The sequence below is a fragment of the Achroia grisella genome, unplaced genomic scaffold, assembly GCF_030625045.1.
Source record: "Achroia grisella isolate CSIRO2021 unplaced genomic scaffold, CSIRO_AGI_Agris_v1 utg768, whole genome shotgun sequence".
Taxonomy (NCBI): Eukaryota; Metazoa; Arthropoda; class Insecta; order Lepidoptera; family Pyralidae; genus Achroia; species Achroia grisella.
The window spans coordinates 855945-1000123 of NW_026713015.1; the positions used below are offsets into that span (position 1 = coordinate 855945).

Consider the following 144179-nt stretch of genomic DNA (forward strand, 5'->3'; position numbering starts at 1 on the left):
TTCAATGGTTTATTTTATTTTTATGTCGATCATCACTCTACTTCTTGTATACAACTTTACTGTCTACCTACGTGTTGCTTTCTTTAATAATATTTTCTCCAATACTTTTCTGGTAAAACGGATCGCAATTATACGCTGACAGACATAAGTGACTGATTTCTGTATATAATCTGTGGGGAATATATAATGAACGATTTAACTGTAGTACTTCCCAGCATCAGTATACAATGCCCAATTTACGCTCAATCAGAGTGGGCAGGGAAGTGAGCAGCGCGAGAGTGTAAACACGAGTGGAAACACTTCCCATGCCATTGGCGCTGCCACTCGCGCTGCCCGGCGCTCCCTCGATTATCGGTTTTTCGTGCGCGAGTCAAAGGACTGGCAGCGCGAGTGGCAGCGTGTTTTTACATTCAGCCCTCTCGCTCAGTTGTCGCCCGGCAGCGCGAGTGGCAGGGGAAGCGGCTGAATGTAAACGTATAATATATATTATATGGAGATGTATAACTTCCACACTAAATTCATTTATTTGAATTTTTTTGTTGTTCTGTTGATTAATTTTCTATTTGGTCCTTTTTGTTTTAGCGCAAGCACAACTTTGCGTTAAGTGAAACCTAATGTTGGATTACGAATACTTATAAAGTAATATATAAAATAGAGAGTGGATTGTATTTATTGAAATGAAAATAATTAATGGAAAAGGAAGCAGAAATACGATTTGGATCTGGAAGAACGTCTTCCACACTCCGAACACCCCAAAGTAAGCAATGTAACACCAAACTTACTCACCTTTGCTCAGGAACGTCCCAATGTGTAGTACAGTTTAGTGGCCACGCACTCTACAGCAGGGATGTTAAGGAGCTCCGTAACCGTAACCGAAACATCGGATATCCGATATAAAAAAATATCCGTAACCGTAACCGAATCCGAAATAAAAGTTTCGTATAGTACCGGATAGGGGCGAAGCCTAATTGAGACACGCTATATTATTAGCTACTTGTATTTTACTTTTGAAATTCCTTAAAACATTAATATCCGTAACCGAAATTATCCGAAACTAACGGATAATCCGAAATAATTTCATATCCGTATCCGTATCCGGTATAATAATCATTCCTATATCCGAAACCTATCCGTATCCGAAATTTCATATCCAGAACATCCCTGCTCTACAGTGTGTATTCATAAAAACAATTATATTGTAATAATTAAATCAAAAATTTTTTTGGTTTATAAATTCAAATTCAAAATATCTTTATTCATGTAGGTCTATTACAGACTTACGATATGTCAAATCTACCGTCAGTTCGGAATGATATCGTGATGAGAAGAATTGACAAGAAACTCAGCTCGTATTTTTTTCAAATAATAGTGGAACATGTTTATAATAATACACAGTCATTAAAATTCAAATTTGGGAGAATAGAGTTACCTATAAAGTTCAAAATACGGAGCGTCCTATTTACTCCAGTTCTTATTTTCAATTGTTTTTTTTATTCTAAATTCGAGATTTAAGTGGCCACATCTATTTATTGAAAGATATGGATTGGAGACGTTATGTGCGAGCAGCGCAGGACCGATCCTCGTGGAGATCTTTGGGGAGGCCTATGTCCAGTAGTGGACGTCTTCCGGGCTGCGATGATGATGATGATGATGTGTTTATTTGTGGTCAGTATTACCAACCGCCCTTTGCTTCTTCTTCGGAATACGGAACATCTATAGTAGCTTTTATATTACAACATACATTAATGTAAATCAGATTATAACATCGTTGTTTTGGTTGGTTTTAATAAATAAATAAATCATAATAATCTCAGGACAATTCACACAGCGCCATCTAGACCCAAGTTAAGCCAGCTAAAGCTTGTGTTATGGGTACTAGACAACTGATACAAATACATAGATATATATTTCTTCTTTTCATTATTTAATTAGTTATTTCTTCTCGCTTCTTTATCATTACATAGTATAAAACAAAGTCGCTGTCGCTTTCTGTCCGTCCCTATAATAATAATAATCTCAGGATAATTCACACAGCGCCATCTAGACCCAAGTTAAGCTAGCTAAAGCTTGTGTTATGGGTACTAGACAACTGATACATATACATAGATTATTTTTATTTTTGTAAATACATACATATTATACATAGAAAACACCCAGACCGATACAATCAATCATACCCATGAATACAATTGCTTGAGCCGTGCGAGGAATCGAACCCGCAACCATCGGTCGTAAAGTGGTGTACTACACCGCTAGACCACCGAGGTCGTCAAAAATAAAAAAAAAACTGACCATTACACTATCATAATCATACTCTTTATACAAATGTTTATAGCAAGGAATCGAACCCGCGACCAACAGAAGTACAGCGGTGTGCTAAATCACTAGACTACTGAGGCTGTCAACATCAAATAGACGTAAATTTACATACAATATTAGTAGATGTTTAGGTTTAGAAAAATGTATTACCATTTTTTTTATACTGTCAACCAATTGTGCCTTAAGGCTAGAATCAAACCAGATTAATAAATTGAAATATAATGTATTCGTGGAATAAGTTAACCGATTTCATTTCAATTCTATAAAGCGGTTTTGTCTCTGATATTGTATATAAATAACTTCACGACTGTTATCTTTGATGGGGTAGTCAGAGTTATTGTCAACTGTCCATGTGAATGTAACACTTGACATGTTCAGATATTGCTCGGTGTATTTGAAGGCGGTAGGTTGTAGGCTACTTGCGAGTCATGTTCTCCTGGTACTTTCACTGTAGTATCGGTAATAGTGAGATAACTTCACGACTGTTATCTTTGATGGGGTAGTCAGAGTCATTGTCAACTGTCGATGTTGTGAATGTATCATTTGATATGTCCACATTTCGCTCGGGATTTTTGAATAAAAAATCACATTACTCCTATAGACGGCGGTAGGCTGTAGTCTACTAGCGAGTCATGTTCTCCTGGTACTTTCACTGTAGCATCGGTAATAGTAAGATAACTTCACGACTGTTATCTTCGATGGGATAGTCAGAGTCATTGTAGCTTTTGTTGTGATTTCCGCATGCATCCTTATGTAAAGTGCGAATACTGTAACTACTATATAGTAATTTTAAGTAGCTGTGACGTGGTCGAGTGGAATGAGTAGTCATCCTCACTAAAATGTCCAGACTTGTGGCGGCGTGGTGGGCCGGGTCATTGAGCTCCCTAAAATACGGATGAGCCAGCCATCACTGCGCTCGACCATATTTTAGGGACTGGTCTGCTCTAATCACTATGACTGATTTCCTCTTATTAATTGTTTAACCAGTTGGTTATATATTCAATATTTTTTCTATTTGAGTATTTAATTGAATTAGTACTAATTGGTGGTTTGTATTCACACACTTAAACTTAAAAATGTAAAGTAATAATAAAATTATTTAAAAGAGCAACACGCAAGTTTCTTGCTCGTTCTTCTTGTGATGAGACAGCTTTCCGAACGAGCGGTAGATAAAAAAAAATTGTTATGACTGTTCAAAAGTGTTTAAATTAAGTTTATTTGAATAACTGATTTCTGAATTTTTTATTTTATTTTTGATTATTCAATTCTATTGGCAACTGTCCATGTTGTGAACGCAACACTTGACATGTCCACATTTCATTGATTTTGTAAATACATAAATAATATACACAGAAAACAAACAATAATACCTATAAATACAATAGCGAGGAATCGAACCCGCGATCATCTATACATATAAATAAAATTGGAGTGTCTGTTTGTAATATTGAATTAACCGTTTTTTACTACGTGCATATGAATATAAATACGGTACATACACCAAAATAACATTTTTAGGTCTCTGAAATGGCTGGACCGATTTTGCGGGTTTTTATTGGCAGGTAGCTGATGTAATAAGGAGTAACTTAGGCTACTTTTATTTTAGACAAATAAAGTTAAATTCCACGCGGACGAAGTCGCGGCTACAGCTAGTCGGAAATGAAGCAGTGTGCTAAACCGCTAGACAACCGGTACATTGTGATATGTGAAGATTATCTAAATATATATAACTCAAAGGTGACTGACATAATGATCTATCAACGCACAGCCCAAACCACTGGACGGATCGGGCTGAAATTTGGCATGCAGGTAGATGTTATGACGTAGGCATCCGCTAAGAAAGGATTTTGATTAATTCTACCCCCAAGGGGATAAAACAAGGGATGAAAATTTGTATGAAACTGTCAATTTTAAACCGAACGGGCTGAGACTTTGCATGCATAAAGCTACTATGACGTAGGCATCCCCTAAGACAGGATTTTGATAAATTCCACCCCTAAGGGGATAAATTAACGCGAGTGAAACCGCGGGCAAAAGCTAGTTAGGGATAATTCTAGTAGAAATTGGATTAATAATGTTCTCAACTCATTAGCCACAATACAAACAAACAAAAACCTAGTTAAAGCTTACTATACTCTGATTAACTTTATAGTTAAGTTACAATCCTGAAATCCTTTAAGAAGTTTCGGCTGACACCTTTTTAGTACTTTACTCATTAAACCATTTTTTTTACTATAATATAAAGGTGGCATACAAGCATACGGCCTGTCTGATGGTAAACTAGAAAACTTTAACGTATTGGAAAATCTTTTAAAGACGTTTCTTGACGGTCTTGGTGGTCTAGTGGTTTAGCATACCGCCTTATTCAAATTAAAATACAAATTCAAATTCAAATTAAAATACGAATTCAAATTCAAATTCAAATTCAAAATATCTTTATTCATGTAGGTCAATTACAGACTCTTATGATATGTCAAATCTACCGTCAGTTCGGAATGATTCCGAGATGAGAAGAACTGACAAGAAACTCAGACCGACACAAACAATCATACTCATGAATACAAATGTTTGCACCATGCGAGGAATCGAACCCGCGACCGTCGGAAGTAGAGCGATGTGCTAAACCGCTAGACCACCGAGGCCGTCTAAATAAGGATAAATATGATTACTAAAAAAATACCAGTTTAGTTTCTTGGAAGTTCTTATTAACTAAAGTAGCTAACCGAAGTGGACGGTAGGACTAGGAATACCGTAAAGATTTTATATAATTAAATAAATTTCACGTTGTGTTTAACGGTACTAGGAAAATATAAAAAAAAAATTAAAACGGTCACCCATCCATTTTCAGCACCGCACCGAACGTTGCTTGACCTGGATATCGATTTTGCGTCACGCGCAAATATTGGCGGAAAACCACCAAATAACTCCCCTCCCTGCCTACCAACTATGATATTCCGGCACATTTAATTATGATTGTTTTCATTATTTCACGCAAGTCTCGAATATCATGCAGTAAGTACAGAGCAAGTGGGCTTGAACGACGGGCGGTCCGGGACAACAGTGGCATAGAGTCGCTTACATATATTGTTTTTAATAGAACAGAATAGAATAAAAAAATTTTTTATGCAAATTAACTTAAATTTAAGCAGCACTTTTCAATAGTTATACTTTTTTTAATCTACCCCTCATTTGGAAAACTGTCTCATCACAAGAAAAACGAACAAGAATCTGGAAGTTGCTCTCTTAAATAATTGTTGTAACTTTACATTTTTACGTTGGAATGTGTGAATACAAACTACCAACTTGCACTAATTTATTAGAGCAAAATATTAAATACATAATCAATTCATCAGTAAATCAGAATTCTTCACTTGAGTTTACGTAAAAATGTTTACCGGAAAAACTCGTCTGCGTGTGTACTCCCTCACTCTCACCTATTTCAGCCGCCAAGCAGCTTACTATGTAAGATGTCTCGGTTGTATGTTACACATTGGGCAGTAAAATTATATGATAACAAGCATGACGTCATAGTCTTCTGTTATGATATCGCATGGTGGTATCACAAGTATCACATGATAACTTTATATCAGTAGTTCTGTTCATGTATATAGGCGTCGGTTACCACTTACCATCAGATGGTGACGCCTACATATATATATGTATATATTATATAGGCGAAAGTACTTATCCTATTCACCTGATGATAAATCGTCAAGTCGTTTGCCATTCATATAATACAAAAAAAAACATTTTTATACGATTTAAACGATTTTCTACTACATTAATTATTAAAATAATTAGAATTAATTACGTGTTTGTAGACATATAATGTTACTAGCTGTGCCCGCGGTTAAACCCGTGTGAAATTTATAGCCTCTTTATTATTCTGATATATAAACTATATCACTGTTAAGTTTCACCAAAATCCGTTCAGTAGTTTCTGCGCGAAACAGTAACAAACATCCATGCTCACGAACTTTCAGATTTATAATATTAATAAGTCCTTTGTTTGTTTCAGCAGTGGATGTCAGACGATGATTATAATGATGATTATTTTAAATATAATAGAAACAGAGTCAAAATTGCAGACAAATAAATATATATATCCAAACCCACACACCGCCTACACATCCCAATATTTTTATAAACAAGCGCCTCCATTCCTTTCTATGTGCCGCGGTCTTTCTCCCGGCGGCTCCCTATATAACTGTAGTTCATTCCAGCGCGGTGCATTCTCCCGCAGCACCAGGAGGTAAGTGTTTGATCATCTCTCCCGCACTTTACTCGGAAACTTCACTTGTTTTTGAAATGTATTTTTTTACCGACTTCAACTAACGAGTGGTGTTTTGTTTGCACTTTTGTTACAGTCCATTTCTTTATTGGAGTAATATTTTTTTTTTATATATGTACTTTATTTTATAAGCTAATTTCATTTAATTTCGTTGATTAGGTATATTTATAACAATTTTTCTTATTGTGTTAAAAATTAAATTATAAGTTAGATAATCATTACTGTTCAATATAAAAAAAATATCTATCTAAATCTATAACAATATTATAAAAGATATCGGATTTTATTTTTAAATGAAGATTAATAATAAGATTTTAATTAATATTAATAAACTTTTATTCATTTTATATATTTATTAAAACTTTAAATTCAAATTCAAAAATCATTTATTCACGTAGGACATTTTAGCCGCTTATGAACGTCAAGTTTTTACATTATATTTTTTCCCTACCGTCCAGTTCGGTATATAGATCCACAGATACACAAATAAAGTTGCACATAGCGTACTTTAACACCTAGAAGCAAATTTTATTTTATCTATTTTTCATTTAAATATTATATCGCGGAAAACTGCAAGCGTTATAGAAACCTTTGGGCCGGTTACGAGGCGGAACAGATTGTCTTCTCAGTTATATTTTTTGATTGTGTACCTTAATTATTACTTATAAACTTAATTAAATATGATATCTGAAATATCTATATATATAAAAATGAATTGCTGTCCGTTAGTCTCGCTAATACTCGAGAACGGCTGAACCGATTTAGGTAATTTTAGTCTTAAAATATTCGTGGAGGTCCAGGGAAGGTTGGAACGTGATAAAATATTAAGAAATTGCATGTATAATTTTTTTTTTATTTATTAAACTTTAATAAATAAACTTTAATAAAGGTGCACATGGCGGACTTAACACCTAGAGGCATTTTCTCCCAGTCAACCATAGGACAAACAGAGATTCATGTGGGCGGTACATTATGATTAACATAATACTTACATATCGTAATAATATATATATATATATATATATATATACATATAAATACATACCAATACATATACATACAATATATATAATAGTTAAAACATATTTATTTTCCCATACTAACGGCTGATACGTGTCTATAAGAGTGTGTTTAGAAATTTATTGCGTAACTAAAGTTCAAAATACCTTTCATATATTTAGTTTTGAGGCGGAACGAAGTTCGCGGAGTCAGATAGTTAATATTATGAAAAGAAATATATTCATTTCATAAATGAGCAAATTCCTTCACTATTTCATAGTGTTAACACATGTGTTACTGGAGCGGGAGCACAAGTACTATTTTAATAAAAACCAAATATTAGTAAAAATGTGTATTCTTCCCAGGCCGTAACTGCACTGTACGTCTTTTGGTTTCATTTTACCATTATTGAACTGTTCATGCCCAACTAAATCTCGTCATCAATGAATTACAATAAAGATACTGGACACATCTTTTAAGGAATTCTCTTCGTGCCACTGTCTATCGATGTTTATTACTTATTAAGTAAGTTTGAATCTGTCATATTTTAAATACAAAAATAAATAACAGAAACAAATTGAACAGAGATTAAGTGCGTAGCGGTTTCTATGTTGATTATGAAATGTAAGTAATTCAATATTTATTTAAAAGAGCAACACACAAGTTTCTTACTTATTCTTCTTGTGATGAATCTGCATTCCGAATAAGCGGTAGAATAAAAAAACTTGACTATTCAAAAGTGCTTATATTAAGTTTATTTGAATAAAGATTATTTCTATTTCTAAATAAATTTGATGCTCAAACCCGGCATCGAACTAGTTACCTTTATTTTTTTTCCGGAGTGACATTGTAAATATTATGTTAGTACTAGATGTGCCCGCGATCTCGACAGCGTTAATTGTCGATACTTCCATGTAACATTTCAACCCCTTATAACCCCTTTTCGGATTAAAAAGTAGCCAACGTCCTTTCTCAGGTTCTAGACCATATGTGTACCAAATTTTATTTAAATCGGTTCAGTAGTTTTGGCGTGAAAGCGACAGACAGACAAATTGAGTTACTTTCGCTTTTATAATAATAGTAATGATATACAAAACTCACAAAGTTATGTTTTAACTACAATAGTCACATCCAGCGAGCATAAAAAATACCAAATGATTTAAACTTGCAGTAAATCATTACATAGTATAAAACAAAGTCGCTGTCGCTGTCTGTCCGTTCCTATGTATGCTTAAATCTTTAAAACTACGCAACGGATTTTGAAGCGGTTTTTTTAATAGATAGAATGATTCAAGAGGAAGGTTTATATGTGTAATATATGTACACCCGTGCGAGTAGATAGACCGGGGCGAGTAGATTTTTTTTTTAATAATAATAATGTTTTTGTAGAAAATATCTAACTTAAAATCCATGACGCTAACAATGTTATCTGATTGAACAGAGATTAAGTGCGTAGCGTATAATACATGTACAACCGTGCGAATAGCTACATAAAATCTCGTGTCACAATGTTAGTTATCATACTCCTCCGAAGCGGCTTGTGGTATACAGGCCACTTTTAGTCTATGACCTATTTTATAAGCTTCATATTTCGCATACTAAAATTCTTTTCTAAATTGTCACAGCCCTTGCTAGCCCTTGCTATTGTGCCATTCGGTTTCCCTTCCTGGCCCTAGTTAGTAGTGTTTCTTTGTAATATACTCTTATAATAATATATAGGTAATAATAGGTACTGTTGCCGATGGCAACCTTTTTGATAGGTTTTATGTTTTTTATATATATTTGAATTTTATATTTTGACGTTCTGTTTTTATATAGGTACCGTTTGTTTTCTTATGCCATATGGTTTTTATATTTTTGCTAGTGAGCTGATTACATCTATTTTACCTCACCTAGGAACGTGTCTCATTTTTAACCAGCCTTAATACAGCCCTTCCGTAACATATACAATATATATATATATCTTATATATATTATAATTCTCGTGTCACAGTTTTCGTTCCCATACTCCTCCGAAACGGCTTGACCGATTCTCATGAAATTTTGTGAGCGTATTGAGTAGGTTTGAGAATCGGCCAACATCTATTTTTTATCCCCCTAAATGTTAGGGGTAGTCCAACCCAATTTTTTTTTTTCGAGATTTTTTAGTTTCTATTTTATGATACAACATATAAAAAGACATGCAATCCTAAATTTTCATCCTTCTATTATCAATCCCTATTTTTTTATAGCGTTATTAATTTATATGGCAAAACAACGTTTGCCGGGACAGCTGGTATATATATAGCCTACAATTCCCTGGTTTCCTTTATCGCCCACACGGCTTGACTGACTTTTATTAAATTTTATTTGCATATTCAGTAAGTCTGAGAAGTGGCTTGTATGTATGTTTGATAACTCTAAGTAATAAGGATTGTCCACTCCTAATTTTTTATTTGACAATGTTATCATTTTTTTATGTGACATTAAAAAATACATACAACCCCAAAATTTCACCCTTCTATCACCAACCCCTATTTTTTAATGACAATTTTAATGTATATGGCAAAACATTCACGGGGTGAGTCTATATATTTATACATATACATAAAATTGGAGTGTCTGTTTGTAATATTGAAATAACCGTTTTTTACTATATGCATATGAATATAAATACGGTACATACACCAAAATAACATTTTTACAATGTTTGTCTGTGTATCTGTCTGTTTGTTCCGGCGTATCTCTGAAATGGCTGGACCGATTTTGACGGGACTTTTATTGGCAGGTAGCTAATGTCATAAGGAGTAACTTAGGCTACTATGCTACTTATGTATAATATATATTTACGAAAAAAATCAATGTATTTGCATCAGTTGTCAGTACCCATAGCACAAGCTTTAGCAAGCTTAACTTGGTCTAGATGGAGTTGTGTGAATTGTCCTGAGATTTTTTTATATGATTCGGTAATAAAAATATAATCGTATATTTTCCCACTTGTGTGTGTATACTATGTTTAATATGACAAAACAATATATGGCAGGTCAGTTAATTTTCTACTATCGGCTGTCGGTAATTGACAGTTAAAAATGTTTACCATCCAACTTAACCACAATCTGCAGATTCTGCCAAACTGAAGAGAAAACGCCACAATACATCCTATGTAGTTGTAGCCCACTCGTGCGTAAACGAAATATCTCCTTTGGAAAGTTTACACTCTATCCTGAAGAGATAAAAACCATCGCTCCTTTTTTTTTTATATATAACAGGGGACAAACGAGCATGCGGCTCACCTGATGGTAAGTGATTACCGCCGCCCATGAGCACCCGCAACACCAGAGGAATTGCAAGTACGTTGTCGGCCTTTTAAAAAGGAATAAGCTCTTTTCTTGAAGGTTTCAATATCGTATCAGTTCGGAAATACCATTGCTGGAAGGTGATTCCACAATGTGGTTGTGCGAGGCAAAAAGTAAGCTCCTAAGAATATCCTTCAATTCTTGTCCCTGACGGGTCTAGGTAGCGAATGAAAAAGGGCGAGCACAATAGATGTATTTAGGTCGCAACACTTGACAACAACCTCCACATGGTTCCCTTTGGAAACCATAGTGATGAATTCCTGTTGAATTTATCACGTTGGGCTAACTGACCTGACCTCATGCTCATCTTATCATCCCCCACTGGTGCCCCGCCAGCGTAAACCATTGCATTATTACATTATCATCCAATAAAAAAAGACATTACAACAGCAACAAAACACCAGCCAAACAAGTGAATGTCACAATACAAAAACTTCATATTGGTGTCAAAACCTTTAATTACCCTAAATAATAAACCAAATGTTATTATTGCTTCGTTGTTTGAAATTAAATTAAAAAAAAAGTTTAAAAGATAATTTAATACAATTACAAATTAATTTCTCGAACAAACCCGAGACAATTTACATTTAAAAATATAAGTCTTGTACCCGAAGATCATTTATTCGCTAACAAAATAAAAAATGTCACTGGCCACTTTAATAAAAACGAAAAGAGCGTCTCTCTCTATGCACAAATAGAATAAATTAATTCTAATTTCAATTTTGTCTATGGCCAACTTTTGGAGGAAAATGTTACGCCATTTTGTTTTCCGATTATTGGATAGAATTGTTTCTTATGGATAACAATGAAGTGGTACATCTGCCTGCGCTAACTGGCGGGGCACCAGTAGAGAATGAGGTCAGGTCAGTTAGCATATCCTGACAAATTCACCAGGAATTTATTGTGATGGTTTCCAAGGGAAACCACTTGGAGGTCGAGCTGACATGGTACATTGCTAGCTATGGGGTCCGATGACCACATGACTAATAATCCTCTTAAATTATTTGTTTCATTTATCAAAATAATTACCGAAATATTGTCGAATATTTTTGAGAACTTAAAATAAATAAATAGATAATAATATTAAACATATTCATCCCTATATATAAAAATTACGTGTCACGTTTTTTGTCCGCGATGGACTCCTAAACTACTGAACTGATTGCAAATTTGATTTGCACATTGTGTGCAATTTGATACAACTTGAAAGATAGGATAGCTTGCATCTCAATTTATAGTCGCAATATTGTTTTATTCAAGAACCATAGATACAGCAATGCGTGACCGAGTCTGCTTTTTTTTTCTAATTGTCATTGTTTGGTGATCTTCACCTTCAAAGACAAATTTATCACCCCATCAAAGGTATAATACTAAAAGTACATACGTAAATAATAATAAGAACTGTCGCGTACCAAGCAGTAACAAAACGCAATACAAAGGGAGCGTTCTGATTGGAGCGCACACCCATCCAATTTAAATACGCAACGTAATGTAACAGACTTAAAAAATCAACCGACCGATCTAACGTACATTTTGTTCACTCCACCAAATTTGTAATAAATAGTATATTTGCCTTTAAATTCGAGACTATCAAGTGAAATCTATCATTTCTACAACCCTGTAATCTGCTGACGACAACCTCACCTACCATCTGAGCATTCGAGCCGCATCACCACGTACCAGAACCATGGACAATTCACACAGCGCCATCTAGTCCTAAGCTAAGTAGAGCTTGTTTTGTGTGTGTACTAGACAACTAATATAAATTTTTTTGTAAATACATACATTCCTTCCGACCGATCTCCCGTCCAATTCAAACAGGGATCGAAATGACTGCCTAAGCCGAGGTTCGAACCCTTAGCGGTGCCTTCAGACTAAAGTCGTATCTATCAGGCGGGAGTTGTCCTTCAGCCGCTCCATAAGTCCTTCCTTTGGTTTGGAGTGCCATCTGCTCTCGCCCCCTATTGTCCAGTGAAGCTGTTAAGGCCAGCTGCGGCCAACAGCATTAGAGTAGTCCGAAAAAATATAATATACATAGAAAACACCCAGATAAATACAAACAATCATACTCATGAATACAAATGTTTGTATCGTGTAATCGAGCCCGCGACCATAGCAAGTAAGGCGGTGAGCTAAACCACTACACCACCGAGGTAGACTATATATTCAAATTCAAATTCAAAAATCATTTATTCATGTAGGACATTTTAGCCGCTTATGAACGTCAAGTTTTTACATTTAGTCATAATTTTTAAGCATAAAATGTTAAACTGCTATTTAAATTAAACAATATATTGTATTGTTGGTACATAGGGTCGAGAAGTTTGTTGAGTTGGAGTTTTGTTATTGTTTTTATATTTGTCTATGGGCGGGTTATTTTTTTATTACATCAGGTAAAGGTATACCATTACAATGCTTTATGTACGAAATCGTTTTTTTTTTATTTTCAGTCAACATTAGTCCTTTTTGTTAGTAACAATTATTTAACCTTTATATGTTAGTAATGTAGTTTTCATCAATAGATAGAGTGATTCAAGAGGAAGGTTTATCTATACATATAAATAAAATTGGAGTGTCTGTTTGTAATATTGAAATAACCATTTTTTACTACATGCATATGAATATAAATGTATGTACCGTATGGGACACAGTCGCCTAGATACATCAAAATAATAATAGCATTTAATAATGTCTAGTAAGACAAATTCAACATTGTGTACTAAGCACTGCTGTGTCTAAACTGTGTCACCCCACCTTACATTTTCCTATTGTTATTTAGTATATAAGATCATTATTTCTATGTACATATTGTCAGTTTATCATCATCTGTAATATACATCGTCTCGACCAACAACATCGTACCATTACACCAAAATAACATTTTTTACAATTTTTGTCTGTCTGTCTGTATAATACATGTACGAAACCGGGGCTAGCTACTTAATAGATAGACAAACATATCTGTCGTCTTTATAATATAGATTTAATTATTGTCAAGACCCGTGGCGACATACACGAAATATTGTTACATGAACTTACTTGAAGCTAAACGAAAGATTTATCTTAAATATGCAAAGTCCCCGAGGCGATGTAAAAAGGTTACTCTGGTATGTTTACTGAACTCAATTATTGTACCTGAGGGATATGTTTTATACTTAATTGATCCCTTGGAGATGTCTCGTAGGGATCCGTACAACACTTCTTAAGAAAACTTATTATTTTAATTTTATTTATTTATTAAAACTTTAATAATTAAAATTCAAAATTCAAAAATCATTTATTCATGTAGGACATTTTAGCCGCTTATGAATGTCAAATTTTTACATTATAATTTTATTTTTTCCCTACCGTCCAGTTCGGTATATAGATCCAATTGAGAAGAACTGGCAAGAAACTCAATTGAATTACTTTTTTTTTTTAAAGCCAGTTTATTTACAATGTATTTTTATATAGGTGTCTATGTCTAACATTAAATGAAAATTCAGTGCATGAACAACTATTGCCATGCACACTCGTCATTCAAGTAATCGTTTAGTGAGTGATAGGCCTTGCTCAGTAAATATGATTTAACAGATGTTTTGAATTTATTTAAGGGTAATTCCAATATATCCTTTGGTATCTTATTGTAAATTTATACCTATTCCCATAAAAGACCTATTAACTTTTTCTAAACGATACTTGGGGACAGCAAGTTTGTCTTTAAATCTAGTATTAATATTATGAATATCGCTGTTTTTTGGAAACAAGTCAAGATTTTTATGAACATATATGATATTTGAATATATAAATTGAGAAGCAATCTGTGTATTTATCGCCATATCGGCCTTTTTCTCTATTGCTGCGAATAAATAAATAAATAATCTCAGGACAATTCACACAGCGTCATCTAGACCCAAGTTAAGCTAGCTAAAGCTTGTGTTATGAATACTAGACAACTGATACAAATACATAGATATATTTTGTTTCGGAAATAGTAAAAATACATAGAAAACACCGGTTCGATACAAACAATCATACTCATGAATATATTAGCACAGTGCTCAGAATTGGAATTCACAATCGGAAGTAAGTAATTTTTTAGCTGAAATAATAATTTCGCAATGGATCACGCAAATATTTGGTACTTCCATCCTCGTAGATACGACCACGGATCTCGTTCACGCACGCTCAAATAAACATGTACTTATCCGCACGTATGGCATGAACATCTGCAGGCAATGCTTCTGATAATATGAAATGAAATACCATCCTGATCATCTACATGAATGGCGGTCTTCCACAGTGCGGTTTTCTAGAAACTTTTTGCCTCGCACAACCACATTGTGGAATCACCTTCCAGCAATGGTATTTCCGAACCGATACGATATTGAAACCTTCAAGAAAGAGCTTGTTCCTTTTTAAAAGGCCGACAACGTACTTGCAATTCTCTTGGTATTGCGGGTGCTCATGGGCGGCGGTAATCACTTACCATCAGGTGAGCCGCATGCTTGTTTGTCCCCGGTGATATAAAAAAAAATATGCACATGGCTTCAGAATGCTGGACTAAATATGATTTACATTTAATATAATTTAATAAACTTTAATGCACAGAGACAAAAATAATAATAATCTCAGGACAATTCACACAGCGCCATCTAGACTCAAGTTAAGCTAGCTAAATATTGTGTTATGGGTACTAGATAACTGATACATATACATAGATTTTTTTTGTAAATACATACATATTATACATAGAAAACACCCAGACCAATACAATGAATCATACCTATAAATACAATTGTTTGTGCCGTGCGAGGAATCGAACCCGCAACCATCGGTCGTAAAGCGGTATACTAGACCGATGCACCACCGAGGTCGTCGAATAAAAGTGCACATGAGGGACTTAACACCTAGAGATATTTTCTCCCAGTCAACCATTATTATAAAACTATCTTTTGCCCGCGGCTTCGCTCGCATAGTAGTAAGTAATATTATTAATTAGGGGTAGTTTTTGCGGATTTACTTTTGTTTACCGTATGTAAAACATTAGGGCCTACAAAATGTAAGAAGTTATACAAACTTGCGTCCCCTATTTTATTCCCTTAGGGGTCGAATTTATTAAAATCCTTTCTTAGGGGATGCCTACGTCATAGTAACTTTATGCATGCAAAGTCTCAGTCCGATCGCTTTAAATTTGACAAATTGTTATTCAAACTTTCATCCCCTGGAATTTATCAAAATCCTTTCTTAGCGGATGCCTACGTCATAACATCTACCTGCATGCCAAATTTCAGCCCGATCCGTCCAGTGGTATGGGCTGTGCGTTGATAGATCACTACGTCAGTCACCTTTGAGTTATATATATTTAAATTGAAGAGTTTATAGATAACTGGTTGATCCGCGTGAAAATAGCCTATTTGTTATTCTGATGTATAAGCTGTATTTAAAACTAGCTGTTTCCTCGACTTCGTCCGCGTGGATATTAACCTAAAATAAAAGAAGCCTACTCCTTATTACATCAGCTACCAGCCAAAAAAAGTCCCGTCAAAATCGGTCCAGCCATTTCAGAGATTAACCGGAACAAACAGACAGACAGACAATTATTGTAAAAAATGTTACTTTGGTGTATGTACCGTATTAATATCCATATGCATATAGTAAAAACGGTTATTTCAATATTACAAACAGACACTCCAATTGTATTATATGTACAGATTCAACACCTAGCGGCGTTATGTACCAGGCAACCATGAGTGTTGCAGAGAAAGATTGTTGGCGGTGTACCAATATAATAAGATATTTTTGGAGGTGCTATTGCCAGGTGTATCTGTAACACTGCTACCTACATAGATCTATTGTGCTCGCTCTTGCGTTCAGTAGTTTTTGCGTAAAAGAGTAACAAACATCCATCCATCATTCACAAATTATACATATAAAAAAAGTATGTCAAAATATATAAACTTATACTAGTAAAACACTTCTCTATGACGGCTACGAAACCCGCTGTCAAATCGATCACCCTTGACACAAAATTATTAAAAACATACTAAAACTTCTAGAAGCTTCGTAGCAACGAATGGGAATTTAAATCTCACATTGGAGAGTTAAAAAATATGTGTTTGAATTGCAAAAGTTATGGTTTATTGTCGTTGGAATAGCAAATAAACTGACCATTTACCATCAGGCGGCCCGCCTTTAAATGGTAACCGTCGTGTACATGAACAGTACTACGGACATTACGTCATCATGTGACTTTAATGCGATTTCCTTCAGATCTACTACGAGGTCCAGTCTCCATACACTGTAATTTCACAGACCATATCTCTCAACAAACTATCTATAAATTCATGTTCTCCTGGTACTTTTAATGTAGTTTAGCTTTTTTTATCATTGTACTGACAAACAAACTAACGGCCCGTCTGATGGTAAATGGTAACCATCGCCTATCATCATGTGACTGTTATGCGATCTGAAGGACTACAAGGTCCAGTCTCCATACACTGTAATTTCACAGGCTACATCTCTCAACAAACTGTCTATAAACTCATGTTCTCCTGGTACTTTTAATGTAGTTTAGCTTTTTTTTTATCAGTTCTGACAAAAAAACTGACGGTCCGCTTGATGGTAAATGGTAACCATCGCCTGTATACATGAACAGCACTACGGACATTACATCATCATGTGACTTTAATGCGATCTGAAGGAGTACGAGGTCCGGTCTCCATATACTGTAATTTCTCTGGCCATATCTCTCAACAAACTGTCTATAAGTTCATGTTCTCCTGGTACTTTTAATGTACTTTTGCCTTTTTTTATCATTGCAATGACACTGATGTACAACCTGACGGTAAGTGGTAACCGTCGCCTATACACATGAACCTACAGACCATCACATGAAATTACTTTTTATTTGAAAGGATAAGCTGTTAGATTCTTCTCATATAAATAACAAAAACAAAATTTGCTATTACAGTTATATAAATAGAAATAATTGTTATTCAATTAAACTTATTATATATATATATATATTATATATATATTCAAATAAACCTTTGATTAGTCATTTTTTTTTATTCTAGCATATAAAAAAATTAATAGTCTAATAGAATCAAATTTATTGATCTAAAAAACAATTGGGTTTAGAATATAAAACTGATATAAAATATACGAAAGAGTAAACTGGCATCCACTTTTTTTATTTTTTTAATCTTTAAATCAAATGATATCAAAATTTCTTGTACTCGTAGGACATGAACCACCGCTTATGAACGCAATATTTTGTATTTATTTTTTTCCTACCGTCCAGTTCAGTATACCGATTCAACTGAGAGGTACTAGAAAGAAACTCAACTGAATTTCCTTTTTTTTAAACGAAATAGAAATAGAAATAATCTTTATTCAAATAAACTTAATATAAGCAGTTTTGAATAGTCAAGTTTTTTTTATTCAACTCTTATTCGGAATGCAGATTCATCACAAGAAGAATAAGCAAGAAACTTGTGTGTTGCTCTTTTAAATAAATATTGATTTACTTATATTTAATTAACAACAAGAATTAGGCATGCTACAATCAACATACATACCGCTACGCACTTAATCTCTGTTCAATCAGATAACATTGTCAGTGCTATGAATTTGAAGTTAGATATTTTCTACAAAAACATTATTTTCATTTATAAATTCTTCAATTTTAGAAAGGCAAGGGAACTGTGTCCATACAGCCATACATATAGAGGCCATACATAATATAGTCTAATGTTGATTAACCTGTGTTTAGGAGTGTCAGTCGCAGATCCCTTGTTAAAAATGCAATAGTTTTATCTATGCGTTGAATCGATTGTAGACCATAAACGTGGCATTTATACTACGTGTGAACGTAATAGGGTTGAACAACTTTTTAAAAGAAAAAATAATATCTATATAAATATACTAGCTGTCCCGGCAAACGTTTTGCCATATAAATTAATAACGCTATATAAAAATAGGGGTTGATGATAGAAGGGTGAAAATTTAGGATTGTATGTATTTTTGTATAAAAACTAAAAATTTTGTCTAGAAAATAAAAAAAAAGATTTAGTCGTGGACTACCCCTAACATTTAGGGGGATGAAAAATAGATGTTGACCGATTCTCAGACCTACTCAATATGCTCACAAAATTTCATGAGAATCGGTCAAGCCGTTTCGGAGGAGTATGGGAACGAAAACTGTGACACGAGAATTTTATATATAAGATTGAAGAAGGCATATTATGACTGGAAATAAATTAAGTACTAAAAAATAATAATAAAAAAATATACACTTATTTAAAAAAAAATCGAAATTAAACATACAGATGTACATACACCGGAATGGTTTTAAAAATTAATCTAATATCAAAACAAATTATTAATTTAAATTCAAAATATCTTTATTCATGTAGGTCTATTACAGACTCTTATGATATGTCAAATCTACCGTCAGTTCGGAATGATTTCGAGATGAGAAAAACTGACAAGAAACTCAGCTCGTATTCTTTTCAAATAAATGTTGTACATGTTTACAATAATACATATTCATTTTTAAATTCAAATTTGCGAGAATAGAGTGACCACCAGGATATGCTATAGTAAAAGCAAATAATCCTCAGACAAGCAGCACCCGTTCACGAGTATGACGGATAATATTATACGTCATACTCGTGAACGGGTGCTGCTACCTATACAGGCATAAGTGAATATAGAATTACTAGTATTATAAGTTATAGTACGGGTGGCAACCCTAGGTATATACTACGCCTACCCAATTACCAACTCACGCCGCACCCCATGCAATACTAGCTATTATTTTTATTGTAATACGACACACAATAGAATTACAGTTATTATGATTGCTACCATTCTATATCAAGGTGTGAGTAATACAAATTTCTTAATAATGAATGTTATAATATTTTGGGGTTCTAGCAGGGATCTATAGGGATGATCCATGGGTTCAAATCCGGCTCGAAGGACCATAATGATGTATGAGTCTGCTGTGACCCATGCAATCTGTAAACCTTGTAATATTTTGGGGTTCCTAACAGGGATCTATGGGGATGATCCATAGGTTCAAATCCGGCTCGAAGGACCATAAAGATGTATGAGTCTGCTGTGACCCATGCAATCTGTAAACCTTGTAATATTTTGGGGTTCCTAACAGGGATCTATAGGGATGATCCATAGGTTCAAATCCAGCTCGAAGGACCATAATGATGTATGAGTCTGCTGTGACCCATGCAATCTGTAAACCTTGTAATATTTTGGGGTCCTAACAGGGATCTATAGGGATGATCCATAGGTTCAAATCTGGCTCGAAGGACCATAATGATGTAAGTCTGCTGTTACCCATGCAATCTGTAAACCTTCTAATATTTTGAGGTTCCTAACAGGGATCTATAGGGATGATCCATAGGTTCAAATCTGGCTCGAAGGACCATAAAGATGTATGAGTCTACTGTGACCCATGCAATCTGTAAACCTTGTAATATCTTGGGGTTCCTAACAGGGATCTATAGGGATGATCCATAGGTTCAAAGCCGGCTCGAAGGACCATAATGATGTAAGTCTTCTGTGACCCATGCAATCTGTAAACCTTGTAATATTGTGGGGTTCCTAACAGGGATCTATAGGGATGATCCATAGGTTCAAATCCGGCTCGAAGGACCACACAGACGTATGAGTCTGCTGTGACCCATGCAATCTGGATCATATGGTGTTGCATAAATGATAAGTTCCTGACAGTTTGCTTGATTTATTGTTAATTTGTTCTATAAGCAAATATTTTAGTAACATATTGTAAGGTACATATAAAAACAATAAATAAATTCTTTCTCAGTCATTCTGTCAGTCTTTGTGTACGTAAAATGTACGTCGTCTTGTAAGTGCTCGCATTTTTTTGCTTAATTATCTACTTAATGTGTATATTACACATATTTCTTATTTATTTATGGTATTCGAGCGTTACCTTACTAGCCTTACTTTAGCACTCCGATGGTCGCGGGTTCAATTCCTTGCACGGCACAAATATTTGTATTCATGAGCCTAATTGTTTGCATCGGTCTGGGTGTTTTCTATGTATATTATATATGTATTTACAAAAAATATATATCAATGTATTTGTATCAATTATCTAGTACCCATAACACAAGCTTTAGCTAGCTTAACTTGAGTCTAGATGGAGCTGTGTGAATTGTTCTGAGATTATTATTATTATTATTATATATATATATATATATATTTGTTATATCTCCCTTTTTACGGGGGTAATATATTCAAACACGCGGGCCTTAGCCAAGCATGGATGAGTTATGTGATGAAGATAGAAATTTTCTGACTATTCGGCATGTGTTTAGTATGACGGCTTTTTTAATAGGTCTATTGTAGAGGAGGGGATATGCAACGTGTCTAGATGTTTGTTCAGACTTGTTGGTATAATTCCTGTGGATGATAAAACTATGGGTACTATGTGGATGGTGTGTGTTTTTTGATTGTTTTTTTAATTCTATTGCTAGATCTGTGTACTTTGTTAGTTTTTCATTGACTGTGCTTTGTATATTGTGTGTGTTTGGGATGGCTATATCTACAAGATATACTTATATATTATTATTATTATTATTATATACCTACCGAACAACACCTCCGCAAATTAAGAAGACGTTTATTTCTTAAATGTTATTTGTTTAACTTGTCTTAACTTGTTGGCTAACTTGACGTTTAATTGGTTTACACTTTTAGCGAAATGTTATTAGGTTAAGTTACATTTCGTTAACTGACTCAGTTAATAGTTCAGATGTAAATTTGATGACGAGAATAGAGGGGTACTTTGTCTATAATCATTTAATTTGTACAAGTAACTTTGTCTGAGTCATATTTTCATCGTTTTTGTAATATTTATCACTGCTGCTCCGATCCTATTTATCGTAGCGTGATATTATACATTCAAATTCAAAATCAAAATTCATTTATTCATGTAGGACATTTTAGCCGCTTATGAACGCCAAATTTTTACATTATAATTTCATTTTCACTACCGTTCAGTTCGGTATATAGATCCAATTGGGAAGAACTGGCAAGAAACTCAATTGAAATACTATTTTTTTTAACAGCCAGTTAATTTACAATATTTATATAACATTACATGAAAATCCCTTGAATGAACAACTATTGCCATGCACGCTCGTTATTCAAGTAATCGTTTAGTGAGTAATAGGCCTTGCTCAGTAAATATAATTTAACAGATGTTTTGAATTTATTTAATGGTAATTCCAATATATCCTTTGGTATCTTATTGTAAAATTTTATACCTATTCCCATAAAAGACCTATTGACTTTTTCTAAACGATACTTGGGGACAGCAAGTTTGTTTTTAAATCTAGTATTAATATTATGAATATTGCTGTCTTTTGGGAAAAAAACAGCAATATAGCCTATCATTTCTCGATATATGAGCTATCCAATACTAAAAGAATTTTCAAGTCACTTGACATGTCCACATTTCGCTCGGTATATTTAAATAAAAAACCACATTACCCCGATCGGCCGTAGGCTGTAGCCTACTTGCGAGTCATGTTCTCCTGGTACTTTCACTGCAATATTGATGATAGTAAAATAACTTCACGACTTTTAGTTATCTTTGATGGAGTAGTCAGAGGCATTCTCAACTGTCCATGTTGTGGTGGAGGCAATACTTGACATGTCCAGATTGCGCTCGGTGTATTTGAAAAAAAAAACACATTTCTCCTATAGGCGACGGTAGGCTGTAGCCTACTTGCGAGTCATGTTCTCCTGGTACTTTCACTGTAGTATCGGTCTTCACGACAGTTATCTTTGATGGGGTAGTCAGAGTCATTGTCAACTGTCGATGTTGTGAACGAAACACTTAGCCTATGTCCTTTCTCAGGGTCTAGACTATCTTTGTATCAGATTTCATTTAAATCGGTTCAGTAATTTTGACGTGAAAGACAGACAGATAAGAGTTACTTTCGCATTTATATTATATTAAGTATGGAGTATGGATATCGGTTATCAATAATGAATAGTTTCAACATTGTGTCGCGTTGAACATTAAAAAAAACGCATTTCTTTCTGCCACACACAATCACATTGTGGAATCACCTTCCAGCAATGGTATTTCCGAACCGATACGATATTGAAACCTTCAAGAAAAGAGCTTATTCCTTTTTAAAAGGCCGACAACGTACTTGCAATTACCCTGGTGTTGCGGGTGCTTATGGGCGGCGGTAATCACTTACCATCAGGTGAGCCGCATTATATAAAAAATAAAAAATAAATTATATGGTCAAACGTAATGTTTCGTACTTATTCTGTTCTTATATAAAGATAAAGCATAATATTTTATTTTTATACTCCTCAAAGATAGAATATTTGGTGCCCCAGGCCTCTTACAATACTTTTTAAACATGGCCTCCAATGTTTCTCATAATGAGATTGAGGCAAAGGAAAAATTTACACGATTCTTAAAAATCTATGCTTTAATTATTAACTACTTATAAAACCGAAAGTGTTTGTCTGTGTATTTTAATAAGTAAAATGTATTCCTTTTCAAAATTTAACGGCTGGACAGGTGTTAAAGAAATTTCGTGTCAAGATAGAGTGTATTTTAAGGATATTTTATAGTCTAGTTTTTGTCCCAAAAACGCAGGCGACGTAGCTAGTGACTAGTAGTATTAAGTATTATTGTAATTGATGTGATTAATGTATGTTTGTTACTCATATAACTCATGACCTTGGTGGTATAGCGGTTTAGCACATTTAATTCCAATGGTCGCGGGTTCGAGTCCTCGCACGGTACAAATATTTGTATTCATGAGTATGATTGTTTGTATCTGTCTGGGCGTTTTTTATGTATGATATTTATATATTTAAAAATATATATCTATGTATTTGTATCAGTTATCTAGTTTTTAACACAACAACTTTTTAACACAAGCTTTAGCTAGCTTAACTTGGGTCTAGATGGCGTTGTGTAAATTGTCCTGAGATTATTAATAATATAACTATATTTACTTACATTTCTTTATATATTCTTTATTTCATTAGTAAAAGCGTAATGGCATAATGATTAACTTGAACTGAAAAGCTTACGGCCCACCTGATGGTAAGTGTGATGGGATTAGATAGTATGAACTTTCGCCTATATAATATATACATATATATATATACTGATGGAAAAGCTATATACTACGGACATCACGTTATCATGTCACGTCCGTGATACAACTCATGCGTAGCCATTCTAGAGTACATAGATATATTTTATTATATTTAAACAATAATTCGTTAAAAATATTATAAAAAGTAAATTTAAAATTTAATTAATTTCCAATAATAGTCATTTATTTTTCATAGACAATTTCTTTTTTTTTTCAGGTACGACATTTTGTCAATTAGATTTGATAGCTGTCAAATTTTCCCAGCATGGCGTCCATGTCCCGCGTTCCGTTACTGCTCGTGATCACACTCCTGTACCTGGACAGCTGTTACACAGCTTCTGTAAGTAATGTTTTATACTGTATGCCTATTAGCTCATCCTAGTCCTATAATTTATAAATCTTATGATTCTTTTATTTCCCATAATAACATTAAACTTTAAAAAAAATTATCAAAATTTAATTTAAAAAAATATATATAATAAAAAGTAATTCAATTGAGTTTCTTGCCAGTTCTTCTCAATTGGATCTATATACCGAACTGGACGGTAGGGAAAAAAAATATAATGTAAAAATTTGACGTTCATAAGCGGCTAAAATGTCCTACATGAATAAATGATTTTTGAATTTGAATTTGAATTTATCCCATCTCGTTTCCTGTTTTAAGTGGCATAATAGGCAACACTAGTCTCTTGCCAAAGAAAAAAAAAACGTTTTATACATAACAACTTTTTTTTCACATATTTGTCCAAGTCTTTTTCAATGATGAAACAGGCAAAGATCGTTAGACCGTACAGCCTAATCTACTTTTCAGTTTCTTCATATTTGTACAGGTTATGCCAAAGGCTTATTGATAATAAATAAATTAAAAACCTTTTTGTTTGTACTCTTCTTCCCTTTAAACTTAAACATCATCATTACATAGTATAGAACAAAGTCGCTGTCGCTATCTGTCCGTCCCTATATATGCTTAAATCTTTAAACATCATCATTACTATAGTATAGAACATAAGTACTCTTCGCTGTTCGTCCCATCAGTTCTTTCCGTCCCTGGATATGTTTATATCAGCGTGGTTCACGGGTGGGGCTCCTCATGCGCTATCTTCCACTTCTATTAACTAAATAGTTTCGCATCGACAGCGTGCCATGAAAGATATACATATATGTGATCTTTTGACTACATTGTCGCGTGAACTATAGAAAAACTACGTTCTGCTTATGTCTTAGCCGCTTAAAACCAATGTGAAGATCAACCAAGTGAGGAAGACATTTTGCCCATTAAAAGAAGGCGAGTTAGGCGACTCATATCTGACAGTGAGGAGGAGTGTTGAAAGATTACATCATGTTACAAAAGTCTTTCTTTTGTTTTTGTTGGAAAACAGTTTTTTAGTTTAGTTTTTGTTTCATTTTTTTCATCATTTCCTTATTTTTATTGAATTGAAGAGTATGAACTCTTCAATTCAATAAAAATAATTTATAATTTATCTTGTCTTTTGTATTTATTGGTCTCCATATAACGCGGTACGAATGATGTGATTTGTACTTATTCTGAGTCTCTTATAGCGCGGTTTCCATACAACGCGGTACGCACTTACCGCGTTATAGGAGGGTTGACTGTATATATATAATACATATACACCCGTGGGAAGCCGGGCGAGTAGCTAGTAAGAAATAAATTGAAAACTTTTTTGTCGTACTTTTTTCCTTTGAATCAAAGGCAAAAGCAAACAGCCTTACAGTCATGTCTGCAATTAAACCTAAGATTGTGGTACTTTTTTCCTTTTAAAGGAAAGGCAAAAGCAAACAGCCATACAGTCATGTCTGTATTTAAACATTACCTTGTGGTACTTTTTTTCCTTTAAAGAAAAGGCAAAAACAAGTAGCCATACAGTCATGTCTGCATTTAAACATAACCTTGTGGTACTTTTTTTTCTTTTAAAGGAAAGCCAAAAGCAAACAGCCATACAGTCATGTCTGCAACTAAACCTAACCGTAAACTTTTTAATCACTTTTTTGTCCATTTCCAATGTCTTGTACATTTCTCGATTTTCTTTACTGTGGAATCACCTTCCAGCAATGGTATTTCCGAACCGATACGATATTGAAACCTTCAAGAAAGGAGCTTATTCCTTCTTAAAAGGCCGTTAACGTACTTGCAATTCCCCTGGTGTTGCGGGTGCTCATGGGCGGCGGTAATCACTTACCATCAGGTGAGCCGCATGCTCGTTTGTTCCCTATGCTATAAAGAGTTAATTTATGTAATTTAATATTTTCAGATACCCAGAAGTTTCGATCCTCGAATTGGTGATGAAATGATGCTCACCCCAAAGAAAAGACCTTTCTGCAATGCTTTCACAGGTTCGAAATTATCATATCCATCTTGGTGATAATCCTTACTAATATTATGATGGCAAACAAGCATACGGCCCATCTGATGGTAAATGGTTACCGTAGCCTATGGACGCCTGAAGCACCAGGGGTGTCACGTGCGCGTTGCCGACCCTTAAGAAACCTTAATATACCCTTCTTGAAAAACCCCATGCTGTAGTCTCATGAGAAAACCTCGGCAGGTAGTTCATTCCACAATCTAAGTGTACGCGGGAGGAAGCTCCTCTGAAACCGCACTGTCCGAGACCACTTAGGTTCCAGCGTGTGGGAATGAATTCCCTGTCGATGGCGAGCGGTGCGATGGTGAAAGGTGGCCGTAGGCATCATGTCGAACAATTCCTCAGAACACAGTCCGTTGTATAATCGAGGCAGTTTGTTACGCTTTCACGCAAAAACTACTGAACCGATCATCATGAAGTTTGTACACGTGTTCTTGGAGGTGTTAGAATGAACATAGGATACTTTTAATTTAGAAGATTCAATACGAGCGAAGCTGCGGGTAAAAGTTAGTAATAAATAAGTAACCCTGGACAATTAAAGCACCATCTAGACCCAAGTTAAGCTAGCTAAAGCTTGTGTTATGGGTACTAGATAACAGATACAAATACATAGATATATTTTTTTTTCGTAAATACATACATATTATACATAGAAAACACCCAGACCGACACAAACAATCATACTCATGAATACAAATGTTTGTGCCGTGCGAGGAATCGAACCCGCGACCATCGAAGTAAAGCGGTGTGCTAAACCACTAGACCACCGAGGTCGTCAACACATGTTCTTGGAGGTATTCAAATGAACATAGGATACTGTTTATTTAAAAGAACAAATATTTTTTAATTAATGGATTCAATACGAGCGAAGCCGTGGGTATAGCTATATGTATATATATTAGTGAGATTAAAATTGAAGCAGATTATTCACAATGGCTACATGATATAGTCAACATTTATTGTACGTAACGATACGAAGCTATAAACAAAATGTCTTGTGAACACACACTCAACATTATTAAGGGGATCTCAATATGAGAATAAATAAATAACCCTGGACAATTAACACAGCGCCATCTAGTCCCACGGTAAGCAGAGCTTGTGTTATGGGTACTAGAGAACTGATATAAATAAATAAATAACCCTGGACAATTACCACAGCGCCATCTAGTCCCACGGTAAGCAGAGCTTGTGTTATGGGTACTAGACAACTGATATAAATAAATAAATAACCCTGGACTATTAACACAGCGCCATCTAGTCCCACGGTAAGCAGAGCTTGTGTTATGGGTACTAGACAACTGATATAAATAAATAAATAACCCTGGACAATTAACACAGCGCCATCTAGTCCCACGGTAAGCAGAGCTTGTGTTATGGGTACTAGACAACTGATATAAATAAATAAATAACCCTGGACAATTAACACAGCGCCATCTAGTCCCACGGTAAGCAGAGCTTGTGTTATGGGTACTAGACAACTGATATAAATAAATAAATAACCCTGGACAATTAACACCATCTAGACCCACGGTAAGCAGAGCTTGTGTTATGGGTACTAGACAACCGATATAAATAAATAAATAACCCTGGACAATTAACACAGCGCCATCTAGTTCCACGGTAAGCAGAGCTTGTGTTATGGGTACTAGACAACTGATATAAATAAATAAATAACCCTGGACAATTAACACAGCGCCATCTAGTCCCACGGTAAGCAGAGCTTGTGTTATGGGTACTAGACAACTGATATAAATAAATAAATAACCCTGGACAATTAAATTAACACAGCGCCATCTAGTCCCACAGTAATTATAACCGACCCAATAACCAAGGGCCCAACACCCCTAAAAAATATGATTATATTGGTGCACCGCCAACAATCTTTCTCTGCACCACTCATGGTTGCCTGGTACATAACGCCGCTAGGTGTCCATCGAGGAGGTCATCAAATATGAAGTGATCGAGATATCAGACGAGGATGGAGACCAGACAGCCCAGAATAAGTATAACACAACTGTAAAATCTATACATATAAATAAAATTGGAGAGTCTGTTTGTAATATTGAAATAACCGTTTTTTACTACATGCATATGAATATAAATACGGTACACACACCAAACTAACATTTTTTACTATTCTTGTCTGTCAGTCTGTTTGTTCCGGCTAATCTATGAAATTGCTGGACCGATTTTGACGGGATTTGTTTGGCAGGTAGCTGACGTAATAAGGAGTAACTTAGGCTACTTTTATTTTAGAAAAATAAAGTTAAATTCCGCGCAAACGAAGTCGCAGTTTCAGCTATAAATAAATAAATAAACATTTTTGTTTCAGGATGTGGACGTAAAAGGTCACAAACGCCAGGCATGCCGGCTCAAGAACTATTGAGGCAACGTCAGGTAATTTATTTATCTAAATATATATAACTCAAAGGTGACTGATATAGTGATCTATCAACGCACAGCCCAAACCACTGGTCGGATCAGGCTGAAATTTGGCATGCAGGTAGATGTTATGACGTAGGCATCCGCTAAGAAAGGATTTTGATTAACTCTACCCCCAAGGGGATAAAATAGGGGATGAAAGTTTATATGAAACTTTGTCGATTTTAAACCGCTCGGGCTGAGACTTTGCTTGCATAAAGCTACTATGACGTAGCCATGCCCTAAGAAAGGATTTTGATAAATTAACGCGAGCAAAAGCTAGTCTTGTGTATAATGTGTTATACATCGCTTATTATACTAAGAAATAATTTTCTTTTTAAAAATACTAAAAGATTTAATTTTTTGCGGATTATATTGACCTGTAAAAGTGGTTGTAAAGGCCTATTTAGAAAATAAATATTTTAATTTTAATTTAATGTACACAGTACAGATGTAACAGTTCATTTGGTGGACTTAACACCATGCGGTATTTTCTACCAAATTCATATTGTTCTATACTATGTAATGATGATGTTTAACTTTAAAGAGTAGAAGAGTACAAACAAAAAGGTTTTTAATTTATTTATTATCAATAAGACCTTTGGCATAACCTGTACAAATATGAAGAAACTGAAAAGTAGATTAGGCTGTACGGTCTAACGATCTTTGCCTGTTACATCATTGAAAAAGACTTGGACAAATATGTGAAAAAAAAGTTGTTACGTATAAAACATTTTTTTTTCTTTGGCAAGAGACTAGTGTTGCCTATTATGCCACTTAAAACAGGAAACGAGATGGGATAAATTCAAATTCAATTTCAAAAATCATTTATTCATTTAGGACATTTTAGCCGCTTATGAACGTCAAGTTTTACATTATAATTTTTTTCCCTACCGTCCAGTTCGGTATATAGATCCAATTGAGAAGAACTGGCAAGAAACTCAATTGAATTACTGTTTTTTTAAAAGCCAGTTTATTTACAATGTATAGGTATTTATATAAGAAAAAGCAAGAAAAAAACATTTATTGTCAACCATTATTACATATACACATTTGACAATTGTACACTTTACACACATATGCACACACACACTCATATACATACATACAATAGAACAATTACAATAATTCATCTTATATTATTTCTACATGTGGTTGGCAACATGGCATGACATATATAGGTGTCTATGTCTAACATTAAATGAAAATCCCGTACATTAACAAAGCAGCTGATATAAATACAATATTTACTTTACAAAAGAGGGCCATTCACTCCATTTATGGTATGGGTTCCAGGGAGTCATTGCGAGAGTGTTTTAAGGAATCAAATATCCTCACCGTTGCTTCTCAATACATTTATGAAAATATCATGTATGCCAGGAAGAATATAGACAGTTTCAAAAGAGTTAGTGATTGCACTAATAAAAGCTTACGTAACAATAACAAACTGATTTTACCAAAATGTCGTTTGGCTAAAGTTAGTAATTCGTTTTATGGCAATTGCGTAAGGTTTTACAATAAAATACCAGAGTCTGTTATAAATCTGCCAGAAAAAAGATTTAAATGTCAAATAAAACAGTTCCTTTGCAAAAAAAGCTTACTATAAAATTGAAGAATTGAAGAATTGAAGAATGTTTTTATAGAAAAACTTTAAATCCATAGCACTGACAATATTATCTGATTACATTAATAATGAGTGCGTAGAGAGTTCTATGTTGATTATCGCATGCCTCTTACTTGTTATACTGTAATTATTTATATAAAAAAAACATCTATTAAAAAGAGCAACACACAAGTTTCTTGCTCGTTCTTCTTGTGATGAATCTGTATTCCGAATGAGTGGTAGAATCAAAATATGACTATTCAAAAGTGCTTGTAATGAGTTTATTTGAATAAAGATTATTTCTATTTCTATTTCTATTGCCATGCAAAATGTAATTAGTCAACCATAGGTGGTGCAGAGAAAAATTGTTGGCGATGCAAAAATAATTATAACATAATAACATACTATTATTTTACAATAATTATAATCATGCAAACTTTAGCTTTTTTAATTATCCGGCCGATATAAAAAAAACTGGGATTATTTTTTTTTAAAGTAATTAATCGCATTATTTTGTTAGTCTTAGTATAACATAAGGAATAAAATTTAATCGCATTATTTTGTTAGTCTTAGTATAACATAAGGAATAAAATTAGTTTTAGTTTTAAATTTTTAATCACTCAATAGTATATGACTTTTATAGAAAGAAAATGAATTTATTTGTTCCGCCGGACATCCAGCTGAACTTAGTTCGATATAGGAATATCCGGTATCCAAAGGCCAAAGTTCTATCCGTTTCATCTCTAAATAATATATTTATTGATCTATTAAGGTTACATATGTACAGAGTTAAATTAAAAATACTGTGACACGTAAATTTTATATATAAGAATAGCTGTTCCGGCAAACGTTGTTTTGCCATATAAATTAATAACGCTATAAAAAAATAGGGGTTGATGATAGAAGGGTGAAAATTTAGATTGTATGTATTTTTGTATGTTGTATCGTAAAAAAATAGAAACTAAAAATTTTGACTAAAAAATAAAAATTTTGGGGTGGACTACCCCTAACATTTAGGGGGATGAAAAATAGATGTTGGCCGATTCTCAGACCTACTCAATACGCTCACAAAATTTCATGAGAATCGGTCAAGCCGTTTCGGAGGAGTATGGGAACGAAAACTGTGACACGACAATTTTATATGTAAGATATTTCATTTAAAAAAAACTTTTTTTTTAGTTCGTCGACGACGAAGCTTTGGGTTCCATATTGGATTCAGAGAACGCAATCGACGATCTTTCCCGCCAAATATTATCCGAAGCGAAACTGTGGGAGGCGATACAGGAGGCCAGCGCGGAGATCGCCAGGCGGAAACAGAAGGAGTATCAGTAAATAACTTAATAACTGGTTTAGTACTGGTATCGTGGAACTGTTCCAATCCGAAACTAACGGTTCTGTTGTTTTTTCTTTATTTGCGTATTGTTATTTCTAATAATTGGGATTCAATTCTGACGCGTTCTAATAGATTGGACTTCATTTTTTCTTAATCTGCGTTTTGTTATTTCAAATAAAACAATGGTTTATAAACATTTTTAAAACTTAAACATTTTATACGTTTAGTAATAATGTGCCAGGGTTTTATTGCGTTTTGTTACTTCTAATAAAGAATTCTATTTAAAAGATAAACATTTTTAAAACATAAACATATTATAAATTTATTTATATAATGTGTCCAGTCTTAATACAGATAATTAAATCGTACATTGAAGTAACTTCTACAAATTTACTTCACTTATTAGAATGTTTTATCTTAAATCACTAAAATAATTTTAATATTATGGTTAAACGATTTGCGTTTCTATTAATATGAGGATTATCTACTATTTTGGAATAACTAGAAATTATATTTAAATTATTTGTATTTCTAATATAGAAATTTTCAATAGGTTTTACAACATAACCTCAAAAATTATTTAAAACTGATTTCTGAACACCACGATACCAGTTACAGGTTAAGGCAAAAACGACGTACTGGCTGTATATTAATAACCGCCGTAGCGTTTTGGAAAGTTGTTAAAATGTCCTAAATTATATCGTGTGTACGGTTGTATATTTAGATTCCTGCGTATTTGAAATAAATTAAAAAAATATATATTCCCGCGCATTTTATGTGCACTTGTAATGTCATAAAAAAATAAATTTATAAAAGGTATAAGAAACAATAGGTTCTTTTTTTAAATAACTAATATAACGCAATTAAATGTTCCACTTTTATTTTTTAGAAACCTTAAATTTGTTATAGTGATATAATACCTACTTTATAATTGTTGAATTAAACTACAATGAAATGGTTATTAAACTTCTTAATTATATATAATTTAGACTATAAATCATAAATTAAATTATGTTTTTTAATCTAGGAGGTGACATAGACACTGTATAAAAATATTGTCTAATTATAGTTTTAAAATTAGTATTATTGAACGTGGGCTGTATGTATCTCAATATTTAAAAAAAATGATCTCGTTCTTCTATTGTTTGATCTTCTTCTATTGTTCTGTATTGATGATAATGACCTATATTTTGGCGGCGTCGTTAATATTGGGGAAGTGTTGTAAATGGATTTCTAGCAAAGACTCCTGCAATCTAAATGATATAATATTTGTCAAAAAAATCTAGTCGTTAGCTATAAGAGAAGCATAATATTATGTTAATAAAACAAAATCATCTCGATACCAAACAGTTTTATTTTTTTATTTCTCTTATCATACATTCTTATATTAGTTATCTGTGGACGATTCTATGTCTATTTAACCAGCCTTTTTAGACACAGAATCGTGAAAAAGGAACATAGATAAGTACCCAGTCACTAATTACAAAAATGATCATTTAAAAAAAAACGAATTAAAAAGTTAAATTTCTATTTTTTGTGGACAATATAAAAATATATAACAATGTAATTTTAAGAATTGAAATAATTATTTATAATCTTATATAATATTATATATTATTATAATTTATATGAAAGTAAATTGACAATGGGCATATCGTCATAAATACATTACGAAAAAAGAATTCTTAATTCAGTGTTCAAATTTCGAACTGATATTGGTATATGTACGATCGCATCGAACCCTTTACTAGTCTCATTAGTCAAAAAGAGACGAATATATATCGTTCAGTTGCTATTTTAATTAGGATTCTTATTGTCTTCATGCAAATAAATATCTTATTTTAAAGTGATTACGGTTCGTAATGTAATTATGATATAATAGTATTGCAGCCTAAAAGAATCGAGTTGTTTAGTCTATTGTTTTAGATGTCATAGACAATTTGCAGCTGGTCGTCGTCGAATGTTCTATATTCAGGTGACACGTAGTTGCTCCACGGTTCCGCCATGTTTTCGAACAAGAACATTGGCATTTTGAATTTTGGCGCCTTTTCTGTTTTCGTGTCTTGAATATTGTGTTGTGAAAGCTAGAACAATATATTCGATTTATTGCATGATGCATTACAAATCTTTTAATTTCTCGGCTTGTTCTATACTATAACGCATATATTATACATAAAAACCTTCCTCTTGAATCACTCTATCTATTGCTGAAAACTGCATTAAAATCCTTTGAATTACTCAAAAGATATACGCGAACAGATAGCGGCGACGACTTTGTTTTATATTATGTAAGTGTGTATGTATATATATGACCACATTATACAATTTCAATGTACAATTGCTTACATTTGACCTGAAGTAGACTTTGTAGCAACCCAAACTTACCTTATGGTAAATAGCGGGAAAAATATATGACGTCTGTGTCATATTTTTCCCGCCAATATTTGTATTTAGCCAGTTATACAAAATAAACTTTTTTTTAAATTCAACCAAATATATTAATTGAATTAAAAGAAAGATGTTTAAGAATTAATATTAAGTGAAGAATTAAACTTTCTACCTTGAGAGGCTCAGAGCCTCTCTTCCGTCTTAGATAGTTGAAGCAGCATGATCTGAAATGTCTGGTGCCGCACGCTGACGCGCACTCGCTTCCGCAAGAATCGCATGAGAGGCTGGCCGCCCATAATGTGCTGCCTGCAGAAAAAATAAAAGTATATGAAAAAATATATATATACGGCAAAGGACCTACGTTTATTGTGGCTGAGTAAATAATCACTAAGTTTTACTCAAAATAAACGTAATTTCAACGAGTTATTATAAAATAATTAAACATTTACTAGATATATGAAAAGCTTCCAAAGTTTCGAACTAGTAACAATGAGGATATATCGGGAGCTCATAAATAACACAAATCATGCTAAATATACCGTTTATAAGTTTTTTATTCTGGAACTCTCGAAAAATAGGTAATAGTGTTAGGCACAGCTCGTCTTTCTTTTTTTTGTTTTTACCATATTTTATTACATTACAGTTGTACCACTGTAAGAATGTTAATTGTATTCTAATGTTATCTTTTATTCTCTATGATATGATACAGTTTTTTGTGCCATAAACGAAACTGGCACAGCTCGCCTTTACAACATAGTAAACGAAAGAATCCACAGATAAGAGAAATTATAATCATGCTGACAAACTAACAAATAATACATAAACCAAGTCAATATAACTATAACACATATATATATATATTTTGATACAAATATGGTATAGTGTAACCTGGCGCACTAAGCAAAACTACACGCTACTGAAATGCGTGGGAATGAGGTGGATTCCAAAGAACCATGGACAAGTAGAGGACAAAGTCTGAAACGAGCATCTAAGACGCAATTTCGGAGTGATACCTACTACAGAAAACCTTAAAGAATGTAGACTTAGGTGGTATGTACATGCTCTGAGTAAACCCGATAAAAACGTGTGACACAGTGCCTTTCCGCGGTTACATTGAAAAGGTTACTAGGTAACAGTGGCGTGGTTAGGTAACTGAGGACCCTGGGGCACATCAAAAAATGGGGCTCCACTGTTCAGCAGTGGGGCTCTACATTATAGTTTTATTAAAACGCACATAGCGCTATCTGACAAATTGACAACACTGCTAACCCACAGAAAGAATTTAGGAGAATTCCGACAGCATGCGGCAAAACTTTCGAATTTCCTTCAATTGAGTTGCCATGATTAAAGTTGGGTACCTTAACCTTATTTTGAAAATGGGAGAAATTTTCAAAAGTTCAGTTCTATTGAGATTTTGGCACAGCCCAGCCTAGCCCCTAGGTAACTACGCCACTGCCAGGCAACTACCTGGTTGACTAATATCCATAGGAACATGAAGGAGTTGGGCCTGTCAAATGATGATGCTTACCAGCGAAATGCATAGCGCCTCAAGATTATGAAAACCGGGATATGAAGATGAAGGAGTTGGAGGTCGAAATACATGGCGCCTCAAGATTAGGAGCGTAACGGGAAAAGACGAGGCTGAAGAGATGGTATTGTGTACCCGCCTGCGCTAACGGCATACCCTGGCGGGGCACCAGTAGAGGATAATTGGTTGAGAATGAAGGTAGATCACTAATGGGAACTAGAGATACTACATTGCACCATTCTATTATCATCCATTAAAAAACTGTTGCCTTTGTTTATTACTTTTTGTGAGCCTCCCCTCCCTTCCCTAAAAAGAAAACTCCCCCTTCCTGTTTCCTCTAGAAACTAACAAACACCACCACAAACTAACAAAAAACCACAAAATTCTAACAACTAAACGTGTAACACAGTCGTAACTACCAACTACTCACGAAACTACAGCATGGGGTTTTCAAAAATATATAATCTATTTTCTGATTTTATAAGGTTTCTTAAGGGTTGGCAACGTGCACCTGACACCACTGGTGTTTCAGGCGTCCATAGGCTACGGTAATCACTTATCATCAGATGGGCCGTATAACTCCCTTTTTCCCCATTCCCTGAAAATACACAACAAAACACAGAAATCTAACTAACAATCAACTACTTGGTCCGGGGGAAAGGGGATTGTTAGACATGTGGCCTGATAACCTCATAGCTAGCAATGTACCATATCTTGTTGTTTTCCACATAGTTCCCCTAGAAACCATCGTGATAAATTCATGATGAATTTACCACGATAGACTAACTGACCGAACTTCATGTTCATCTTATCATCCTCCACAGGTGCCACGCCAGTGGAAACCTAGTGGAAGTTTCTTTGATATCTCTAAAAATCCCCTTTTCCCCCCTTCCCTGAGGCCACACCACAAACTAACAACAAAACACGGAATATTAACAACAAAACGTGTAACATAGTCCTAACAACCATCAACTACCTGTTCCGGGGGGAAGGGAATTCCTGGTGACTTGACCACAATGAGCTAACTTCATGCTCATCCTATAATCCTCCACTGGTGCCCCGCCAGCTTAAACCGCTAGCGCAGGCGGGGCACCATTCCATTATCATCCATAAGAACTCCTTTTCCCCCCTTCTCTGAAGACACATACTAACAACAAAACACAAAATTCTAACAACAAAACATCTAACACAGTCCTAACAATCAACTACTTGGTCCGAGGGGGAAGGTGATTGTTACCCCATTGTTAGGAATGTACCATATCAAGTTGCTTTCCACATAGTGCCCCTGGAAACCATCATGACAAATTCATGGTGATTTTACCACGATGGGCTAATCGACCTGACTTCATGTTCATCGTATCATTTCTCCACTGGTGTACCATGTCAAGTTGATCTCCACGCACTTCCCCTGGAAACCAACGCGGTCTATTTCTGGTAAATTCGCCACGAAGGGCTAATTCACCTTAACATCCTCCACTAATGCCCCGCCAGCGTATACCCTTAGCGCAGGCTGGTACACCATTCTATTATCATTACTCATTAAAGAAAACTGTTTATTACTTTTTGTCAGCCTCCCTTCTCCTTCCCTAAAAAGGAAACCCCTTCTTTCCCCTTCCTTGAAGACACACCACTACAAACTAACAACAAAACACAGAATTCTAACAACTAAACGTGTAACACAATCCTAACAACCAACTACTTACGAGACTACAGCATGGGGTTTTTCAAGATATATTTATATATTAGATATATAAATTAAATGACACCCTTGGTGTTTCAGGCGTCCATACGCTACGGTAACCATTTACCATCAGATGGGCCGTATCACTTTTCTCCCATACCTTGAAGATACACAACCACTAACAACAAAACACAGAATTCTAACAACAAAACGTGTAACACAGTCCTAACAACCATCTACCTGGTCCGTAGTCTGCGGACGCCGTGGCCTCTTTCTTATGCCGCCTGGTATCGGCTTCTGACCACATCGCTACCAAGTATAACCAGGATATGAGGGACGCTTCAAGACTTAAAAATAACATCTTAGTAATATTATAGTTGTTTAAATTACTAGGTTTGTTTCTCATATCCATTACTAGACTTAAGATTATTATAAGACTTAAATTTAATAAAATCTTATTTATCTGATAGAATACAGAAAGTAAAGGTTAGCAGCGCTACGTCTGACGGATCACTTGTGCAAATGGGTGTACCTCAAGGATCTATTCTCGGTCCATTTTTATTCCTAGTATACTTAAATGATCTCCCATATGCCATGCAGGATAGATGCGGGATAGTGTTATTTGCAGATGATACTTCATTGATTTTTAAATTTATTAGATTGACTAATAATTATGACGATGTAAATAGTGCTTTGCAGCGTCTCTTGCACTGGTTTACAACTAACAATCTTATGTTAAACGTTAAAAAAACAAAATGTGTTGAATTTTCTCTGTCTAAAACTTTAATACTAATTGCAACATAAAATTAAATGACGAATCTCTCGAATTTATAGAATGTACTGTCTTTCTAGAAATCACATTAGATAATAAAACACAATGGGGTGCACAAATTCAAAGTCTTGCAGCGAAACTGAGTTCAGCAGCTTTTGCCGTGCGTAAGGTCAGACATTACACTGATACTGATACTGCTAGATTGGTCTATTTCAGTTATTTTCATAGTTTACTCTCTTATGGAATATTATTATGGGGAAAAGCGGCAGATATTAAAAATATATTCATATTACAATAACGTGCCATTCGAGCGATCTACTGTATGAAGAGTCGTAACTTATTAAGAGAGAAATTCAAAGAGGCAAATATTGAGAATATTTGCCTCTTGCCGTTGGTTCTCAATTAATATATTCAAATATCCTATATGTTCATAAAAATCTTGACTTATTTCCAAAAAACAGCAATATTCATAATATTAATACTAGATTTAAAGACAAACTTGCTGTCCCCAAATATCGTTTAGAAAAAGTCAATAGGTCTTTTATGGGAATAGGTATAAAAATTTACAATAAGATACCAAGGATATACTGGAATTACCCTTAAATAAATTTAAAACATCTGTTAAATCATATTTACTGAGCAAACCCTATTACTCACTAAACGATTACTTGAATGACGAGCGTGCATGGCAATAGTTGTTCATGCACTGCATTTTCATTTAATGTTAGACATAGACACCTATATAAAAATACATTGTAAATAAACTGGCTTTTAAAACAAAAAGAATTTTTGAAATTACAGACTTCAAATTAATTTATTTCCATGCATACAAATATTTTCTTTTTATCTATCTACTTTTAATATTGGTGCAATAAAGAATTATAAATAAAAAAAATATTATTAATTTTTAATTTCTTTGCTTTATATTAAAGTGAAAAAGTTACCGATAAGCAACAGAGAAACAAAAAAATAGAAAAGATAACGAGAGACAATTGCTCTAATCTTTAACATTGTTTTAAAATTTAAAAATAATCATTACAGTGAAAAATTGTTAATTTTAAAATTACAAACTCAATTAATTTTAATGTATTTGTATAAATAAAAATGTATATTTATATTAATTTAGAGAAACACTGTTAATTTTTGAAATCACAGACTTAAGTTTTATTTATTTCTATGCATATAAATATTATTCATTTTTAATTCTTTTGCTTTATATTAAAGTGACAAAACTTACTGACAAGCAACAAAAAAACAAAAAAAATATTCAACACAATGAAATATTGTTAATTTTAAAATTACAGACTGACTTAATTTGATGTATTATAGTAAAATAAAATAAAATTTCACGCGGACGTAGTCGCGGATATAGCTAGTATAATATACAGCTAGTATAGATAAAAATGTATTTTTATATTCACTTAGTGAAAAGGTGTTAATTTTTATAATTACAGACTAATGTTAAATTATTTGTATATATATATATGTTTAAGTCACGATTCCTTTGCCTTATAAATAAATAAAAAAAAAACTTACCGATAAGCAACAGAGAAACAATGGCTGTGATCTTTAACATTGTTTTAAATTTAAAAAATAATCAACACAGACCCGCAAGATGGCGCTGTGTCAACAGCTGATGTTCGAATGTCACCCAACACCTTTCATCCCCTTTTTATATCCAAGCAGAGTGTGCTTACTTACAAAGTGTAGGCAGCAAAACGTGGCGAAAATACTTATTTGTTTACGGACTTGCTTCAGTTGATACATAGATATTTTTTATATTCGTCCATCTCATTTTCAGTGATGGAACAGGCAAAGTTTTTTTTTTTTCTCTTATTTGGCAAGAGGCTAGTGTTGCCTATTATGCCACTAAAAACAGGAAACGAGACGGGATAATGGAAAGGAACGGGTTAAATTTTGAATATACTCGGAATTAGTGATCATGGGTTTTAAAGTTTAATGTTATTATGGAAAATAAAAGACGCAAGAGATTTATAAATTATAGGATTAGGATGAGCTAATAGGCATACAATGGATAACGGAAAAGGAATTTCTAATGAGATGAGTGTTTCTATAAATGAAGAACGATCGTAAGAGGAGCAGGAAAACACAATATGATTTAGATCACCCACATCTTCTCCACATTCACAGATATTATTGTCTTTTATACGTAGTTTTGTTAAATGTTCAGGGCTGCAAACATGACCAATTCGCATACGAATCAAGACACTAGTTGATCTTTTATCAAGATGTAATTTGAAAAACCACGGTTTAAGAGGTATAAACGGTTGGACTAAACAGTACTGTTTCCCTTTAATTTTGCTACTTATTGTCCAATCTTGACTCCATGAATCATGAAGACAAGACTTAGACAAGGCAGTCAGATCATGGCAAAAGTTTTTATAAGGAAAAAGATCTCCAGATAATATAGCTTCATTCGCAAGCAAATCTGCTTTTTCGTTGCCCCGAATGCCACAGTGACCCGGAATCCAAACAAAAGATACAATATGTCCTTTGAGACGAATGCTATTCAACATAATATATCTCGGATATCAAAAATTAGAGGATACTGTTTAGATGATTTGAATGGACATTTAATTAGATCTTGAAGAGCACTTTCAGAGTCCGTAAATATAACAGTTTGCTTAAGATTAAAAATTTTAATATATTCTACTGCTTGAAAAATTCCATAGCATTCACCAGTAAAAACAGAGGTCTCTGGTGGAAAAATAATTTTCTGAATTATATGAAATTGTGAGTGGTAAATTCCTACACCAACATTTACAGGCAAAGTTGATACATAGATGCCTATTTTTTATTTTTAGATAGTATTCTTTATATGGGTCAAAGGGTCTAAGCTCATACAGCCTTTATTTTAATAGTTATTTCGATTCTTTTTACTTTCTTAAAATATCTTCAACTATAAAAACATTCTAATCTGTACATATAAATAAAATTGGAGTGTCTATTTGTAATATTGAAATAACAGTTTTTTACTACATGCATATGAGTATAAATACTGTAAATACACCAAAATAACATTTTTTATAATTTTTGTTTGTCTGTCTGTCTGTCTGTTTGTTTGTTCCGGCTAATCTCTGAAATGGTTGGACGGATTTTGACGGGATTTTTTTGGCAGGCATCTAATGTATAAAGGAATATCTTAGGCTATTTTTATTTTAGAAAAAATCCTTTATTTTAGAAAAATAATGTTAAATTCCACGCGGACGAAGTCGCGGGTACAGCTAGTACTTATATGAAATTCTCGTGCCCGGGTGTTTGTTACCAAACTCCTTCGAAACGGCTTCACCGATTTATATGAAATTTTGTGTGCATATCGAGTAACATTTTAACGTCTTAAGAGTAATATTTTTATAATCTTTGAATATTATATCTATTATTTAATCAACATCACAAAAAAAAGGTTTCCAACTTCTAGCTTAAAAATGACTATTTCTATATAACCTTTCATTTCCCCTTACCGCCCTTTTTTCGCATTATTAAGCATATTATGTCCTTTCGCAGTGTCTAGATTAACTGTGTACCAAATTTCATTTAAATCGGTTCATACATACGTGTGTATGTATGAACCGATTGAAATTAAATTAAATAAATTGATAAATACGAAACTAACGCTTAAAAATGTGTATTTTTAAGAGTTAGTTTCGTATTTATAACATTATTAATGATAATATTAGAATCTTTCCCACACTTTATCACACTCTTAAAGTGTAACTTCATTTTTATGCTACGATGGTGTCAAACAAGCATACGGCCCAACTGATGGTAAATTTATGGAAGGTCCAAATAAAGATATATTCGATTAGATTGCTAGTTAAAAATACACTTTAATTCCGTAACTTTATCAATCAAAACAAGTGTTTATATATAGCTATCTACTTATGAAACTTGAGAATATATACATATAAATAAAATCGAAATGTCCGTTTGTAATGTTACATTAACGGCTTTGCACTAAATGCATGTTAAAATATACGGCACTTTAAACAAATATTTAAAATAAATTTTGTCTATGTGTCTATCTATCAGTTGCTAATTTTTGTAACGGCTGGACCGATTATTATAGGACTTTCACTCGCATATGTATAACTAAATATCAGTTTTATGGACAATCTTCGTGTTAATCAGTGCTAGTTGATATGTTGTATTAACTATTGGGTAGAAAGAGTCATTATAAGATTTTTTTTAGTGAAGTTTTATATCTATTTACATTAAAAAAAAAAGAAATTCCACGCGATAGAAGAATCCACGAGACAATACAAATGGCAGGCTTATATCTAATCAATCAAATACCCTTCATTAGAGAAAGTAACAAAAATTCGTGAAGAAAAAATTATTAACTTAAAGTTATTTTTGTATTCTATAATCAAAACTATAAAAACAAAATTATATACTATGTCACTTTAGAGAAAGTAACAAGAATTTGTTAAGAAGAAATTATTAACTTAAAGCTTATTTTTGTATTCTTCAAACAAAACTATAAAAACAAAATTATATACAATGTCACTTTTTAGAGAAAGTAACAAGAATTTGTTAAGAAGAAATTATTAACTTAAAGTTTATTTTTGTATTCTATAATCAAAATTATAAAAACAAAATTATATACAATGTCACTTTTTAGAGAAAGTAACAAGAATTTGTTAAGAAGAAATTATTAACTTAAAGTTTATTTTTGTATTCTATAATCAAATCATTCCGAATAAGCGGTAGAATAAAAAAAAACTTGACTATTCAAAAGTGCTTATATTACGTTTATTTGAATAAAGATTATTTCTAAAAATATTTCTATTTCTATTTCTTCAAAACTATAAAAACAAAATTATATACTCTGTCACTTTAGCGAAAGTAACAAGAATTTGTTAAGAAGAAATTATTAACTTAAAGTTTATTTTTGTATTCTTCAAACATAACTATAAAAACAAAATGATATACTATGTCACTTCACTGTCTACCGTCTTACCGTTAAAACATTTATTCCCAATTATAAATAGTTTAATTACACATCTCTACAACAGTAATACAAATGGCGTTCTTATATCTAAACAATCAAATATCTTTCGGTAGAGAAAGTAACAAAAATTGTGAGAAATTATATACATGTTTATAAGAAAAAAAATTAAATTCCACGCGATAAAAACCGCGGGTAATGGGTAGTGTTAATACTATGACAAGATGAGAATATTTTAATAACTAAACAAGCTACAAACGGCGATTGATTATAAAGTTTTCCTATAAAAATGTTAAATACTCAACAGTAGTGCGTGATCTGTTTGCAATATTTGCGCAGGTCCTGTTTTTTTAAAGGATAATAATGGAGGAACGATAATAATCTGTAATAACGGTTTACGCTGGCGGGGCACCGGTGGAGGATGATAAGATGAACGTTTACGCTGGCGGGGCATCAGTGGAGGATGATAAAAGGAACGTTTTCTGGCGGTTTCAATATTGATGATAAGATCGGAACGTTTACCATTGCTGGAGTGGAGGATGATTCCACAATGTGGTTGGGCACCAGTGGAGGATGATAAGATGAACTTATAAGTTTATCTTATCATCCTCCACTGGGGCCCCGACAGCGTAAACCGTTAGCGCAGGCGGGGACACCATTCCGTTATCATCCACAAAAAAAAAAGTCCTTTCTTCCTTCATACCTGATCATCTGGATGAATGGCGGTCCTCTAGTGTCCTCTCCACAGTGCGGTTTTCTAGAAACCTTTTGCCACGCACAACCACATTGTGGAATCACCTTCCAGCAATGGTATTTCCGATCTGATACAATATTGAAACCCTCTAGAAAAGAGCTTATTCCTTTTTAAAAGGTGCCCCGCCAGCGTAAACGTTCATCTTATCATCCTCCACTGGTGCCCCGCCAGCGTAAACGTTCATCTTATCATCCTCCACTGGTGCCCGCCAGCGTAAACTGTTAGCGCAGGCGGGTGCACCATTCCATTATCATCCATAAAAAAAAACACGACCTGCGCGGGGGGAAGGAGATTGTTAGTAATGTGGACTCATGACCCCATTACTAACAATGTACCAAGTCAGGTTGACCTCCACGCGGTTCCCCCTGGAAAGCATCGTCAGATCAGTTTTATTTATTTATTTATACATAACAATAATTATTGTGTCGAATTTCAAAGTACAAAATGAAATCTAAATCTAAAATAACAATGTCAAAATAATAGTACCAATAACAATAGAATCAATAATATAGTACCACAGATACTTAATATAATATGTAGTACTATGTAATATTATATTTCCAATAATAATTTCCAAATTGAGCCACAGTAACATCAAAAAATTCGTCTACGGAGTAAAAGCGTAAATTTTTTTTAATAAATATTTTTTAAGTTTAATTTTGAAATTGTTTTTATAAATAGCATCATATCATCTATGCCAGAAGGAATATAGACAGTTTCATAAGAGTTAGTGATTGCACCAATAAAAGCTTACGTAACAATAACAAACTGATTTTACCTAAATGTCGTTTGGCTAAAGTTAGTAATTCGTTTTATGGAAATTGCGTAAGGTTTTACAATAAAATACCAGAGTCTGTTATAAATCTGGCAGAAAAAACATTTAAATGTCAAATAAAACAGTTCCTTTGCAAAAAAGCTTACTATAAAATTGAAGAATTCGTTAACGATAATAATGTTTTTATAGAAAATCTTTAAATCCATAGCACTGACAATATTATCTGATTACATTAATAATGAGTGCGTAGCGACTTCTATGTTGATTATCGCATGCCTCTTACTTGTTATACTGTAATTATTTATGTAAAAAAAACCATCTATTAAAAAGAGCAACACACAAGTTTCTTGCTCATTCTTCTTGTGTTGAATCTGCATTCCGAATGAGTGGTAGAATCAAAATATGACTATTCAAAAGTGCTTGTAATGAGTTTATTTGAATAAAGATTATTTCTATTATTTCATCTTTTAAATCACTTTGCAATCTATTAAATAGTAGGCAATCTAGTTAGCACAACGTGACCAATTCACCGGGAATGTATCACGATGGTTTCCAGGGGGAACCTCGTGGAGGTCAACCTGACTTGGTACATTGCTAGCAATGGGGCTATGAGTCCGACGACCTCGGTGGTCTAACGGTCTAGCACACCGCTTTACGATCGATGGTCGCGGGTTCGATTCCTCGCACGGCACAAACATTTGTATATATGAGTATGATTGTTTGTATCGATCTGGGTATTTTCTATGTATAATATGTATATATTTACAAAAAAAAAATCTATGTATTTGTATCAGTTATCTAGTACCCATAACACAAGCTTTAGCTAGCTTCATTTGGGCCTAGATGGCGCTGTGTGAATTGTCCTGAGATTATTATTACAACCAATTTTCCCGCAGGTCCTGTTAGTAGGGGTTGAATTTTTAGCGGCTATTATAGGGCCGCAATATTTGTATAATGAGTGATCGTTTGGTACAGGCAGCGGCAGGGGGAAAGGGGATTGTTAGTAATGTGGATTGATTATCTTATTGCTAGCAATGTACCATGTCAGGTTGACCTCCACGCGGTTCCCCCTGGAAACCATCCTGATAAATTCATGGTAAACTTGTCACGATAGGCTAATTGACCTGACCTCATGCTCATCTTATCATCCTCCACTGGTGCCCCGCCAGCGTAAACCGTTAGCGCAGGCGGGTGCACCATTCCATTATCATAAAAAAACAGGCAGCGGCAGGAAAAGGGCGGTAAAAGGATGAGCCCAGACGTGGCTTTGTATGTGTATTCTTGAATTATTTACAGAGGTTGCATAATATCTAATTAACTAATCTGAATTAGTACTAATTGGTGGTTTGTATTGACACATAACAGAGAGTTAATCACATTAAAGATATATATAGTTATTTATTCACGTTTTGATATTAATTCTAAAGTTTCTATTAATAAATGTAGGTATAATCAGTATATTTAATTATCTAGTTCCTTTAATAAGATTCAATTATTATAATGATATATTGAATCTATAGAAATTTGTCTGTAATAATTATATCTTAATACCAATCTGGAGTCTAGCGTTAAAACTTTGTCTTCTAGGGTTTCTGAATGAATGCTAAACATAAAGAATCAGCATTTCTAAAAATAGGTAAAGTAGTATTAGTGGGGACGAGTGCGCCGCTAGCGCCATCTAGTTTCACAATATTACAACTGCGGGTAATTTTAATAATTAACACTTAATGCTTTGGCGTTGGTGCTTGCTTCCAGCACCATATATATCCGGAGCTAGCGATAACACACACTTAAACTTAAAAATGTAAAGTAATAATAAAATTATTTAAAAGAGCAACACGCAAGTTTCTTGCTCGTTCTTCTTGTGATGAGATTTCCGAATGAGCGGTAGATTAGAAAATGTAATGACCATTCAAAAGTGCTTTAATGTAAGTTTATTTGAATAAATGATTTTCTATTCTATTCTATTCTACCAATAATATACACAGAAAATAGGTTATATCAAAAAAGAAGGGATTCGGTCAGCTCTGACAGGTCTGTTATCCTACTCCCTATATGTTATCAATAATATATAGTCAGAAAATAAGGGATTCGGTCCGCTCTGACAGGTCTGTTATCCTACTCCCTATATGTTATCAATAATATATAGTCAGAAAATAAGGGATTCGGTCCGCTCTGACAGGTCTGTTATCCTACTCCCTATATGTTATCAATAATATATAGTCAGAAAATAAGGGATTCGGTCAGTTCTGACAGGTCTGTTATCCTACTCCCTACATGTTATCAATAATATATAGTCAGAAAATAAGGGATTCGGTCCGCTCTGACAGGTCTGTTATCCTACTCCCTATATGTTATCAATAATATATAGTCAGAAAATAAGGGATTCGGTCCGCTCTGACAGGTCTGTTATCCTACTCCCTATATGTTATCAATAATATATAGTCAGAAAATAAGGGATTCGGTCCGCTCTGACAGGTCTGTTATCCTACTCCCTACATGTTATCAATAATATATAGTCAGAAAATAAGGGATTCGGTCCGCTCTGACAGGTCTGTTATCCTACTCCCTACATGTTATCAATAATATATAGTCAGAAAATAAGGGATTCGGTCCGCTCTGACAGGTCTGTTATCCTACTCCCTACATGTTATCAATAATATATAGTCAGAAAATAAGGGATTCGGTCCGCTCTGACAGGTCTGTTATCCTACTCCCTACATGTTATCAATAATATATAGTCAGAAAATAGGGGATTCGGTCCACTCTGACAGGTCTGTTATCCTACTCCCTACATGTTATCAATAATATATAGTCAGAAAATAAGGGATTCGGTCCGCTCTGACAGGTCTGTTATCCTACTCCCTATATGTTATCAATAATATATAGTCAGAAAATAAGGGATTCGGTCCGCTCTGACAGGTCTGTTATCCTACTCCCTATATGTTATCAATAATATATAGTCAAAAAATAAGGGATTCGGTCAGCTCTGACAGGTCTGTTATCCTACTCCCTATATGTTATCAATAATATATAGTCAGAAAATAAGGGATTCGGTCCGCTCTGACAGGTCTGTTATCCTACTCCCTACATGTTATCAATAATATATAGTCAGAAAATAAAGGATTCGGTCAGTTCTGACAGGTCTGTTATCCTACTCCCTACATGTTATCAATAATATATAGTCAGAAAATAAGGGATTCGGTCAGTTCTGACAGGTCTGTTATCCTACTCCCTACATGTTATCAATAATATATAGTCAGAAAATAAGGGATTCGGTCAGCTCTGACAGGTCTGTTATCCTACTCCCTACATGTTATCAATAATATATAGTCAGAAAATAAGGGATTCGGTCAGCTCTGACAGGTCTGTTATCCTACTCCCTACATGTTATCAATAATATATAGTCAGAAAATAAGGGATTCGGTCCGCTCTGACAGGTCTGTTATCCTACTCTACATGTTGCTAGGCAACGCTGTTGCCGCGCGCTATCTGTAGATTCGCCACATATTAATAATCAAATAAAAAAGTATTGTATTGAATTCTAAGTGTAAATAATATTTCTGATTTAGAAATAAAAAATTGCTGTGATAAGCGGTACCCATGTAGGTCTATTCGTCCACCTTTGTCGCTTCAACGTCACAAAACTGTAGCTTTTACTGGCAGCTTTCGTTACCGGGTAACTAAATGTTGGAACAATATTCCACCACCCATCAGAAATATTACATCTCAATATACATTTAAAAAACATATAAAAACACACCTATTACAGCAACAAAAACTAAGTTGTTCTGGTGACAGAGCGCAGTAATATTCTAATTGTTTTCCTTTCCATTAAGACATTTTTCACTCCTTCATGGCTATAATTATTATTTCTTTTAAACATTTATTATATTCCTGTTCATAGTATTCATATATATCAAATTAAATTGTGGTATCTCGGTATTTATAAAGTTCTGGTACTCTAACTGTAATTCGTACTTTCCAAGTTCTTTTATTACTTATTTATTTCACATTATTTCGTTTAGTTCATTTTAGTTTATTAAAAAAAAAAATATATACAAGGTACATTATTCAACCTAGCTATCGAGGACATAGCTGAAAATCAGTGTTTTGCTCTTTGAGTGATTCTCCACACTGAGCTATGTACCAATTTTGTATTGCTGTAGCACACACATGCAGGTTTACCCTTTATTGAACTGTTATATTGTAGGTACCTGTCATTTGATGTTGTAATTAAGCCTGTATGTGTGTACTAAGATACAAATAAAAACTATTATCTTATCTTATCTATTATCTAATCTAATTTGAATTGAAAAAATATTGGCTGCAAATCAAACACGGAGATTATTTAACTTCTCTTATATATACATATAGCTACTTGACACTTCTAGCATTTAAACCGAACGGACTATGCACACAATATAGTGGTTCTATTCAAATACAAATATCAAAATATCTTTATTCATCTAGGTCAATTACAGACTCTTATGATATGTCAATTCTACCGTCAAAGAGAGAGAGATTTCGAGATGAGTAGAACTGACAAGAAACTCAGCTCGTATTCTTTTCAAATAAGGTTGTACGTGTTTACAATAATACAGATTAATTTTTAAATTCAAATTTGGGAGAATAAAGTGACCAGCATATGATATTGCAAAAGCAAAAAGTCAGTAATCAGTGTTCGTAACCTGAACAGGCCAGTACTGTAATGTATAATGTGTTATTTCGATGTAAGAAATTAAAAAAGCATATTTAAAATTGAAGAATTTATAAATGAGAATAATGTTTTGGTAGAAAATATCTAACTTAAAATTCATAGCGCTGACAATGTTATCTGATTGAACAGAGATTAACTGCGTAGGGGTTTCTATGTTGATTGTCGCATGCCTAATCCTTATTGTTAATTAAATATAAGTAAATCAATATTTATTTAAAAGAGCAACACACAAGTTTCTTGCTTATTCTTCTTGTGATGAATCTGCATTCCGAATGAGTGGTAGAATAAAAAAACTTGACTATTCAAAAGTGCTTATATTAAGTTTATTTGAAAAAAGATTATTTCTATTTCTATTTCTCTATTAAAAAAAATAACCATTGGAGGGAAAATTAGAGGGAATTTCCGACGAAGCCTCTTAGCGTATACATATAAATAAAATTGTAGTGTCTGTTTGTAATATTGAAATAACCATTTTTTATTACATGCGTATGAATATAAATACGATACATGCACCAAAATAACATTAATTATAATTTTTGTCGGTATCGGTTCAAACATTTCAGAGATTCTGGCTAATCTCTGAAATGGTTGATCCAATATTGACGGGACTTTTTTTGGCAGGTAGCTGCTGTAATAAGGAGTAACTTAGGCTACTTTTATTATAGAAAATGAAATTTAAATTCCACGCGGACGAAGTCGCGGGTACGGCTAGTCTTTAATAAAACAGTAATGCGATATTCGGTTATATTGAAACGAAACTCGTGTCACCAAACACTTGAATCATATTTGTAAATCTACGACTCTACTAAATATGTGAGTGAGTGTGTGAGAACTTATATCAATGTGGATTGTTATAAGGGCAGAGGATGACGAAAAAACGATATGACAAGAAAGAAAATTGAGTTTTAAGAAAGAAAATCATTTGTATTCATGAGTATGATTGTTTCTATCGTTCTGGATGTTTTCCATGTATATTATGTATGTATTTACACAAAAAATCTATGTATTTATATCAGTTGTCTAGTACCCATAACACAAGCTCTGCTTACCGTGGGACTAGTTGGCGCTGTGTTAATTGTCCAGGATTATTTATTTATTTATATCAGTTGTCTAGTACCCATAACACAAGCTCTGCTTACCGTGGGACTAGATGGCGCTGTGTTAATTGTCCAGGGTTATTTATTTATTTATATCAGTTGTCTAGTACACATAACACAAGCTCTGCTTACCGTGGGACTAGATGGCGCTGTGTTAAATGTCCAGGGTTATTTATTTATTTATATCAGTTGTCTAGTACCCATAACATAAGTTCTGCTTACCGCGTGGGACGAGATGGCACTGTGTTAATTGTCCAGGGTTATTTATTTATTTATATCAGTTGTCTAGTACCCATAACACAAGCTCTGCTTACCGTGGGACTAGATGGCGCTGTGTTAATTGTCCAGGGTTATTTATTTATTTATATCAGTTGTTTAGTACCCATAACACAAGCTCTGCTTACCGTGGGACTAGATGGCGCTGTGTTAATTGTCCAGGGTTATTTATTTATTTATATCAGTTGTTTAGTACCCATAACACAAGCTCTGCTTACCGTGGGACTAGATGGTGCTGTGTTAATTGTCCAGGGTTATTTCTTTCTTTATTAATATTATTTCTTCTCTCCGTTGTAGGTACTGTTCGTGTTGTATATAGGCGACAGTTACCACTTACCATCAGGTGGTACGTCAGTTTGTTTATCATTACAACTTTATTTAGGCTGTAATGCCCAAACGTTGAAGTTTCTTGCCAGTTCTTCTAAATTGGAATGGAAGTAACTTTTATTTTCGGAAAATTAACTATTTAATTTGTCTATGAAGCGGTTTTTTTAATAGATAGAGTGATTCAAGAGGAAGGTTTATATGTATAATACATAGACACCCATGCGAAGCCGGGGTGAGTAGCTAGTAATATTATTAACGCGAAAGTTTGTCAGTATGTATGGATGTGTGGTTAGGTTGGCCTGTTGATAAAAGGAGTGAATAGCAATGAAAAATTTTATAAATAACGAGGCATATAATATCAGAATAATATATATAGAATAAAAATAACAAATAATTAATGTAAGGTTTTCTTATATTGTAACATTGTTGCATTGCACTGAATAAATGTTTTTTCTTTCTTTCTTCTAAAATATCTTACATTATTTAAATCAGTAATTTGCAAGCGAAATTATTTGACATTTAGAGAATATAGTTTTTAGTAAATGTAGCTGAATTATATGGCTAGTTTATGCAAGGAGGTTGGTAGCCTACAGATGTTTGTTATTCTTTCACGCAAAAAGTACTCAACTGATATATTATTATAATAATAATAATCTTAGGACAATTCACATAGTGCCATCTTCACCCAAGTTATGCTACTAAAGCTTGTGTTATGGCTACTAGACAACTGATACAAATACATACATTTTTTTCGTAAATACATACATATTATACATAGAAAACACCCAGACCGATACAATCATACTTATGAATACAAATGTTTGTGCCGTGCGAGGAATCGAATCCGCGACCATCGGACGTAAAGCGGTGTGCTAGACCACCGAGGTCGTCGATATATTACTATAAATATTGAGAATCTATATAATAAACTGGACGGTAGAGAAAAAAATATTGATGCAAAACACTTCTTAGTAATATTATAAATTAGAATGTTTGTGAGTATGGATGGATGTTTGTTATTCTTTCACGCAAAAACTATGGAACGGATTTTAATGAAACTTTACAGTAATATAGCTTATACATCAGAATAGCAGCTTTAAGCTGTGCGTTTATTGTGTGTTCTTTTGATACAAGCAGCTTATATAGTAGAGCAGGAAAGGAGCAGGTGAAATGATGAGTCCAGTAATGTCTATTTACATATTAATAATAACGAAATATTTACTATGAATATATATACAAGAAGGCGATTCGGGCCCGAATGACAAGCTCGTTATTTTTCTTGCTCTATCGTAACTATTTTTTTTTTATTATTAAGTATTTTACGGCCTTGGAAACCTCCTTTCAGCCAAACAATTACATTTAACTATATCTTTAGCGTTATAATCTATAACGTTCTTATTGTATTGTGTATAAACCCGTATAAAAATGGATAACTTTCTGTATTTTGTAGGATAGATGGCAAGAGGCGGGGTACTTCTTTTTTATTATATAAACTTATTAAGCCATCTATCAAAAGGCAACGGTGTTGCCGCAACATGATAGTAAATTCGCCACAAGCTATTATGTAAATTGGGTCGGCTAGTAAATAATAATAATCCAGGATAATACACAGAGCCATCTAGGCCCAAAAAAAACCGAATTATAGCTTGTTTTTGGGTCTGGGCGACGGTTACCACTTACCATCAGGTGCCGCTTGTTTACCACTCCCATTTGACAGCTAGGGGTAGAAAAAGGTTATTCATAATCCACAGTCGACCCGTAAAGACGTTTGTGACAGAGTCGAAATATCGGGAGCTCTTAAATGAGTGGTAGAACAAAAAAAATGTGACTATTCAAAACTGCTTATATTATGTTTATTTGAATAAAGATTATTTCTATTTCAAATTGTATCATGATAGGTAAAAAGTATAGCTAAAATCTCTTACATGAATAAATAGTTTTTGATTTAATTTGATTCTGTTTAAATTTCTAAAATTTCAATTCAAATAAATAAAAACAATCTTCCCAACCATAACTTTATACAACAAACGAGGACATAAATTCATTTTTATTCTTCTTATCCTTACCATGCCTCTTCGAGTGCAGCATCATCTTGCTCCTCATCAGTCACACCAAACATTAATATATACATATATATCCGTCATACTCGTGAACGGGTGCTGTGGGGACTGGCCTGTTCGGGTTACGAACACTGATTACACTATTTGCTTCTGCAATATCATAAATTGGTGGTCACTCTATTCTCCCAAATTTGAATTTAAAAATGAATCTGTATTATTGTAAACATGTACAACATTTATTTGAAAAGAATACGAGCTGAGTTTCTTGTCAGTTCTCATCTCGAAATCATTCCGAACTGACGGTAGATTCGACATTTCATAAGAATAGAATAGAATAGAAAATCATTTATTCAAATAAACTTACATTGAAGCACTTTTAAATAGTCATAACATTTTTTTTTTAATCTACCGCTCATTCGGAATGCTGTCTCATCACAAGAAGAACAAGCAAGAAACTTGTGTGTTGCTCTTTTAAATAATTTATTCTTACTTACAATTTAAGTTTAAGTGTGTGAATACAAACCACCGATTAGCACTAATTCAATGAAATAATAAAATAGAAAAAACATTCAATATACAACAACTGGTTAAACAATTAATAAGAGAAAATAAGTCATAGTGATTAGAGCAGACCAGTCCCTACAAGCAGCACCCGTTCACGAGTATGACGGATGAGCCAGCCATCACTGCGCTCGACCACATTTTAGGGAGCCCGGCCCACCACGCCGCCACAAGTCTGGACATTTTAGTGAGCATGACTACTCAAAACACCAGACCACGTCATAGCTACTCACAATTGCCATCTGATAGTTATAGTATTCACATTTTACATAAGAATGCATGCGGCAATATATATATAAAACCGCTACGCTTTCATATTTCTAAAATAATTGAATCAAGAAAGCAATGAAACAAACAAATTATAACGTTGTATGCTAATAAACTAATTATTTACATAAGTCTGTAAACATGTACAATATTTATTTGAAAATACGAGCTGAGTTTCTTGTCAGTTCTTCTCATCTCGAAATCATTCCGAACTGACGGTAGATTGGACATATCATAAGAGTCTGTAATAGACCTACATGAATAAAGATATTTTGATATTTGTAATTTAATATAATCACCATATTGTGTGCACAGTCCGTTCTGTTTAAACGCTCGGAGTGTGAAGTGCCTACAGTAAGAGAAGTTAATAACGTCCAGGTTTCGTTTGCTGAATTGCTGATTGCTACATGGATAAAGATATTTTGATTTTGAATACATACATATATATATATATAAATGATTTTTGATTTAATTTAATTTGATTCGGTTTAAAAAAAAATTTCATGCAAAACCATAAATAAAACCCATCTTCCCAACCATAACTTTATTCAACAAACGAGGACATAAATTCGTTTTTAGTCTTCTTATCCTTATCGTGCCTCTTCGAGTGCAGCATCATCTTGCTCCTCGTCATGAACCTCTTCAGACACACCGGACATTCATACCTCTTATCTCCTATATGCATTTTGACGTGCATCACTAGGTTATTCTTCTGTGTGAAGGATTTTGAGCAGATCTCGCAGGTGTACGGTTTGATACCTTTATGTGCCTTTTCGTGGCGGTCCAGGTCTGCTTTCCGGTAGAAGGACGAGCCGCATTCGTTGCAGTTGAAATTCTTTATACCTGATAATATATAGATACATTTTCTTAGTTAGCTTATATATAATTTGCTCGCGGCTTCGCTCGCGTTAATATAGCCCTTTAGGGGTGGAATTTATCAAAATCCTTTCTTAGGGGATGCCTACGTCATACTAACTTTATGCATGCAAAGTCTCAGCCCGATCGGTTTAAAATTGACGAAGTTTCATACAAACTTTCATCCCCTATTTTAAACCCTTGGGGGTAGAATTAATCAAAATCCTGTCTTAGCGGATGCCTACGTCATAGTAGCTTTATGCATGCAAAGTCTCAGTCCGATGGGTTTAAAATTGACAAAGTTTCATACAAACTTTCATCCCCTATTTTATTGCCTTGGAGGTAGATTTAATCAAAATCCTATCTTAGCGGATGCCTACGTCATAACATCTACCTGCATGCCAAATTTCAGGCCGATCCGTCCAGTGGTTTGGGCTGTGCGTTGATAGATCTCTATGTCAGTCACCTTTGAGTTATATATATTTAGACTAGTAGACCCATACTACATTATAGACACCTATATAAAGATACATTGTAAATAAACTGGCTTTTAAAAAAATAATAAGTAATTTAATTGAGTTTCTTGTCAGTTCTTCTCAATTGAATGTATATACTGAACTGGACGGTAGGGAAAAAATTATAATATGTAATGTAATAATAAAAAAATATAAATGGTTGGTAAATATATTTATAAAAAGAACGGTTTTTAGAAAGAATTAAATTTTCAAATGCAAATTTAACAATAATTTATTCATGTAGGACATTTTAGCCGCTTATGAACGTAATTTTTTTTATATTATAATTTATTCCCACGGTCCAGTTCGGTATATAGATCCAATTGAGAAGAACTGGCAAGAAACTCAATTGAATTACTATTTTTCTAAAAGCCAGTTTATTTACAATGTATATTTATATAGGTGTCTATGTCTAACATTAAATGAAAATCCGTTTATGAACAACTATTGCCATGCACGCTCGTCATTAGAAATAGAAACAGAAATAATCTTTATTCAAATAAACTTAATATAATCATTCAGTGAGTAATAGGCCTTGCTCAGTAAATATGATTTAACAGTTGTTTTGAATTTATTTAAGGGTAATTCCAATATATCCTTTGGTATCTTATTGTAAAATTTTATACCTATTCCCATAAAAGACCTATTGACTTTTTCTAAACGATACCAAAAAAAGTTTAGAAAAAGTCAAAGGACAGTAAGTTTGTCTTTAAATCTAGTATTAATATTATGAATGATATGATAATTAATATATTATGAGTGATGGCTGGCTCATCCGTCATACTCGTGAACGGGTGCTGCTTGTAGGGACTGGTCTGCTCTATCACTATGACTGATTTCCTCTTATTAATTGTTTAACCAGTTGGTTATATATTCAATATTTTTCCTATTTGAGTATTTAATTGAATTAGTGCTAATTGGTGGTTTGCATTCACACACTTAAACTTAAAAATGTAAAGTAATAATAAAATTATTTAAAAGAGCAACACGCAAGTTTCTTGCTCGTTCTTCTTGTGATGAGACAGCTTTCCGAATGAGCGGTAGATTAAAAAAATGTAATGACTATTCAAAAGAGCTTCAATGTAAGTTTATTTGAATAAATTATTTTCTATTCTATTCTATTCTGAATATTGCTGTTTTTTGTAGTCTACCTTTATGTGATAGCTGGTGTATACTTAAGTGTCCAAGTTGCGTATATGTTTTCCCACATGTAGTACACATGTAGGGCCGCTCCCCCGTGTGGGTCCTCATGTGTTTCTTCAGTTCGTACCCCGTCTGGAACGACTTCTCGCACTGGTCGCACGGCACACGCTCTTTAGGTACTTTTGGCTTTTTTCTTTTCTTTCTGGTGCAAAAAAAAATTAATTTTTTTTTTAATACTACTAATAGCAGACCCGACTACGCGTTGCTGTGGCTAAGGTTCTTGAAATAATATTGCGACTATAATAATAATAATAATAAAAATATAAATATAAATATAAATATAAATTCATAGAAAGCAAAGTTCCATATTACAAATACAGCCCTATTAATGTATTAGAAAACGATCACTGTAAACTGTACTGGGATAGAACAATAATTACTGACAAAACTGTACATCACAATAGACCAGACATAACATTACACGACAAAATCAATAAAAAAGTATATCTTGTAGATATAGCCATCCCAAACACACACAATATACAAAGCACAGTCAATGAAAAACTAACAAAGTACACAGATCTAGCAATAGAATTAAAAAAACAATGGAAAGCACACACCATCCACATAGTACCCATAGTTTTGTCATCCACAGGAGTTATACCAAAAAGTCTGAACTAACAACTAGACACGTTGCACATCCCCTCTTTCTACAATAGACCTATTACAAAAAGCCGTCATACTAAACACATGCCGAATAGTAAGAAAATTTCTTTCTTCGTCACATAACTCATCCATGCTTGGCTAAGGCCCGCGTGTTTGAATATATTACCCCCGTAAAAAGGGAGATATAATAAATATATATATATATATATAATAATAATAATAATCTCAGGACAATTCACACAGCTCCATCTAGACCCAAGTTAAGCTAGCTAGAGCTTGTGTTATGGGTACTAGATAACTTATACATATACATAGATTTTTTTTTTGTAAATACATACATATTATATATAGAAAACACCCAGACCGATACAAACAATCATACTCATGAATACAAATGTTTGTGCCGTGCGAGGAATCGAACCCGCGACCATCGGTCGTAAAGCGGTGTACTAGACCGCTGGACCACCGAGGTCGTCACTATAATTTGAAATGTAAGCTATCCTATCTTTCAAGTTGGATCGAATTGCAAATCAAATTTGCAATCGGTACAGTTTTGGATTCCATCGCGGACAAACGACGTGACACGTAATTTTTATGTATAAAGATGTTGGTAAATAAGCATACGGCCCATCTGATGGTAAATGGTTACCGTAGCCTATGAACGCCTGAAACACCAGGGGTGTCACGTGCGCGTTGCCGACCCTTAAGAAACCTTAATATATCCTTCTTGAAAAACCCCATGCTGTAGTCTCGTGGGAAAACCTCGGCAGGTAGTTCATTCCACAATCTAAGTGTACGCAAGAGGAAGCTCCTCTGAAACCAAAGCGGTTCTTAGCGATTTAACACACAGTCTTACTTTTGATGGTCGCGGGTTCGATTCCTCGCACGGTACAAACATTTGTATTCATGAGTATGATTGTTTGTATCGGTCTGTGTGTTTTCTATGTATTTACAAAAAATATATATATATATATATATATATATATATATATATATATATATATCAGTTATCTAGTACCCATAACACAAGCTTTAGCTAGCTTAACTTGGGTCTAGATGGCGCTGTGTGAATTATCCTGAGATTATTATTATTACTATTAAGTAGCTATACACGCGACTTCGTCCGCGTGGAAATCAACTTTATTTTTCTAAAATAAAAGTAGCCTAAGTTACTCCTTATTACATCGACTACCTGCCAAAAAAAGTGGCGTCAAAATCGGTCCAACCATTTCAGAGATTAGCCGGAACAAACAGACAGACAGAAAATTTGTAAAAAATGTTATTTTAGTGTATGTACCGTATTTATATTCATATGCATGTAGTAAAAAAAGGTTATTTCAATATTACAAACAGACACTCCAATTATATGTATAGATTTTACAGTTGTGTTATACTTTTTCTGGGCTGTCTGGTCTCCATCCTCGTCTGATATCTCGATCACTTCACATTTGATGACCACCTCCTCTATGGGTACATTGGTCACCGTGGGCACCTCATACCCAAACTGTTTCTGCTGCAGGCTACTACTATCGCAACTGGATAGATTCTCTTTAACTATATTTTCCGTAACTGTAAGTTCCTCCACTGAAAAACAAAAGAACACAAAAGTGAACAGAATATCTTCATCATTACATAGTATAAAACAATATAATTGTACTGTATTTAAATATTTAAATAAATAAAATGCTAAATTGCGCTTCACATTTAATTAGGCCGTTCCCGCCATTTTTTCAATCAGGTTCTGTCAACTGCACAGAGTACGTTATGAACAATATTAATTGGGCCAAAGACTATATATACTACAATAATATAAAGCAATAATACAGTAGTATTACATTAACAACAATAATATAAAACAAAGTCTCTGTCGCTGTCTGTCCCTATGTATGCTTAAATCTTTAAAACTACGCAACGGATTTTGAAGCGGTTTTTTAATAGATAGAGTGATTCAAGAGGAAGGTATATATATATATATATATATAATACATGTACACCCGTGCGAAGCCGGGGCGAGTAGCTAGTCTTATATATAAAATTCTTGTGTCACAATGTTAGTTACCATACTCCTCCGAAACGGCTTGACCGATTTTTATTAAATTTTATATGCTAGTTCAGTAAGGTCCGAAAATCGGCTACTATCTATTTTTCATACCCCTAAGTGATAAGGGTTGACTACCCTAATGAGAATAATAAGAGGTAGAATAAAAAAACTTGACTATTCAAAATTGCTTATATTAAGTTTATTTCAACAAAGATTATTTCTATTTCTATTATCATATATTTTTTATTTTTTAGACATTTTTTTTTTTAGTTTTTTTATAATGTGGAGTTATAAAATACATACAACCCTAAATTTTCACCCTCCTACAATCAACCCCTATTTTTAATAGTGATTTTAATTTATATGGCAAAACAACATTTGCGGGGTCATCTAGTAATATATAATTAATTGCTTTACTGACTGACTGAATAAAAATGTTAAAACACTTTCTCTAAAAAATATATATCTCTATAAATAGTAGCGATATAATATTGTAACTCAAAGCTTGCTGTGGTCACCTATAATTATGAGAAAAGTTAGTTTTTTTTTTTTTTATAACACGGGACAAACGAGCATGCGGCTCACCTGATGGTAAGTGATTACCGCCGCCCATGAGCACCCGCAACACCAGGGGAATTGCAAGTACGTTGTCGGCCGTTTAAAAAGGAATAAGCTCTTTTCTTGAAGGTTTCAATATCGTATCGGTTCGGAAATACCATTGCTGGAAGGTGATTCCACAATGTGGTTGTGCGAGGCAAAAAGTTTCTAGAAAACCGTACTGTGGAAGACCGCCATTCATCCAGATGATCAGGATGGTATTTCAGTTTCTGGCGGGTGGTACGGTGGTGAAACTCAGCAGCTGGTATTAATCCGAACAATTCCTCAGAACACTCCCCGTGATATATGCGGTAGAAAATGCACAGAGATGCAATATCTCGCCGCAAAGCCAATGGGTCGAGTCTGTCACATAGACGTTGATTACCAATGATTCTGGCTGCTCGGTTCTGAATGCGGTCAAATGGAAGTAGCTGGTATTGTGGTGCTCCGGCCCAGAGATGAGAACAGTATTCCATATGCGGCTGGATCTGCGCCTTGTGTAATTGCAAGCGATGGGCCGCCGTGAAATACCGTCTCACTCTACTGAGCATACCAAGCTTTTTGAGGCTATTTTAGCCTTGTCCTCCAAATGTCCGCAAAACTGAACGTCACTGGATATATCAACGCCAAGGACCTCGAGATTTGGCTTCACATCAAGGAGAGTGTCTTGAAACTGAGGAGATACGATAAATGGATTCTTTTTAGCGGTAGTTTAAGACCATTACAATAGTATAGAATCATGACAGATTTTTTATTGCAGTATCTTATGTTGGTTATAAAATAAATTAGAACCTACTGTGAAACTGGAAAGCTAGCGAAGATACCTTCGAGAACCTGAAGCCCAAGAAATCTGCAGAACCATACAGGTATGTGACAGACATAGTAAATTCCCTAACATTTTTGGTAGCAGAGAGTAGTTTCCCAAACAGGAGATATATAATATATATATAAAAAAACAATAATAATTAATGTTAACAGTAAATAAAGGCTTTATTACCCATAACACTAGATCTACTTATCTTGCAACTAGATGGCGCTGTGTGAATTGTCCACGGTTATTCTGATCCTTACATAGTATAGAATGAAGTTGCTTCTACTGTCTGATCGCTTAAATCTTTTAAACTATGCAATGACGATTTTAAAACCATTTTTAGTAATAGATAGAGTGATGTAAGAGGAAGATGTAAGATGTCTAATACATGTATACCCGTGCAAAGCCGGGGCGGGTAGCTAGTATATCTGATTTCTGTCTGTACAGAAGATATATGAAACTTGCAAAGAAGTATGTAATTATATGTTTCAATATAATGTTAAATATATATAAAGTATACAAGCTTAGGATTATATGGGATCAGAAGTTCAGTGTGTAACCTTGAATTATTAAACACATATATAAGTATATAATTAAATTTTTATCATTTAAATGCGAAATAAATTTATTGTAACTGGCAATTCGCTAAATAATAGATGTATCGAATAAAAAAAAATACAAAAATACATTTTAAATATTACATTAATTTGATTTTGAAAATCAAATGTCGATTTATACATAATCTATCGAATAGACAAAATTATAAAACTGGTTTTGTAACTTAAACATTATTTACGAAAACATATTAAAATAAATAAAGCATATTAACAACTTACTCTTATCACCGAAACACTGTTTTGTTTATTTACAATCCATGTATTTAATTATTTGATATTTAAACTAAATATTAAATATATTATTTGTTTTTTTACTAAAATACAATACGTAGCGGTCACACACTATGCTCTTTTATTGAAATATTTTCGTAAAATTTGTAATAATAATGACATTTACGTGTAATTTTTCTTGTTCAGTGATTATTTTTTATAACAAAGTTAAATTATTTTCTGCTATTTTTAAAAAATAGCAGTATATTCGCTGTAATGAAACAAACAAGTATACGCCAAACATTAGATCTGACATCAGTCAGCTTTGACTTTTATGACAACACAACAACTGTCATGTTTTTGTTTTAAAATTACCTACTTCACTAGAATACTGTCTATATGTATCAACTAAATAAGGATTTTTTTAAGAATTTGAGAATAGTTTGTTATCTCTTTAAAATTAAGGTGATTATTTACTTACATTCATGTACATATTGAAAACAAACCTATAGTATTGTTGAAAAAAAAAACAAATCTAAAGACAAACCTTGTTCATGTCTTCCTCGCGAGTAGATGTTAAATACACGTAATCGTTCCAATATGATATCTAACACTATGTTGAGGTATGAAATTATTTGCTATTGAGATTAATCTATACGTTATTTGCGGAGAAATTGTGGAACTAGGTGTGCTCGACGTGATGTACAATGAGCGACTCGTAGTTTTCTAACTACTACCCCCTAATTTGGTGGAATAAATAATAGGGTAGAGACAGGTTGCAAGTAACGTTTAGAAATTGATAGATTTATATGTTATCATATTAGTTATAATGTTGTATTCAGTTCAATCAAAATCTACTAAACTATTGCAAAAATAAAATAAATTAGTGAACTATAATGTTGTAAATTGTTTAACCCAGGGAGTTCCACAATTTATTTAAGATTTTGCGTTTTATTAGTTCAAATATTTTAAATGACTAGTGTTTTCAAACGAGTAGGGAAATAATTATTATGATTATTTAAAATATTCTCACCCTTGTTTTCTCTATACGTATTAGTAGAGTGGATACTTTGTAAAAATACTTCGTAAAATAATATTAATACGTGTAATATTATGTAACGTTACAAATATATTTATTGCAAGGCTTAAGTTGAAGAAATAACCTAATAAAAATAAATAAACCATATTATTTTTAAATAAGTCACTTACCTCTTCTGAAAGCACAGTCAGTGGCTAAGAACAAGTATTTGTTCATTAGTTCTCGTTCTTAGGTCAGTAGTAATGAATGAAAGACGGACGGTAAACAACCTAAATCTATATAACCGCGGTAATTTTAAATAAAATAAACGGAGGTAAAACAAAGTTCTAATGGTATGCATTATGTAATATATTTCAGTAATATTATTATTCATGGGTAAAGTATTCGTTGTATATGGATTAAACAAGAAATAAGTTTTAAACATATAACGTAATTTCTCATTTTGCTAAAAGTTTCAACTAATTAAAAAAGAGAAAATGAATCCACTATTTTAATCGTATCTATAAATTAATTTTAATAATTTCATAAACAATACAGTAAACTTTTGTATAAAATCCTTAATCATGATTAAGAAATTATTAAAAAAGAAAAATGACATTATATCGGACATTTTTTCCGTAAGCATGATTTTAGTAGTTTTATTGTAATCTGATACATACCTACCTACTTTAAATAGATATTTAAACACAAACTGATTACATATTCAGTCAATTAATTATCCAAGCGGGTAAATGAAAAAAATCTACAAAAGAATAGCTACTCGCACTTAAATATTCATCGACCTTCTGCTATTACCCGCCAAAGTTGAATAGGCCTTTCTATTATTGAATTAAAATGGAGTAATGAGGTAAACTCAATTCAATCGCATAGCAGATATCAGAGAGTTCGGTGTGTATTCGGGTCAGTATGATGTCATACTTTGAGATATAATTTTAAATGTGACGTTATACTATTTCTACACCGAAATCGGCTGAGGAAAGACATATTCACAATCCGGTTAAATATAAATAGTGTAAATTGCGTGTGTGTTTACTGGAATAAACAAATAAAATGACGTATTATCAACACAGGAATACAGGTGAGTGTTTACTTTGCCGATTAAAAAATAAATCGATATTTTTAAAAATGTATTTCTGTTGATTTTTTAATCTGTACCAAAAATTATTCCGTTCGATTTTTAATTAACAGTTAAAAAATATAAACAGTCAATACATGTACTTTTTATTAGAATAATTTAATTATTTTTAATATAATTAATAATAAATTTATGTTGAAACAAAACAAACCGGTTTTGGGACTCATTATTATAATTATATACATTTTTAACGTTCAAATATCAAACAAACTAAGATATAGGAGTGTCAATGTTGTTGAACAGCTGTTTTCTAATGATGTCATGCCTGTCGTATTTTTTTTTTTTGACTTCCACAAACCTTACATCATATTAGAGATGTACCAGTGTTTAAATGACTTTTTTTTTATTAAATTTTTTTTTTGTTATGTTAGTATTTGTTCATATTCTTCGAGTATGTACTTAGTTTTATAATTTATTCTTTAGATGATTAAATATAAGTACGTACTTAGTAAAAGTGATTTTTCTTTAATGATGATAATGTAATGGTGCAATGCGCGCTGCGCTAATGGTTTACGCTGGCGGGGCACCAGTGGGGGATGATAAGATGAGCATGAGGTCAGTTAGATCATCGTGGTAAATTCACCAAGTGGGGGAAGGGGATTGTTAGTAATGTGGGTTCATGACCCCATTGGTAGCAATGTATCATTTGACCTCCACGCGGTGCCCTCTGGAAACCATCGTGATAAATTCTTGGTGAATTTGTCACATTGGGTAACTGACCTAACCTCATGCTTATCTTATCATCCTCCACTAGTGCCCCACCAGCATTACCGTTAGCGGGTGCATCATTCCATTATCATCCATAAAAAAAAATTCACCAAGTTTTATCGCGATGGTTTCCAGAGGGAACCGCGTGGAGGTCAACCTGACCTGTTACATTGCTAAGAATTGAGTTATTAATCCATATTACGAACAATCCCCTTCTCTCTGGTCAACCAAAAGTTATTCACGATGGTTTCTAGGAGGGACCACATGGAGGACGACCTGATATGTAATGTAATGTTGGCAGTGTACTATACACTGCCAACATTACCTTCTAGAATATACTAGTAATGTCTAATACTAATAATACTACTCCATGCTGTCCCAGTCATGGTGAGACAAATCTTTCCTTTAAATTAGACCATAAACTGGCCTAAGGGTGTGGTGTACCGGCGCTACCGTGGCAGATTGGAAGGGGCGTTGTTACGATGGGCTAACTGACCTGACCTCACGCTCATCTTATCATCTTCCACTGGTGCCCCGCCAGCGTAAACCGTTAGCGCAGGTGGGTGCACCATTCCATTGTCATCCAAAAAGAAAAAAGATTGGAAGGGGCGAAGGCGATTGTTAGTAACGTGGGCTAATGACCCCATCACTAGCAATGCACCATGTCAGTTTGACCTCCACGCGGTTCCTCCTGGAAACCATCGTGATAAATTCCTGGTGAATTTATCACGATGGGCTAACAGACCTGACCTCATTTTCATCTTATCATTCTTCACTGGTGCCCGCCAGCATAAACCGTTAGCGCAGGCGGGTGCACCATTCCATTATCAACCATAAAAAAAAAAATTGCCGCCGTCAGTGCCGTGATCACACAGACAATTACAGTATCTTAATTTTATATTATTTCATATGTATGATAGCCTATGAGGGATTTATAATGTGGGCTTAGTAGCCTGAAATAAATAAATAAATAAATAAACACACACTTGGCTTGTACTAGTTTAAATACTAGTAGCTGTGATAATAGAGAATTATCTGAAATATATCCTGCCTATTTTATTATTTAATTCTGCTAATTAATTTTAATAACATCAATATGTATGTTAGTCTGTAAGGTATTTATAATATATATTTGCCATTGGTAGCCTGAATTTAATAAATAAATAAATTTAATAACAATGTAATGTTTTATGAGAAAGATTGTATATAAAATTTTACATATAAACTACATATATAAAAAATTCAATAAATTTTAAATGAAAGTGTACATTCAGTTTTTTTAGCATTATCTATTTGTAACTAAGTCGTATTGTTTTAAAAAGTACAAAAAAATATATTACAAAAAATCATGACACCTTCCAAACACCTTCTTTTAAAACATAAAACAGATTTTTCCACAGATTCAATTTAGGTTACATTCTCTGTAAATACTATTTTATAAATTTTTAAAAATAGAATTGTCTACTAAAGATGTATAAGTTAGAAATGTTTATACAGCTATACTCACTGAGCAAGTAATCACTCCGTTTTTGTTACCTATATTAGCCCCAACAGATGGTGGCGCATTGCATCAGAGTATTGATGTAACAAAATTATGCCATTTCCAGCCTTGACCCGGTTGTACGCGCGTTACCGAGCTGCTATTATTCACTGTTGATTTGTTTACATGATGTCTGGTTTAGTTTCTGTGTATATTTATTTAACTTTTCTATAGGTTATTGGGTTAAGTACATTTTTATACGTACATTATGATGTACAAATATTTGTTATTCATCTGTATTACGTTTGCGCAACACTTGACAAGTTGGGTTGCGCAATTGGCGCCAATATTTTAAATATGGAACATCTTTTTTTTTATTTAATTAGAATAACATGCACAAAGGTGGCCGATCTAATTTAAACCGGGATTTCATCAGCGTCTCTTAGAACTTCTACGGCGGAAAGATTTGAACTCTTTTTGTAACGGACAGAGTCGAAAATTGATGAACCAATTTAATTGCCTATAAATAGAAAAAAAATTGTAATCCAGATAAAAGAAAAACTAAAAACTTGAGATGTTTTTTGTAACTGGGAATGTTAAGTTCCTAATAAAATGTAATAAATAACTATCTCGATCACGCCAGGTTTAAAATGAAAATAAGCCCCGTCATAATCGGTCCATTAATGTAGGAGCTACAATGCTACAAACAGATACGTCGAACATAAAAAATACCTGGACTAATACAAACAGTACGGCACATACACCAAAATAATATTTTTACAATTTTTGTCTATCTGTCTGTCTGTTTGTTCAGCTAATCTCTGAAATGGCTGGACCGATTTTGACGGGACCTTTTTTGGCAGGTAGCTAATGTTATAAGGAGTAACTTAGGCTAATTTTAGATTAAAAAAATAAAGTTAAATTCCACACGGATGAAGTCGCGGGAACAGCTAATATAATAATTAAAAAAACAACGTGTTGTAACAAAAACAACAAAAAAATAACGTGTTCTAATATAATAACTAAAAAAACACAAACTTGTGTGTTGTTCTAAAGAGCAACACACAAGTTTCTTTCTCATTCTTCATGTGATGAGTCTGCGTTCCGAATGAGTGGTAGAATCAAAATATGACTATTCAAAAGTGCTTGTAATGAGTTTATTTGAATAAAGATTATTTCTATTTCTATTTCAGGCATTCCGCCTCCACCGCAGTTGACAGACAAGCTCAGGCTATACCACGTAGATATGAACCCATACGGGCACAGAGTACTCCTGATCCTAGAGGCGAAGAGATCAAGATATGAGATCTACAAACTGGACCCGCTGAGACTTCCCGAGTGGTTCAGAGTAAAGAACCATAGACGTAAGTGTGTACACTGTACACTTTTTTTATAGTATTACTATAAAAAAAGTGTAGCTGACTGATAGAGTTATTCCGTGGATATATGTATATAGCAGCAAATATATTTTGATAAAAAAAAAGCAAAACTATTATGAAATACTTATTTTAAATGCGATGGACTTTTTCTTCTAAAATCAATGTGCGTAATACTGACCCGGGAAACGTTGTTTTGCCATATAAATTAATATCGCATTTAAAAAATAGGGGTTTGTTAGTGATATAAGGGAGAAAATTTAGCGTTCAATGTATATTTTAATGCCACATTATAAAAAAAATTGTCGAAAAATAAAAACAAATAATTGAGTTGTGCCACTCTTAACACATAGGGGTATAAAAATTAGTTATAAACCTATTCTCAGACCTACTGAATAAATAATAATTAATATACTTACAAATGTATTTAAGTGCAATAAAGAATATTTAAATAAATCATATCTTATGACACTATGACACTATACTAGATACCAACTTGCATGCATTATGTAAATAAAATCATTAGTCTTCTGATGTTAATATATACACTAGATAAGATAAGATAGATCTAGAAATAGCGAACTCCAATGATTTGTTAATATAGTTACACGGGTTTTAACACATTAATTTTATGTTAAACTAGCTATTACCCGCGACTTAATTTATCCCCTTAGGGGTGGAATTTATCAAAATCCTTTCTTAGGGGATGCCTACGTCATAGTAGCTTTATGTATGCAAAGTCTCAGCCCGATCGGTTTAAAATTGACAAAGTTTCATACAAACTTTTATACCCTATTTTATCATCTTGGGGGTAGAATTAATCAAAATCCTTTCTTAGTAGATGCCTACGTCATAGTAGCTTTATATAGGTGGTGAAATTAAACGCAGACGAAGTTGCACACAAAGTCTCAGCCCGATCGGTTTAAAATTGACAAAGTTTCATACAAACTTTCATCTCCTATTTTATCCCTTTGGAAAATCATTTATTCAAATAAACTTAATTTAAGCACTATTGAATAGTCATAACATTTTTTTTTTTTTTAGGCTATGGTTATATTTGCTTGTTTGCAGAATTAATCAAAATCCTTTCTTAGCGGATGCCTACGTCATAGTAGCTTTATGTATGCAAAGTCTCAGCCCGATCGGTTTAAAATTGACAAAGTTTCATACCAACTTTCATCCCCTATTTTATCCCTTTGGGGGCAGAATTAATCAAAATCCTTTCTTAGGGAATGCCTACGTCATAGTAGCTTTATGCATGCAAAGTCTCAGCCCGATCGGTTTAAAATTGACAAAGTTTTATACAAACTTTTATCCCCTATTTTATCCTCTTGGGGGTAGAATTAATCAAAATCCTTTCTTAGCGGATGCCTACGTCATAACATCTACCTGCATGCCAAATTTCAGCCCGATCCGTCCAGCGGTTTGGGCTGTGCGTTGATAGATCACTATGTCAGTCACCTTTGAGTTATATATATTTAGATACAGCGAAAAACTGTCATTCATTTATCCGATGAAATATCGCGACACTAAATATATCACGTTATCCGTATTGCCAGCCTCGGTGGTCTATTGGTTTAGCATATAGCTTTACTATCCGATGGTTGCGGGATCAATTCCTCGCACGGTGCAAATATTTGTAATCTATGATTGTTCGATCTGGGTGTTTTCGATGTACAATATGGATTTATTTAAAAAAAAATGCATACAGTTGTCTAGTACCCAGAACACAAGCTCTGCTAAGCTTGGAATTAGATGGCGTTGTGTGAATTGTCCTTAGATATTATTATTATTAATCACTGTATTCTAAAAGCGAAAGTTCCAAAACTATCCAATTATTTTATTTCGGTATTCGGTCAGGCAGGAGTTGGCCTTCAGCCGCTCCATAAGTCCTTCCTTTGATTTGGAGCGCCATCTGCACTCGCCCCCTATCGTCCGGTGAATAGAATAGAAGAATAGAAAATCATTTATTCAAATAAACTTAATTTAAGCACTTTTGAATAGTCATAACAATTTGTTTTTTATCTACCACTCGTTCGGAAAGCTGTCTCATCACAAGAAGAACGAGCAAGAAACTTGTGTGTTGCTCTTTTAAATAATCCTTGTAAGTTTACATAAGTCGAAACGTGTGAATACAAACTACCAACAAGCACTAATTTTTTGGGTCAAATATAAATATGCAAGAAGATTAAATCAGTCGTAGTGATAAGAGCAGACCAGGCCCTACAAGCAGCACTCGTTCACGAGTATAACGGATGCTGAACGTGAAGCTGTAAAGGCCAGCTGCGGCCAACAGCATTAGAGTAGTCCGAAAAAACTTATCGTAAAATATGTGCGTTTTGTTTTCAGTGAAGATCCCAGTCCTAGAAATACCAACCGATCATGGGGACAAGTATTTGTTCGAAAGCGTGGTAATATGTGACTATTTGGACGAGTTGTACCCACGCAACCAGCTACATTCGAAAGACCCGTTCGTGAAGGCGCAAGATCGTTTGCTCATTGAAAGATTTAACGAGGTAAGTGGTAAATAAAGGTATTACCTCTCGTAACATTTCGTCTAAGTTTTTTTAACAGATAAGGGAAACATTGATAACAAATAATCCGAGAGATGGGGGCAGATGTTGCGTTCACAACATCGACAGTTGACAATGACTCTGACTACCCCATCAAAGATAACAGTCGTGAAGTTATCTTCAGTGAAAGTACCAGGAGAACATGACTTGCAAGTAGGCTACAGCCTACCACAGTCTATTGGAGTAATGAGTTTTTTTTTTTATTCAAATATACCGAACGAAATGTGGACATATCAAGTGTTGCGTTCACAACATGGACAGTTGACAATGACTCTGACTACCCCATCAAAGATAACAGTCGCGAAGTTATCTTACTATTACCGATACTACAGTGAAAGTACCAGGAGAACATGACTCGCAAGTAGGCTACAGCCTACCGTCTATTTCTGTAATATGTTTTTTTTTAATTCAAATATACCTGGACATGTCAAGTATTGCCTCCACCACAACGTCGACAGTTGACAATGACTCTGACTACCCTATCAAAGATAACAGTCGTGAGCTTACCGATACAAAAGTAAAAGTACCAGGATAACATGACTCGCAAGTAGGCTACAGCCTACCACCGTCTATTGGATTGGTCGAGTGTTGTGTTCACCTTTTTGATAATGACTCTGACTACCCCATCAGTTATAATAGTCGTGACGAATTAATAATATATTTTTTATTATATTTCCAGTTAATAAAAGGCAGTTTGGAATGTTTCGACACTAATTTCGCGTACGGCAGCGATCAGATAATCCAAACATTAGATATATTTGAAAAAGAGCTCGCTTTGAGAGGTAATAAACATTATTTTTCTAATGTTACTAATATTATACACTTATTTACGCATGTATCTATAATTAAGTTGTTGCGGGTAAATGATACGATGTTGTTGGTCGAGACGATGTATATTACAGATGATAATAAACTGACAATATGTACATAGAAATAATGATCTTATATACTAAATAACAATAGGAAAATGTAAGGTGGGGTGACACAGTTTAGACACAGCAGTGCTTAGTACACAATATTGAATTTGTCTTACTAGACATTATTAAATGCTATTATTATTTTGATGTATCTAGGTGACTGTGTCCCATAGCATAGCATATCACAGCCTTTTAACACGCAGTTTCCTTGCTCGTTCTTCTGATGAAACAACTTCCGACAATATGAAAAACCAAACGAAAAAAAGATTAAATATAATGTCTATATAATTTAATTTAATTTAACAGGTAGATAATTAAAAATAAGGCTTTTTTACATACATATAAACACTGAAATGGCTCCACCCAGCTTTATTGTATGTCCTATATGAACATACTGCTAGTTTTCAATGGCACCAAAACGAAATATATATATATACTAGCTACACACCCCGGCTTCGCACGGGTGTATGTATTATATATATAAACCTTTCTCTTGAATCACTCACTTTAAAAAATCCGTTGCGTAGTTTTAAAGATTTAAGCGTACATAACGACGGACCGACACCGACAGCGACTTTTTTTATACAAATAAGAGATAGCTTTTGCTCCCGCGGCTTCGCTCGCGTTAATTTATCCCATTAGGGGTGGAATTTATCAAAATCCTTTCTTAGAGGATGCATACGTCATAGTAGATTTATGAATGCAAAGTCTCAGCCCGATCGGTTTAAAATTGACAAAGTTTCATACAAACTTTCATCCCCTATTTTATCCCCTTGGGGGTAGAATTAATCAAAATCCTTTCTTAGCGGATGCCTACGTCATAACATCTACCTGCATGCCAAATTTCAGCCCGATCCGTCCAGTGGTTTGGGCTGTGCGTTGATAGATCACTATGTCAGTCACCTTTGAGTTATATATATATAGACTATGTAATGATGTATAAAGTAATAATTTGTTTGAACAATTCCCCTTCAGGTACGAACTACTTCGGCGGCAACCGTCCAGGGATGCTGGACTACATGATCTGGCCGTGGATAGAGCGGCTGTACCTCCTCAGATGTGTTCACGAGAAGAAATTCGACGAAAAACGAACTCTGTTCCCTAACTTTGTAAGTTTTGTTAAATCAGTTATACATGATCTAAAAGAGCCCTTAAATTCAAATTCAAAAATCATTTATTCATGTAGGACATTTTAGCCGTTTATGAATGTCAATTAATTTTTTTATAGCAAACTAGCTGTCCCGGCAAACGTTGTTTTGCCTTAACATAAAAAAAAATTTAGGGGTGGACTAACATTTATGAAAAATAGATGTTGGCCGATTCTCAGACCTACTCAATACGCTCACAAAATTTCATGAGAATCGGTCAAGCCGTTTCGGAGGAGTATGGGAACGAAAACTGTGACACGAGAATTTTATATATAAGATATATTCACACGTTTTAACTTAAAACTGTAAAGTCACAACAGTTTGTTTAAAAGAGCAACTCGCTAGTTTCTTGCTCGTTCTTCTAGAAAGCTTTACTATTAGCTTTAGGATTAAAAAAAAAAGCATGTCTATTCAAAAGTGCTCAAATTTAAGTTTATTTTAATAAAGAATTTTCTATTCTATTCGAGGAATTGACGTATATTACTTTTGCCCGCGATTTCTGCCGCATGAAATTTGTAGCCGATATGTTATTCTGTAGTAGTTATAAGCTATACCTATTACTATAAAGTTTCAGCAAAATCAAAGTAGTTTTTGTGTAAAATAGTAACAAATATCCAAAAACACAGGAAACGCCACTAGACATTCTATGTGGTTGTAGCCCACTCATGCATAAACGAAATATCTCCTTTGGAAAGTTTACACTCTTTCCCGAGGAGATAAAAACGATCGCTCCTAAGAATATCCTTCAATTCTTGTCCCTGACGGGTCTAGGTAGTGGAGTCTAAAAAAGGGCGAGCTCAATCACCGCCGTCTTACACTCGTATTTATAGTCGAGCAAAAGTAATTGCTTGAGCAAAAGTAATTACTTAAGCAAACATTTTTGTTTTATAGACAAGAATTCTTCTTAAGTAAGAACTAATAATCATTAGAATTCTCAGCGAAGCATTAGTCACCATTTTCATTACTTAAGCATCGGCCAATGGCTCGAAGTAATAGTTTTGACAGCTGACTTGACATTGTATCATGGATTTTGAGGTTGTTAACTGCTTGACTTACGTGAATTGGTAACGTGTTGTTTATTTGGTCTGAGAACGTGACGCGTAAAAATACCATCAATAATTCTATAGAAAATTTATTAAACTGCTGGGGCCCTTGGGCACCCAAGGATGTTTTTATGATTATAGGAATTCATTGGGTAGTATAAGAACGGAATACTGGTGAAAAAAGTGATCGGTAAATGCGTTAGTATATGTCGACTTCGGAAAAATAAATACCTTCTGATAACATTACTGATTTGTGAAAAAAGTGTAGTGTGCCCGACAAACATCTTTTGAGAATAAATGTGTGAGAAATATTGTCAGTGCTTCGGAAAAATAAATACCTTCTGATAACATTACTGATTTGTGAAAAAAGTGTACCTGTGCCCGACAAAATCTTTTGAGAATAAATGTGTGTGAAATATTGTCAGTGCTTCGGAAAAATAAATACCTTCTGATAACATTACTGATTTGTGAAAAAGTTTTATTAAAACACACAAACATCCGTCAAACTGACAACACTGCCAGCCCACAGAAATACAAACATTCCAAAGGTATAACTTTCGACAATTTCTCTCAAATGAGTGTGATGATTAATATTGTCGTGGTTGAAAAATAAATCTGTTATATTTATTTTGAAAATGGGAGAAATTTTCAAAAGTTCAATTCGAACGAGATTTTCTGGTAAGGGTTCGAGGACTCCTTTCCTCCTACCTCCTTTTAAAACAGATATACTCTATTTCTTCTAATAAAAGTTGGCAACCCTATTAGGCAGTGACATAACAATATAATTCCACTGGAATAGCAAGGCGAGTAGGTAGGTATCACGGGCGTCTCATGATAACGTGATGTCCATAGTGCTGTTCATGTATATAGGCGACGGTTACCACTTACCATCAGGTGGTACGTCAGTTTTTTTTATCATTCTAAATACATTAAAAAATATATTATTGTATAGTTTCAATAGGTTATTGAAATTTAGTAGATTTTATATTTGGGTGTTTCATTTTGTTTCTCTAAATTGTATTTATTTAAAACTGCTTTCTGCGGCGCTACCCGTATCATATGTCTAGGATATGATCTATTTGTGTACAAAATTTCAATCAAATCCGTCCAGTAGTTTTTGTATGTAAAAGAAACAAATATTCATCCTCAAAACTACCATTAGTAGAATTTCAGCTATGAATTGCGTCCTTGTCTAATTCCGTAAACACAAAAAGGACAGCAACACTAAAATATTGAACAAATTGTAGTTGAATGATTGTATAAGTTCCTTTATATATTTTATTCCATTATAATACATTTATTTGAAATTAGAACACTACTACTACGTCCTTATCTAATTTCATAGAAATGAAAAGGACTGCAATGTTTATTCATGTGAAATAAAATTGGCGGGAATTCTACTTTTTTTTTATAATGGAATAAAATATACAGAGTAAGTGGTTAGGACTTAAGACTAAGTATTAAAATTAATAAAAATAAATGCGTTTCGTGTATGCTTTTGAAGGAACTCGTTACCTCCGCATAATTATGTTTTTATGCAATCTAGTTTAATTTGTATGGATTATGTAAGGCGTAGTATATTTTGAATACTATATTGAATTATGGGGTTATTGATTTCTATTTAGTAGGAATGTGTATGAGAGTATTGTGAATTCTTAGTCTAATGCACTGAGAACGTAAAGATTAGTGTGTCAAATTATATTTCTGACTATTTAATGATTGTATTTTTGAACTATTTTAGACTACCCAGTGAAAAGTAGACATGTAATGTGTTATGTTCTCTCTGACTACCCCAATTGGTGTAACAGTCTTAAAAGTATGTTATTGTAAGTAGAAAAATAAATTTTAGTCGAACATTATTTTTAAATTTCGTATCGATATTTAGAGATCTGTAAAAAAAACCTCTGTCCTGTCTCAACATTATTACATTGTACGTATATTTTGCATTTAAAAAAAAATATATTTATTTATTTAAAGCATTGTAAAGCATTTAAATTATGCATTTTTTATAGACGTCTGATGTAATTTATGTAAAATATTACACTATATTTTGTGACGTGAATACTCCATCTGCGGCTCGTGGCAAATTCATTGGATGCCATGGACGAAACTCTCCCGTTATCAGAAAAAGTTCAATTATGTAATTGCTTTAATTGGTTAATTTTTTTTAGTAAATTTATGTGGTTAATGTAAGATACTCCCTGTGCTTAAGGATATCGTAGCAGGACACTTATTACCTGGCACTATTAGTAAACCAAAATAAAACTCACACCTGTTTTTTTTTTTATTTTGTTTTTATATAAATTAAATAATGTATATTTGTTTATTCTTAACTAAGAAGACTTGTGTTTTTACATATTTATGTATTTTTTATTACTATTATTAACATTGAAATTTTGCTTCAAATGTGGTTTCGATTTGAAACATCGACAAATGTAACCTTTTTTTTTTTTTTTTTTAATTTAATTATGGTACTTTCTTTGTGAAATGTACTTGTAGGTATTAAAGTACCAGTCAACTATTATTAATCTTGTAATATAACTGTGTTATTTAATATACCTATTTGTAATGTCTAAGTTAATTTTTACTATAGCTAAATAACATATAAATTAAAATATAATGGCTGTTGGTTTCATTTACACATTTCATACCTATCTATGGAATTAGTAAAGTGTAACGGGGGAACACGTTATTTATTATGAAATTGTGTGTATTACAATAAAGCTTAATAAGAAACAGTATTATAATTATGTCACTGGAACACTCATTGCCTTACTACCAACTAATAAGGCCGGTAAAGTTAAAAATATATCCATACAAGGGCAACACTGAAAGTTTTTAGAACTGGCTACTTGAAAGCAATATAATAAAAAAAAAATTGTTAAAATTTTGATAATGGAACTCTTTACGAATAATACTGAGTATATAATTTATTCGTTTTCATGTGTTTTATTTTAAATTGAACAATACTGTGTAACGTTACCATGAACTTAACACGAGAAAATTTTCGTGTGATAATTTTTTATGACTTTCGATTCATCTAATGGTCAACAAGAAAGTTATAATAGACTACGATTGGTATTAAAATTCCACGATGAAGCCCCGAATTATATTTTTCGTGCCACTGTTTACAACTGGTTTGATGAGTTTAAACGTGGTCGCACTAATCTCACCGATGATTTGCGTGAGGGACGACCTTCTACGGCGACAACTGAAGATAACATCCGTGTTGTGCGGCGTATGATAGAGACTGACAAAAGAGTGACCTATCAGCAGATCCGGGCAAGTTAAGTTATTGGTATGAGTCAGAGTGTATAAAATCCTCCATGAACATTTGGCGGTCAGGAATTTGAGCCCGGTGGAACCTCAAATTTCATCGGGGCTCAAAATTAATCAACGTCATATTTTGTTGATTGGTGCCGTGAAATGCATGAAAGATTTAACGGAGGTGACTCAAATTTTGTGTTTGACATAGTTACGGGAGACGAAAGCTGGATTTACTGTTATGATCCCGAAACTAAAAGACAGTCAGCTCAGTGGGTGTTTCCTTCCGAGGAGTTGCCAACTAATGTGAAGAGAGGTCGAAGCATAGGAAAACAGATGGTGGCCTCGTTCTTTGGAAGAACAGGTCATTACGCGACAATTGTTTTAGAGGATCGAAAAACAGTTACTGGTTTATACCAAAAGTAGACAGTTTACAATTGTTTGCCACGTGTTTTTAGTGCGTGTTAAACGACCTTTTGCATCAAGGATCCTCCTTCACCACGACAATGCTTCGTCGCACACTGCCAGGTAAATGATCGATTATTTGGCGACCTCAACGTAGAACTACTGGATCATACTGTGTTATTTAAGCTCCGACCTCGTACCTTGTAATTTTTATTTATTCCGAAAAATTAAAGAAAAACTTCGAGGAAAACGTTTTATGAACGCCGAGATTCGGTGGCTAACGTTTCAGAAGGTGTCAAAGAGAACTTAAGGACGAGTGGGCAAAGTGCTTTTCTCAGTGGTTCTATCGGATGCAGCAATGTATTGACGTGAATGGACACTATTTTAAAAAGATAAAATAAAAGTAATAACTTGTAGTAACCGAGGATGCTTACTATTTAGTATTAGTAAAATTAAAAGTCTCCAGAAATTATGTAAAGTTAAATTGACGTTTTACGTTTCTCGGGTTTACTTTCCAAACAGAACCACTAATGTCACTTTCATTTATCTAATTAGTCTGTGGTGAACTGTTGTCGTTTTAGTCTGTGCCACTGTCCTTCATACTGTCAAATTATCACGTACTTCTATTTTGCACACATTTCGCAAAAACATTAATAACAATATTTTTTTCGATCACAACCACAAAATTTCTGTGCACAATGCCTCTGATACGTTCTGCTAGCTTCAATCTATTTATTGAAATACTCGTTAGAATCGTTTTACTGTCAACTTTTTGGTAAGTTCGCAACATATGGTGTACAAATAAATATAGCAACAATAAAAATATTTTACTGTTAAAATTATGACTAATGTATAACATTTTAATGCATTATATTCAGGAAAAATACCTATAAATTGAATACAGAGCAAATTAATTGTATAGAAACTAAAATACGTCTGTAATTTTATTCTCTAACATAAACATTAGACTAGATTGTTTTTGTTATGCAAATTTCTTATAACATCACCTTGAAGCTATTTCACATTAATTGTTTAGTGAAAACTTAAATAAACTACTATTACAATGCAATTGAGACTGTAATACGTATGTATTTAAGTTGAATTTATGATAAACAAATACTACAGTATCTTATCTTAATAATCGCCTAGTTTAATTATTGCCTATATAAAACTAGTGACGCGACATTTAGTATTGAAACTAGATAATTTTTGTTTTTGTAATAATAGATCGATTTTTATTTTAATAAGAATTTTATTTTTTTTATTTATCGGATAAAGATTTTATTCTCAAATGCCAGTTGCTCAACTTTATTATATTTTTTTATTTTTTATCTAATATGACTAATATATATATTAGTAAACAGGATATGGAATCCAAAATAACCGAATATATATTAGTAAACAACATGTAAACCATGTTAGTAAATTATCTATACTTACATATAAATAAAATTGGAGTGTCTGTTTGTAATATTGAAATAACCGTTTTTTACTACATGCATATGAATATAAATACGATAATGTAATACATACACCAAAATAACATTTTCTACAATTTTTGTCTGTCTCTTTGTTCCGGCTAATCTCTGAAATGGCAGGACCAATTTTGACGGTACTTTTTTTCGCATGTAGCTGATGTAATAAGGAGTAATATAGGCTACTTTTATTTTAGAAAAATAAAGTTAAATTTAATGCGGACGAAGTCATGGGAACAGCTAGTAATATATATTACTTGATGTCCAGATGCACTAGGTCCACAGTATTGCAATGATATTCAGTGACTCTGGAGTGGACAATCTGACCTATTTTTTACCATAAAATAAAAATAACCACCATCATATATATAAAATATATAAGTATATAACTCAAAGGTGACTGACATAGTGATCTATCAACGCACAGCTCAAACCACTGGACGGATCAGGCTGAAATTTGGCATGCAGGTAGATGTTATAAAGTAGGCATCCGCTAAGAAAGGATTTTGATTAATTCTACCCACAAGGGGATAAAATAGGAGATGAAAGTTTGTACGAAACTTTGTCAATTTTAAACCGATCGGGCTGAGACTTTGCATGCATAAATCTACTATGACGTAAGCATCCCCTAAGAAAGGATTTTGATAAATTCCACCCCTAAGGGGATAAATTAACGCGAGCGAAGCCGCGGGCAAAAGCTAGAATAAAATATTCTTCTTTACACTTATTAACTCGGCGGGTCCTTTTTATGGCTGATAATGGAATGGTGCACCCGCCTGCGCTATCTGTTTACGCTGGCGGGGCACCAGTGGAGGATGATAGGATGAGATACATGCACGGCGGATCCCCGCTCGCGGATACCGCGCCCCGCCGGCCCCACGGACATTGACCTTGCGACAAGTGAATCCTCCTGTGCTGGAAATCAAAACAATTGACGTATGGTTGTGAAATAGTGTCAAAACATTGTTCGACGTAAATTGAGTACAAGATATAAGTTCTGATTTGACCATAACAGTCCTACGGAAAGGAGATTGTTAGTAATGTGGACTGATGATATTATTGCTAGCAATGTACCATGTCAGGTTGACCTCCACGCGGTTACCCCTAGATACCATCGTTATAAATTCTTAGTGAATTTGTCACGATGTGCTAACCTCCTCATCCTCCACTGGTGCCCCGCCACCGTTAGCGCAGGAGGGTGCACCATTCCATTATCATCCATAAAAAAATTACATATAATAAAATAATAACAATAATTTATTTATTTATATAACTTTAATGCACACTACAAAAGTAACAGTACATTTGGCGGACTTAACACCATGCGGTATTTTCTGCCAGTCAACCATTGGTGGTGCAGAGAAAAATTGTTGGCGTTGCAAAAATAATCATAACAAAAAAAAATAAAAATCAAGGCATAAAAAATGATATAATAATATTTATACTATTACATTTACAATAATACATAAATATAAAAATATATAAACAAAGAAGGAATATATAATATGATATACAAATACATAGGGGAGCGGGGGGCACGTTGTTACAGGGGTAGGAAGTTACACGCGTTTTTACCGGGATTTTAAACTCTTTGATGGATATAATTTGACTCATTTGTGTTCTTATAACGTCGTGCACTAGATAAAAACTATCAATGACCCGCCAAGCGCCAAGGAGCGGTTGTGTGCATGTGTCTCGATTTTAACCAAGTAAGTAAAAAAATCTTTTACGAAATTTTTGATTCCTGATGTCTATATCTTTTATTTCCTCAAAATGTTTAACCTTGAACGTTCATTACATATCTACCTTGAATTTAAAATATTATTTTATTCTGATATTGATATACATTAATGATGACTTCAATTTATATTAAAAAACGTATCATGGGGCAAGTAGTTACAATTGTTTGGGGTAAGTTGTTACATGTAACAACTACGTTTAGCTTACTATAAAATTGAAGAATTCGTTAACGATAATAATGTTTTTATAGAAAAACTTCAAATCCATAGCACTGACAATATTATCTAATTACACTAATAATGAGTTTGTTATACTGTGCCTATATAAAAATTATTTATATAAAAAAACATCTATTAAAAAGAGCAACACACAAGTTTGTTGCTCATTCTTCTTGTGATGAATCTGCATTCCGAATGAGTGGTAGAATCAAAATATGACTATTCAAAAGTGCTTGTAATGAGTTTATTTGAATAAAGATTATTTCTATTTCTATTTCTATAAAACTCGATTTAAAAAATATTCCCCCCAGTTGGTATAAAAATAATATGGCTGGGCAGGACTGGTTATCCTAAATTTTTAAATGTTACAAGACTGTTTAATATATATATCTATTGTTTATAATGTTTTAAAATAATAATAAAAAAATATGTATAATTAATGATTGTGTTTATTTATCTACAACGTAACATAATGCCCCGATGATGTAACATACTATATTAAAATTGGGGGGTAAGATGTTACAATCGACTTGTTTAGTTAAATTTCCCATATGAAAAAATTACATACATTTTAATAATTTTTCAGTCATATTTTAATAGCTAAATAGATACTAACTTCCGGCAGTAATCCAATGTATAATTTGTTTCATAGCTTTTGTCATATTAACATTTATCTAAAAATTGTAACAATGTGCCCCCCGCTCCCCTACTCATACACAATACATACACAACTATATGAATACATACCAAACAATCTGACAGTTACACCACAGAGAATAAAAAGAAAAATATAAGTTAAAGAGAAACGAGAGAAAAATAAAATAAATAAAAAAAAACAAATTTACGAATTTAGATAGTAGTCCCACAGTATTACGTTTAAAAGAAAATCTACTCGTGGCGGTCTTGATATTAAGGGGTAAGTCATTCCAAAGTTTAATAGCCTGAACGGCGAAGGAATAGTGGACGAAACCAGATAGATGAGCTGGGATATGAAGTAAGAATTTTCGAGTTGAGCGAATATTGGTGTTGTCCCCATGGAAATGAAATTTACTGTTAATATAATCAGGAGAATTTGGACCGTATAGAACAGAATAGAGAGTACATAACATACGTACATTTCTACGGTAACCGATAGGTAGCCATTTAAGCTGTGAACGAAAAGAAGAAATATGATCAAACTTGCGGAGATTAAAAATGAAGCGGATAGAGTTATTGAGAAGACGATCCAATTTGTTTAAAAGGTCAACATTCATGTCAGAACAGCACACATCAGCATAATCAATAGTGGGAAGGACTAAGGATTGGACAAGGAGAATTTTTGTGCCAATCGGCAGGAAGTTTTTAAACCTATATAAGTTACGCAGCGTCAGCGCAACTTTACGACTAATCTCACTAACACAGTCGTTCCAACCGAGAGAACTGTCCATCAGCAAACCAAGATTTTTTACCGATGAACTGTAAGGAATCGGTTGGTTGTTGAAGAGAACTGGAGGTAAAGTGCCATAATGAATTTTGCCAAGTTGTTGTTTGCTACCAAAGATTATCGCCTGGCACTTGGTAGGATTAACCGATACTCCAAACTTGTTGGACCATTTGAGTATATGATCGAGATCACTGTTCAGTTGGTCGATGGCCTCATAAAGCTCAGAAGCCAAAGCTTGACAGTAAACCTGAAGATCGTCTGCATACAAATGATAAGAGCATAATAATGAAATTATATAATAATAATAATCTCAGGACAATTCACACAGCGCCATCTAGTCCCAAGTTAAGCTACCTAAAGCTTGTGTTATGGGTACTAGATAACTGATACAAGCACATAGAATTTTTTTTCGTAAACACATACATATTATACATATAAAACACCCAGACCGATACAAACAATCATACTCATAAATACAAATCTTTGTGTCGTGCGAGGAACCGAACCCGCGACCATCGGTCGTAAAGCGGTGTGCTAAACCGCTAGACCACCGAGATCGTCAAAAAATAGATAAATAATAACAGCGGATATTATATATATAAAATTGTTTTGTTTCAGTTATATGGAGACAATGGCGCCCTTCGTTCGTGTTATCCATGAATCAGACTTGGAAACGGAGTACAAATATCCGAGGCAAGACTCGTACGTGCCGGGCGGCGCGCTGTGGGCTATAGTACTGTCTGTTCCTTTCACACTGTCATTACTAGCCTGGGCGGCTTGTAACGACTGTAATGATGCATTAGAGGTAATATATTTTTGTTTTTATAACACAGGGGACAAACGAGCATGCGGCTCACCTGATGGTAAGTGATTACCGCCGCCCATGAGCACCCGCAACACCAGGGGAATTGCAAGTACGTTGTCGGCCTTTTAAAAAGGAATAAGCTTTTCTTGAAGGTTTCAATATCGTATCGGTTCGGAAATACCATTGCTGGAAGGTGATTCCACAATGTGGTTGTGCGAGGCAAATTTTCTAGAAAACCGCACTGTGGAAGAAGATGAATGGCGTCATCCAGATGATCAGGATGGTATTTCAGTTTCTGGCGGGTGGTACGGTGGTGAAACTCAGCAGCTGGTATTAATCCGAACAATTCCTCAGAACACTCCCCGTGATATATGCGGTAGAAAATGCACAGAGATGCAATATCACGCCGCAAAGACAATGGTCGACCCATTGTCTTTGCGGCGTGATATTGCATCTCTGTCACATAGACGTTGATTACCAATACTAATATTATAAATGCGACAGTAACTCTGTCTGTCTCGCTTTCACTCCAAAACTACTGTTATTACCGATTTAAATGAAATTTGGTACACAGATAGTCTAGACCCTGAGAAAGGACATAGGCTACTTTTTAATGCAAAAAATGGGTTGTAATGGGTTGAAATTGGGGATGAAAGATTGTATGGAAGAATCGTCATTTTTGAAGCTAGAAGCTTGAAACTTATTTTTGAGGCTGCTAATTAAATATAAATAAATATGACGTACTAAGTTCGTAAAAATCTTACCAACGTGCCAAGCCACAAAAAGTAAAAAAAAAAAACAAATAAGAGATAGGTAATTGTGAATATTGTAGGCATGGAGGTGTTTCTCTCCCTGTCCAACCGGCATTACACATTACATGTGAATATTGAATGATCTCATCCACGGATCCCCAAGGGTGTACTTTGATTAGGGTAGTTAAATAAATTAAACTACGGAAACCTTTCCACAGTGGTTGTTATATTATGTAATTAATAATTATTAAAAGACTATATGTGTTCCAAAAAAAATCTAAATAGCGCGATGTAGAAAAAAGTATAAAACAAAACAACGCCATCTAGTGGCACACTTAGGAACTAAAACAAACATGTAATCTCGTTCGATTGTACAGATCCTATACCGAATTCCGTATCCTAAATTTATTTAATCGGTAAACAAGTTTCTTTAATTTTGTCTTTGGCAAATACATCAACGTGCCAAGCCACAAAAATAAAAAAACAAATAAGAGATAGGTAATTGTGAATATTGTAGGCATTGAGGTGTTTCTCTCCCTGATCAACCAACATGACGTCTAAGTCATCAGGATACTAGTGATTTTAATATATGTATATTATAATCACTTTTTGTCTCTACTGGCTGCCATTCTGGTACACTCGTGGAGTGGACCATCTATTGCTGCCTTAACTCTTATGAATGACAATGTAATGATGCACCCGCCTGCGCTAACGGTATACGCTGGCAACAGAGGAGGATGATAAGATGAGCATGAGATCAGGTCAGTTAGCACATCGTGGTAAATTAAGCTTAACTTGGGTCTAGATGGCGCTGTGTGAATTGTCCTGATTTTATTATTGTATGTGTTACTAGCTACTCGCCCCGGCTTCGCACGGTGTACATATATTATATATATAAACCTTCCTCTTGAATCATTCTCTATTAAAAAAACCGCTTCAAAATCCGTTGCGTAGTTTTAAAGATTTAAGCATACATAGGTACGGACACACAGCGACAGCGACTTTGTTTTATACTATGTAGTGAAGTCAAAATATTTATAATTTCAGATACTTCTCGCCTGGTCCCTAGCGTTGGGTATAAACGGGGTACTTACGGATACCATGAAGTTAATAGCAGGTGAGCTAATCAAATAAAAAAATATTGATTCATATAACACATTTTCGGGCTCTTATGAAAATCAGCCATTCCTACTTATATTATAAATCCTAGAGCATGTTGGTTCCCAAATAGTTTAAAAAAAAATTGTAACTGCGTAACTATCGGATATCCGATAAAAAAAATAAATAACCGTAACCGAAACTATCGGAAACTATAAAAAAAATATCCGTAACCTAACCGAAATTGATATCCGATAAAAAAAATATCCGTAACACTTATATTATAATATCCGTAACCGCGAAAGATTTGTGAGTTTGTGTGATATCCGATGTTAAAGGATATCCGATAAAAAAATATCCGTAACGTAACCGAAACTATCGGATATCCGATATAAAAAAATATCCGTAACCGTAACCGAAACTATCGGAATCCGATAAAAAAGTTTAACCGACCGAAACTATCGGATATCCGATAAAAAAAATATCCGTAACCGCGGAAACTATCGGATAGCCTAAAAAAAATTGAGACCGAAACTACGATTATGTAACCATTTTATTAGCTATTTGTATTTTACTATTTGAAATTCGGATAAAAAAAATATCCGTAACCGAAAATATCCGAAAAAATATCCGTAACCGTAACCGAAACTATCGGATATCCGATAAAAAATATCCGTAAGATTGTAACCGAAACTATCGGATAACGGATAATCGTTATGTAACCATTTATTAGCTACTTGTATTTTACTTTTGAAATCCTTGAATAATTAATATCCGAAATTATCCGAAACTAACGGATAATCCGAAATATAATCCGTATCATTCCTATATCCGAAACTTATCCGAATCCGAAATTTCATATCCATAACATCTCTGGTGTGTACATTTGTTACTTCTTCACGCTCAAACGCCTGGACCAATTTTGATGAAATTTGGTATACAGGTAGTTGACACCCTGGGTTAACAGATATGCCACTAAAACCGCGGGGCACAGTTAGTGATAAATAAAAAAAAGTCAATTTCAATTATAAAATAACATTAATAACGGGTGACGGGTGAATAAACGTAACATTATTACGAATCCAGATCTAACAGAGGAAATAGAAATAGAAATAGAAATAATCTTTATTCAAATAAACTCATTACAAGTACTTTTGAGTAGTCATATTTTGATTCTACCACTCATTCGGAATGCAGATTCATCACAAGAAGAATGAGCAAGAAACTCAACAAGCTCTGCTTACCGTGGGACTAGATGTCACAGTGCCAATTGTACAGGTTTATTTTTTTTATGTATTCATACAAAATTCTTAAACTTCAGAATTATTCTTAAATTTCTGAATGACATTTATTTAAAAGAGCAACACGCAAGTTTCTTACTCGTTCTTCTTTTATTTTATACTATATAGCATACGGCCCATCTGATGGTAAACGGTTACCGTAGCCTATGAACGCCTGAAACACCAGGGGTGTCACGTGCGCGTTGCCGATTTTAAGAAACCTTAATATACCCTTCTTGAAAAACCCCATGCTGTAGTCTCGTGAGAAAATCTCGGCAGGTAGTTCATTCCACAATCTAAGTGATGATGATTTCTTGTGATGAGTCTGCGTTCCGAATGAGTGGTAGAATAAAAAAATATGACTATTCTAAAGTACATTAAGTTTGTTTTAATAAAGATTATCTCTATTAATTTTGAATGCAGGTCGTCCTCGACCCGATTTCTTCTACCGCTGCTTCCCGGACGGTGTCAACAGGCCGTATCTACAATGTACTGGGGACCCCCTGGACATCATGGAGGGGAGGAAGTCATTCCCCAGCGGCCACAGCAGTTGTAAGTACTAAAATTATTATTTAATATACAGGTCGTTTAGAAGATCTGTGCAAAGCATTAACGTCTTGTTAAGCTGTGACGAGGTCGAGTGGAATAGTAGTCATGCTCAGTAAAATGTCCAGACATGTGGCGGCGTGGTGGGCCGGGTCATTGGTCCTAAAATATGGTCGAGCGCAGTGATGGCTGGCTCATCCGTCATACTCGTGCGGTGCTGCTTGTAGGGACTGGTCTGCCCTAATCACTACGACTGATTTAATCTTATTGTATATTTATATTTGACCCAAAAAAAATAGCGTTGGTTGGCAGTTTGTATTCACACGTTTCGACTTGTAAATGTAAACTTACAAGGATTATTTAAAAGAGCAACACACAAGTTTCTTGCTCGTTCTTCTTGTGATGAGACAGCTTTCCGAATGAGCGGTAGATTAAAAAAAATGTAAATATTCTTTATTGCACTTAAATACATTTGTAAGTATATTAATTACAGCTAATGTTAACAAAGGAGGACTTATCTCTAAAAGAGATCTCTTCTAATATGCTGTTATTATGAATTATGAATAGTCAAGTAATAACTTGATACTTCAATAGAATACCTACTGATATTACTTTAGTATTCAGTTTCGATTCGAGATTAGTGGTCATTTTAAGGTCCAGTTTCATTGGCAATATTTTCTTATCATTTGTAATAGGCTGCTTAGAATTACTGACTTATAAAAACAATTTGTAAGTAGAGGATAGGTCGGTAATATAGTTTTTTTTTTTTATTCCCCGTTATTTGTTTCACCGTTTTTTTTTTTTTAATGTGTATATTTTGATTTGTCTTAAATCTTAGGCTCCCGCTGCGATTTGATACAGGGGAAGTCTTTAATAGAAGTTTTCACTGTAGGGGTCGGTAATATGGTATCTACTACTATATTTTAACTTACCTCAAACTTCCATTCTCTTTCAACCCAATAGAGCGTGGTATAGGAAGTGTTGAGTGGGTCAAAATGGACAAATAATATTTTTTATAAACAATTGCTTGAGTATTCAAAAGTGCTTAAATTAAGTTTATTTAAATAAATGATTTTCTATTCTATTCTAATATAGACCACACGACCACAACAAAACCCCAAATTGTAGTTATTATTTGTAGAATGCCTAATCCTTGTTAATGTGTATTTATTTAGAACAACATTTACTTAAAAGAGCAACACGCAAGTTTCTTGTTTGTTCTTCTTGTGATGAACAAGCAAGAAACTCGGAACTGACGGTAGATTTGACATATCATAAGAGTCTGTAATAGACCTACATGAATAGAGATATTTTGAATATGAAAGTTAATTGTAAAAGTTATTGATAGCAATTTAACTTAATTATTAAAACGATTACTTGAATGACGAGCGTGTAAGGCAATAGTTGTTCATGCACTGGATTTTCATTTAATGTTAGACATAGACACCTATATAAATATACATTGTAAACAACAGCCTGAAAAAGAAAAAAATCAGTTGAGTTTCTTGCCAGTTCTTCTCAATTGGATCTATATACTGAACTGGACGATAGGGAAAAATTATGATGTAAAATTCTCGTGTCACAGTTTTCGTTCCCATACTCCTCCGAAACGGCTTGACGGATTCTCATGAAATTTTGTGAGCGTATTGAGTAGGTCTGAGAATCGGCCAACATCTATTTTTCATCCCCCTAAATGTCAGGGATAGTTCACCCCTAATTTTTTTTTTTATTTTAAGGCAAAATAACGTTTGTCTGGACAGCTAGTATAAAATATAACTATAAACACACTCTTCGGCCAGTAGTCCTCCTTCATGAAAATAGTCAGACTGTTGGTGGGAAGTCGGGCCACAAACGACTGGAAACTCGCGTTGTGACTCTACTCCAGCTGAGTCACCCTTAATGTCAGGTTACTCCTAGTCCGTATGTAGTCGATAACGTCCCGCTGTATTATAATGACGTCATCGTCACCACTGTCATCATCACCCTCATCGTCGACATCATCACCCTCATCGTCATCATCACCCTCATCGTCATCATCACCCTCATCGTCATCATCACCCTCATCGTCATCATCACCATCATAATGATGCCGTGTCCGGTGCGCAGTGTCGTTCTGCTCGCTGGGCGTGGCGGCGGCGTGGGCGTGCGGTCGGCTGGGCGTGGTGTCGCGGAGACGCGGCAGCTCCCCGCGCCTGCTGGCCGCGCTGGCGCCGCTGGTGCTGGCCGCCGCCGTCGCGCTCTCGCGCACCTGCGACTACCACCACCACTGGCAAGGTCCGTACTATTGTTAAATTTATTAAATTCGTATCTGTCCATTATTGATACAAGCCAATTTGAATAATGTAAATGATAAATGAGTATCACGGCTGGCAACGGCAGTGAATTAGGGTAGAACAAATAAAATAACTTACCAAACCTGAATGATGTATTTAGTGGTAGAATATATGACACAATGTAGCAAAACAATATAATAAAAAATATCTGTCAAAAATTGTAAATAAAAAATATATGGTTTAAAAATAATTTATATAAAAAACTGTTGCCAACAATTTAAGATTATTTTTGAATAGACAAAAATTTCGGACTTTTTTACAAGTGTTTAGTATTGCTTTTGGAGAAGTATATTATTTACAAGAGCAACACACAAGAAACTTGCTGTGTTCTTCTTGTGATGAATCTGCATTCCGAATAAGCGGTAGAATAAAAAATCTGACTATTCAAAAGTGCTTATATTAAGTTTATTTGAATAAAGATTATTTCTATGAAAGTAAGTGGCTGAAGTTGTAATATCTTGAGGATAGTGTGTAGGGATGCTGGACGAGATAATAATTGGGAGAGTTTTCTCTGTTTCTGCCTGCTATTGTATTTTTAGTTCTATTGCCAGATCAGTATATTGTATCCCATCAAAAACATAAATGTGAAATGATAGCCGAGTTTAATATTATGATATATACCTTGATTGTTGACTTCTACGACAAAAGAGGTGAGATCTAAATGGGTGCCAAGTTCAATATCTTGAAATGTATTTATAACAATATATAATACATTTCTTCTTATAACTTAGGATAATATACTGTAGCCTAAGGTCTATCTTGGCCAGTTCTCATATACCAATTTTCTTCGATTGCTAGTTACTACTAATAATTTAACATGTTTAGAATTGGCATATCAGTATATTTCGTATATGAAAATCAGAATAGAACTTAGGAATTATTATATTTAAGAAGAAATGATATTGATTGATTGACATGTTGTGTGTGAACCTTGTTACTTTTACCAAATACATACCATATACTAGCTTTTGCCCGCGGTATAAGGTGACTGACATAGTGATCTATCAACGCACAGCCCAACAACCGGACGGATCGGGCTGAAATTTGGCATGCAGGTAGATGTTATGACGTAGGCATCCGCTAAGAAAGGATTTTGATTAAGTCTACCCCCAAGGAGATAAAATAGGGGATGAAAGTTTGTATGAAACTTTGTCAATTTTAAACCGATCGGGCTGAGACTTTGCATGCATAAAGCTACTATGACGTAGGCATCCCCTAAGAAAGGATTTTGATAAATTCCATCCCTAAGAAGATAAATTAACGCGAGCGAAGCCGCGAGCAAAAGTTAGTTTATTATAAATCGCGTCTTACAATGTATTTTTAGGCTACAGAATCAATGCCTCTATGTTTCCGACGTTCCCATAGACTATATCTGTAGTCTATATTATTTAAAGTAATTTTTTACTAAGATTAATACATTATACTTACATATTTGTTAATTTTTTTTCGCACTACTCTAATGCTGTTGGCCGCAGCTGGCCTTTACAGCTTCACCGGACGATAGGGGGCGAGTGCAGATGGCACTCCGAACCAAAGGAAGGACTTATGGAGCGGCTGACTAGCACTGCTAGGAGTTCAAACTTCAGCTCATCATTATCATCATCATCGCAGCCCGGAAGACGTCCACTGCTGGACATAGGCCTCCCCCAAAGATCTCCACGACGATCGGTCCTGCGCTGCTCGCATCCAATGCCTTCCAGCGATCTTGACCAGATAGGCGGTCCATCTGGCTGGAGGCCTTCCCACGCTGCGTCTTCCGGTCCGTGGTCGCCACTCATAGAGAATAGCCCACGCCAAACTTCAGCTCAGACTATCGTAATCCGATCGTCGATCTCCCCTTGAATTGGACCGGGAACAGATCGGAGGGGTCTGTCGGCGTTACTTTGTTGTTCTTTGGAGTGTTCAGAGCGGGGGATCGATCAATGGGGGCAGTCTGTAATTGGCGAATGAAGAATTTATTTATATACTAGCTGTTACCGCGACTTCGTCCGTGTGGAATTTAACTATATTTTTCTAAAATAAAAGTAGCCTAAGTTGCTACTTGCCAAAAAAAGTCCCGTCAAAATCAGTCCAGCCATTTCAGAGGTTACGGAACAAACAGACAGACAAACAAAAATTGCAAATAAAATTATTTTACTGTATGTACCGTATTTACATTCATATGCATGTAGTAAAAAACGGTTATTTCAATATTACAAACAGACATTCCAATTTTTTTGTATGTATAGATTATATTAAATTTATTTTAATAAAAAATATTTTCATTTCTACTTACAGATGTCCTAGTGGGATCTATCCTCGGATACACAGTAGCTATATTCTGCTATCGCCAGTACTACAACCCGCTCAGTAGCGATCTAGCCGGGATACCATACGTGGTCTCTAACCTCAACCTAGCAAAATACGTGAGTGGGAAGCCTGACGTGAGTCCTGTGAAAGGTGACAGCAAAGAACTTGAATCTACACCGCTGCTTAACGGCAGGAAAGAAGATAAGTGGATATAAATTATTGTTGCGTTTACGCTGCGTTTTTGTTGCGTTTACGGTGCGATACCGTTTCGTTTCTGTTGCGATTACGCTGCGTTGTCGTTGCGTTTACGCTGCGTGTTCGTTGCGTTGACGCTGCGTGTTCGTTGCGTTCACGTAACGTTATTGTTGCGTGTAAAGTATGTTATATTGATCTCCAATGAATTACAATGTACAACGGTATCTGAGCCAATATTAAAAGGTTGAAGTTACAAAACTGTACAATTGTGAAATTAGTCGTGATCTTAGTGGTTTACTACCCTAATTTACGTTCAAATGGTCGTAGGTTCAAATCTTACAGACCCAAAAGAGAATGGTATCTAATTTCTATTTCTGATTGACTCCGGTGAAGGAAACATTTGATATCAAATTCGAAATTTATCCGAAAGACAACAATATAGTTGAATTTTAAATATATCTATACATATAAATAAAATTGGAGTGTCTGTTTGTAATATTGAAATAACCGTTTTTTACTACATGCATAGGAATATAAATACGGTACCCACACCAAAATAACATTTTTTACAATTTTTATCTGTCTGTTTGTTCCGGCTAATATCAGAAATGGCTGGACCTATTTTGACGGGACTTTTATTGGCAGGTAGCTGATGTAATAAGAAGGAACTTAGGTAAGTTTTATTTTAGAAAAATATAGCTAAATACCACGCGGACGAACTCGCGGGTACAGCAAGTCGTAAATATATTATGAACAAATAAAGAACAACGTTGCTTGATCGTAGCATAGATTATATTTGATGTTTTTTTTCTATAAACTTGGCTAAGATGTATTTAAGTTAGGCTGATTTTAATGGATACTTTATATATATATAATTATTTGATATACGTTTGTTACGCTTATTTTTGACGGCTTCCGTCGCGGGTTCGATTCCTCGGTATAAACATTTGTATTCAGGAGTATAATTGTTTGTATCAATATGGGTGTTTTCTATGTATGTACTTATAAAAAAATGTATCAAATTATCACTATCAGTTGTCTAGTATCTATAACAACTCTGCCTAGTTTGGGACTAGATGGCGCTGTGTTAATCGTCTGGGGATATTATTATTATTATTAATAATAATAATATTTATTTATTCCGTTCCATTATTAATATTCACAAAATTGTTTTAACAATGAACGTCCTGTAAATATAACAATGTAAGAGAATGAAACTATATTTTACTAGCTTTTGCCCGCGGCTTCGCTCGCGTTATTTTATACCCTTAGGGGTGAAATTTATCAAAATTCTTTCTTAGGGGATGCCTACGTCATAGTAGCTTTATGCATGCAAAGTCTCAGCCCGATCGGTTTAAAATTGACAAAGTTTCATACTAACATTCATCCCCTATTTTATCCCCTTGGGGGTAGAATTAATAAACATCCTTTGTTAGCGGATGCCTACGTCATAACATCTACCTGCATGCCAAATTTCAGCCCGATCCGTCCAGTGGTTTGGGCTGTGCGTTGATAGATCACTATGTCAGTCACCTTTAAGTTATATATATTTAGATATCTTACCAGCTAAAAACCCCAAGATATTCCTCCTCTTCCCCTTTTGTTAGTTGTTACAGGGAATGCACGAGTAGTCTTAAATCAACCCCTACGGGAAATTTAGAACCCCTACCATCAGTTAATACCAGGTCATATAATACTTTATTGACCCCTTAAGGTGTGATGTAATTTAATAAAGGCCCCAATTCAATTATAACAATGTCATATAATACTGTATGTAATATGACCCCTTCGGCCCCCTTAAGACGTAAATTAAAGATGACCTCTTGGGGTTGATTCACATTTTTACAAGTTGTTTTCTAATTATACGCTAAAATATATATATCTCTCTATTAATATTTTAGCGTATAAGTAGAAAAGAGAGATTCTCTGTCTATGAAATGGGATGAATTGAAGAGAAAAACATATTACGCCACAAATAAATGGGATAAGGCTTCATAAGGCTTTTAGGGCAGATGATAAGTCTCTATATATGAAAACCTGTAGTGACGTCTCTGATTTTACTTTATCTATAACTATCTTTGTAAATAGCATTGGTTTTCCGAATAAATAAAAAAAAATATAAACGACAGAATGCCCCGATCTCAAAATGAAACTCGTGCTACAAATTTCGAATTTAGATTCAAACATAGAAGCCATCTGAAGTCGTAAAAAAAGAATATAAAAAAATATTGTATTGTTAACAAATAAGTAACAACGAAGTAAAAAAATAATATTAAAGAAATATGTATTGTTAATAAATATGTAATAAGTAATTTAATAAATGACCTGTTTTATTATATATCTACATAAATTTAGATGAATGGTCAGTAGTTATTGTAAAATTCAAGAAAGATGACAAATTAAAATGGTAACTCAAAATGGCTGACGTTTCGCGCCATTTCTTCTGACAGGGTTTGTTACGGCGTTGTAAATAACAGATTTTATTAGGTGTATTTGTTTCTGAAAGCATTCCTAATAATTGTGATAGATATTGTAAAATGTGCATTTATAATTGTTAATAATATAAGTGATAATCATATATTAATAGATTTAGTAGTTTTTATTTGTGATTTTTTAGTAATGTATTATGTTACCATAGTTCTGAACAACGTTAGAATAAGAGTTTTTCAAATTATTGTTGGGTACAAAGTTTTTTTTTTATTATTTTTCTCAATTGAGAGACGCAAAAGCAGTATATTCATACTGCTATAGCAATCAAGGTTACCTAGAACAAGATTTCTAAATTGTTCGAATCGATTTTTTTTTACTTTTTATATTGAAAAAGTCAAAGGACTATATTTATACAGCCATCATAAAGTAATGTTAAGCTACTTTATATGTAATTGTTTTTTTTTATTATACCTTTTCTATTGAGAATGGCAAAAGGTTTATATTTATACTGCTGTAATCGTCTGATGTTAGAGTATATTATAAAAGGTAGTTTGTAATGAATGTTTTATTGTTAAAAATAATAATTATATTTATATTAATGTTTATGTTCTTTGTACTTAATCGTTAAGTGTTTTTAACACGATTACTTATATTTTTTAGAACCTAGATAGTTAAGATTCATCTAAGAAGAATGGGCAAGAAACTTGTCTATGGCTCTTTCAAACAAATGTAAAACTTTACGTGTTTAAGATTTTAAAATGCTAAAAAACATCACACGGTTAATGTACGACTGCGAAGTGTGTATTTTTGTATTTGCTTTCTAGTTAAACCTTGCTATTAGAAAGTTACTCTGTCTGTCTGTCTCGCTTTCACGCCAAAACTACTAAACCGATTTAAATGAAATCTGGTACACTGATAGTCTAGACCCTGAGAAAGGACAGTACTTTTAAGTAGCCCATACTTAATGCGAAAAAGGTTTGCAAGGGGAGTTGAAAGATTGTATGGAATCGCCGTTTTTAAAGCTAGAAGCTTGAAACTTTTTTTTTGGTTAGATTATTAAATATTTTTCTTTATTTGCTCTAGGTAACTATTCTACATGGACGAAGTCGCGGGTACAGCTGGTTTATTATTAACTAGCTTTTGCCCGCGGCTTCGCTCGCGTTAATTTATCTCCTTAGGGGTGGAATCTATCAAAATCCTTTCTTAGGGGATGCCTATGTCATAGTAGCTTTATGAATGCAGTCTCAGCCCGATCGGTTTAATATTGACAAAGTTTCATACAAACTTTCATTCCCTATTTTATCCCCTTGGGGGTAGAATTAATCAAAATCCTTTCTTAGCGGATGCCTACGTCATAACATCTACCTGCATGCTAAATTGCCTGTGTGTATGTAGCCTGAATTAAAAAAATAAATAAATAAATTTCAGCCCGATCCGACCAGTGGTTTGGGCTGTGCGTTGATAGATCACTATGTCAGTCACCTTTGAGTTATATATATTTAAATTAAAAAACACATGTGTATTTTCTTATTAATTTGTTTATGTATGGCGTAGCCGATATATTTACATGTTAAATTAGATATTATACAATGAAGCCCATATCATGTGTTTGAAATACAAAATTTGGAACTATTGCTTGTTTTATTACTGAAAAGCGTCGTGGGTCAGTGGTTTAAATAGCTGAATAAGACCGAAAGGTACAGACTTCAAATTTGGTCAGCCCAAAAATTATATATTAATTTACATTTGTATGACTATCTAATAATAATAATAATAATAATAAAGACATTTATTCAGCATTACAGTATTAAGAATACTATATATCTTATATACTATACAACTTAAAAGCTAAAAGCTAAAACATACTAGTAACGCTGAATTTGACGGTATAGATGGTCTACCGGTGTAGCACTCCATCTTACTTCCAATCGTCTCGGGTTCGATTCCTTACGCGTCACATTTGTATTCATGAGTATGATTGTTTGTGTCGGTCTGGGTGTTTTCTATGTATATGTTATGTAATTACAAAGAAATATAATAATAATATCTGAAATTATTATTATTTAGTTGCTTGATAACACTAAAACCCCCAGCATAAAACACATCTTACAAAACGAGCTGCTTGGCTGAAATAGGTGAGACTCAGGTACACACGCAGACCACTTCTTGCAGTCTACCCAGGCAATATATATTAAATTTCATCATTTAAGAGCACTATAGTCGGTGAAGCTCTTGCATTTTCCACCTATCTCTCCTCCGTTATCAACAGCGGATCCAGGGGGAGGGGGGTCATGACCCCCTTGAAATCAGGACTTAATTGGACCATTAATTGAACAATGATTTTATTTATATATAGATATATATATTTTGTCACCATACTTTATTAATATGTACTTTTAGTTCTGGGGAGGGGGACATGACCCCCCCCTGAACCCAGGACTTAGTTGGACCATTAATTGAACATAATGATTTTATTTATATATAGATACATATATTTTGTCACCATACTATATTAATATGTACTTTTAGTTCTGGGGAGGGGACATGACCCCCCCCTGAACCCAGGACTTAGTTGAACCATTAATTGAACATATTGATTTTATTTATATATAGATATATATATTTTGTCACCATACTTTATTAATATGTACTTTTAGTTCTGGGGAGGGGGCCATGACCCCCCCCCCCCCTGAACCCAGGACTTAGTTGGACCATTAATTGAACATAATGATTTTATTTATATATAGATATATATATTTTGTCACCATACTTTATTAATATGTACTTTTAGTTCTGGGGAGGGGACATGACCCCCCCCCCTGAACCCAGGACTTAGTTGGACCATTAATTGAACATAATGATTTTATTTATATATAGATACATATATTTTGTCACCATACTTTATTAATATGTACTTTTAAGTACAGTAGTTACGTACATTAATAAAATACCTACTTTTTACTTGTATCTATTGTTCATCATCATCATCGCAGCCCGGAAGACGTCCACTGCTGGACATAGGCCTCCCCCAAAGATCTCCACGACAATCGGTCCTGCGCTGCTCGCATCCAATGCCTTCCAGCGATCTTGACCAGATCGTCGGTCCACCTTGCTGGAGGCCTTCCCACGCTGCGTCTTCCGGTCCGTGGTCGCCACTCGAGGACTTTACTGCCCCAACGGCCATCTGTCCTACGAGTCCTAACCATGTGCCCTGCCCATTGCCACTTCAAAGTCGCAATTCTTCGGGCTATGTCGGTCACTCTGGTTCTTCTGCGGATCTCCTATTGTTATCAATATTAAATTATAAGTTCATGACTTGACCACGACTATGTGACTTTTCCCTTATTCTGCTTGATATAGCTGTCTTAGTCTTCCCTTTCTGTATAAACTTCTATTGTTTCTATAATAATATAAGTATATAAGGTAAAGAAAACAAATTTAATACAAATTTGAATTCGTATAATAAAAAAAACAATTCGCTTACAAAATTTTATGCTATAATATCACAAATGCTACTTTATTTCTGTACATTCAATAACAAATTTTTATTTAACACTCTGCTTGTTTAATATAGATATAACATTTTTAACATTAATATTTATATATATTGATTATTATATAAATCCGAAAATGTCTGTCCATTTTTACCTTTTCAAGGCTGCATTTTTGATCAAATTTTATCGTCGTTGCGTACGACTATGTGTATATTACAATAATTATTTCTATATTTTTATCTAAAAGATAAAAAAGGATATATCTTTTGCGTTAATTTTAAACATATTCAATAATTATTTCTATGGTATGCTATATTTTTATCTTTTACATGAAAGATAAATTATAAAAGATAAAAATGGATGTCTCTTGCTTAGTTAAGTTTAATACTTCAATAATTATTTCTGTGTTCTGTTATATTTTCATTTTTAATGAAAGATAAATGATAAAAATACATATAATGTCTTTTGGGTAGCTAAATTTAAACATCTTCAATAATTATTTCCATGGTTTGCTTGCATGATGACATGTCTTTTGCAGATAATTAAAAAAAATACAATTAATTTTATTTATAATGATGGTAATGGCTACCAAGCTAACGTCCCACCTGATGGTAAGTGGTAACTGTCGCCTATATACATGAACAGCACTACGGACATCACGTTATCATGTGACCTTAATACGGTACGGATCTGAAGGACTACGAGGTCCGGTCTCCATACACTGCAATTTCACTGGCCATATCTCTCAGCAAACTATTTATAAACTCACGTTCTCCTGGTACTTTCAGTATGATACTTTCATGGTACTTTTATGTATATAGGCGACGGTTACCACTTACCATCAGGTGGGACGGGAGCTTAAATCTCATCTATACATATAAATAAAATTGGAGTGTCTGTTTGTAATATTGAAATAACCGTTTTTTACTACATGCTTATGAATATAAATACGGTACATACACCAAAATAACATTTTTTACAATTTTTGTCTGTCTGTCTGTCGGTCTGTTTGTTCCGGCTAATCTCTGAAATGGCTGGACCGCTTTTGAAGGGACTTTTTTAGCAGGTAGCTGATGTAATAGGGAGTAACTTAGGCTATTTTTATTTTAAAAGAATCCTTTTAAATTGGAAAAATAAAGTAAAATTCCACGCGGACGAAGTCGCGGGAACAGCTAGTTACTAATATAAAAAAATATAGAATAACAAAAATCGTTTAATTTTGTTTTTAATAATTTACTTGTTTAATCATTATTATTGAAATAAATTGGCTTTGGATACAGACTAGTAATTTAATCATTTTCATTAATTACTTGAATTGGGTAACACCAATTTACCTAACAAATAATAACCCTGGACAATTAACACAGCGCCATCTAGTCCCACTGTAAGCAGAGCTAGTGTTATGGGTCCTAGACAACTGATATAAATATTTAACATATTTTCTAAATACATACATAATACGCATATAAACTTTTATTTATATAACACATATAGAAAACAACAAAAATACAAATAATTACAGTAATACCAACTTTTGTATCGTGCCAGAATCGAGCCCGCGACTATTGGAAGTGAAACGGTGTGCTCAACCGCTATACCACTCAGATAAATGCAAGTAATCACTAATGACAACAAAAATTGTCTGACAATGTAGAAACAAAGCACGTGGTCAACCTGACATTGGGATCAAAAATCCACTTCCCCAATTGCATGCTAGTAAATAATATAAATGACGTAGTGGAGTAACTTGAAACAGTCATGCTCGCTATAAAGTTCAAACTTGTGGCGGCGTGGTGGGCCGGGTCGATGTGCTCCCTCTAATATGGTTGAGTGCAATGATGGCTGGCTCATCCGTCATACTCGTGTACGGGTGCTCCTTGTGGGGACTGGTGTGTTCAGGTTGCGAACACTGATTAGATTTTTTGATTTTTTTTTTTATATAGCATATGCTAGTGGTCACTTTATTCTCCCAAATTTGATTTTAAATGACTCTGTATTATTATAAACATGTACAACATTTATTTAAAAGTACGAGCTGAGTTTCTTGTCAGTTCTCATCTTGAAATCATTCCGAACTGACGGTAGATTTGACATATCATAAGTCTGTAATAGACCTACATGAATAAAGATATTTTTAATTTGAATTGTTCTATGTCAGGTCGACCAGCGCGATATCTTGAAACCTTCATAGTTCATTACCGGTAAATTCTTACTAGAATGATCCATTCATGCCAGAATGATTATATCATCCACTGGTGCCCCGCCAGCGTATACTGCTGGAGCAGACGTGGTCACCATTCCATTATCATATATTAAAAAATAGGTTTTGACACTTAAAAATTACCAAATAATTCTCTGAGGATAATCAAACTCCTTCCACACAACCTCCTTATTAAAGAACACATAAAACATGGCAACATTCAATATCAAATACCATACAAACTCAAATATGATGATCTTGAACGACGGTCTAACAAAACGCAACCTCAATATTATGAAAGGAACTAGAAAATATCTCACTTCTATCATTCTTTGGAGAGATAACACTAGACATAAGCTAACGGTGTATGGTAGCAAGAATGATATGCAGTTCTGTTCCCTTAAATTATCATATAAACTGAATAATAGGAATATATATACAGGTAGAGTTGCATATACAGCAAAATCGTATCTACCGAACCATCTATTCCATATATAAAACGTGAAATGCCGATTATCTGCTAGCAAATAAGGATGAACTATTGTGTTATAATGAATCGTAAGTGCAAATATTGTACTTAGAATTATAACTTTTAATTTATTAGTGAATATAAGGTTTATAGTTGTTTGCAGCTTCGCCAAAACATACGGTAATGCAAATATACCGTAGAAAATTAGGAAATATAGTAATTGGGGTATATGTATGGATGCTGTATGAGCCGTTTTATCTCCAACAACTATCGAACCGTTGACATAAACGAATATAGCAAATAAAATTAAAGTTACACTGTGCATTAATATGTCTAGAAAGTCATTTGCAGTTACATATTTAATGATATTAGCGAAATATGTTGACCTATGGTAGTTGTAAGCGTGAAAGAAATCTAACACCCCATAGTAACGTTTCAATTTCGATGTATCAATGTCTTGAGCTATAATGGACTGTCTTATAAAGGATATGCGACTTATATACTGGTTACCAAATACTCTAGAACTCTTTATAAAGTTGTAAACAATTTTGTGACCTAATAACATAGCTATCCAAGCTATATTCGTCTGTCTCATTAATACACTGCATATACTGAACAAGAAAATCAATGATTTAGACGAATTAACAAAGCCAGATATCGCCAATAGGAATGTTAAAGATATAGTATCAGTGTAATAGACGTGCGAAAAGAAATACAATGGTGGTAGCAATGCTAAATTTAAGGCTTGCCACACTGTTTTAAGATGACTAGTGTTGCCATATACAAATTTTAGAATAGATGAGAATAGAATTAAGTTGATGCAGGACGCAATGAGGTTGAGGAAACGTAAATTGTAAGTGTTGCAGGAGAAATAGGAGCCGAGGAATGCTGTAGACACCAGGTAGAGCCCCGGTAAAGTTGTGATTTTCGGGTCCCAGTATGTGAAATTCCGTTCACAGTACGCCAAGCCTTGTGGGATGTGGAACAGCTCGTCTATGACTATATGTAGTGTCTCATATACTTTGTCGAAGAGTAACTTTGATGTGCAAAAGTATATAACCACAGTGGTGAAGAGAAGGAGGTAGTATTTCGGTGATGTGCTCATCTTTAGTTCTTCTTAGTTTCTGGAATAAAAAAAATACACTATAATCTTTGTACATTATGAGATAGATAATAAATTTTATTTGTATCTCGGGACACACATATAGCAGTGATGGCTGGCTTATCCATCATACTTGTGAACCAGCGTTGCTTGTAGGGACTGGTCTGATCTAATCACTAAAATAAATTAGTGCTGGTTGATAGTTTATAGTCACACATATCAACTTGTAAAATGTGAACTTACAAGGATTGTTTAAAAGAGCAACACACAAGTTTCTTGCTTATTCATCTTGTGATGAGACAGCTTCCCGAATAAGCGGTAGATTTAAAAAAAATTGTAGACTATTCAATGGTTAAATTAAGTTTATTTGAATAAATGATTTTCTATTCTATATAGGTTTTATTACAAGTAATGAAATGAAATAATTTATTTGAGAAATACTGGTACAGTAAATATAATGTACATGAAATTGATTGATCAGCAATATTTACCATACAGGCATGCAAATTACGTGAAGGTGTTTGTGTTACTTAAATATTCTTGGACACTAAAAATTACCAAGTTACAGCCAATTCTTTAGTTTGCATTTGAATAATGTATGAGAACCCAGTTCTTTAACTTACAATACAGAATATTTTAGGGTTGTTACCGGTGTGTTTTTTACACACATAACTAAGATAAGACACTCCATAACTAAAGCAACAGCATGCAGCTCCATTTAGAAACCATTGTCATAAATTCCTTATGAATTTGTCTCGATTAGCTAACTGATCTGACCTCATGCTCATCTTATCATTCTTCACTGGTGCCCCGCTAGCGTACACCGTCAGCGCAGGCAGGGATAATATTCCATTATTATTTAAAAACATATGTTATTTTCCCGCCATTTTTCAACCGGAAGACACATAACCTTATACAAAATTATGAGCAAGTTTGAAAGTAAATGTGCCTCACTCATGTTAGCAAATAGTATAAAAGTAATCATATTAAGAACAGTGTAATTACTATACAGTTATTAAATAATGACAAATTATTATAATTATGTTTCATATTGTCCAAAAAGGTTTTACTTACAACAGATTTATTGAATACTTTCACAACAGGTGCAAAAGTTATATGCCGGTAACATAGACAATATATTCTTAACTATTGTTTTATGCAGTTATCTCTTATTAAATTATATTATTTTCAATATACATTGCTTTAAAAGATCAAACGCCGACAAATATAAAAACGTCCATTTTGTGCACAGATCAGACCGCAAACAAATGTAGAGACTACAACAGAAACAGATCAGAAAGTAAAGCGATTCTTCTTAATGCTTTCGGCTGTCCCTAATTGATATTTATTTTGTATGTATAATTTATCTATCCATCACAATATCATGATATGTTAAAATAGGTAATAAAATAAATTTTCTTAACATAAAATGTAATTAACATAATTTAAAGCCGTGTAAAGATTTGATTTGCCAACGAAATCATGCTTCTGTAACTAAAAAAGAAAAAATAAATTGACAGTTGACATATGACTTCAATCATCCATCTGACATTGACTTTTTCATGTCCGTAACTTTTCGAATTTAATTTTGTATTCTAACGGCTCTTACTAATGAAGAAAAATAAAAACATTCATATTTTAACCAATTGCTGTTCTTAAAATAATGTGTTTGATAGTACTGTATAGTGCTAAAGTCTAGGAATTGTCTAATATGGAAGCCAATGACTTTATTGTTAAACTGAAAGCGGATGGTACGGATAAAGACTTATATGATCTTGACAAAGTTTATGGTGATTACAAAGTGATTTTGGCAAAACTAAGTGCTAAAGACCGTGGTCCATTCTCTTTGAATGTGTTATGCATTTTATGCAGGTAATAAATACTGTTTCATAATACTGATTGTTTGCGATCTGTAATAGCCATTACAGTCATCTTAAAGTTAATAATTTTAAATATAGAACGTCGATATATTTTTCTTTTTTTTTAAATACATATTCTTCTCACACATCTTAATTGGCTTTACCAAAAAGTTTATCAAGTGTGAATATTTTTTTAAATTATTATGTGGACTTGGAATATTCCTCCACCAAAAACACAGTTTTAGTGTAAAGTTTTTTTGTAAACTTCCTCACTTATTTCAAAGTTCGTTTATGTATTCACGCCCGTCTACAATATAATAGAAATAATCTTTATTCAAATAAACTCAGTACAAGCACTTTTGAATAATCCTATTTTTATTCTACCACTCATTCGTAATGCAGACTCATCACAAGAAGAATGAGCAAGAAACTTGTTTTAAATAGATTACACAATAACAAGTAAGATGCAATAATCAACATATGAACCGCTACACACTTATTCTTAGTGCAATCATATAATATTAACAGCGCTATGAATTTTAAGTTTTTTCTACAAAAACATTATTAATATTTACAAACTCATCAATTTTGTAATAAGCATTTTTTACTGAGAATGTGTTATGTAGGACATTTAAATCTTTTTCAGGCAGATTTAGAACAAATATTAATACTTAAAATATTAATTAGTGAAGACAAAGTCGTGGCTAACAGCTATTTTATTTTCAATTTACAGGAACTTGGAGAAAGTCCCATCATGGCGAGATAGGATAGATGATGGCTCATTGCTCACTCTGAGTATTGATTGTGCAAGAGAGACTCGCTTGCTGGACCGTCCTGGATGTGTGAAGACCCTGGCCTGTATATATCATATACATAGATATATTGTTAGAAAGGTAAGTTCAATATTGTTTACTGTGGACTGCGGAAAAATCTTCAAAGTCCCTCTTTCCCTGAATACTTGAAATGTAAATTTCAGTATCTCAGGGATGCCCATGACCATAACCTGCACTCTAAAGATTCCCTCGTTCTGACTACGGCACTCCATAAAAGTTAAAATAAAGTATATACATACATCTTATATATAAAATTCTTGTGTCACAGTTTTTGTTCCCATACTCCTCCGAAACGGCATGAAATTTTGTGAGCGTATTGAGTCGGTCTGAGAATCGGCCAACATCTATTTTTCATCCCCCTAAATGTTGGGGGTAATCCACCCATTTTTTTTTAATTTTTAGACAATATTATTAGTTTTTATTTTTTTATGATACAACATACAAAAATACATAATTTTATTATATATATTACACACATAATTCTTAATTTTCACCTTTCTATCATCAACCCCTATTTTTTTATAGCGTTATTAATTTATATGGCAAAACAACGTTTGCCGGAACAGCTAGTATATATATATATATAACTCAAAGGTGACTGACATAATGATCTATCAATGCACAGCCCAAACCACTGGACGGTTCGGACTGACATTTGGCATGCATGTAGATGATAAGACGCAGGCATCCGCTAAGAATTTATTTTGTTAAATTCCACCCCTAAGGAGATAAATTAACGCGAGCGAAGCCGCGGGTAAAAGCTAGTCTATAATAAAATCGTCATTGTGACTTCATACACTTGAAGAAAAGAAGTTATAAATATTACATTGTGTTTTCCAGAAATCTTCAATACCACCTCAACTGGTGCTCAAAATCTCGTACATGCCATTCGAGTGTGACTCGGACAGTTTATTAAATGAATATTACAAAACATACTGGAGTATTCTAGCGGACAGAATAACATATATCGAACATCTCAAGTCCAGCAGACTACCCATCGTCAAGCTACACCAGAAATTAACTGAGGACACCCTCAAAGTCATACAAATATACGACACTGCGCAATATTGTATTAATATATTAGTGTTTCTAATAAAAAAACTACATTACCTCTACAGCGACAACTGTCCTAAAGAATTAAACGTAACATACAATCATATATTTGACAAATTCACATCGAAGAACGATCTGAAGTCATTCAAAAAGTTGACAAATAAAGAAGTAATGGATTTGTATGTTAAATTTAATGATTGTTTCTATACGATCGTTGAGAACTCGTCTAAAATTAATTACGCCGATTCCATACTTAATAACGTTGTACATTCTTTTACAATATTCACGGGACACTGTCCTGACATTTTGCATTGTTTCCAAACATTCTATTCGAATGCCTTTTGCAATATTTTCAGTTACATGACGAATTCTATATATATAGAGTCAATCTTCAACAGCTTGTTCCTCTCGTGTCAGAATACAGAGAAATTAGGTTATGGTAAAGTTTTACGTGCTACATATCCATTCTTAAATCAACTACTCCGACTGTACATTGAATATTTAGTTAAAAACGACAAGAAATGGGACCAATATTTTACTGAACAGTCGCAAATAAATTGCCTAAAATTTACTATGCTGTTAATGGTGCAATCGAGGAAGATGAGGCAGTCGGTTAACTGTGAGAATTGTAAGGTGCAATCTGGATTGCATGACGCCTTACGCCTGTCCTATCTGATGAAACATTTTATAAACATATCTGTAAATCAGGGAATAAATATAAATGATATATTACCTGTTTATTACCAAATAATACAAGAACAACATAATATTTTAAATGAATTAAATGTTTTGAAATGTTTTAATCATGAGAAATGTTTTCGTAAACTGCAAACTGATATTCACAATACGGCAATCGTGTTAAACAAAGCTCAATACCACGAATATTCAATCAAACTCTTCAACGTTTACCTTAAACATGAAATACGTTGTTTTAAAAATGAATCTGAGCTTAAAAATATAAGTCGAGCTTTATATAATAAGAGTATTTGTGAATTGGATAGTAAAATATATATTGATGCATTAAAAGATGCATTTTTGAGCTTACTTTTCGCTCAACCTGACAGTTTAAGCTCGGATAAGTATATGAGCTTAGTGATGGATATAAAAGCGAAAGCGCTGAAGAATTGTGATGATGATGACAATCAGGACTCCATCCAACTGATGACAGTGTTGGAAGCCTGTAAAATGTGTGTCGAAAGTAATTTATATGGGAATTTGAAAGCTTTCATGACGCCAATAAAGTTTAGGTAAGTTATAATCTTTATTAATTAAATGAACATATATAACTTACTAGCGACTTCGTTTACGCAACGGAAGCCCTCTAATATGATGTGTCATAATCACTAATGTAATGTGTATATCTGTTTTTATTTTTGTTCTTATTATTACAGTGCCTTTTGTGTGTGTGTGTGTGCCTTTAACATGAATAAAATTTTTATCTATCTATCTAATATGAATAATTTTCCCCGTTTTTGCAACCTTTTTCATTGATGCTTCGCTTTTATTGGGGGCTGTCCTTTAATCACGTGATCTTTTAAGCATTTTTAAACCCTCTCTCCCCAGCCCCCCTCTCCCCCCTTGGGGATACGTGGAGAGGTTTAAAAGTAGTCATAGTCCTAAACCTCTCCACAACTCATATTTTTATTCTACCACTCATTCGGAACGCAGATGAATCACAAAAAGAATGAGCAAGAAACTTGTGTGTTGCTCTTTTGAATAGATGTTTTTTTTATATATATAATTACAGTATAACAAGTAAGAGCCATGTGATAATCAACATAGAAATCACTACGCACTCATTATTAGTGTAATCAGATAATTTTGTCAGTGCTATGGATTTTAAGTTTTTCTATGAAAACATTATTGTCGTTAACGAATTCTTCAATTTTATAGTAAGGTTTCTTGCAAAGGAAGTGTTTTATATTTAAATAAATAAAGAGTTAGTTGGGTAACAAAATAAATCAGTTAGTAATTATATTTATTTGCACTTTTAATTTCAGTGTGCTGTTGAAACATGAATTCACGATGTACGCGAAGCTCTGGCCCTCTGTGGTACCGATTGCTGGTGTGTGGAGATCATTGAACGACCTGGTGAAGGGACAGCATCCATCTTGGATCGCAGGTAACCTTACAAATCTAGTTAGTCCAGTCATTTGAGCTAAAATTAGGTAAGAATCTCGGAATTCGATTCACTGTAAGACTGTAAGTACTTGTAACATAAAGTTAAATTCCACGCGGACGAAGTCGCGGGAACAGCTAGTGTTATATAAATATAGTATATGTTTTAAATATACACATAAAAATTGACGTTCATAAGCAGCTAAAATGTCGTACATGAATAAATGATTTTAGAATTTTGTATAGGTATCACATATATGAAATTTTCCGTTACTAGGCGAGAGTGAAGAAACTCTACAGTGGACGCTGTACGAGGTGATGGTAGAAACACCAATAGTGGTCAGGACCATCCACAGTCAGTACTACGCCAGTATCGTCACTGAAGTTGTTACAAAACTTGACCAGTGTGTGGTAAGTCATCGTTTTGCAGTATTTGACAGACTCGATGGTCTAGCGCAGAGGTTCCCAAACTTTTTTGTGTCGTAGACCCTTTGCTATATTTTTCTGTTTTGGGTAGACCCCCCATTTTTACCTGGTATTGATTTTTTTGTAAATTTGCCATCTGACCATGACAGGACTGGACTATATTCTACAGGGAACCCTGGTCGTAGGGTCGGAAGGCACCTATCGGGACGCTGTCTCGCCAATGAATTTTTTTTTCGGACTCCTCTAATGCTGGTTGCAGCAGGCCTTTACAGCTTCACCGGACAATACGGGGCGAGTGCAGATGGCACTCCAAACCAAATGAAGGACTTATGGAGCGGCTGAAGGCCAACTCCCGCCTGACGGATACGACTTTAGTCTGAGGACACCCCTAGGGGTTCGAACCTCGGCTCGAGCCGTCGTAACATCGGTCCCTGTTTGAATTGGACGGGGATCTGCGGACCGCGCTCTTTATATACAGTCAATTCATCTATACCGCGGTGAGTGCGTACTGCGTTATACAGAAACCGCTCTATAAGAAACTCGTACCATACAAACCATGGTAGTTCATGGTTCGGTCAACCAATTCACGTAATCCTGGAGTGCTTGTAGTGGCCACCAATACAAATCCAAAAGGTGATGTCTCTCCGTGAAACATGTGAAGACACCAGAAGACTTCTGCGCTCCTGGGAGGAGTTTGGTTGGTTACTGTAGTAGTCTCGGCTCTACACGCACAACGGCCCAGATCTTCCTCGATTGCATCATTAACAGCATAGTAAATTTTAGGCAATATATTTGCGACTCTTCAGTGTTATATTCATCCCATTTTTTGTCGTTTTTAACTAAATATATATAACTCATGCATCATTAACAGCATAGTAAATACTGTTTAGTGTTATATTAATCCCATTTTTTGTCGTTTTTAACTAAATATCTAAATATATATAACTTAAGACTAACTGACATAGTGATCTATCAACGCACAGTCCAAACCACTGGACGGATCGGGAAATTTGGCATTCAGGTAGATGTTATGACGTAGGCAACCGCTAAGAAAGGATTTCGATTAATTCTACCCCGAAGGGAATAAAATAAGGGATGAAAGTTTGTATGAAACTTTGTCAATTTTAAACCGATCGGACTGAGACTTTGCATGCATAAAGCTACTATGACGTAGGCATCCGTTAAGAAAGGATTTTCATAAATTCCATCCTTAAGGGGATAAATTAACGCGAACGAATCCGCGGGCAAAAGCTAGTTCAATATAAAGTCGATGACGCCCAACTTTTTCGGACTTTGTTACAGTTTTACAACTAGATTTTTTATATGTGTAACAGTGACAAATATACAAAGACCATAATGCAAAATTTAATTTTCTAGATATCAACGACAAAATTGAAAATTGTCTATGCTACAATACTGTATTTGAAGGCGGAATACGATCTGGCTGAAGCGAGTCAGAAATACGAATGGAAGATAGCAGAGCCGGTGAGTAATCATATATTAAAAAGTATTAACAGAAAACTATATTGACGACCTCGGTGGTCTAGCGGTTGAGCACACGGCTTTACGTCCGTTGGTCGCGGGTTCGATTCCGCGCACGGCACAAACATTTGTATCCATGAGTATAATTGTTTGTATCGGTCTGGGTGTTTTCTATGTATAATATGTATGTATTTACAAAAAAAAAATATCTATGTATATGTATCAGTTGTCTAGTACCCATAACACAAGCTTTAGTTAGCTTAACTTGGGTCTAGATGGCGCTGTGTGAATTGTCCTGAGATTATTATTATTATTATTATTATTCCATTATAATCCTTTAAAAAAAAAACACAAGCTCTGCTTACCATGGTACTAGATGGCGCTGTGTTAACATTAATCTTAAAATTCAATAATCATTTACTCATGCAGGCCATTTTAGCTACTTATGAATGTCAAATTTTTGTATTACTATTTTTTCCCTACCGTTACCCCTTTGAAAGGAACTGACAAGAAATTCAACAGTTTTTTTTACTTTGTGTTCTTATGTAGGTGTCTATGTATTGAGTGGAAATCCCACGCGCATATAGTGTACTGTATATATTTGTATAATAATCATTTCACACAATTACCTTTTTTCATGACAACTGGCCGCTTCCAGACCAGACTGACATGTTCTACATTTCACCTATAAATCTCTGAAAAATAAATTACCTCTGTTCCATATATATGTTTTGTTTAAGATAATCTATTGTTAATACTATATTCTTTTCAATATACTAATTTTTAGTTGAGGATCTATTTTATTTGTATATTTGTTGTTACTGACCCCACACGTACAAAACTAGTATTGCCATGTTTCATTATACATATTGAGTTGAGAAGAACTGGCAATAAACTCAATTAATTTCTTTTTTTTTTTAAACGCCATTTATATTTATTATATTTTTATTTATTTATTTATTTATTTGTACATATTACATCAATGGTTGTAAACAAGACAATTAACAGCATCCCTGCACTAAGCTCAGGACTTGTGTCGCAGGAATCAGAAATCCTTAATTACAAAAACATTAACTTAAAACAGTTATATATTTATTTATTGTAAATTTCAGAGTATGGACCCGGATCTGATTTCGTCTGTCCGTACGTTGTCACAAGAGCACGATGCCGCGCGGCGTGCTGTCGAAGCTGTCGATGTATGGACCGAGATATATCTACTATCAGATATAGGTATGTGACTCAGTATAAGTAGCAAAACCACTTCTTAATTCTTTAATTCTTTCTTTCTTCTTTAATTGTTCCCTCATTGCTGAGTACAGACACATTTGTACATCTTGTCGACCAGTTGTCTTCAATTTGAGTTCTATTAGTACAGACACATTTGTACAGTGGGCTTGTCGACCAGTTGTCTTCAATTTGAGTTCTATTAGTACAGACACATTTGTACAGTGGGCTTGTCGACCAGTTGTCTTCAATTTGAGTTCTTTTAGTACAGAGACGTTTGTACGGTGGCCTTGTCGACCAGTTGTCTTCAATTTGAGTTCTATTAGTACAGAGACGTTTGTACGGTGGGCTGGTCGACCAGTTGTCTTCAATTTGAGTTCTATTAGTACAGAGACGTTTTTACGGTGGCCTTGTCGACCAGTTGTCTTCAATTTGAGGTCTATTAGTACAGAGACGTTTGTACGGTGGCCTTGTCGACCAGTTGTCTTCAATTTGAGTTCTATTAGTACAGAGACGTTTTTACGGTGGCCTTGTCGACCAGTTGTCTTCAATTTGAGTTCTATTAGTACAGAGACGTTTGTACGGTGGCCTTGTCGACCAGTTGTCTTCAATTTGAGTTCTATTAGTACAGACACATTTGTACAGTGGGCTTGTCGACCAGTGGGCTTGTCGACCAGTTGTCTTCAATTTGAGTTCTATTAGTACAGAGACGTTTGTACGGTGGGCTTGTCGACCAGTTGTCTTCAATTTGAGTTCTTTTAGTACAGAGACGTTTGTACGGTGGGCTTGTCGACCAGTTGTCTTCAATTTGAGTTCTTTTAGTACAGAGACGTTTGTACGGTGGGCTTATCGACCAGTTGTCTTCAATTTGCTCATAGGCAGCGGTAATCACTTACCATCAGGTGAGCCGCATGCTCGTTTGTCCCGTGTTATAAAAAAAAAGATTACCATAAGCTTGGTCCTGCCTTTATTAATAGCAAGGCCCTATTTCAGTCTGACAGTCTCCAAGCGATCCATTATTGCCGCCATTTCGGCTTCAGATGATGCCAGCAAGGTAGTGTCAGCGTAACGCAGGTTAGAGATTTTTACTCTCTCTACCTTTACGCCTCCTTCCCACTCCTCAAGCGTCTGTCATGATGATATGATGGCATGATATATTCGCGATAGATGTTGAAAAGGACCAATCCTTTATAACATCTATGGCGAGATAACACAACCCTGCTGGGGGGATGGGAATTGTTAGTACTGTGGACTGATGACCCCATTGCTAGCACTCCGTTTCCGAAATTTCATATCCATAACATCCCTGCAAACAAGCATACGGCACATCTGTTTTGCCATCTGATGGTAAATTGTTACCACTAACATATGGCCCATCTGATGGTACATTGTTACCGTAGCCTATGGACGCCTGAAACACCAGGGGTGGTAAGGAAGTGGAGACAAGGAAAGGACATTGTTAGTAATGGGGACTGATGACCCCATTGCTAGCAATGTACTACATCAGGTTGACCTCCACGCGGTTCCCCCTGGAAACCATCGTGATTAATTCCTGGGGTTAACTGACCTGACCTCATGCTCATTTTATCATCCCCCACTGGTGCCCCGCCAGTGGAAACCGTTAGCGCAGGCGGGGGCTCCATTCCGTTGGCATCCCTAAAAAAAATAAATCAACCCTGCCGAATAAAACCACTATCTTAGTCGTATTTGTGGATACTTTCCGGTACCTCTTCCCCACTGGGCACACAGGGTACATGCCCAGGGCCCCGCGATGTTTTCGGGCCCCCTACTCTAGTCCCGTCCCTACTCAATTACCAAACGATAACCGATAGCTACTCTACTCTCGTCGGAAAATTATTCTTAACAAATGCTCAGCATTGGACGTCTTCCGGGCTGAGATGATGATGATGAGGTATTTAAGCTAGTTATTATCTGTGACGACCTCGGTGGTCTAGCGGTCTAGCACACCGCTTTACGACAGATGGTCGCGGGTTCGATTCCTCGCACGGCACAAACATGCTCATGAGTATGATTGTTTGTATCGGTCTGGGTGTTTTCTATGTATAATATGTATTTATTTAAGAAAATATCTATGTATTTGTATCAGTTGTCTAGTACCCATAACACAAGCTTTAGCTAGCTGAACTTGGGTCTAGATGGCGCTGTGTGAATTATCCTGAGATTATTATTATTATCTGTGGTAGACGAAGCTGATGGAGTGCTGCGTGCAGCGCTGCAGACTGCCCAGGTCTGTGTAATGCAGTTACTGCATCTGTGGTGGACTGCGCCCGCGCTGCAGTTAGCGCTCATCTGCTGCCATCTAGCGGATAAACTCGGTGACAGGTATGGTTTTATTACCATCTTTTATTATTGTCTAGTTAAAAAAACTGATTATCTATACATATAAATAAAATTGGAGTGTCTGTTTGTAATATTGAACTAAACGTTTTTTACTACATGCATACGAATATAAATACGGGACATACACCAAAATAACACTTTTTAAAAATTTTGTCTGTCGATCTGTCGGTCTGTTTGTTCCGGCTAATCTCTGAAATGACTGGACCGATTTTGACGGGACTTTTATTGGCAGGTAGCTGATGTAATAAGGAGTAACTTAGGCTACTTCAAGAGAGGAACTTCTCAAATCGATTAATAAAAACATTTATTACCTTTATTTACCTTACAGAGTGGCTTACATCCGCAACGCCGGCGTCATACTCGGTCACGCTAACAAACCGAGCGACTGTTTACTAGAACTTGTTAAAACTGCCACCAAGTATTGCAGTGACCTTATGATGGACAAGGAAACCTTGGATAGTTCACTTGTATTCATTTGTGATGCAGCGGTAAGTGTTTTTTTTATAGTATAGTTATTTTCTCGTATCATAAAAAAATAGAAACTAAAAATTTTGTCTAAACAATAAAATTTAGGGGTGGACTACCCCTAACATTTAGGGTGAAAATAGATGTTGGGATGACTCAATACGCTCACAAAATTTCATGAGAATCGGTCAAGCCGTTTCGGAGGAGTATGGGAACGAAAACTGTGACACGAGAATTTTATATATAAGATATATATGTTACTTTTAAATCTTTACATATAATATATATTTTTTTTAAGATCGTTGTATCTTTAGTTAATTTAAATGTATTTATTGTGCAATAAAGTGTTACAAACAAAAACAAAAAAACAATATCTTATGTATTTACGCATTTATACACTTAGATGGTTATAAAAAACAGATGGATCTGTGTGAAAGATGATATGGTATAAATAACGCGATGACTGCGAACAGGGATGAATGGAAGCGAAAAACATATTACGACGACCACAAATAAATGGGATTATGATGATGACACTTATATGTTATTTATCTCTTTTAAATTATTCACTATTGTTTTAGCAAGTGCTTCATAAGAAGCTAGAGTTTCCGGCTTCGCAATGATACTGGTCAACTTGTAGGGGGAGTCAATTTTTAGCAAATTCAAATTCAAATTCAAAAATCATTTATTCATGTAGGACATTTTAGCCGCTTATGAACGTCAAGTTTTTACATTATAATTTTTTTCCCTACCGTCCAGTTCGGTATATAGAAGCATTCGGCCCACTTGTTCATAGTCGTAACGGGCTGTTCCAAAAATAGGACAATTACTGATACTATGTTCAAACGTTTGCTCACTGTATACAATATTATTCTACATTACAGATATACTATGCTAAAACCGGTAAAGCAACCATGGCGGCTAAGTTAGTGCAACATGTTCAGGCGAAGATACTGACGGTGTGCGAACAACACCCAGACGTCAATCGTAAGTATAATCAAAATAGAATAGAATTGAATAGAAAAACCTTTAGTGAAATCAACTTTAAACACATTTGAATAGTCTAGTAACAGATAACAATTTTTTTACAATTGCGCGCGCATTTGTTGTGAATAGAAATAAATTAGAACTGTGTTAAACCTACCTACCTACCTACTGTGATACCTACTGTGAAAGTGTGTGAAAGCTAGCGAACATATCCGCAGAAAGGTACGTGACCTACCGTTTTCCCTAACATTTTGGTAGCAGAGTAGTTTCCCAAACAGTCATAACTTGCGAATCCTTTGTTGCTCAATTTTTTTAAATTCGGAAAGCTGTCTCATCGTGCTCAATCGATACAATCACAATCACTCTGAACTGACGGTAGATTTGACATATCATAATTGTCTGTAATAGACCTACATGAATAGAGATATCAAATAATAATTATTAATCTCAGGATAATTCACACTATGGCTATCGGTCTAGATGTATTCTATGTATATTATTTATATATACTTATAAAATAAGAATGTATGTATTTATATCTGTCTAGTACCCATAACACAAGCTCTGCTTACCGTGGGACTAGATGGTGCTGTGTTAATTGTCCAGAGTTATTTATTTATTTATATCAGTTGTCTAGTACCCATAACACAAGCTCTGCTTACCGTGGGACTAGATGGCGCTGTGTTAATTGTCCAGGGATATTTATAAATTTGTATATTTGCAGTGGATTTATCAACGGGACGGCTATTGGAGGCCCAGTGGTCTTTGAACATATGTAGCCCTCTGAGTGGTACCACCGCAGCTCAACGTCATTACCTCGCAGTGAACACCGCTGGTAAGTGTATAGCTAAATTCATTTAAAGTCAAACTTAGATACAGTCAACCATCCTATAACGCGGTGAGTGCGTACCGCGCTATATGGGAATTACGCTATAAGAAACTCGCATTTAACCGTACAAACCAGATAATTCGTAGCGTGTTATATGGAAACCGCGGTATAAGAAACTCTGATTTAACCGTATAAACCAGACAAGTTCGCAGCATCCTCTATTGAAACAGCGCTATAAGAAACTCGGATTAAACCGTATAATCCAGATAAATTCGCAGCACCCTCTATTGAAACAGCGCTATAAATAACTTGTATTTAACCGTATAAACCAGACAAATTCGCAGCACCCTCTATTGAAACAGCGCTATAAGAAACTCAGATTAAACCGTATCAAACCAGACAAATTCGCAGCACACTTTATGGAAACCGTCTACCGCGTTGTATGAAAACCGAGTTCTGAGAGTGTTATAGAAGGGTAGACTATATAGACTTGTGTCTATAGTCTGTTTTGTAATCCCGGACACTAAATTGACAGGTGTAAATGTCAAATTTTCGAATAAACCAACTATAGCGGAGTAGTGGTGAACCTGCGATACCGATTTGTTTAATCGGAGTTATTTTAACATCACTTTTAAAACTTGAAATAACGTTTCCACAACAGAATTTAAAAATTTACGTACATCTAGTGTTGGAATGTGTAAATAAAGTTTTACAGTAAAAAAATGTGGTTGTAGCCCACTCATGCATAAACAAAATATCTACTTTGGAAAGTACACACTGTATCCCGAGGAGATAAAAACCATCGCTCTTAAAAATATCCTTCAATTCTCGTCCCTGACGGGTCTAGGTAGCGAACACTGAAAGGGCGAGCACAATAGATCTATGTAGGTCGCAGTGCTACAGATCCGAGCACCTGACAATAGCCCAAATAACCCAATAAAAAAATATGTTACATTTAATTTGCGCTACAACCAAATAGTTTTTCTACTAGCTTTGTTTCTTCTCTTTAAACAAAATTTTATTGAGTACAGGACTAAGTATAAGGAGTTTTCAGCCAGTAGTAATGTAGACGGTTTATCAGGCAGCGCGTGGAGCTCCCGGCGGCTGCACGGCGTGTGGGGCCGGCAGCGGAGCGCCCGCGCGGGGCTGCGGGCCGGGCGCGCGGCCGCCGCGCTGTGCGAGCCGCGCCGGGCGCGCGCCGCCGCCGCCCCGGCCCTGCCCGCCGCCCCCGCCGCGCCCCGCGCACTCCTCTACGCCGCGCTCGCAGCCCCGCGACAGGTACCTACATCATCATCATTACCTTTGTCGTTCTCATCATCATTGAAATAGAAATAATAGAAATAGAAATAATCTTTATTCAAATAAACTCATTACAAGCACTTTTGAATAGTCATATTTCGATTCTACCACTCATTCGGAATGCAGATTCATCACAAGAAGAATGAGCAAGAAATTTGTGTATATAAGTATAGCTCTTTATTAATAAATGTATATATATTTTATTATTATATATATATAATTACAGTGTAATAAAATGTATAAATCTGTAAATATGCGATAATCAACATAGAAATCGCTACGCACTCATTATTAGTGTAATCAGATAATATTGTCAATGCTATGTATTTAAAATTTTTCTACAAAAACATTATTATCGTTAACGAATTCTTCAATTTTATATTTTTTGTTCATTGTCAATATAGTTATCATTTTTGTAATCTTATTCACAACCTCCTTTATCTTTTTTGACGTAATCAACATTATCATCATCAACATAACCGTGCTAATCATCATCATAACAATCATCAACATCACCGTTAGCATCACCACCATCATCATCATCGCCGTAAATATTATCATCACTTAATCATTAGTTTCATCTTTTTTTCCTGTTCAGTGATCTGACTACGACTTAAATAATCAATGCTAAACTTCCAAACCCTATTCATTGTCTGAAGATCCCTAATTTACAATAGCTCTCGTATAGTTTCTATAACGATAGTTTCCAAAAAAGATTGTAATTTTACTAAAAGAGATAACCATAACGCTGCCAGCGGTGGTTATGTTCCCGCACTGAATATTTGTGGTCTCAAAAAATAATATATAAATTCAATAAGTAGTTAAATGGATTTCCGCAAAATAACATCCAATTTGATAAAATATTTTTATGAATAGGTCTACAAAAAATAGAATATTAAATAATTTTGTTGTTACTTTACATCTATCATCACAAGATGATGAAGTGCTCTTTTAAATAATTTTATTGTTACCTAACATTTTTATATTGAAATGTGATGAATAAACTACCAATTACCACTAATTCGATTAAATACTCAAATAGAGAAAATATTAAATATACAACCAACTGGTTGAGTAACTAAATAAGTGTAAATCAAACGTAGTGATTAGAGCAGACCAGTCCCTACAAGCAGCAATAATAATCTATAATAATAATAATAATCTCAGGACAATTCACACAGCGCCATCTAGACCCAAGTTAAGCTAGCTAAAGCTTGTGTTATGGGTACTAGATAACTGATAGAAATACATAGATAATTTTTTGTCGTAAATACATACATATAATACATAGAAAACACGCAGACCGACACAAAACACAGACAATCATACTCATGAATACAAATGTTTGTGCCGTGCGAGGAATCGAACCCGCGACCTTCGGACGTAAAGCGGTGTGTGCTAGACCGCTAGACCACCGAGGTCATCGAATCTATAATTAATAATAATATCTCTTCCACAGATAATAATCGAAAACCGTCTAAAAATAATACTTGGACTTCAACCCGCAAAAGAGGTACAACAACCCCAAACACAACCCCAGAAGCAAATCCACTTCACCCCCAAACAGAACATTGAAACGATGCTGGAAAATATGACGTTCCAGAAATTGCAGACCAGTCCATCCGTACCCTGCGTGTCTGTACCGGGCTACAGTACCCCGGACTTCTTAAAACATGTAAAATGCCACTGCTTCGCTTGTGAAAACCCGTACAGTTGCATAATAGCCTGTTACATTGCTGGTCTCGAAGCTGGAATGTACTTCAACGCGAACGAAGCAGACATAGCCACGAATTACTTTGACGGTGCTCTAGAATGCTTCAAATTGGCTGAGGCGAAATTGAGAGAGGTTTTAGAGAGTTATAGACGTAGATTTGAGATGTTCACAGTCGATATTGTAGAGGGCGTGCTTATGGAAGAGTTTGTACGAATACAAATACAGACCTTGATCGAGGCGTCGTATTTTGAACTCTCTTTGAAGAATTATGATAAAGCCGACGAGTATGTCGTGAAGATACACGAAACTATGCAGGAAGTGGATAAATTCGACGGTTTTATGCGTAACGACGTCATGAATTTGATGATAGCGTCGGCTCAGTTGAGAAAAGTAATGAAGAAACCGGTTGAAACCAGTTTAGAGGTTGAATTCGAAGGGTTGAAACTCTCACCGGGCGCGGAGATCGAAGCGCCAAAAACCCCGGAAATGAAAGCGAAAAACCCGCCGAAAATTACGAAAGTTATAGTAAAGGATGAGGAGATACTTAAAAAACGGAAAGTTATAAAGCTGAATTTAGACGAGAGTGATGATAAGGAGCAAGCGAGTACTAAAAAGTGTACGAAAAAGGAACAATTCAAAATACCTGTACCAATCAAGACCAGGCATGTATTGGAAAGTATTACGCCTAGAAACACGCGATCCAAACCGTCAATAATAACAACACAACCTTCGGAAGAAGCAATAACCCCAGTACCAAATAAAACTACTACCGAATTCTTCACCCCTGATTCGACCCCAGACCAATTTTTCACCCCCATGACTTCCGTGAAAACATACTCGAAACAGTCATTAAGAAAGAATATAGTGAAGAAATTGGAAACTGAATTCTCTACGCCCAAAACTGATGAGGCAAATTCGATTTTATCCCCTGAGATAGAAAAACTAGTTTTGCCTAAAACAGCCAGGGGTAGTAGATCGAAAGTTGAAGGGAAGAAGTCGTTGAAACGGGCCACCAGTCCTGGGAAATTGGAGAGTAATGCTAACACAAGGAGTTTAAGGAAACCCGTCAACTATAGGAAAACTGAAGGTAAATAGACTCTACCAAAGACCATATACAGGCGACCAAGTCAATGATCATATAAAACTGAACAATATCCTGAAGGAAACAAAGTTGAAAATTGAAAATGACTTTAAAAATGCGGTCAGGTAATAATAATAACTCTGGATAATTCACACAGCGCCATCTAGTCGCAATCTAAGCAGATTTTATGTTATAGGTACTAGACAACGGATATTTTTTTTAAACACAAGTAATGTACATAGAAAACAAACATACAAAGGTTTGTGCGTTGCGAGGAATCTAACCAGTGACCATCGGAAGAAAGGTACTAAACCACTAGTCCATCGAAGCCGTCAAAATCGTCGTATCTGAGATTATAGCGCACATATACACACAGACAGAAACACAAAAATTGTAACTATTATTATTATTTTGAACATGCTATCCAGGACAGTACCCTGAACAGTAGTACCAAGTTTTTAATTTACCTAGTTCCAATAAAATTCAAAATTCAAAAAAATTCAAAATTCAAAATATCTTTATTCATTTCTATTACAGACTCTTATGATATGTCAAATCTACGTTCAGTTCGGAATGATTTCGAGATGAGAAGAACTGACAAGAAACTCAGCTCGTAATTTTTTCAAATAATAGTGGAACATGTTTATGATAAATACAGTTATTAAAATTCAAATTTGGGAGAATAGAGTGACCACCAGCATATGCTATCGCAAAGAACAAAAAATTTAATCAGTGTTCACAACCTGAACAGACCAGTCCCCACAAGCAGCACCCGTTCACGAGTATGACGTATGAGCCAGCCATCATTGTACTCAACCATATTTGAGGGAGCACATCGAGCCCACCACGCCGATGAAATCAAAATATCTTTGTTCATGTAGGCAGGGGCGGACGAGGATACTAAAGGCCCCCAGTCCCCACTGAAACGATTTTTAGAATATAAAAAAATATCTAGAATGTTAAAAAACCTATCGTAAGGTTGAGAAGCCTGAGATTAATCAACCCATGCAAAAAGTAAGTGATAATTTCTGGTCGCTTGTTTTTGGTCCGAGTATTAGTTGAGTAATATAATTAGGTAGGCCCCTAAGTAAATTCAGCACAGTGCCCCACAAATTTACGACCCGCCCCTGCATGTAGGTCTATTACAGACTCTTATGATATGTCAAATCTATCGTCAGTTCGGAAGTGCCCTCAAGCTGAGAACTGACAAGAAACTCAGCTCATATACTTTCAAATGAGCCTGTACATGATTACCAAATACAGATTCATTTTTAAACTAGCAGTACACGTGATTTCGTCCACGTGGAATATAACTTTATTTTTTTTAAATAAAAGATTTTTTCTAAAAGAGCTTTGCTTACTTTTGCTGATAAGGGGGGGGTGGGGGGTAAATAATGGTAATAAATCTGCTTACGTAATACTTGAACCCCTTACCATCATGTGGTATGTCAACTTGTTTGCTATTAAAAAGAAACTACATCAAAAGTACCAGGAGAACATGAATTTATAAGCTATTTGTTGAGGGATATGGTGGGTTTGATATTTGAGTTACATAAATATATTTACATGCTTTGGCATGTAAATATATTTCATTTTAAATATGGGACCAAATAGATCTTTCTTTAGACAGTATTTCAAGTTGTACATAGTTTATAGCAGCGTTTACAGGAGACATTCTTTCACGCGCGGAAAAGACTGCGCGCAATCTCAAGGGAATGCATTTTACTATTTTCTTTGATCACTCTTTCACGCGTGATATAATATTTTTTTTAAAGGGTAACGACCTGGAACATGCGCCAGGTCATTATACTTTAAAAAAAATATTTTATGTACCATAGACTTCATATTCCAAAGACACGTTTAAAAATTATAAATTATCAATATTTAAAAAAAAAAAATTATGTCTCATAGACTTTATTTTCCAAAAACACTTAAGATTTATAAATCATCATTAATAAGTAGTATAATTATGCATTTGCACTATAGAATATAGTATAATATCATTTATTCAAATTAAGCACTTTTGGAAGCTGTCTCATCACAAGAAGAACGAGCAAGAAACTTGCGTGTTGCTCTTTTAAATAATCGTTGTAACTTTACATTTTTAACTCGAAATTTGTTAATACAAACTGCCAACTAGTCTATATATAGACTATTTATACTATTCTGAGATATCCGCCATTTTTCAATGATAATTATTACAAAATGGCGCTAAATCACAAAAGTGTGAGAGAAAAAATGTTGCTATATTCAAACTATGCGTTAATTCGAGGTAGAAACGGAATAAAATCGAAGGAAACACCATATTTTTTTTACAAGTGAATTATCACTAACTCTATAATTATATCTTTGCTCTGTAGTCAGGTGTCCGCCATTTTGAAATGATAATTATTACAAAATGGCGCTAAATCACTGTGTATTGTAACACGCGGGAGTGCGATCACTGTTTGCGCGCGCGGTCTCTCTCGTTCTCTTTCTCTATATTTACGTACACACTCTTTGTTGCGTGAAAGAACCTGTAAAAGCAGATTATATACTAATTATTTGTATTAATAATGAATTTAATAAAGTTTTTAGTAAGTAATACATTTTTTTATTTATAGATAACTAGCGGTTCGTCCCTGCTTCGCGCGGGTATTTACCAGACATTATGAAGGTTATATATTGCATATTTTAGCATTAAGAAGTAGTTATTGTCACATAACCTTAATAGTTAGTAGTGGCGTAGCTACATAGGGGCTAGGTGGGGCAGTGCCTCGGGGCCCTCAAGTTCAGGGGGGCCCTCGAACCCTTACCAGAAAATCTCAGTCGCCCTGAACTTTTGAAAATTTCTCCCATTTTCAAAATAAATATAACAGGTTGCAACCTAACTTTAATTATAGCAACTCAGTTGAGAGAAATTCGAAAGTTATACCTTCGGAATTCCTCTAAATTCTTTCTGTGGGTTGGCAGTGTTGTCATTTTGACGGATAGCGATATGTGAGTTTTGATAAAACTGTAATTTATTTATTTGGCTCAGGGCCCTTGGTTACCTAACTACGCCACTGATAGATATCTGTAATAATAAATCCATTTATTGCCAATATCAGTATAGTTACATAGTTACACATTTATACATATTTAACATGATTGGCAATAGGTACAAACTCAGCTATTGCTGGACTGATGCGCGTCCAGCGCTGGATTTCAGTTCGTACCTACGCAGGCGTATAGAATAGAATAGAATAGAAAATCATTTATTCAAATAAACTTAATTTAAGCACTTTTAAATAGTCAACATTTTTTTAAATCTACCGCTTATTCGGAAAGCTGTCTCATCACAAGAAGAATAAGCAAGAAACTTGTGTGTTGCTCTTTTAAACAATCCTTGTAAGTTCACATTTTACAAGTCGAAACATGTGAATACAAACTACCAACCAGCACTAATTTATTTAGGCTGAAATATAAAAACACAATAAGATTAAATCAGTCGTAGTGATAAGAGCAGACAAGCAGCACTCGTTCACAAGTATGACGGATGAGCCAGCCATCACTGCGCTCGACCGTCGTATAATCACACGTGCTAGATAACCATACCACAACATGATGAAATAAAAATTTAACAAATTAATATATAATAATAATAATAATCTCAGGACAATTCACACAATTAATACATAACTGATAGATATACATAGATAAATAATAATAATATCCGATACAAACAATCATATTCATGAATACAAACACCGTGACATGCATGCAATGCATGTAACCGAGGTCGTCAAAAAAATATATAAATAATAATATTATCCACGTGACATGTATGCAATGCATGTGTATCTACACAAAAAAACACATTTTATCTCGAGATTTGTCGCCGCTATCCAAGGGCTGTCTCTATATATCTAATATAATTTTCCTAAAAAGAATGTTTAAATTTTAACGGTATTAAATAACTAGAGACCGGATTATATGCAACATAAAAAGCTTGTAATATGCATGCAAATTTGCATGAAAAATGCTCGAAATATGCTCGGAAATTGGCAGAATATGCAAAATTAAAGGATAAAATTTAGAAATCTTAAAAAAAAAAATTGAAAAGTATTCTTTTTTTTTTATTTCAAAATCAGTATAAAATTAGTAAATTATATTTTGGTAAAATAATAAAAAAAATTATATGACATATTTTTTTTTTTTTATTGTAAGCATGTATGAATATGTATAAAATTATTGAAATTATAATATTTAAAAGTTTTAATTATTATCATTAATATTTTAAATTATCTCGCTCTTTTTTTTATATATATATTTCTGGTGCCACTGAAAACCATATGTTCATCTAACATACATTAAATATGCCATTTCGCATAATAGGTTTTTTTTCGGACTACTTTAATGCTGTTGGCCGCAGCTGGCCTTTACAGCTTCACCGGACGTTAGGGGCGAGTGCAGATGGCACTCCAAACCAAAGGAAGGACTTATGGAGCGGCTGAAGGCAAACTCCTTTTTTTTTTAACGTGTGGAGAATCTTCAAAAGACCGTCACCCCGCCGGAGGGAGGGCGGGGCGGTGTGTGAGACTTGTACTCACCATAAACCACACGGTGTACCTACGAGCGCCTATGCCGGAGCCAGGGGATTCGCAAGTGCATTTCTACCCCAGCTCCGACGGCGACGGCCCGCCCTGTAGATGTTGTAGGGCAGGCCCCATCTCGTTATGTGGTTAGGGCGACCTATTTCGCCCTACTCCATTGTGGAGGCGTGTGGGTACACGCGCACACCTCCGGGGCCTTTGGATTGGGGGGACTGCCTCTGTCAAGGCAGTCACCCCGGCCCCAGTGGGGGATAGAGGGGGGCGGAGTTGGATACGCCCCCACCTCTAGGCCTGGCTCTTCGAAGGCCAACTCCTGCCTGACGGATACGACTTTACATAGTCTGAGGGCACCACTAGGGGTTCGAACCTCGGCTCAGGCCGTCGTAATATCGATCCCCGTTTCAATTGGAGGGGATCGATCGGAGGGGAGGCGTAATAGGTGGAACGACTTAGTAGTAGGCGAGTGCGACGTTCTTCTGTCTCTTTCATTTTATTATCGTAACTGTCAAAAAAAAACACGCGCGGCTACTGACTGCGTTCCGAAATGCAATAAAAAGTCACAAATATTACTCAATTTTGATGAAACTTTACAGTAATGTACCCTATACATCAGAATAACACAGGATATAATATTAAAAGATATTAAATTATATATACATATACATATAAAACACCCAGATCGATACAAAAATTCATACTCATGAATACAAATGTTTGTACCGTGCGAGGAATCGAACACGCGACCATCGGAAGTAAAGCTGCTTAGCATGGGCCTAGATGGCGCTGCCTGAATTGTCATATGATATTATTAGCTTATACTGGTTTTTTATTATTATTATAAACACATCTAAATAATTTATTTAAGTTGAATAAAGAAAATAAAATAAGTTATGTACTACAGTTTTATACAGGACATTAATATCTATAAAATGTTTGTTATTAGGGGCCGTTCAAGTATTACGTAAGCACTATTTGGGGGCGGGGGGGGGGGTCTTTGCTTTGCTTATTTTGGATGACATGGGGGGGGGGGGGGGGGAGTCTAGATGATGATTACGTAATTATTTACTTTTTTACGCAAATGTCAACCCTCACATCGTCTTTGCTAAAAAATAATACATTAATTGAAAAATGTTTACGTAAGCATGGGGGGAGGGGGTAAGAGCTTTGCTTACTTTTGCTGACAATGGGGAGTAAATAATTGTAATAAATCTGCTTACGTAATACTTGAACGGCCCCTTACTAGAGACCGGATTAAATGCATTTGCATATTTTAGCTAAGATCTAGTTATGATGCATATTATCGGTACATTTACAATATTTTTCACTCACCCTGCGTTCCGAAATGCGACCAAATTTAAATATATGTAACTCAAAGGTGACTGACGTAGTGATCTAGCAACGCACAGCCCAAACCACTGGACGGATCGGGCTGAAATTTGGCATTCAGGTAGATGTTATGACGTAGGCATCCGCTAAGAAAGGATTTTGATTAATTCTACCCCCAAGTGGATGAAATAGGGGATGAAAGTTTGTACAAAACATTGAAAATTTCTTCTATTGTTCATATTTTTTTTCGTATCTCATGTTTATAATGGGCATATAATTTATTTATCGTACAATGTACACTAAGAAGCGTTCAAGTATTACGTAACGCAATTTTTAAAGATATTTGACCCCCCCCCCCCTCCTCATCTCTAAATGTTACGTAACACACTCAAGTGACCATTTTTACCCTAAAGTCGCAAAACAGTTATGTTATTGTTTTTATCCTTGGTATAGTTTTAATCGCCTTTGCGTTTAATCTATACATCTATACATATAAATAAAATTGGAGTGTCTGTTTGTAATATTGAAATAACCGATTTTTACTACATGCATATCAATATAAATTCGGTACATATACCAAAAACCCACTTCAAAATTTTTGTCTGTCTGTCTGTCTGTCTGTTTGTTCCGGCTAATCTCTGAAATGGCTGGACCGATTTTAACGGGACTTTTTTTGGCAGGTAGCTGATGTAATAGGGAGTAACTTAGGCTACTTTTATTTTAGAAAAAAATCTTTTATTTTAGACAAATAAAGTTAAATTCTACGCGGACGTAGTCGCGGGTACAGCTAGTACTAAATAAAACAAGAGATTTTTAATCCGCAATACCTGCGTATTTTGTTTATTTTTTATAAATTTTTGGCGTGTTGTTACGTAATGTGTTGTAAGAAAGACTCCCTCCCGACCCCCTTAACGCATTGTAACGTCTTACGACCCCCCCCCCCCCCGCCCCTTCCCCAAATGCGTTACGTAATACTTGACAGGGGGGCTCCCTATGAAAAAAAATACAATTAAAATTGGGTGGGTTTTTTTTATCTCGGGGAAAGGCAAAAGGACTTAGCTCATACAGCCATTGTCTTCGATAGAACAAATTCCAATAAAATAGTTGTCATAAACGAAATGTCACTGACACGGTAACGCGGCCATTTTATGACGGCAATAAATCCTTGCAAAATGGCCACCATTCGTCAGCTGACAAACGCAGCGGAATATTTCAAGTATTGACTCCGGAGGCAACGCGAATTTATTTTTTTTACAATTCGTATTCTACTATTTATGCAATTATATGGAAAAATATATCTATGGACCGTTCCCGTAATAGATTTTCGTTGGCATATTTGAAGTTTTCTATTTAAGTAATCAATTTTAGTCCCTTTATTGAAATATAATATTTATAAAATGTATCTTATGTATGCTATGTGTTTGTAATTCTTAAATAAAGAATTTATCTATCTATTTATCTAAAACGTAGAGCAAATTCAATAAATTTACATACACAGTTATTAAAATATTAATATTAATAATTAATTCTTTGTGTGGGTAGACACGTCTAGTGTAGTGTCAAATGATGAGCGAAGTCTAGTATGGTCATACATTCAAGTGAAGAGGCAAACCGTGGGTGTATGATTGTTTTATTTTCATTACATATAAATGTTATTTGGACTACTCTAATGCTGTTGGCCGCAGCTGGCCTTTACAGCTTCACCGGACGATAGGGTGCGAGTGCAGATGGCACTCCAAACCAAAGGAAGGACTTATGGAGCGGCTGAAGGCTAACTCCCGCCTGACGGATACGACTCTAGTCTGAGGGCACCGCTAGGGGTTCAAATCTCAGCTTAGGCCATCGTAACTTCGATTCCCGTTTGAATTGGATTGGGGATCTATCGGAGTATATCTACAGGCGTCTATAGGTAATTGCTTACCATTAAATAGGTCACATGCTTGTTTGCTACCATCGGAATATCAAAATAAAAGAAATAAAAAAGATATGTAATAAATTTAAAACACATTTCGAAGCAATTTTAACGTAGTACAGACTCGTCTGCGTATGTACCTCAGTCTCACCTATTTCAATAGAATATTTCAGATTAAGAATAAGATAAGGTATGCGGGTCAACGACGGATCCACGGGGGTTGTCAGGGGGGTCAGGACTCCCCCTGAGCTGGTTCCAGGCTCATATCTAATAACCTTTTGTTATTTAAACATTAGGCAAGAACATAGGAATAGGCGAAGTAATCGGTATAATGGCGTAGTATATGCCTTGTGAATACCTTCTGATAACATTACTGATTTGTGAAAAACTTGTAGTGTGCCCGACAAAAATCTTTTGAGAATAAATGTGTTAGAAAAATTGTCAGTCCTTGTTTTGTGGGCACGTGGCGTGTGCCCTAATTGTAAAGACTATTTTTGACGACACCAGTTTAAGGAGTTACGTTTTTCTAATAAATAACCGTATGAAATTTGCTGGCATTATAAATATAGGCGTTTGAATAATAGTCGCTCCATACAAATATTTGTCGGTGTGGGTGTTTTCTATAATAATAGTAATCTCAGGACAATAATACAAACAATCATACTCATGAATACAAATGTTTGTCGTGCGAGGAATCGAACCCGCGACCAGCGGAAACCGGTAGACCACCGAGTCTGTATTTTGGTTTATGTCATTCAATTGGTGGCAATAAATGATTCTTATTCTTAAAATAAGTAGACAGAGAACACATACCACTGTTTACAACTCTACCCAGGTCATCCCATCCGGAGATTTTTTTTTTTACGGGACAATTCACACAATGTGTATTGAAATGTGTGAATCTCAGCTGAAAGATCATATTGAGACCATAACAAAGACGACGACGTTCATAACCGGTTAAGTCTTACATGAATAAATTAATGTTGATTTTTATTTGATTTGATGTATAATAGTTAAGTGTCTAGATACTAAATTTTGAAATCAGTTGTTTTGTTTAATCGTTTATAATAATAATATCTCAAGACAATTAACACAGCGCCATCTAGTCCCAAGCTAAGCAGAGCTTGTGTTATGGGTACTAGACAACTGATATAAATACATGGATACATTTTTTTTGTAAATAAATACATATAAAATACCCAGACAAACAATGATACTCATGAATACAAATGTTTGTACCGTGCGAGGAATCGAACCCACGACCATCGGATAGTAAAGCGGTGTGCTAAACCACTAGACCACCGAGGCTGTCGACAATTCGCGGGTAAAAGCCAATTTTTTTAAAAATATGCCATCACTCCGCAATTCCCACGACCCAATGAGCTACGGATGCATCAACGTCACTGGCAGGCGACATTATTCAAATTGCACGATGGCGAGTTGATTTTTTAGTCTATGGTAAAGTGGGATGGCCGGAAAATATTATTTCTTTATTCAAATTTTTGTTTGACATTGTTTTTTATCTACGTTAAAAACACAGAGTAATTAGCAATACCTATTTTAAGAGTTAACATCTTTCTTATGTGAGAATTTTTATCAAAATTTAATACTCTATTGGTTCTAAAAAGAGATTTTACCACAGATAACATAATATTACATACTGTAACACAACAAACGCGTTAAAATTCAATATAAATTTACTTAGTTTAGGAGTCCATCGCGGACAAACAACGTGACACGTAATTTTTATACATAAAGACTAGCTGTTCCCGCGACGTCATCCGCGTGTAATTTAACTTTATTTTTCTAAAATAAAAGTAGTCTAAGTTACTCCATATTACACCTGCCAAAAAAAGTCCCGTCAAAATCGGTCCAGCCATTTCAGAGATTAGCCGGAACAAACAGACAGACAGACAGACAAAAATTGTATAAAGTGTTATTTTGTGTATGTATGTACCGTATTTATATTCATATGCATGTAGTAAAAAACGGTTATTTCAATATTACAAACAGACACTCCAGTTTTATTTATACGTATAGATTATTATCATTCTCATCAATTTTATAATAACCTTTTTTAATAAAAAAAAACTTAAACTCTATAATTTATTAACATTATTACATTATGAAGCCACAACTCTAAACCCGTGTACAATATTACTGTAACACGCTTATAAATAAACTTATCATAAATACATACATATTTACATATCAATAATCCTTGCACAGAATCAAACCTAGTCCCTTCCTGCGGTCAAGCCCCTTAAACTAGCTACCATACTGCGCGCGTGTGTGAGTCGCCCTTTCATCGTAAACAACGCCGTGTGAAAGGTACTTGTATGTGTGCGTGATACAGGTATCACATTCTGGATTGTCAGTGTGGGAGAATACCCTTTTTTGTGGGTAATATTTTCAAGTATAAACATGTTAATTTTTTTTATGGGTGATAATGGATTGGTGCATACGTCTGTGGTAACGGTTTACGCTGGCGGGGCACTTGTGGAGGATGATAAGATGAGCATGAGGTCAAGTCAGTTACCCCATCGTGGCATTTATTAGGAATTTAACATGAGGGTTTGGGGGGAAAGATTGCTAGCTATGTATCCTATCAGGTTGACCTCCACGCAGTTTCCCCTGGAAACCATCATGATAAATTCTTGGCGAATTTGTCACGATGTGCTAACTGACCTGACCTCATGCTCATCTTATCGTCCTCCACTGGTGCCCCGCCAGCGTAAATCATTAGTGCAGGTGGGTGCATGGTGCATTATCCATTATCATCCATAAAAAAAAACATGATGGCTTACATTTTTTATAATGGATGATTAACATTTATATATGTAAAGGTTTAGCGGCTTGACATCCAACCGCATAAATTTGGTTAGATTTTGTTGTTGTTATATTAATTTATGCAATAACCATTTGTGTCCAATACAAATAGTTATAATTTAAAAAAATATAATTAATAATTTAAAATGAAAACCAGACTTCGTATTAGAGCTTCTAAATTTATTTTCATACATACGCTTTGTCAATTAATGATTATGGTTCAGTTACAAGAGTTTTCTATCTGGGTTATCTGGGGTCACTTATAACTTTTACCTCTAATCATTACATATATTAATAATAATAATAATAATCTCAGGACAATTCGCACAGCGCCATCTAGACCCAAGATAAGTTAGCTAAAGCTTGTGTTATGATAGTTTTTTTACATAGTTTTTTTTTGTAAATACATACATATTATACATAGAAATCACCCAGACCGATACAAACAATAATACTCATAAATATAAATCTTTGTGCCGTGCGAGGAATCGAACCCACGACCATCGGTCGTAGAGCGGTGTGCTTGACCGCTAGACCACCGAGGTCGTCAATATGACATAGGGAACCTGTCAATATATATACTGCCAGTTTAATATGAAGTCATACATATGTTTTATTACTTTAAAGTAACTTGAACTGCATTAAATATATCTTATCATTACATAGTACAAAACAAAGTCGCTATCGCTGTCTGTCCGTCTCTATGTATGCTTAAATTTTTAAAACTACGCAACGGATTTTGATGCGGTTTTTTTTAATAGATAGAGTGATTCTAGAGGAAGGCTTATATGTATAATACATGTACACCCGGGCGAAGCCGGGGCGAGTAACTAGTCCTATAAAAAAAAACACATATAGGAATGCATTATTCTTTTATTGATAAATTAATATAATAACAATAAAATATAATAAAAATCTATCACCCTATAAAAATATATAGAGATACCACTTGATTCATGAAGTATACTGTAAACAGATCCAATGTTATTCGTTTCACTTGCCTTATATAATACTTTATAAAGACCTAGTATGAAGATATATCGATTTCATTCCTTTAATATCTAAATCGCGTATTATTTTTATGGTCGGCAACGCGCACGTGACACCCCTGATGTTTCAGGCGTCCATAGGCTACGGTAACAGTTTACCATCACATGGGCCTTCTTGTTTACTACCCGCATAATATAAAAAATATATACCTTAAAATTACCATCTCATTAAAACTTCACCTTTTCTGAAGTTAATCAAAATTAGGGTAAAAGTAAATGGGGAAATTATACTTCCCGTATGGCAACACAGCACCAAAGCACTCGACAAAACAAAAATTCTCCCCGTTCACCCCGCGCCAGTCCGCGTATAGCCCCGTCTTTGAGTAGACGCTTGTGTGTCCTTAAACTGTGTATTTCCGTGAATAGCTGTGTATTGCCTTTAGCTGTGTATTGCCTGTTCTAGCTGTGTACTGTGTATTCTGTTGCCGCGAGTGTCCACTACGATTTATAGAGCAAGGTGAGAATGCACGTTTGAAATTCAATTTTTTGGTATTTATTTTGTAATCTATTACAATATTGTTGATTTCGGTTCCTCGTATTTATTAATTATCTGTGCTGGCGCTTTTATCTGCGTGAAACTTATAGTCTATATGTTATTCTGATGTATGAGCTATATTATTGGAAAGTTTCATCAAAATTCGATGAGTAGTTTTTGCGTGATAGAGTAACAAACATCCATACTCACAAACTTTCGCATTGACTGTTTGTATGTTTGAATGTTTGTAACTAGCTGACCCACGCGACTTCGTCTACATCACACTTATCGTTATATATCTTCAAATTTACATAATATATTTTTAAATTATAACCTATGTGTTATTCTGATGTAGCTATATTATTGGAAAGTTTCGTCAAAATCCGTTCAGTAGTTTTTGCGTGATAAAATAATAATAATATCAGGACAATTCACACAGCGCCATCTAGACCCAAGTTAAGATAGCTAAAGCTTGTGTTATGGATACTAGATAACTGATACATATACATAGATATATTTTTTCGTAAATACATACATATTATACATAGAAAACACCCAGATCGATACAAACAATCATACTCATGAATACATTTGTGCCGTGCGAGGAATCGAACCCGCGACCATCGGTCGTAAAGCGGTGTGCTTCACCGCTAGACCACCGAGATCGTCTAGTAACAAACATCCATACATACTCACAAACTTTCGCGTATATAATATTACTAAAATTATCAATTACCATTTTGTTGTGATACTTCATTTTTTTTCTAAGTACATTATAATAAGACTTTAAGCTGCATACCTATAAAGCTTTCGTAAGTCAACAATAAGCTGGCCGCATCGAAGCTTTGAATTTGTTTACTGCTGACGTGTTTGCTTCGTTATTTGGGAAGCCTTTTCGATTCTCTAATTATGTGTTGAATATTAAGCAAGCTTTATCAGAATTTGTCAAGTAATTTCTTTATATTGCGGATCATTAAATATTTTGTATAAAATATTATTAAAATGCATTAATTATGTTTTTGATATCATGCAAGTTTTATCAGAATTTGTCAAGTAATTTCTTTATATTGCGGATCATTAAATATTTTGGATAAAATATTATCGTTTGAGGACCTCGGTGGTCTGGCGGTCTAGCACACCGCTTCACCGATGGTCGCGGGTTCGATTCCTCGCACGGCACAAACGTATTCATGAGTATGATTGTTTGTATCGATCTGGGTGTTTTCTGTGTATAATATGTATGTATTTACAAATAAAAAAATATCTATGTATTAATATTTGTATCAGTTGTCCAGTACTCATAACATAAGCTTTAGCTAGCTTAACTTGGGTCTAGATGGCGCTGTGTGAATTGTCCTGAGATTATTTTTTTTTTTCCCAAAAATTCTCATCTCCCTTCTTAAGGAGAGGAGATGGCAACATTATTATTATTATTATTCTATCATCATCATCATCGCAGCCCGGAAGACGTCCACTGCTGGACATAGGCCTCAATTTAAACATTTTAAATTATCTTTTTATATAAGTACCGTATAAAAAAATCGGTCCAGCCGTTTCAGAGATTAGCAAAAACGGCAGACAATTTTTTTTAAAATAAAGTTTTGATGTACCGTATATACTTTCATATGCATTTTTTGAAAAGCTGTTAATTTGAAATTACAAACACACATTTCAATATTATTTATTACTAGCTGTACCCGCGACTTCGTCCGTGTGGAATTTAGCTTTATTTTTCTAAAATAAAAATAGCCTAAGTTACTCCTTTATATCAGCTACCTGCTAATAAAAGTCCCATCAAAATCGGTCCAGCCATTTCAGAGATTAGCCGGAACAAACAGAGAGACAGACAAAAATAGTAGAAAATGTTATTTTGGTGTATGTACCGTATTTATATTCATATGCATGTAGTAAAAAACGGTTATTTCAATATTACAAACAGACACTACAATTTTATTTATATGTATAGAGCGTACATGTATTATATATATAAAATTTTTGAATCATTCTATCTATTAAAATAAAATCCTTTGCGTAGTTTTAAAGATTTAAGCATACATAGGGACGGAAAGACAGCGACAGCGACTTATTTTATACTAAGTAATGATGAATAACTCAGTAAATCCCGATCGGTTTTAAAATTGACAAAGTTTCATACAAATTTTCATCCCCTATTTTATCCCCTTGGGGGTAGAATTAATCAAAATCCTTTCTTAGCGGATGCCTACGTCATAACATCTACCTGCATGCCAAATTTCAGCCCGATCCGTCCAGTGGTTTGGGCTGTGCGTTGATAGATCACTACGTCAGTCAGTCAGTCACCTTTAAGTTATATATACAGTGGACCCGCGGTAATCCGGCCCCTGTCTAATCCGGCCCCCCTTGTAATCCGACATTGTCTATTATTTGTTATTGAATATTATTTTGACAATATACTTCAGAGTGCATATACATACATACATATATAACATAGAATCTTATCACTGGATCTGTAATTTGTCGGATTACAAGATACTCTTTTGTAAAAAATTCCGGACTATAAGCAGAGGACCCTTAAGCAGCACTCTATAATCCGACAAATACGATGGTCCGACACTGCCCTGCAAAACGTTTGTCGGATAACCGGGGGTCCACTGTATATGTATATGTATATAATATATAATTTGTCGGAATCATCACTATAAGGGGTCTTGGATCTATAATCCGACAAATTCGATAGTCGTCTGCAAAATGATTGTCGGACTAAGGTACTGTATATGTATATAATATAAAGAATCATCATTGGATCTATAATTTGTCGGATTACAAGGTCTGTAAAAAAAATTCGGACTATAAGGGGTCTTAGGCAGTACTCTATAATCCGACAAATTCGATAGTCCGACACTGCCCTGCAAAATGATTGTCGGACTACCGGGGGTCCACTGTACATAGAATGATTTAGCAATATTACCATCGCTAGAGGGAATTAATGTTTGTTTCGCAAACTTGTTAGTCTCGTACCTAACAATGTCTAGACAGCAGCTGCGAGGCAAACGATGGTAAACGTCTGACACCTCGGTAGTCTAGCGGTTGAGCACGCTGCTTTACTTCCGACGCGGGTTCGAGTCGAGTCCCTATGTATGCTTAAATCTTTAAAACTACGCAACGGATTTTGACGCGGTTTTTTTTTATAGATAGAGTGAGTCAAGAGGAAGGTTTATAAGTATAATATATGTATACCCGTGCGAAGCTTATGCCACTGCTTTGAGTTGACTGGATGAGATCTCTTCTAGGGATAAGTACACCTTTGTTCACATAGTCTCTAAATATAAATAAAATTGTAGTGTCTGTTTGTAACATTGAAATAACCGTTTTTTACTACTTGCATATGAATATAAATACGGTACATACACCAAAATAACATTTTTTACAATTTTTATCTGTCTGTCTGTTTGTTCCGGCTAATCTCCGAAATACTTGGACCGATTTTGACGGGACTTTTTTTGGCAGGTAGCCGATGTAATATGAGTAAATTAGGCTACTTTTATTTTAGAAAAATACTCTAATTAACTTTTTTGTTATTCCACGCGGACGAAGTCCCGGGAACAGCTAGTTGTAATATAAATGTATTATCTATACAATAAAGAATATATATCACAATTACAACTGGATTACAGTTAATTTATTGCATCGATAATTTATGTAGATTGCATTGGTGCATCACTATTTGAACAGGTTATCTCTACCGCGCAGGGAGAATACATTTCGATATTGTATCACAACTATACGTACTAGTGAGGGGATATATCGATTAGCTATGTCTCACGAGACTACAGCATGGGGTTTTTCAAGAAGGGTATATTAAGGTTTCTTAAGGGTCGGCAACGCGCACGTGATACCCCTGGTGTTTTTTTTTTATGATAATGGAATGGAGCACCCGCCTGCGCTAACGGTTTACGCTGGCGGGGCACCAGTGGAGGATGATAAGATGAGCATGAGGTCAGGTCAGTTAGCACATCGTGACAAATTCACCAAGAATATATCACGATAGTTTCAAGGGAGAAGCGCGTGGAGGTCAACCCGACGGTACATTGCTAGTAATAAGTTCATCAGTCCACACTAACAATGTCCTTTCCCCCTACCACCCCTGGTGTTTCAGGCGTCCATAGGCTACGGTAACAATGTACCATCAGATGGGCCGTATGCTTATTTGCAGGGATGTTATGGATATGAAATTTCGGATACGGATAGGTCTCAAATATAGGAATGATTTTTATACCGGATACGGATGCGGATATGAAATTATTTCGGATTATCCGTTAGTTTCGGATAATTTCGGTTACGGATATTACTTTCAAAAGGAAAATACAATTAGCTAATAATATAGTTGCATAACGTGTCTCAATTAGGCTCAGCTCCTATCCGATATTATCCGAAACTCTTATTTCGTATTCGGTTAGGGTTACGAATATTTTTTTATATCGAATATCCGATAGTTTTGGTTAAGTTTACGGTGAAATAGAAATAGAAATAATCTTTATTCAAATAAACTCATTACAAGCACTTTTGAATAGTCATATTTTGATTCTACCACTCATTCATATAGAAATACTAGTTGACCCCGCAAACGCCATATAAATTAAAATCGCATTTAAAAAGTTGGGGTTGATGCTAGAAAATTTGGGGTTGTATGTATTTTTCAATCCTAAATAATAATTGAAAATATATATTTTTCAATTCCTAAATAATAATAAAATATTATATCGATTTTTTTTTTTGTAAAAATAAATTACCAAACAATCAACTCATGAAAAATATATTTAGCACTAGACCGCTAGTAATTTATTATATCGAAAAAATAAATTACCCTAAAAATATATTTAGGGTAATTTATTTTATTACCCTTAAAATATATTACCCTTACCACTTAAGGGTATGTAAAATAGAAAGTAGCCGATTCTCAGACCTACTGAATATGCATATAGAATTTCATAAAAATCGATCAAGCCGTTTGGGAGGAGTATGGTAACTAACATTGTGAGACGAGAATTTTATATGTATAAGAAGAAACATTGTAAATAAACTGGCTTTAAAAAAAAAGAAATTCAGTTGAGTTTCTTGACAGTTCTTAATTTAATCTGTGCACTGAACTGGACGGTAGGGAAAAAATTATAATACAAAAAACTTATGTTCATAAGCGGCTAAAATGTCCTACATGAAGAAAATGTTTCCCTTCCGTTTTACATAAATAAATCTTCTTTTTAATAATGTATTTTAATTAATTTCATATATTATTCCACAAGATACAATCGATGTTATTATTTAAACCTAAAATTAATTTTATATAAATAAATCTTCTTTTTAACAATGTATTTTAATTAATATATTTATTAAGAAATAAATAACGGCACACAACTTATAAAAACTTTGAAAACTGACAAATCAAATCAAAATATCTTTATTCATATAGGTCTATCACAGACTCTTATGATATGTCAAATCTACCGTCTGTTCGGAATGATTTCGAGATGAGAAGAACTGACAAGAAACTCAGCTCGTATTCTTTTCAAATAAATGTTGTACATGTTTACAATAATACAGATTCATTTTTAAATACAATTTGGGAGAATAGAGTGACCACCAGCATATGATATTGCAAGTTTGCCAAAAGGAAATAGTCTGTGGCCGTAACCTGAACAGACCAGTCCCTACAATCTTATTTTTTTTTAAATATACTATATTTGCTCACATTTTTGTATAAAATCTTTTTATTTTATAGTGTTACAAGTGCAATAAAGTATTTTTTGTTAATTAAACACTTTTAGAAAGAAGAAATCTGGTGGCAATAATAAAAACAGTCAATCTATATGCATGCAAGCTGTTTATACAAAGTTCCTCTTTGTTCAAACTCCAGCGCGTAACTAACTAACTATATCATACTAGCTTTTGCCCGCGGCTTCGCTCGCGTCAATTTATCCCCTTAGGGGTGGAATTTATCAAAATCCATAGTAGCTTTATGCATGCAAAGTCTCAGCCCGATCGGTTTAAAATTGACAAAGTTTCATACAAACTTTCATCCCCTATTTTATCCCCTTGGGGGTAGAATTAATCAAAATCCTTTCATAGCGGATGGCTACGTCATAACATCTACCTGCATGCCAAATTTCAGCCCGATCCGTCCAGTGGTTTGGGCTGTGCGTTGATAGATCACTACGTCAGTCAGTCAACCTTTGAGTTATATATATTTAGATTTCTTACACTTTTTATAAATTATCGATAAAAATAATCGACATAATCCCAGCACTGTCTCAGTACAATTAGCCGCTATCTATGTGCAGCCTTTGTTTGCGAAACAGTGATGAGTGCACCCTAATTTGCTTGTTTGTTCACCGCGGCCAGTCGATTTTGATTCTTACTATATAGGTCATAAAGTCTATATCCGTTTGAGCAATAACATGTACAATGACAAAATTGAGTCGTCACTGTATTTTATGTCGTACCTACGTGTAATTACATTTCTATTTACATTGTGCGAAACTTTGTTGCTCAAGTTATGTGTTAAGATGAACAATGTGTATTGAAATGTGTGAATCTTAGCTGAAAGATCATATTGAGAGCATGACAAAGATTTCGACGTTCATAAGCGGTTAATATATCTTACATTAATAAATAAATGTTGATTTTGATTTTATTTGATGTAGTTAAGTATCTAGATACTAAATTTTGAAATAAGATGTTTTGTGTAATCGTTTATCATAATAATAATACCTCAGGACAATTGACACAGCGCCATCTAGTCCCAAGCTAAGCAGAGCTTGTGTTATAGGTACTAGACAATTAATTTAAATACATAGATACATTTTTTTTGTAAATAAATACATATTATACATAGAAAACACCGAGACCGATACAAACAATCATACTCATGAATACAATGTTTGTACCGTGCGAGGAATCGAACCCACGACCATCGGATAGTAAAGCGGTGTGCTAAACCACTAGACCATCAATTCTGTCAATATATTCATCTTATCATCCTCCACTGGAGCATAAACTGAATCATAGTCATGAATATAAACGTTTGTACAGTGCAAGGAATCGAACCCGCGACCATCGTCCAGTGATATGCTAAACTAGATCTGAGAGTTACTGCTTACCATCAGATCACCGAGGCTGTCTGAGAATGATCCCTTTCTTTCGGACTACTCTAATGTTGTTGGCCGCAGCTGGCCTTTGAAGCTTCAGGCCAGGACGATGGGGGGCGACTCTCTGCAGATGGCAAACTCCGAAAACCAAAGGCAGGACTACAAAGATGGAGTTACATCTTATGAAGGCCATCTCCCGCCTGACAATTACATTAAATAATAAAAAAATATTGAAAGTATGTACTGAAGGTGTTTAGATAGACAAAGATCTTTTGATATAACATAAAGCTTTATTAATATTCCCATATATAAAACATTCACTCTCTCATCACCTCGGAATCGATGGCGTGGGCGCCCGTCCAATTCAAAGGGATCGTAATATTTCATGACAATCACGCGGATGGCCGAGGTTTGAAACATTAGTATTATTTCTGTACCCTCAGACAGAAAAAGAAAATCGTAACTGTCATTTGCGTGAGCATTGTCCTTCAGCCGCTCCATATAAATACTATATTTCTTTTTTACAAAAGAGAGCCATCTTCTATTTATGGTCGCCTGTAGAGAGTCCGGTGAAGCTTTTAACAATAAAGGCCAGCTGCGGCCAACAGCATTAGAGTAGTCCGAAAAAAACTCTCTGACTACAACAAACTGCTACGAACAACTCACGCTTGCAGTAACCTTATTACCTACAAAGATCAAGTTACATCTTATTAAGTGGATCTCCAATAAAAAACCTCAATTACATTAAATAATAAAAAAATATTGAAATATAAAAATTGCTTCAGTGGGCACAAGATCTTTAAATGACAATATAATTGAATGTAGGTTTTAATCCAATCTCGCGACGCCCTAATATAGTCGTTCATTTGACTTTTATCACAAAATATGGCGGAATCAAAGATGGCGTGGGCGCGCTCCTCCACAGATTAAGTAATAAAAGTAATATTTCATGACAATCACGCGGATGGCGGCTAACAGGATTGTATAACATTATTAGGTATTATTTCTGTACACTCTAGATTGCAGAAAAAGAAAATGGCGTTATGACTGATTTGAATTGACAAAATATTTATTTTGGCGGGAAGAACAATATTTTAAAAATTGCAGTAATATTTTTTTTTTATATTTATTATGCTTTACGGCTCTGGAAACAAGTTCTGAGATTATTGTGAAAGACTGCCACACGAAATTTGTTATACTCTTTACCATACCTAAAAAGTGACCACTTATATGTTTTTTAACTATGTTCAGTAACTAGAAATAAGGTTATTTTGAAATGAAAACGTTATATTTTTATCAAGACAATTTATTCTAAAAATTATTATTCGGTATTATAAGCATGGAATAATTTACATTACATTGCTCTGTGGTAGAGATCTTTTTAGCGCCAATATTTAATCTGTTTTATAAATAGCATGAAATATAATGTTTATTTTTCAACAATAACTTTTCTTTTAAATAATGTATTCGAATGTTCATGACATTGGCATTGCGGACAGTTTTTATATTTAAATATTTTTTTATATATTTGTAGTATTTTGTTTTCTTTTTCACTTGATTGAGTTCTTGTAGATTAGTTATATTTTTTTTTATTTTTTGTATATATCACCAGTATTAAATTATAATCCGAAAGAAGGATTTTAAATAATTACTAAAGTACTGATTAAGTTCTAAGGAATCTAAGCTGCAACCAAAAGACGATGTATCTAACCACTGGACTACCAAGACCTCATTATCTATGCCAAGATTCAAATACCATACAACCATTTGTATGTGAAGCTTACATTTATGATAGAAAATAACTAAATATATAAAAAAAAAACTAAATTACTCGTATAAGAGATGCCATATCACGAAGGACTCTAAAAAGCAACAATATAAAATAAATTAGGCATCATTAATGTTTCCCGCCACAGGGGGCACCGCGCGAGCAATTACTGTAAAATGACGTTTATTGCTTCCAAGGCGCCACGATTAGGTAAAGGACCACGCAATTAAAAACTCGTCAAATTGTTTATGTTACGCCCGAATTATAACTAATTCAAATTATTTACACAGTCGTTACGTGTAATTTGAGAGGTTATACATTTCATTGTGTGCTGTATGCGGAATAATAATAACGGACTGTGTACAATAAAATACCAATTAATAAAAGGTGAGGATGATTCTAAAAAGTTTAAAATAGCTCTAAAAAAATATTTAATCGCGCGAGTTATTTACAGGAATCTTTCAAGGAAAAAAAAGTTGTGTTTGTGCCTGTTTGTTTTAATGTAGTGATGATTTTTTATTTATTTTTTTATACTAATCAACGATACATATATATAATGTAAAAATTGAATTATGTAGTTTATATAAGATTTATTTGTCTTTGTTTCTGCGTCATTGTCATAATCTCTCTGGAAAAAACTCTGTGAACAATAAACGATTTAAAAACTTGTAATTTCTTTATATCAAGTAAATGATCGCAATGATCATTTGGCGACCGTGACAGGCGACAGACCGACCGTTCCCGCGACTTCGTCCGCGTGGAATTTAACTTTATTTTTCTAAAATAAAAGTTGCCTAAGTTACTCCTTATTACATCACCTGCCAAAAAATGTCCCGTCAAAATCGGTCCAACCATTTCAGAGATTATCCGGAACAGACAGACAGACGGATAAAAATTGTAAAAAATGTTATTTTGGTGTATGTACCCTATATATATTCATATGCATGTAGTAATAAACGGTTATTTCAATATTACAAACAGACACACCAATTTTATTTATATGTATAGACGATATAAACCTTGCTCTTGAATCACTCTATTTATTGCATTGCGTTTGTCCCCTATGTTATAAAAAAAAATACATATATATGTGGACAAAATTTTTAAAATGAATCAACAAAAACCGATTTGCAATTATGCTTAAAAAAAAAAGTTTTTGACACCGATTCAAAAAACAATTATGTGCCTCGTAATGCAAGTCCTTACCTTTGGCGAAAGCACTTTGCTCTGAGCCAAAATAAAAAAATAAATGATCATAGACAATATATATTTTTTCTTAGTACGTTATTAGAAGGCAAAGACAATTTGTGGACAGCTTTTAAACAAACTAACGGTGTATAAATAGCTTATAGTAGAAATCATGGGTACGAGTGTGCGACAAAAAATGTGTCTGAGAGAATGTCGTTCGGTGATAATACGGGTGTCACGTCGTTGCTATTGGTTTTTGAAATAGTGATGTGTCCGCTCTATTGTCGATGGTTTTCGTATATATATAATTTATCCCTAATGTAAGTATGTATATCTAGTAGTATAATAAATAGTGTCTTATGTGTGCCACCTTATTCTATGTACATATAGGTTGTCAGTAAGAGATTGCATTTGATAAGACCGCCTTTTGTTATTTTTTACTATTTACTGTATTTTCTCATTATTTTATGTGTCACAATAAAGAGTTTTTATTATTATTATTATTATTATATATAGTATAGCTGTACCCGCGGTGTCACCCGTATGAAATTTATAGCCTATATGTTACTCTGTTGTATAAGCTGTATTACAGTAAAGTTTCATTAAAATCCGTTTAGTAGTTTTTACGTGAAACGGTCACAAACATCCTTTTTTTTTTTTTTATACTACTATGGTGGCAAACAAGAATACGGCCCATCCGATGGTAAATGGTTACCGTAGCCTATTGACGACCCTTAAGAAACCTTAATATACCCTTCTTGAAAAACCCCATGCTGTATTAGTATTAGTAGTAGCTAGTAGGTAATATTATAAACGCGAAAGTTTGTACTTTCGGGGGCGAGTAGCTAGTCTTATCTAAAATCATCAGACGAAGTAGTGATAATATATTCCTACTGCGTCACCTCACCTCACACAGCATCCTTATTTATTATGCAAGGGAGTACATTAAAAAAATATCTAAATATATATAACTCCAAGGTGACTGACATAGTGATCTACTACTACTATGACATAGCATCACCTAAGAAACGATTTTGATAAATTCCACCCTTAAGGGGATAAATTCACGCGAGCGAAGCCGCGAGTAAAAACTAGTTATATGTATGCATATATATATATATATATATATATATTTGTTTTTGTGAGAACAATTTTCTATCCAATATTTTTTTAATTGTATTTTTTTCTTATTAGTGTGTAGTAGTGAATTATCGATAACTTTTGCACATTAAACCGTCACGTCCCATCACTAGTGTCGGTAAATATTGACGTATCGATCTGGAGTCCACTCGGCACTGTCAACAGTACATCACTTGGTCTCTGAGATCGAGTGAGGCTAGTAATGGTTAAATATGAGTTATTTCATTGGACGACGTGTTTGTAATGATGTAGCGATTAGTGGAGCCGGTTTCGAGGGGATTATTGACGGGTTTGAATTCATATGAGCATATATATATTTTTTTTATATAGATAATATTATGTCTTATGCCATATAATATTTAACGGCCTCGTTTAGCATACCGCTTTATTTTCCGATGGTCGCGGGTTCGATTCCTCGCACGGTACAAACATTTGTATTCATGAGTATGATTGTTTGTATCGGTCTGGGTGTTTTCTATGTATTCTATGTGTGTATGTATGTATGTATTTACAAAAATCTATGTATTTGTATCAATTATCTAGTACCCATAACACAAGCTCTGCTTAGCTTGGGACTAGATGGCGGTGTTAATTGTCCTGAGATATTATTAATTTTGTTTTTCTTATACTACGATGGTGGCAATCAAGCATACGGCCCATCTGATGGTAAACGGTCACCGTAGCCTATGAACACCTGAAACTCCAGCGTTTTCACGCGCTGTCAACCCTTAATAAACCTTAATATACCCTTCCTGAAAACCCCATGAGGCTTTGGCGTTCTAGCAGTTAAGCACACGGCTTTAATTCCGTAGATCGCGGGTTCAATTCCGCGCACGGTTCGAGTAAACAACAAGCAAATAATGCTTGGAATTTGATCACCAATAGAAAAGGTCGTAACACTTCAAGTAGCAGAAAATAATGCTTGGAATTTGATCACCAATAGAAGGTCGTAACACTTCAAGTAGCAGCAAATAATGCTTGGAATTTGATCACCAATAGAGAAGGTCGTAACACTTCAAGTAGCAGCGAATAATGCTTGGAATTTGATCACCAATAGAGAAGGTCGTAACACTTCAAGTAGCAGCAAATAATGCTTGGAATTTGATCACCAATAGAAGGTCGTAACACTTCAAGTAGCAGCAAATAATGCTTGGAATTTGATCACCAATAGAGAAGGTCGTAACACTTCAAGTAGCAGCAAATAATGCTTGGAATTTGATCACCAATAGAATGTCGTAACACATCAAGTAGCAGCAAATAATGCTTGGAATTTGATCACCAATAGAGAAGGTCGTAACACTTCAAGTAGCAGCAAATAATGCTTGGAATTTGATCGTAACACTTCAATAGCAGAAAATAAGGTCACCAATAGAAGGTCGTAACACTTCAAGTAGCAGCAAATAATGCTTGGAATTTGATCAACAATAGAGAAGGTCGTAACACTTCAAGTAGCAGCGAATAATGCTTGGAATTTGATCACCAATAGAGAAGGTCGTAACACTTCAAGTAGCAGCAAATAATGCTTGGAATTTGATCACCAATAGAAGGTCGTAACACTTCAAGTAGCAGCAAATAATGCTTGGAATTTGATCACCAATAGAGAAGGTCGTAACACTTCAAGTAGCAGCAAATAATGCTTGGAATTTGATCACCAATAGAGAAGGTCGTAACACTTCAAGTAGCAGCAAATAATGCTTGGAATTTGATCACCAATAGAAAGTCGTAACACTTCAAGTAGCAGCAAATAATGCTTGGAATTTGATCACCAATAGAAGGTCGTAACACTTCAAGTAGCAGCAAATAATGCTTGGAATTTGATCACCAATAGAGAAGGTCGTAACACTTCAAGTAGCAGAAAATAATGCTTGGAATTTGATCACCAATAGAAGGTCGTAACACTTCAAGTAGCAGCAAATAATGCTTGGAATTTGTAGCAGCAAATAATGCTTGGAATTTGATCACCAAGTAGCAAATAATGCTTGGAATTTGATCACCAATAGAGAAGGTCGTAACACTTCAAGTAGCAGCAAATAATGCTTGGAATTTGATCACCAATAGAGAAGGTCGTAACACTTCAAGTAGCAGCAAATAATGCTTGGAATTTGATCACCAATAGAAGGTCGTAACACTTCAAGTAGCAGCAAATAATGCTTGGAATTTGATCACCAATATAAACTCGTAACACTACTAGTATCAGCAAATAATGCTTGGAATTTGATCACCAATAGAGAAGGTCGTAACACTTCAAGTAGCAGCAAATAATGCTTGGAATTTGATCACCAATAGAGAAGGTCGTAACACTTCAAGTAGCAGCAAATAATGCTTGGAATTTGATCACCAATAGAGAAGGTCGTAACGCTTTCAGTAGCGGTGGTCAGGTTGTCGCACTGATATTTGTGATCTCGCATGATAATATTAACGAAATGTTTGTTAACTTTAACTTAACTATATACTATAAACTTAAGTTATAGAAAAATATTCGTAACCGTAACCGAATCCGAAATAAGTTTCGGACAATATCGGACAGATGCGGAGCCTAATTGAGATGTTATGTAACCATTTTATTAGCTATTTGTATTTTACTTTTGAGAATCCTTAAAAAGTTAATATCCGTAACCGAAGTTATCCGAAACAAAATAATT

The 144179-nt window shown here is 34.4% G+C and overlaps 7 protein-coding genes and 1 pseudogene across 11 annotated transcripts; 5 read left to right on the forward strand and 3 right to left on the reverse strand.

Annotated features, from left to right (window-relative positions):
- Positions 1–6553: 6553 nt before the first annotated feature.
- Positions 6554–32143, forward strand: LOC131850394 (cardioactive peptide). The gene is made up of 5 exons (XM_059200607.1): positions 6554–6571; positions 24331–24453; positions 26387–26468; positions 28833–28897; positions 31704–32143. The coding sequence occupies exons 2-5, from the start codon at positions 24379–24381 to the stop codon at positions 31854–31856; spliced, it is 375 nt and encodes a 124-aa protein (XP_059056590.1). The 5' UTR covers positions 6554–6571; positions 24331–24378; the 3' UTR covers positions 31857–32143.
- Positions 15045–15490, forward strand: LOC131850391 (small ribosomal subunit protein uS14-like; annotated as a pseudogene).
- Positions 32144–33590: 1447 nt separating the features above from the next.
- LOC131850396 (uncharacterized) lies at positions 33591–39802 on the reverse strand. Its single transcript, XM_059200608.1, has 4 exons — positions 39763–39802; positions 37695–37763; positions 34418–34551; positions 33591–33941 (listed from the first exon to the last, which is right to left on the reverse strand). Exons 1-4 carry the CDS (start codon positions 39800–39802, stop codon positions 33780–33782), a joined length of 405 nt encoding a protein of 134 aa, XP_059056591.1. The 3' UTR covers positions 33591–33779.
- Positions 39803–54375: 14573 nt separating this feature from the next.
- On the reverse strand, positions 54376–61660 carry LOC131850390 (gastrula zinc finger protein XlCGF49.1-like). Of its 2 annotated transcripts, none has more exons than XM_059200603.1 (4): positions 59838–59926; positions 58606–58795; positions 56554–56747; positions 54376–54875 (listed from the first exon to the last, which is right to left on the reverse strand). In XM_059200603.1, the coding sequence occupies exons 1-4, from the start codon at positions 59863–59865 to the stop codon at positions 54577–54579; spliced, it is 711 nt and encodes a 236-aa protein (XP_059056586.1). In that variant the 5' UTR covers positions 59866–59926; the 3' UTR covers positions 54376–54576. The 2 variants fall into 2 exon arrangements, with proteins under 2 accessions (XP_059056586.1, XP_059056587.1); XM_059200604.1 differs by lacking the exon at positions 59838–59926 and adding an exon at positions 61497–61660 and having other exon boundaries at positions 54378–54875.
- A 1549-nt stretch (positions 61661–63209) lies between these two features.
- On the forward strand, positions 63210–76706 carry LOC131850419 (pyrimidodiazepine synthase-like). Its single transcript, XM_059200630.1, has 6 exons — positions 63210–63604; positions 67043–67213; positions 69575–69741; positions 70478–70580; positions 71691–71824; positions 76629–76706. The coding sequence occupies exons 1-6, from the start codon at positions 63577–63579 to the stop codon at positions 76704–76706; spliced, it is 681 nt and encodes a 226-aa protein (XP_059056613.1). The 5' UTR covers positions 63210–63576.
- Positions 76707–77185: 479 nt separating this feature from the next.
- Positions 77186–92493, forward strand: LOC131850388 (phospholipid phosphatase 5). Of its 4 annotated transcripts, none has more exons than XM_059200597.1 (6): positions 77186–77350; positions 82050–82236; positions 84036–84105; positions 85790–85918; positions 88019–88186; positions 90523–92493. In XM_059200597.1, exons 1-6 carry the CDS (start codon positions 77274–77276, stop codon positions 90747–90749), a joined length of 858 nt encoding a protein of 285 aa, XP_059056580.1. In that variant the 5' UTR covers positions 77186–77273; the 3' UTR covers positions 90750–92493. The 4 variants fall into 4 exon arrangements, with proteins under 4 accessions (XP_059056580.1, XP_059056584.1, XP_059056581.1 ...); XM_059200598.1 differs by lacking the exon at positions 77186–77350 and adding an exon at positions 79606–79759; XM_059200599.1 differs by lacking the exon at positions 77186–77350 and adding an exon at positions 80833–80924.
- A 6105-nt stretch (positions 92494–98598) lies between these two features.
- On the reverse strand, positions 98599–101675 carry LOC131850402 (putative Dol-P-Glc:Glc(2)Man(9)GlcNAc(2)-PP-Dol alpha-1,2-glucosyltransferase). Its single transcript, XM_059200614.1, has 2 exons — positions 101499–101675; positions 98599–100446 (listed from the first exon to the last, which is right to left on the reverse strand). The coding sequence occupies exon 2, from the start codon at positions 100425–100427 to the stop codon at positions 98994–98996; it is 1434 nt and encodes a 477-aa protein (XP_059056597.1). The 5' UTR covers positions 100428–100446; positions 101499–101675; the 3' UTR covers positions 98599–98993.
- Positions 101676–102000: 325 nt separating this feature from the next.
- LOC131850400 (uncharacterized) lies at positions 102001–118630 on the forward strand. The gene is made up of 13 exons (XM_059200612.1): positions 102001–102296; positions 103017–103176; positions 103957–105416; positions 106170–106291; positions 106565–106698; positions 108091–108198; positions 109308–109425; positions 111624–111762; positions 112109–112268; positions 113130–113232; positions 113957–114067; positions 115143–115339; positions 116820–118630. The coding sequence occupies exons 1-13, from the start codon at positions 102136–102138 to the stop codon at positions 118167–118169; spliced, it is 4323 nt and encodes a 1440-aa protein (XP_059056595.1). The 5' UTR covers positions 102001–102135; the 3' UTR covers positions 118170–118630.
- Positions 118631–144179: the final 25549 nt, after the last annotated feature.

Coding starts and splice junctions, on each gene's coding strand:
- LOC131850394 (XM_059200607.1), top strand. CDS start 24,379: ATGGCGTCCATGTCCCGCGTTCCGTTACTGCTCGTGATCACACTCCTG. Junction 24,454..26,386: donor ACAGCTGTTACACAGCTTCT/GTAAGTAATGTT, acceptor TAATATTTTCAG/ATACCCAGAAGTTTCGATCC. Junction 28,898..31,703: donor AACTATTGAGGCAACGTCAG/GTAATTTATTTA, acceptor CTTTTTTTTTAG/TTCGTCGACGACGAAGCTTT.
- LOC131850396 (XM_059200608.1), bottom strand. CDS start 39,802: ATGTTAAAGATCACAGCCATTGTTTCTCTGTTGCTTATCG. Junction 37,764..39,762: donor TGTTTCTCTGTTGCTTATCG/GTAAGTTTTTTT, acceptor TATACTTGGTAG/CGATGTGGTCAGAAGCCGAT. Junction 34,552..37,694: donor GTCCGCAGACTACGGACCAG/GTAGATGGTTGT, acceptor TTTTTTCTGCAG/GCAGCACATTATGGGCGGCC.
- LOC131850390 (XM_059200603.1), bottom strand. CDS start 59,865: ATGGGCGGCGGTAATCACTTACCATCAG. Junction 58,796..59,837: donor CGGTAATCACTTACCATCAG/GTGAGCCGCATG, acceptor TTTGTTTTTCAG/TGGAGGAACTTACAGTTACG. Junction 54,876..56,553: donor ACACCAGCTATCACATAAAG/GTAGACTACAAA, acceptor ATATATTATCAG/GTATAAAGAATTTCAACTGC.
- LOC131850419 (XM_059200630.1), top strand. CDS start 63,577: ATGACGTATTATCAACACAGGAATACAG. Junction 63,605..67,042: donor TTATCAACACAGGAATACAG/GTGAGTGTTTAC, acceptor TTTCTATTTCAG/GCATTCCGCCTCCACCGCAG. Junction 71,825..76,628: donor GAACTCTGTTCCCTAACTTT/GTAAGTTTTGTT, acceptor ACGTGTTTTTAG/TGCGTGTTAAACGACCTTTT.
- LOC131850388 (XM_059200597.1), top strand. CDS start 77,274: ATGCCTCTGATACGTTCTGCTAGCTTCAATCTATTTATTGAAATACTC. Junction 82,237..84,035: donor ACTGTAATGATGCATTAGAG/GTAATATATTTT, acceptor TTATAATTTCAG/ATACTTCTCGCCTGGTCCCT. Junction 88,187..90,522: donor CTACCACCACCACTGGCAAG/GTCCGTACTATT, acceptor TTCTACTTACAG/ATGTCCTAGTGGGATCTATC.
- LOC131850402 (XM_059200614.1), bottom strand. CDS start 100,427: ATGAGCACATCACCGAAATACTACCTCCTTCTCTTCACCACTGTGGTT.
- LOC131850400 (XM_059200612.1), top strand. CDS start 102,136: ATGGAAGCCAATGACTTTATTGTTAAACTGAAAGCGGATGGTACGGAT. Junction 111,763..112,108: donor GCGGATAAACTCGGTGACAG/GTATGGTTTTAT, acceptor TTTACCTTACAG/AGTGGCTTACATCCGCAACG. Junction 113,233..113,956: donor ACAACACCCAGACGTCAATC/GTAAGTATAATC, acceptor GTATATTTGCAG/TGGATTTATCAACGGGACGG.